At 40.1% G+C, this 126,270-nt stretch overlaps 1 protein-coding gene across 2 annotated transcripts; it reads right to left on the bottom strand.

Moving 5' to 3' along the window:
• Nucleotides 1–20,086: 20,086 nt before the first annotated feature.
• Nucleotides 20,087–106,165, bottom strand: LOC128647971 (E3 ubiquitin-protein ligase TRIM23). 2 transcript variants are annotated; one of them, XM_053700647.1, is made up of 6 exons: nucleotides 105,720–106,163; nucleotides 103,972–104,067; nucleotides 102,919–103,014; nucleotides 93,865–93,960; nucleotides 37,801–37,966; nucleotides 20,087–20,397 (listed from the first exon to the last, which is right to left on the bottom strand). In XM_053700647.1, exons 1-6 carry the CDS (start codon nucleotides 105,918–105,920, stop codon nucleotides 20,093–20,095), a joined length of 960 nt encoding a protein of 319 aa, XP_053556622.1. In that variant the 5' UTR covers nucleotides 105,921–106,163; the 3' UTR covers nucleotides 20,087–20,092. The 2 variants fall into 2 exon arrangements, with proteins under 2 accessions (XP_053556622.1, XP_053556623.1); XM_053700648.1 differs by lacking the exon at nucleotides 102,919–103,014 and having other exon boundaries at nucleotides 105,720–106,165.
• Nucleotides 106,166–126,270: the final 20,105 nt, after the last annotated feature.

Here is a 126,270-nt window from a genome sequence, read left to right as displayed (position 1 = left end):
CTCTGCTTGGGTGATCCTCTTGCAACTTCCTGTTGGGAAGGAGAATATATCCCATAAGTAATGGATGACCCGTGGACTGAACACACTTAACAAGAGAAAGTTCCTTTTTTAATCTCACAAAACAACATGCAAAGCTTTCCATACAAGTAATAATATTTTATTTAATTTCCTAAATGAGCTTATTCTCAATGCTTTTCAATAACACTAGTCATCTTTTTAAAAGCACAGTTAAAAGATTCAAAAGAAGCCATGTTGTTTTTGGAAGATTAAAAAGAAGAAAATGCAGCCGTATTCTGTTCTTGAGTACTTATTGGGTGTGTGTATTGCTACACTACGTTTTAATCTCTTTATTTTATACGAGTGATCATTCCGAGAGAGGATTGAAAGGTAGAACTATGAAATAAGCAGATCTACCACACTTCATAGTAAGATATTATATTGGGGAATGCATTATGTGTGATTCTACAAAGTTGTTTGTTTTGCTTTTCCCCTGAGGTTATTTTGTGCCACCATTTGAAGAATTTTATCTTTTGGCTGCAGTGATTGTATTATATTAATGACAGCATTTTATTAAAATTAGATAAACACTTCAAAGAACAATAGACTTACCACCAGGCATCTCCATTTTGCTCTCATTTTAACTATGGCACCTGGATTACTCACAATTTTTAGTTATTCCACTGTTAAAGGGACACTAAACCCAAATTTTTTCTTTTATGATTCAGATAGAGCATGCAATTTTAAGCAACTGTCTAATTTACTCCAACTATCACTTTTTCTCCATTCTCTTGCTATCTTTGTTTAAAAAGTAGGAATTTAAAGCTTAGAAGCCGGCCCATTTTAGGTTCAGCACCATGGATAGAGCTTGCTTATTTGTAGCTACATTTAACAAACCAATAAGCAAGCATAACCCAGGTTCTTAACCAAAAATGGGCCATCTCTTAAGCTTTACATTCCTGCTTTTTAAATAAAAATAGCAAGAGAATGAAGAAAAAATGATAATAGGAGTAAATGAGAAAGTTGCTTAAAATTGCATGCTGTATCTGAATCATTAACGAAATAATTTGGATTTAGTGTCCCTTTAAGGTTTACTTGATTTCCCCTCACTGAATACTCATTTTCATTATTTAGATTTATTTAGGATTTTGAACTAGGCAATTTAGTGCAAGAGAACATTTTCAGAAATAGCAAATAGTGAATTAGGGTTCTCACATACCACACATTTTAATCTATTTCAGATCATTTTGGATACACAGAATATAGGTCTGATGTTTTCCAGGTTGCATAGGAGACCTGTCCAGTTAAAGGTTTCTGAAACCCCAATTTTTTCTTTTTTGACATATAATTTTAAAACAACTTTCCAATTTATGTCTTATCCAATTTGCTTATTTCTGTTGATAGGTTGGTGGCAGCACATATATTTTTATTGGCTTACAGGTGTGTTCAGCTAGCTCTCAGTAGTGCATTGCTGCTCCTTCAATTAAGGATATCAAGAGAATAAAGAAAAAATTATAATAGAAGTGAATTGGAAAGTTGTTTAAAAATATATCACCTAACTTAATCATAAAAGAAAACATTTTTGGTTTTTATGTCCCTTTAAAGGGACACTGTACCCAAAAAAATTATTTCATGATTCAGATTGAGCATGAGATTTTAAGCAACTTTCTAATTTACTCCTATTATCAAATTTTCTTCATTCTCTTGGTATCTTTATTTAAAAAGCAAGAATGTAAGTTTAGATGCCGGCCCATTTTTGGTGAACAGCCTGGGTTGTCCTTGCTGATTGGTGGATAAATTCATCCACCAATAAAATATTGCTGTCCAGAGTACTGAACCCAAAAAAAGCATAGATTTTCATATAAAGATAGCAAGAGAACAAAGAAAATTTGATAATAGGAGTAAATTAGAAAGTTGCTTAAAATTGCCTGCTCTTTCTGAATTACAAAACAAGATTTTTGGGTTCAGTGTCCCTTTAACTAGTGTTTCAGTGGAAGGCTCAAAGTTTAAAGGGATAGTCTAGTCAAAATTAACGACTTTCATGATTCAGATAGAGCATGCAATTTTAAGCAACTTTCTAAATTTAATCATATTATAAATTTTTCTTTGTTCTCTTGCTATCTTTTTTTGAAAAAAACATAATTTATGCTTACCTGATAAATTCCTTTCTTCTGTAGTGTGATCAGTCCACGGGTCATCATTACTTCTGGGATATTAACTCCTCCCCAACAGGAAGTGCAAGAGGATTCACCCAGCAGAGCTGCATATAGCTCCTCCCCTCTACGTCACTCCCAGTCATTCGACCAAGGACAAACGAGAAAGGAAAAGCCAAGGGTGAAGTGGTGACTGGAGTATAAATTAAAAAATATTTACCTGCCTTAAAACAGGGCGGGCCGTGGACTGATCACACTACAGAAGAAAGGAATTTATCAGGTAAGCATAAATTATGTTTTCTTCTGTTAAGTGTGATCAGTCCACGGGTCATCATTACTTCTGGGATACCAATACCAAAGCAAAAGTACACGGATGACGGGAGGGATAGGCAGGCTCTTTATACAGAAGGAACCACTGCCTGAAGAACCTTTCTCCCAAAAATAGCCTCCGATGAAGCAAAAGTGTCAAATTTGTAAAATTTGGAAAAAGTATGAAGCGAAGACCAAGTTGCAGCCTTGCAAATCTGTTCAACAGAGGCCTCATTCTTAAAGGCCCAAGTAGAAGCCACAGCTCTAGTGGAATGAGCTGTAATCCTTTCAGGAGGCTGCTGTCCAGCAGTCTCATAAGCTAAACGAATTATGCTACGAAGCCAAAAAGAAAGAGAGGTAGCAGAAGCTTTTTGACCTCTCCTCTGCCCAGAGTAAACGACAAACAGAGAAGACGTTTGTCGAAATTCCTTAGTTGCCTGTAAGTAAAATTTTAGAGCACGGACTACATCCAGGTTGTGCAGTAGACGTTCCTTCTTCGAAGAAGGATTTGGGCATAAAGAAGGAACAACAATCTCTTGATTGATATTCCTGTTAGTAACTACCTTAGGTAAGAACCCAGGTTTAGTACGCAGAACTACCTTATCCGAATGAAAAATCAAATAAGGAGAATCACAATGTAAGGCTGATAATTCAGAGACTCTTCGAGCCGAGGAAATAGCCATTAAAAATAGAACTTTCCAAGATAACAACTTTATATCAATGGAATGAAGGGGTTCAAACGGAACGCCCTGTAAAACATTAAGAACAAGGTTTAAACTCCATGGTGGAGCAACCGTTTTAAACACAGGCTTAATCCTGGCCAAAGCCTGACAAAAAGCCTGGACGTCAGGAACTTCTGACAGACGTTTGTGTAACAGAATGGACAGAGCTGAGATCTGTCCCTTTAATGAACTAGCAGATAAACCCTTTTCTAAACCTTCTTGTAGAAAAGACAATATCCTAGGAATCCTAACCTTACTCCAAGAGTAACCTTTGGATTCACACCAATATAGGTATTTACGCCATATCTTATGGTAAATCTTTCTGGTAACAGGTTTCCTAGCCTGTATTAAGGTATCAATAACTGACTCAGAAAACCCACGTCTTGATAAAATCAAGCGTTCAATTTCCAAGCAGTCAGCTTCAGAGAAGTTAGACTTTGATGTTTGAAGGGACCCTGTATCAGAAGGTCCTGTTTCAGAGGTAGAGACCAAGGTGGACAGGATGACATGTCCACCAGATCTGCATACCAAGTCCTGCGTGGCCACGCAGGTGCTATTAGAATCACTGATGCTCTCTCTTGTTTGATTCTGGCAATCAATCGAGGAAGCATAGGGAAGGGTGGAAACACGTAAGCCATCCTGAAGTCCCAAGGTGCTGTCAGGGCATCTATCAGGACTGCTTCTGGATCCCTGGATCTGGACCCATAACGAGGAAGCTTGGCGTTCTGTCGAGACGCCATGAGATCTATCTCTGGTTTGCCCCAACGTTGAAGTATTTGGGCAAAGACCTCCGGATGAAGTTCCCACTCCCCCGGATGAAAAGTCTGACGACTTAAGAAATCCGCCTCCCAGTTCTCCACTCCCGGGATGTGGATTGCTGACAGGTGGCAAGAGTGAGACTCTGCCCAGCGAATTATCTTTGATACTTCCATCATAGCTAGGGAGCTTCGTGTCCCTCCCTGATGGTTGATGTAAGCTACAGTCGTGATGTTGTCCGACTGAAACCTGATGAAACTCCGCGTTGTCAACTGGGGCCAAGCCAGGAGGGCATTGAGAACTGCTCTCAATTCCAGAATGTTTATTGGCAGGAGACTCTCCTCCTGACTCCATTGTCCCTGAGCCTTCAGAGAATTCCAGACGGCACCCCAACCTAGAAGGCTGGCGTCTGTTGTTACAAATGTCCAGTCTGGTCTGCTGAATGGCATCCCCCTGGACAGATGTGGCCGAGAAAGCCACCAAAGAAGAGAATTTCTGGTCTCTTGATCCAGATTCAGAGAAGGAATGTTTATTGGCAGGAGACTCTACTATGTCCATTGCCGCTACCATTAAGCCGATTACCTCCATGCATTGAGCCACTGACGGGTGTTGAATGGAATGAAGGGTGCGGCAAGCACTTTGAAGTCTTGTTAACCTGTCCTCTGTCAGGTAAATCTTCATTTTTACAGAATCTATAAGAGTCCCCAGGAAGGGAACTCTTGTGAGTGGAACGAGTGAACTTTTCTTTTCGTTCACCTTCCATCCATGTGACCTTAGAAATGCCAGTACTAACTCTGTATGAGACTTGGCAGTTTGAAAGCTTGAAGCTTGAAGCAGAATGTCGTCTAGGTATGGAGCTACCGAGATTCCCCGCGGTCTTAGTACCGCCAGAAGAGCACCCAGAACCTTTGTGAAGATTCTTGGAGCTGTAGCCAATCCGAATGGAAGAGCTACAAACTGGTAATGCCTGTCTAGGAAGGCAAACCTTAGGTACCGGTAATGATCTTTGTGAATCGGTATGTGAAGGTAAGCATCTTTTAAATCTACAGTGGTCATGTACTGACCCTCTTGGATCATAGGTAAAATTGTCCGAATAGTCTCCATCTTGAACGATGGAACTCTTAGGAACTTGTTTAGGATCTTTAAGTCCAGGATTGGTCTGAAAGTTCCCTCTTTTTTGGGAACCACAAACAGATTTGAGTAAAACCCCTGTCCCTGTTCCGATTGTGGAACTGGGTGGATTACTCCCATTAACAAGAGCTCTTGTACGCAGCGTAGAAACGCCTCTTTCTTTGTCTGGATTGTTGACAACCTTGACAGATGAAATCTCTCTCTTGGAGGAGAGTATTTGAAGTCCAGAAGGTATCCCTGAGATATTATTTCTAGCGCCCAGGGATCCTGGACATCTCTTGCCCAAGCCTGGGCGAAGAGAGAAAGCCTGCCCCCCACTAGATCCGATCCCGGATCGGGGGCCCTCAATTCATGCCGTTTTAGGGGCAGCAGTAGGTTTCCTGGTCTGCTTACCCTTGTTCCAGGACTGGTTAGGTTTCCAGCCTTGTCTGTAGCGAGCAACAGCTCCTTCCTGTTTTGGTGCAGAGGAAGTTGATGCTGCTCCTGCTTTGAAATTACGAAAGGAACGAAAATTAGACTGTCTAGTCTTAGTTTCGGCTTTGTCCTGAGGCAGGGCATGGCCTTTACCTCCTGTAATGTCAGCGATAATCTCTTTCAACCCGGGCCCGAATAAGGTCTGCCCTTTGAAAGGTATATTAAGCAATTTAGACTTAGAAGTAACATCAGCTGACCAGGATTTTAGCCACAGCGCCCTGCGTGCCTGAATGGCGAATCCTGAATTCTTCGCCGTAAGTTTAGTTAGATGTACTACGGCCTCCGAAATGAATGAATTAGCTAGTTTAAGGACTCTAAGCCTGTCCGTAATGTCGTCCAGAGTAGCTGAACTAATGTTCTCTTCCAGAGACTCAATCCAGAACGCCGCTGCAGCCGTGATCGGCGCAATGCATGCAAGGGGTTGCAATATAAAACCTTGTTGAACAAACATTTTCTTAAGGTAACCCTCTAATTTTTTATCCATTGGATCTGAAAAAGCACAGCTATCCTCCACCGGGATAGTGGTACGCTTAGCTAAAGTAGAAACTGCTCCCTCTACCTTAGGGACCGCTTGCCATAAGTCCCGTGTGGTGGCGTCTATTGGAAACATTTTTCTAAATATCGGAGGGGGTGAGAACGGCACACCGGGTCTATCCCACTCCTTAGAAACAATTTCAGTAATTCTCTTAGGTATAGGAAAAACCTCAGTACTCGTCGGTACCGCAAAATATTTATCCAACCTACACATTTTCTCTGGTATTGCAACTGTGTTACAATCATTCAGAGCCGCTAACACCTCCCCTAGTAATACACGGAGGTTTTCCAGTTTAAATTTAAAATTTGAAATATCTGAATCCAGTCTGTTTGGATCAGAACCGTCACCCACAGAATGAAGTTCTCCGTCCTCATGTTCTGCAACCTGTGACGCAGTATCTGACATGGCCCTAATATTATCAGCGCACTCTGTTCTCACCCCAGAGTGATCACGCTTACCTCTTAGTTCTGGTAATTTAGCCAAAACTTCAGTCATAACAGAAGCCATATCCTGTAATGTGATTTGTAATGGCCGGCCAGATGTACTCGGCGCTACAATATCACGCACCTCCCGAGCGGGAGATGCAGGTACTGGCACGTGAGGCGAGTTAGTCGGCATAACTCTCCCCTCGTTGTTTGGTGAAATTTGTTCAATTTGTACAGATTGACTTTTATTTAAAGTAGCATCAATACAGTTAGTACATAAATTTCTATTGGGCTCCACTTTGGCATTGCAACAAATGACACAGGTATCTTCCTCTGAATCAGACATGTTTAACACACTAGCAAATAAACTTGCAACTTAGAATACAATTCAATTAGAATAATATTAAAAACGTACTGTGCCTTTAAGAAGCACAGAAAATCTATGACAGTTGAAAATTAATACATTGAAACAGTTATAGCCTCAATCCTTGTAAACAACACAACTTTAGCAAAGGTTTAATCCCAATAGCAAAGATAACAAATTCTGAAAGCAGGAAACAATTACAGAATAAACTATAATTCTCACAGCTCTGCTGAGAGAAATTACCTCCCTCAAAATAAGTTTGAAGACCCCTGAGTTCTGTAGAGATGAACTGGATCATGCAGGAAATACAATGAGCTGCTGACTGAAATAACTGATGCATAGAAAAGGCGCCAAAAAAACGGCCCTTCCCCCTCACACACAGCAGTGAGAGAGAACAGAAACTGTCAGAAAAAGATTAAGCAACTGCCAAGTGGAAAAATGGTGCCCAAACATTTATTCACTCAGTACCTCAGCAAATGAAAACGATTTTACATTCCAGCAAAAACGTTAAACATAATTTCTAGTTATTAAACAGCTTAATGTACTTCTTACAGTGTAATTCTAGTGAAATACCATTCCCCAGAATACTGAAGTGTAAAGTATACATACATGACATATCGGTATGGCAGGATTTTCTCATCAATTCCATTGTCAGAAAATAAAAACTGCTACATACCTCTATGCAGATTCATCTGCCCGCTGTCCCCTGATCTGAAGTTTACCTCTCCTCAGATGGCCGAGAAACAGCAATATGATCTTAACTACTCCGGCTAAAATCATAGCAAAAACTCAGGTAGATTCTTCTTCAAACTCTGCCAGAGAGGTAATAACACACTCCGGTGCTATTTTAAAATAACAAACTTTTGATTGAAGATATAAAACTAAGTATAATCACCATAGCCCTCTCACACCTCCTATCTAGTCGTTGGGTGCAAGAGAATGACTGGGAGTGACGTAGAGGGGAGGAGCTATATGCAGCTCTGCTGGGTGAATCCTCTTGCACTTCCTGTTGGGGAGGAGTTAATATCCCAGAAGTAATGATGACCCGTGGACTGATCACACTTAACAGAAGAAAGTAAGAATGTAAGCATAGGAGCCGGCCCATTTTTAGTTCAGCACCTGGGTAGCACTTTCTAATTGGTGTCTAAAATGTAGCCACCAATCGGCAAGTGCTACCCAGGTGCTAAACCAAAAATGGGCTGGCCCCTAAGCTTACATTCAAATAAAGATACCAAGAGAATGAAGAAAAATTGATAATAGAAGTAAATTAGAAAGTTGCTTAAAATTGCTGCTCTATCTGAATCATGAAAGTTTAAGTTTTGGCTAGACTATCCCTTTAATGATAGCTACTCATGCACATGCAAAAACAGAATTTATGTTTACCTGATAAATTACTTTCTCCAACGGTGTGTCCGGTCCACGGCGTCATCCTTACTTGTGGGATATTATCTTCCCCAACAGGAAATGGCAAAGAGCCCAGCAAAGCTGGTCACATGATCCCTCCTAGGCTCCGCCTTCCCCAGTCATTCGACCGACGTAAAGGAGGAATATTTGCATAGGAGAAATCATATGATACCGTGGTGACTGTAGTTAAAGAAAATAAATTATCAGACCTGATTAAAAAACCAGGGCGGGCCGTGGACCGGACACACCGTTGGAGAAAGTAATTTATCAGGTAAACATAAATTCTGTTTTCTCCAACATAGGTGTGTCCGGTCCACGGCGCCATCCTTACTTGTGGGAACCAATACCAAAGCTTTAGGACACGGATGATGGGAGGGAGCAAATCAGGTCACCTAGATGGAAGGCACCACGGCTTGCAAAACCTTTCTCCCAAAAATAGCCTCAGAAGAAGCAAAAGTATCAAATTTGTAAAATTTAGTAAAAGTGTGCAGTGAAGACCAAGTCGCTGCCTTACATATCTGATCAACAGAAGCCTCGTTCTTGAAGGCCCATGTGGAAGCCACGGCCCTAGTGGAATGAGCTGTGATTCTTTCAGGAGGCTGCCGTCCGGCAGTCTCATAAGCCAATCTGATGATGCTTTTAAGCCAAAAAGAGAGAGAGGTAGAAGTTGCTTTTTGACCTCTCCTTTTACCAGAATAAACAACAAACAAGGAAGATGTTTGTCTGAAATCCTTTGTAGCATCTAAATAGAATTTTAGAGCACGAACTACATCCAAATTGTGCAACAAACGTTCCTTCTTTGAAACTGGATTCGGACACAAAGAAGGCACGACTATCTCCTGGTTAATGTTTTTGTTAGAAACAACTTTCGGAAGAAAACCAGGTTTAGTACGCAAAACCACCTTATCTGCATGGAACACCAGATAAGGAGGAGAACACTGCAGAGCAGATAACTCTGAAACTCTTCTAGCAGAAGAAATTGCAACCAAAAACAAAACTTTCCAAGATAACAACTTAATATCTACGGAATGTAAGGGTTCAAACGGAACCCCCTTAAGAACTGAAAGAACTAAATTGAGACTCCAAGGAGGAGTCAAAGGTTTGTAAACAGGCTTGATTCTAACCAGAGCCTGAACAAAAGCTTGAACATCTGGCACAGCCGCCAGCTTTTTGTGAAGTAAAACAGATAAAGCAGAAATCTGTCCCTTCAAAGAACTTGCAGATAATCCTTTCTCCAAACCTTCTTGAAGAAAGGATAGAATCTTAGGAATTTTTATCTTGTTCCATGGGAATCCTTTAGATTCACACCAACAGATATATTTTTTCCATATTTTATGGTAGATTTTTCTAGTTACAGGCTTTCTGGCCTGAACAAGAGTATCAATGACAGAATCTGAGAACCCTCGCTTTGATAAAATCAAGCGTTCAATCTCCAAGCAGTCAGTTGGAGTGAGGCCAGATTCGGATGTTCGAACGGACCTTGAACAAGAAGGTCCTGTCTCAAAAGGTAGCTTCCATGGTGGAGCCGATGACATATTCACCAGGTCTGCATACCAGGTCCTGCGTGGCCACGCAGGAGCTATCAAGATCACCTATGCCCTCTCCTGATTGATCCTGGCTACCAGCCTGGGGATGAGAGGAAACGGTGGGAATACATAAGCTAGGTTGAAGGTCCAAGGTGCTACTAGTGCATCTACTAGAGTCGCCTTGGGATCCCTGGATCTGGACCCGTAGCAAGGAACCTTGAAGTTCTGACGAGAGGCCATCAGATCCATGTCTGGAATGCCCCACAATTGAGTAATTTGGGCAAAGATTTCCGGATGGAGTTCCCACTCCCCCGGATGAAATGTCTGACGACTCAGAAAATCTGCTTCCCAATTTTCCACTCCTGGGATGTGGATTGCAGACAAGTGGCAGGAGTGAGTCTCCGCCCATTGAATGATTTTGGTCACTTCTTCCATCGCCAGGGAACTCCTTGTTCCCCCCTGATGGTTGATATACGCAACAGTCGTCATGTTGTCTGATTGAAACCGTATGAATTTGGCCTTTGCTAGCTGAGGCCAAGCCTTGAGAGCATTGAATATCGCTCTCAGTTCCAGAATATTTATCGGGAGAAGAGATTCTTCCCGAGACCAAAGACCCTGAGCTTTCAGGAGGTCCCAGACCGCGCCCCAGCCCACCAGACTGGCGTCGGTCGTGACAATGACCCACTCTGGTCTGCGGAAGCTCATCCCCTGTGACAGGTTGTCCAGGGTCAGCCACCAACGGAGTGAATCTCTGGTCCTCTGATCTAGTTGTATCGTCGGAGACAAGTCTGTATAATCCCCATTCCACTGACTGAGCATGCACAGTTGTAATGGTCTCAGATGAATTCGCGCAAAAGGAACTATGTCCATTGCCGCGACCATCAAACCTATTACTTCCATGCACTGCGCTATGGAAGGAAGAGGAACAGAATGAAGTACTTGACAAGAGCTTAGAAGTTTTGATTTTCTGGCCTCTGTCAGAAAAATCCTCATTTCTAAGGAGTCTATTATTGTTCCCAAGAAGGGAACTCTTGTTGACGGAGATAGAGAACTTTTTTCTACGTTCACTTTCCACCCGTGAGATCTGAGAAAGGCCAGGACAATGTCCGTATGAGCCTTTGCTTGTGGTAGGGACGACGCTTGAATCAGTATGTCGTCCAAGTAAGGTACTACTGCAATGCCCCTTGGTCGTAGCACCGCTAGAAGGGACCCTAGTACCTTTGTGAAAATTCTTGGAGCAGTGGCTAATCCGAATGGAAGTGCCACAAACTGGTAATGCTTGTCCAGAAAGGCGAACCTTAGGAACCAATGATGTTCCTTGTGGATAGGAATATGTAGATACGCATCCTTTAAATCCACCGTGGTCATGAATTGACCTTCCTGGATGGAAGGAAGAATTGTCCGAATGGTTTCCATTTTGAACGATGGAACCTTGAGAAACTTGTTTAGGATCTTGAGATCTAAGATTGGTCTGAATGTTCCCTCTTTTTTGGGAACTATGAACAGATTGGAGTAGAATCCCATCCCTTGTTCTCCTAATGGAACAGGATGAATCACTCCCATTTTTAACAGGTCTTCTACACAATGTAAGAATGCCTGTCTTTTTATGTGGTCTGAAGACAATTGAGACCTGTGGAACCTCCCCCTTGGGGGAAGCTCCTTGAATTCCAGAAGATAACCTTGGGAGACTATTTCTAGCGCCCAAGGATCCAGAACATCTCTTGCCCAAGCCTGGGCGAAGAGAGAAAGTCTGCCCCCCACCAGATCCGGTCCCGGATCGGGGGCCAACATCTCATGCTGTCTTGGTAGCAGGTTTCTTGGCCTGCTTACCTTTGTTCCAGCCTTGCATTGGCCTCCAGGCTGGCTTGGTTTGAGAAGTATTACCCTCTTGCTTAGAGGATGTAGCACTTGGGGCTGGTCCGTTTCTGCGAAAGGGACGAAAATTTGGTTTATTTTTAGCCTTGAAAGACCTATCCTGAGGAAGGGCGTGGCCCTTACCCCCAGTGATATCAGAAATAATCTCTTTCAAGTCAGGGCCAAACAGCGTTTTCCCCTTGAAAGGTATGTTAAGCAATTTGTTCTTGGAAGACGCATCCGCTGACCAAGATTTTAGCCAAAGCGCTCTGCGCGCCACAATAGCAAACCCTGAATTTTTCGCCGCTAATCTAGCCAATTGCAAAGTGGCGTCTAAAGTAAAAGAGTTAGCCAATTTGAGAGCATGAATTCTGTCCATAATCTCCTCATAAGAAGAATCTTTATTGAGCGACTTTTCTAGTTCATTGAACCAGAAACACGCTGCTGTAGTGACAGGAACCATGCATGAAATTGGTTGTAGAAGGTAACCTTGCTGAACAAACATCTTTTTAAGCAAACCCTCTAATTTTTTATCCATAGGATCTTTGAAAGCACAACTATCTTCTATAGGGATAGTAGTGCGTTTGTTTAGAGTAGAAACCGCCCCCTCGACCTTGGGGACTGTCTGCCATAAGTCCTTTCTGGGGTCGACCATAGGAAACAATTTCTTAAATATAGGGGGAGGGACAAAAGGTATGCCGGGCCTTTCCCATTCTTTGTTTACAATGTCCGCCACCCGCTTGGGTATAGGAAAAGCTTCGGGGGGCCCCGGGACCTCTAGGAACTTGTCCATCTTACATAATTTCTCTGGAATGACCAAATTCTCACAATCATCCAGAGTAGATAACACCTGCTTAAGCAGAGCGCGGAGATGTTCCAATTTAAATTTGAATGTAATCACATCAGGTTCAGCTTGTTGAGAAATTTTCCCTGAATCTGAAATTTCTCCCTCAGACAAAACCTCCCTGGCCCCCTCAGACTGGTGTAGGGGCACTTCAGAACCAATATCATCAGCGTCCTCATGCTCTTCAGTATTTTCTAAAACAGAGCAGTCGCGCTTTCGCTGATAAGTGGGCATTTTGGCTAAAATGTTTTTGATAGAATTATCCATTACAGCCGTTAATTGTTGCATAGTAAGGAGTATTGGCGCACTAGATGTACTAGGGGCCTCCTGTGTGGGCAAGACTGGCGTAGACGAAGGAGGGGATGATGCAGTACCATGCTTACTCCCCTCACTTGAGGAATCATCTTGGGCATCATTTTCTCTAAATTTTGTGTCACATAAATCACATCTATTTAAATGAGAAGGAACCTTGGCTTCCCCACATACAGAACATAGTCTATCTGATAGTTCAGACATGTTAAACAGGCATAAACTTGATAACAAAGTACAAAAAACGTTTTAAAATAAAATCGTTACTGTCACTTTAAATTTTAAACTGAACACACTTTATTACTGAAAATGTGAAAAAGTATGAAGGAATTGTTCAAAATTCACCAAAATTTCACCACAGTGTCTTAAAGTCTTAAAAGTATTGCACACCAAATTTGAAAGCTTTAACTCTTAAAATAACGGAACCGGAGCCGTTTTTATATTTAACCCCTATACAGTCCCTGGTATCTGCTTTGCTGAGACCCAACCAAGCCCAAAGGGGAATACGATACCAAATGACGCCTTCAGTAAGCTTTTTCTATGTATCTGAGCTCCTCACACATGCATCTGCATGTCTTGCTTCCCAAAAACAACTGCGCAATAGAGGCGCGAAAATGAGGCTCTGCCTATGATTAGAGAAGGCCCCCAGTGAAAAAGGTGTCCAATACAGTGCCTGCCGGTTATTTTACATAATTCCCAAGAATAAAATAACTCCTCAAAACTATGAAATATTAAAAATGCTTATAAATCAATCGTTTTAGCCCAGAAAAAACAGAATTTATGTTTACCTGATAAATTACTTTCTCCAACGGTGTGTCCGGTCCACGGCGTCATCCTTACTTGTGGGATATTCTCTTCCCCAACAGGAAATGGCAAAGAGCCCAGCAAAGCTGGTCACATGATCCCTCCTAGGCTCCGCCTACCCCAGTCATTCGACCGACGTTAAGGAGGAATATTTGCATAGGAGAAACCATATGTTACCGTGGTGACTGTAGTTAAAGAAAATAAATTATCAGACCTGATTAAAAAAACCAGGGCGGGCCGTGGACCGGACACACCGTTGGAGAAAGTAATTTATCAGGTAAACATAAATTCTGTTTTCTCCAACATAGGTGTGTCCGGTCCACGGCGTCATCCTTACTTGTGGGAACCAATACCAAAGCTTTAGGACACGGATGAAGGGAGGGAGCAAATCAGGTCACCTAAATGGAAGGCACCACGGCTTGCAAAACCTTTCTCCCAAAAATAGCCTCAGAAGAAGCAAAAGTATCAAATTTGTAAAATTTAGAAAAAGTGTGCAGTGAAGACCAAGTCGCTGCCTTACATATCTGATCAACAGAAGCCTCGTTCTTGAAGGCCCATGTGGAAGCCACAGCCCTAGTGGAGTGAGCTGTGATTCTTTCAGGAGGCTGCCGTCCGGCAGTCTCATAAGCCAATCGGATAATGCTTTTAATCCAGAAGGAGAGAGAGGTAGAAGTTGCTTTTTGACCTCTCCGTTTACCAGAATAAACAACAAACAAAGACAAAGTTTGTCTGAAATCCTTAGTAGCTGCTAAGTAAAATTTGAGAGCACGAACTACATCCAAGTTGTGCAACAAACGTTCCTTCTTTGAAACTGGATTAGGACACAAAGAAGGCACAACTATCTCCTGGTTAATGTTTTTGTTAGAAACAACTTTTGGAAGAAAACCAGGTTTAGTACGCAAAACCACCTTATCTGCATGGAACACCAGATAAGGAGAAGAACACTGCAGAGCAGATAATTCTGAAACTCTTCTAGCAGAAGAAATTGCAACCAAAAACAAAACTTTCCAAGATAGTAACTTAATATCAACGGAATGTAAGGGTTCAAACGGAACCCCCTGAAGAACTGAAAGAACTAGGTTGAGACTCCAAGGAGGAGTCAAAATTTTGTAAACAGGCTTGATTCTAACCAGAGCCTGAACAAAGGCTAGAACATCTGGCACAGCTGCCAGCTTTTTGTGAAGTAACACAGACAAGGCAGAAATCTGTCCCATCAAGGAACTTGCAGATAATCCTTTTTCCAATCCTTCTCGAAGGAAGGATAGACTCTTAGGAATCTTAACCTTGTCCCAAGGGAATCCTGCAGATTCACACCAACAGATATACCAAATTATGTGGTAATTTTTCTGGTTACAGGCTTTCAGGCCTGAACAAGAGTATTAATAACAGAATCTGAGAACCCTCGCTTTGATAAGATCAAGCGTTCAATCTCCAAGCAGTCAGCTGGAGTGGGTCGAACGGACCTAGAACAAGAAGGTCTCTCAAAGGTAGCTTCCATGGTGGAGCCGATGACATATTCACCAGATCTGCATACCAAGTCCTGCGTGGCCACGCAGGAGCTATCAAAATCACCGACGCCCTCTCCTGATTGATCCTGGCTACCAGCCTGGGGATGAGAGGAAACGGCGGGAACACATAAGCTAGTTTGAAGGTCCAAGGTGCTGCTAGTGCATCCACTAGAGCCGCCTTGGGATCCCTGGATCTGTACCCGTAGTAAGGAACTCTGAAGTTCTGACGAGAGGCCATCAGATCCATGTCTAGAATGCCCCACGGTTGAGTGACTTGGGCAAAGATTTCCGGATGGAGTTCCCACTCCCCCGGATGCAATGTCTGACGACTCAGAAAATCCGCTTCCCAATTTTCCACTCCTGGGATGTGGATAGCAGACAGGTGGCAGGAGTGAGACTCCGCCCATAGAATGATTTTGGTCACTTCTTCCATCGCTAGGGAACTCCTTGTTCCCCCCTGATGGTTGCTGTATGAACTTGGCCCTCGCTAGCTGAGGCCAAGCTTTGAGAGCATTGAATATCGCTCTCAGTTCCAGAATATTTATCGGTAGAAGAGATTCTACCCGAGACCAAAGACCCTGAGCTTTCAGGGATCCCCAGACCGCGCCCCAGCCCATCAGACTGGCGTCGGTCGTGACAATGACCCACTCTGGTCTGCGGAAGGTCATCCCTTGTGACAGGTTGTCCAGGGACAGCCACCAACGGAATGAGTCTCTGGTCCTCTGATTTACTTGTATCTTCGGAGACAAGCCTGAATAGTCCCCATTCCACTGACTGAGCATGAACAGTTGTAATGGTCTTAGATGAATGCGCACAAAAGGAACTATGTCCATTGCCGCTACCATCAAACCTATCACTTCCATGCACTGCGCTATGGAAGGAAGAGGAACGGAATGAAGTATCCGACAAGAGTCTAGAAGTTTTGTTTTTCTGGCTTCTGTCAGAAAAATCCTCATTTCTAAGGAGTCTATTATAGTTCCCAAGAAGGGAACCCTCGTTGACGGAGATAGAGAACTCTTTTCCACGTTCACTTTCCATCCGTGAGATCTGAGAAAGGCCAGGACAATGTCCGTGTGAGCCTTTACTTGAGGAAGGGACGACGCTCGAATCAGAATGTCGTCCAAGTAAGGTACTACAGCAATGCCCCTTGGTCTTAGCACCGCCAGAAGGGACCCTAGTACCTATGAGAAAATCCTAGGAGCAGTGGCTAATCCGAAAGAAAATGCCACGAACTGGAAATGCTTGTCCAGGAATGCAAACCTTAGGAACCGATGATGTTCCTTGTGGATAGGAATATGTAGATACGCATCCTTGAAATCCACCTTGGTCATGAATTGACCTTCCTGGATGGAAGGAAGAAGTGTTCGAATGGTTTCCATCTTGAACGATGGAACCTTGAGAAACTTGTTCAAGATCTTGAGATCTAAGATTGGTCTGAACGTTCCCTCTTTTTTGGGAACTATGAACAGATTGGAGTAGAACCCCATCCCTTGTTCTCCTAATGGAACAGGATGAATCACTCCCATTTTTAGCAGGTCTTCTACCCAATGTAAGAATGCCTGTCTTCTTATGTGGTCTGAAGACAACTGAGACCTGTGGAACCTCCCCCTTGGAGGAAGCCCCTTGAACTCCAGAGAATAACCTTGGGAGACTATTTCTAGCGCCCAAGGATCCAGAACATCTCTTTCCCAAGCCTGAGCGAAGAGAGAGAGTCTGCCCCCCACCAGATCCGGTCCCGGATCGGGGGCCCGCATTTCATGCTGTCTTGGTAGCAGTGGCAGGTTTCCTGGCCTGCTTTCCTTTGCTCCAGCCTTGCATAGGTCTCCAGGTTGGATTGGCTTGAGAAGTATTACCTTCCTGCTTAGAGGACGTAGCCCTTGGGGCTGATCCGTTTCTGCGAAAGGGACGAAACTTAGGTTTATTTTTGGTCTTGAAAAGACCTATCCTGAGGAAGGGCGTGGCCCTTGCCCCCAGTGATATCAGAGATAATCTCTTTCAAGTCAGGGCCAAAGAGTGTTTTCCCCTTGAAAGGAATGTCAAGCAATTTGTTCTTGGAAGACGCATCCGCTGCCCAAGATTTTAACCAAAGCGCTCTGCGCCACAATAGCAAACCCAGAATTTTTTCGCCGCTAACCTAGCCAATTGCAAGGTGGCGTCTAGGGTGAAAGAATTAGCCAATTTAAGAGCATGAATTCTGTCCATAATCTCCTCATAAGAAGAAGAATTACTAATAATCGCCTTTCCTAGCTCATCAAACTAGAAACACGCGGCTGCAGTGACAGGGACAATGCATGCAATTGGTTGTAGAAGGGAACCTTGCTGAACAAACATCTTTAGCAGACCTTCTAATTTTTTATCCATAGGATCTTGGAAAGCACAACTATCTTCTATGGGTATAGTGGCGCGCTTGTGTAGAGTAGAAACCGCCCCCTCGACCTTGGGGACTGTCTGCCATCAGTCCTTTCTGGGGTCGACTATAGGAAAACAATTTTATAAATATGGGGGGAGGTACTAAAGGTATACCGGGCCTGTCCCATTCTTTACTAACAATGTACGCCACCCGCTTGGATATAGGAAAAGCTTCGGGGGGCCCCGGGGCCTCTAAGAACTTTTCCATTTTACATAGTGGTTCTGGAATGACCAGATAATCACAATCATCCAAATTGGATAACACCTCCTTAAGCAGAGCGCGGAGATGTTCCAACTTAAATTTAAAAGTAATCACATCAGGTTCAGCTTGTTGAGAAATGTTTCCTGAATCTGAAATTTCTCCCTCAGACAAAACCTCCCTGGCCCCCTCAGACTGGTGTAGGGGCCCTTCAGAAACCATATCATCAGCGTTCTCATGCTCTACAGAATTTTCTAAAACAGAGCAGTCGCGCTTTCGCTGATAAGTGGGCATATTGGCTAAAATGTTTTTGATAGAATTATCCATTACAGCCGTTAAATGTTGCATAGTAAGGAGAATTGGCGCACTAGATGTACTAGGGGCCTCCTGTATGGGCAAGACTGGTGTAGACGAAGGAGGGGATGATGCAGTACCATGCTTACTCCCCTCACTTGAGGAATCATCTTGGGCATCATTTTTACTAAATTTTTTTTTTTTTTTATGACATAAAATACATATAGTTAAATGAGAAGGAACCTTGGTTTCCCCACAGTCAGAACACAATCTATCTGGTAGTTCAGACATGTTAAACAGGCATAAACTTGATAACAAAGCACAAAAAACGTTTTAAAATAAAACCGTTACTGTCACTTTAAATTTTAAACTAAACACACTTTATTATTGCAATTGCGAAAAAGTATGAAGGAATTGTTCAAAATTCACCAAAATTTCACCACAGTGTCTTAAAGCATTAAAAGTATTGCACACCAAATTTGGAAGCTTTAACCCTTAAAATAACGGAACCGGAGCCGTTTTTATATTTAACCCCTTTACAGTCCCTGGAATCTGCTTTGCTGAGACCCAACCAAGCCCAAAGGGGAATACGATACCAAATGATGCCTTCAGAAAGACTTTTCTATGTATCAGAGCTCCACACACATGCAGCTGCATGCCATGCCCTGTACAACGGCAAAGAGAATGACTGGGGTAGGCGGAGCCTAGGAGGGATCATGTGACCAGCTTTGCTGGGCTCTTTGCCATTTCCTGTTGGGGAAGAGAATATCCCACAAGTAAGGATGACGCCGTGGACCGGACACACCTATGTTGGAGAAATGTCTACCAGTCTTTAAAGCCCTTGTGAAGCCCTTTATTCTTATTTAATAAAAATGGCTTACCGGATCCCATAGGGAAAATGACAGCTTCCAGCATTACCAAGTCTTGTTAGAAATGTGTCATACCTCAAGCAGCAAAAGTCTGCTCACTGTTTCCCCCAACTGAAGTTAATTCCTCTCAACAGTCCTGTGTGGAAACAGCCATCGATTTTAGTAACGGTTGCTAAAATCATTTTCCTCTTACAAACAGAAATCTTCATCTCTTTTCTGTTTCAGAGTAAATAGTACATACCAGCACTATTTTAAAATAACAAACTCTTGATTGAAGAATAAAAACTACATTTAAACACCAAAAAACTCTAAGCCATCTCCGTGGAGATGTTGCCTGTACAACGGCAAAGAGAATGACTGGGGAAGGCGGAGCCTAGGAGGGATCATGTGACCAGCTTTGCTGGGCTCTTTGCCATTTCCTGTTGGGGAAGAGAATATCCCACAAGTAAGGATGACGCCGTGGACCGGACACACCTATGTTGGAGAAACATTGTACAGCCATGATACTGATCATGTGTGAGGAGTAAGCACTGATTGGCTAAAATACAACTCTGTCAAAAGAACTGAAATAAGGGGGCAGTCTGCAGAGCCTTAGATGCAAGGTTATTACAGAGGTAAAACGTGTATTATAAACGTGTTGGTTATGCAAAACTGGGGAATGGTAAATAAAGGGATTATCTATCCTTTTAAATAATACAAATTCTGGAGTAGACTGTCCCTTCATGACTATTATGTTCCTTTAACAGAAATGTGGTAGCATTCTTTTCTTGTGTAGCCATACATACATATTTTATAACAATTTTGTTTAGATAATTAGCTGTGCTGTTAAATGAAAATATTGATGCAGCTGGTTTAAGCAGTTTGCTTTTCTACCTGCTCTAGGGAACTCGGGACAACACTGATTGTGTTTTAGACGGACTTACAATATTAGAAGGAGCAGTAGAGCCAGTCACAACAAAACAGATACAGGGTCCTTGTGTGGCTGGACTTTTCCATTATTTAACATTCTGTGAAAAGTATTCTTGGCTTTTCAAGTCTAGTTTATGATTTTAAGACATAAAATATATTTTAAAGCAAAATAAATAACAAGTAGGTAAATACAAAAGGACAATTACTGGTAACAAGAAACTCAGCAACCACTAGTTGCCTCTTAACTGAAACTGAAAAAAGCTAAGTAACACACTGGGTACAGAATGTTGGTAAAGTTTATAAACAGAACATTTTTTTATTGTCATCCATGTTCTGTATTACATATGTTACCCATAGAATTACTTCTATTGTCAATAAAAAATAGTTACATTTCCAGCTTGACCACCCACCCACCCAGTTTAATACCTGCTTATTAGCCAGGACTACTAGTGGTAAAATGGAGTCTTGCTGAATCAGTTGATGAAGATGCATTTTAGCAAGAGGAAGGCGATTATGATCTGCCGAGTCCACAACATATATTACTGCAAGAGCTTTGGGAAGGTACATCTTCCAGTAGGGACGTAGCTGCTCACTTCCTCCAACTAAAGGTGAAAATGAAAAAAACAAAAACAAAATTAAGATAAAAGGTTTTTGAACAGTGATGATAAACGAAAAGGAAAACATGCAAAACATTATTAAAGGTATTAAGGAAGTCACACTACCCATTACACATGGGTAAAGCGTTTTTTGGTTTGGTCACATATGAACATATTTATATAACCAGAAACGGCAGTACAGCAAAACAGGACTACACTGAGAATGAGATTATCCTGGATTAATTTAAAATGGGCACATTAGTTTAAAGCAGACATCCTCAAACTTGACCCTCCAGAGGTTTTGAACTACATTTCCCATGACTCAGCCATCTTATATGCTGGCTGAGCATCATGGGAAATGTAGTTCCAAAACATCTGGAGGGACAAGTTTGAGGATGTCCTGTTTTAAGGGACCGCAAATTCAAAATCAAAATTTATGATTCAGATAGAACATGCAATTTTAAACAACTTTCCATTTTACTTCTGTTATCAAAGTTGCTTTGCTTTTTTCTCTTGGTATCGTTTATTGAAGAGTATAACTAGGTAGGCTCATAAAAGCTCAGGAGTGTGCACGTGTCTTTAGTACTCTATGTCAGCAGTGTTTTGCAACATTATTTGTAGCTTTGTTATGAAATGTTGCAAAACGCTGCTGCCATAGAGTACTAAAGACATGTGCACACTCCTGAGCTCTTATGAGCCTACCTAGTTTTACTCTTCATTAAAAAGATACAAAGAGAACAAAGCAAATTTGATAACAGAAGTAAATTTGAAAGTTGTTTGTTATTGCATGTTCTACACGATTCATGAGTTTAATTTTGATTTTACTGTCCCTTTAAAGGGACACTCAAGTCAAAATTAAACTTTCATTATTCAGATAGAGCATGCAATTTTTTTTTAATATATATTTTTGTATTGATTTCCGCATTCACAAACAACTTAAGCAGAAATTCTTACAGCATTTGTAATAAATTAATCATTCCGGTTGTTCAACAAATAAAATGAATAACTAACATTTGAAATCATACATTGGAACCAAACCAGGTCCTTCTTGGGATCATATATACAAAAACAATCCATGTCTTAACTTAAATTACACTTCATTCGAGATATAATAGCATACATAGTGACCACAGGGCAAATGTACAATACCTAGTCAAAATAATAAGAAATACTATTCCCCCTATAGAGCGACTTGGGGGCTCTCCCGATGACCTGACCTGCCATCTGTATTAGAGTGCATTCCGAACCGAGAAATATACCCTACTTATCATATACATTCCATTCATTATTCCCAGAACATACAATCCATACATTCGAAGAGAAAAAAAAAAACAACCCGAAGAACAAACCTTCTCTATTCCTCCTCTCTCCCCTCCGTCATCCCCACTGCATTATCAATCCTACCTGACCACCACCCGGGAAAGTGGTCTGTAAGAATATTTTGAAGAACAAAAATAGAGTTACTCATTGGCTTGACCATTTGAATTTGGATGTTATTCAGGAGAGATTTAATTACTCCCTCCCATTTAAGGAAAAATGCCTGTATCTGTTCACAATTTGTATATTGTGTTGTTCCATTATTATTTGCATAGTAACTGCTTTCTTGAATTCTGAAAATTTGGTCGCGTGTGCCGCTTTCCAATTTTTAAGAATAAGATTACGGGCTAGTATCAGTAAGGTATTTGAGTTTATATTCCTTATATCTCACTGAATATCTGACTAGAAACACGTCTCGGGGGCCTATACTCATTCTAGCATTAGATATCTGTTTGATCCAATAAGATACTTTACCCCAAAATTGAAATATCTTAGGACCTAGCCACAGACAGTGCAGTATATCTGCTCTCTCTTTGCTACATCTTGTACATAGATGGACATTCTTGGACCAAACCGACATTTTGCTAGGGGTGATATATACATTGTGTAGGATTTTTAGATGTGACTCACGCCATGCTGTGGGGACCCAAGAATCATTGATTACTTTAAGGCTTCCCTGTATATCTATTACATCTAGATCCGGGAAATATTTTGACCATGTTAACTGTATGTATGTAATTTGTCTTAATTTAGAGTTAGTATTCAAGATATTATAAAAAGTTGAGATTGAAAATCTTCCTGCTTGATATATTTTTATTCCTACCGCTAGTGGGCCTGTAAACCAATTTGGTTTGAATTCTTTTTGAAAGTCTGATAGATAATGTTGAATCTGTAAATAAGCAAAAAAAATCTTTACTTTGTATTCCATACTTGGAGCAAATGGAACAAAATGAGTCAATTACACCATCTGCTGACAGTAGCTGTTTGACATATTTTAAACCCTTATACAGTCAGCCCTGGAAAACTTGAGAATCATATCCTGGTTGAAATTCGGGATTCCCCTGAATTGTTAAAAATTCAGTTGCATTGGGATTAACCTGAATTTCAGCACAAAATTTTTGCCATGCCCAAACGACATTCTTAAATGTCATTAGATTATCAACATTACAGGGCAATTTCCTAATTGGACAATGTAGCAAAGCATTCAGATTGAATGGAGCAATAATACTAGACTAACACTGATATAGAGTAACATATTCTTTCCCAGTGATCCAGTCAATGGCATATTTAAGTAGAGAAACCAAGTTATATAATTTGATATTGGGAAATGCTAACCCTGCTGCCATATTATCATTCACGTGTCTTTAGTACTCTATGGCAGCAGTGTTTTGCAACATTATTTGTAGCTTTGTTATGAAATGTTGCAAAACACTGCTGCCATAGAGTACTAAAGACATGTGCACACTCCTGAGCTCTTATGAGCCTACCTAGTTTTACTCTTCATTAAAAAGATACAAAGAGAACAAAGCAAATTTGATAACAGAAGTAAATTTGAAAGTTGTTTGATATTGCATGTTCTACACGATTCATGAGTTTAATTTTGATTTTACTGTCCCTTTAAAGGGACACTCAAGTCAAAATTAAACTTTCATTATTCAGATAGAGCATGCAATTTTAAACAACTTTCCAATTTACTTCCATTAAAAAAAGTGCAATCTTTTTATATTTAAACTTTTTGAGTCATCAGCTCCTACTGAGCATGTGCAAGAATAAGCATATATGCATTTGTGATTGGCTGATGGCTGTCACATGGTACGTGTATGCATTTTTGATTGGCTGATGGCTGTCACATGGTACAGGGGGAGTGGAAATAGACATAACTTAAGATTGTCAGAAAAAAAAAATCTTATATTCATTTGAAGTTCAGACTAAGTGCTATTGCATTGTGGTGTTATCTTGCATTTGTTGATTATGCAAATCTGTGTTGACTGGTCCTTTAACAAAGCTACCCTTTAAAATATCATGAAAAAAAATAAAGTATGATATACATGCATCTATCCATATAGGTTTGATAGAGAGAACCAAGCGCACTAAAGGACAAAACCGAGGGAACTGGTTATGTCACTACTCTTGCATGGATAGAAATTCCCCAGAACAAAATAAAATTAACACATTCTTTTGCTCCATCTAAGAAAATGAACAAATTCGAAACCTTAATAAATTTAAACCAATATTTAAGAAAACTTACGATAAAAAACAGAATTTATGCTTAACTGATAAATTTCTCTCTTGTGATGTATCGAGTCCACAGATTCATCCATACTTATGGGATATTCTCCTTCCCAACAGGAAGTGGCAAAGAGAGCACCCACAGCAGAGCTGTCCATATAGCTCCTCCCTTAGCTCGACCCCCCAGTCATTCGACCGAAGGCTAGGATGAAAAAGGAGAAACTATAAGGTGCAGTGGTGACTGAAGTTTTTTAAATAAAAATAAACTACCTGTCTTAAATAGAAAGGGCAGGCCGTGGACTCGATACATCACAAGAGAAAGAAATTTATCAGGTAAGCATAAATTCTGTTTTCTCTTGTAAGATGTATCGAGTCCACGGATTCATCCATACTTATGGGATACCAATACAAAAGCTTTAAGACACGGATGAAGGGCGGGACAAGACAGGTACCTTAAACGGAAGGCACCACTGCTTGTAGAACCTTTCTCCCAAAAATAGCCTCTGAAGAAGCAAAAGTATCAAATTTGGAAAATTTGGAAAAAGTATGAAGCGAAGACCAAGTCGCCGCCTTACAAATCTGTTCAACAGAAGCCTCATTTTTAAAAGCCCACGTGGAAGCCACTGCTCTAGTAGAATGAGCAGTAATTCTTTCAGGAGGCTGCTGGCCAGCAGTCTCATAAGCCAAACGGATGAAGCTTTTCAGCCAAAAGGAAAGAGAGATAGCCGTAGCCTTTTGACCTCTCCGTTTACCAGAATAAACAACAAACAATGAAGATGTTTGACGGAAATCTTTAATTGCTTGTAAGTAGAACTTTAAAGCACAAACCACATCAAGATTGTGCAACAGACGTTCCTTCTTTGATGAAGGATTAGGACACAGAGAAGGAACAACAATCTCCAGATTGATATTCCTATTAGAAACAACCTTAGGAAGAAACCCAGGTTTGGTACGCAAAACCACCTTATCTGCATGGAAAACTAGGTAAGGTGAGTCACACTGTAAAGCAGATAACTCAGAAACTCTTTGAGCCGAAGAGATAGCTACTAAAAACAAAACTTTCCAAGATAGAAGCTTAATATCTATGGAATGCATAGGTTCAAACGGAACCCCTTGAAGAACATTAAGAACCAAATTTAGGCTCCACGGTGGAGCAACAGGTTTAAATACATGCTTGATCCTGACCAAGGCCTGACTAAACGCTTGAACGTCTGGGACACCTGCCAGACGTTTGTGTAAAAGAATAGACAAAGCAGATATTTGTCCTTTTAAGGAACTTACTGATAATCCCTTCTCCAATCCTTCTTGGAGAAAGGACAAAATTCTAGGAATCCTAATCTTACTCCATGAGTAACCCTTGGATTCACACCAACAAAGATATCTGCGCCAAATCTTATGATAGATTTTCCTGGTGACAGGCTTTCTAGCCTGAATCAGGGTATCAATGACCGACTCAGAGAAACCACGCTTTGATAGAATCAGGCGTTCAATCTCCAAGCAGTCAGACGCAGAGAAGTTAGATTTGGATGCTTGAATGGACCTTGGATTAGAAGGTCCTGCCTCATTGGCAGAGTCCACGGTGGAACAGATGACATGTCCACCAGGTCTGCATACCAAGACCTGCGTGGCCACGCAGACGCCATCAGAATCACCAAAGCTCTCTCCTGCTTGATTCTGGCAACCAGACGTGGGAGGAGAGGAAATGGTGGAAATACATAAGCCAGATTGAAGGACCAGGGCACTGCTAGAGCATCTATCAGTACCGCCTGGGGATCCTAGGACCTGGACCCTTAACAAGGAAGTTTGGCGTTCTGTTGGGACGCCATAAGATCCAATTCTGGTGTGCCCCATAGCTGAGAGTCAGCTGGGCAAATACCTCCGGATGGAGCTCCCACTCCACCGGATGAAAAGTATGACGACTTAGGAAATCCGCCTCCCAGTTCTCTACCCCTGGGATATGGATTGCTGAGAGATGGCAAGAGTGATCCTCCGCCCATCGGATTATTTTGGTTACCTCCATTATCGCTAGAGAACTCGGTGTTCCTCCTTGAGATTGATATAGGCTACAGTCGTGATGTTGTCCGACTGAAATCTGATGAATTTGGCCGCAGCTAGCTGAGGCCATGCCTGAAGCGCATTGAATATCGCTCTCAGTTCTAGAATGTTTATCGGGAGGAGAGATTCCTCCCGAGACCATAAGCCCTGTGCTTTCAGGGATTTCCAGACTGCACCCCAGCCTAGCAGGCTGGCATCTGTCATTACTATGAGCCACTCTGGCCTGCGGAAACACATTCCCTGAGACAGGTGGTCCTGAGACAACCACCAGAGAAGAGAATCTCTGGTCTCTTAGTCCAGATGCAGTTGAGGAGATAAATCTGCATAATCCCCATTCCACTGTTTGAGCATGCATAGTTGCAGTGGTCTGAGGTGTAGGCGGGCATAAGGAACTATGTCCATTGCCGCTACCATGAGACCGACTACCTCCATACACTGAGCCACTGATGGCCGAGGAATGGAATGAAGAGCTTGGCAAGTGATTAAAAGTTTTGATTTTCTGACCTCCGTCAGAAATATTTTAATTTCTACCGAGTCTATCAGAGTCCCTAGGAATGAAAATCTTGTGAGAGGGAAGAGAGAACTCTTTTTTATGTTCACCTTCCATCCGTGAGATCTCAGAAAAGCCAACACGATGTCCGTGTGAGACTTGGCTAGCTGGAAAGTCGACGCCTGAATTAAGATGTCGTCTAGATAAGGCGCCACTACTATACCCCGCGGTCTTAGAACCGCCAAAAGGGACCCTAGCACCTTTGTGAAAATTCTGGGAGCCGTGGCCAACCCGAAAGGAAGGGCCACAAACTGGTAATGCCTGTCCAGAAAAGCGAATCTGAGGAATTGATGATGATGATCTCTGTGAATAGGGATGTGTAGATACGCATCCTTTAAATCCACGGTAGTCTTATATTGACCCTCCTGGATCAGAGGAAGAATAGTCCGAATAGTCTCCATCTTGAAAGATGGTACTCTGAGGAATTTGTTTAGAATTTTGAGATCCAAGATCGGTCTGAAAGTTCCCTCTTTTCTGGGAACCACAAACAGGTTGGAGTAAAAACCTAGCCCTTGTTCCGCTCTTGGAACTGGGCGGATCACTCCCATGGTATGTAGGTCTTCTACACAGCGTAAGAACGCCTCTCTCTTTGTCTGGTTTGCAGACAATTGAGAAATGTGAAATCTCCCCCTTGGGGGGGGGGGGGGGAGTCTTTGAAGTCCAGAAGATATCCTTGGGACACAATTTCTAAAGCCCAGGAATCGTGAACATCTCTTGCCCAAGCCTGAGCGAAGAGAGAGAGTCTGCCCCCTACTAGATCCGGTCCCGGATCGGGGGCTACCCCTTCATGCTGTCTTAGAGGCAGCAGCAGGCTTCTTGGCCTGTTTACCTTTGTTCCAAGCCTGGTTAGGTCTCCAGACTGACTTGGATTGGACAGAATTCCACTCTTGCTTTGCTGCAGGGGAAGCTGAAGCAGGACCTTTGAAGTTCCGAAAGGAACGAAAATTATTTTATTTGGTCCTCATTCACCACACTCCCTTTGTCCTTCCTAGCAGTTAAGCAGGCAGAGAGAATGACTGGGGGGTGGAGCTAAGGGAGGAGCTATATGGACAGCTCTGCTGTGGGTGCTCTCTCTGCCACTTCCTGTTGGGAAGGAGAATATCCCATAAGTATGGATGAATCCGTGCACTCGATACATCTTACAAGAGAAAACATAATTTATGCTTACCTGATAAATTGATTTCTCTTGTAGTGTATCCTGTCCACGGATCATCCATTACTTGTGGGATATTCTCCTTCCCAACAGGAAGTTGCAAAAGGATCACCCACAGCAGAGCTGCTATATAGCTCCTCCCCCAGCTGTCATATCCAGTCATTCGACCGAAAACAAACAGAGAAAGGAGAAACCATAGGGTGCAGTGGTGAATGTAGTTTAATTAAAATTTAGACCTGCCTTAAAAGGACAGGGCGGGCCGTGGACTGGATACACTACAAGAGAAATACATTTATCAGGTAAGCATAAATTATGTTTTCTCTTGTTAAGTGTATCCAGTCCACGGATCATCCATTACATGTGGGATAACAATACCAAAGCTAAAGTACACGGATGATGGGAGGGACAAGGCAGGATTAAGCGGAAGGAACCACTGCCTGAAGAACCTCTCTCCCAAAAACAGCCTCCGAAGAAGCAAAAGTATCAAATTTGAAAAATTTGGAAAAGGTGTGAAGCGAAGACCAAGTCGCGGCCTTGCAAATCTGTTCAACAGAGGCCTCATTTTTAAAGGCCCAGGTGGAAGCCACAGCTCTAGTAGAATGAGTTGTAATCCTTTCAGGGGGCTGCTGTCCAGCAGTCTCATAGGCTAGGCGTATTACGCTCCGAAGCCAAAAGGAAAGAGGTTGCCGAAGCTTTTTGACCTCTCCTCTGTCCAGAGTAAACGACAAACAGGGAAGATGTTTGACGAAAATCCTTAGTAGCTTGTAAGTAAAACTTCAAGGCACGGACTACGTCCAGATTATGTAAAAGACGTTCCTTCTTTGAAGAAGGATTAGGACACAATGATGGAACAGCAATCTCTTGATTGATATTCTTGTTAGAAACCACCTTAGGTAAAAACCCAGGTTTGGTACGCAGAACTACCTTATCTGCATGAAAAATCAGATAAGGAGAATCACATTGTAAGGAACATAGCTCAGAGACTCTCCGAGCCGAGGAAATAGCCATCAAAAACAGAACTTTCCAAGATAAAAGTTTAATATCAATGGAATGAAGGGGTTCAAACGGAACTCCTTGAAGAACCTTAAGAACCAAGTTTAAGCTCCACGGGGGAGCAACAGGTTTAAACACAGGCTTAATTCTAACCAAAGCCTGGCAAAATGCCTGGACGTCTGGAACCTCTGCCAGATGCTTGTGCAAAGGAATAGACAGAGCAGAAATCTGTCCCTTTAAGGAACTAGCTGATAATCCTTTGTCCAAGCCCTCTTGGAGAAAGGACAATATTCTAGGAATCCTAACCTTACTCCATGAGTAATTCTTGGATTCACACCAATAAAGATATTTACTCCATATCTTGTGGTAGATTTTCCTGGTAACAGGCTTTCGTGCCTGTATTAAAGTATCAATGACTGACTCGGAGAAGCCACGCTTTGATAGAATCAAGCGTTCAATCTCCATGCAGTCAGTCTCAGAGAAATTAGATTTGGATGATTGAAAGGACCTTATATCAGAAGGTCCTGTCTTAGAGGCAGAGTCCATGGTGGAAAGGATGACATGTCCACTAGGTCTGCATACCAAGTCCTGCGTGGCCACACAGGCGCTATCAGAATCACTGATGCTCTCTCCTGTTTGATTTTGGCAATCAGTCGAGGGAGCAGAGGAAACGGTGGAAACACATAAGCCAGGTTGAAGAACCAAGGCGCTGCTAGAGCATCTATCAGCGTCACTTTGGGTCCCTGGACCTGGATCCGTAACAAGGAAGCTTGGCGTTCTGGCGAGACGCCATGAGATCCAACTCTGGTTTGCCCCAACGATGAATCAATTGAGCAAACACCTCCGGATGGAGTTCCCACTCCCCTGGATGGAAAGTCTGACGACTTAGAAAATCCGCCTCCCAGTTCTCCACGCCTGGGATATGGATTGCTGACAGGTGGCAAGAGTGGTACTCTGCCCAGCGAATTATTTTTGAGACTTCTAACATCGCTAGGTAACTCCTGGTTCCCCCTTGATGGTTGATGTAAGCCACAGTCGTGATGTTGTCCGACTGAAATCTGATGAACCTCAGTGTTGCTAACTGAGGCCAAGCCAGAAGAGCATTGAATATCGCTCTTAACTCCAGAATATTTATTGGAAGGAGTTTCTCCTCCTGAGTCCACGATCCCTGTGCCTTCAGGGAGTTCCAGACTGCACCCCAACCTAGAAGGCTGGCATCTGTTATTACAATTGTCCAATCTGGCCTGCGAAAGGTCATACCCTTGGACAGATGTACCCGAGACAACCACCAGAGAAGAGAATCTCTGGTCTCTTGATCCAGATTTAGCAGAGGGGACAAATCTGTGTAATCCCCATTCCACTGACTCAGCATGCATAATTGCAGCGGTCTGAGATGAAGGCGCGCAAATGGCACTATGTCCATTGCCGCTACCATTAAGCCGATTACCTCCATACAATGAGCTACCGAAGGGCGCGGAATGGAGTGAAGAACACGGCAAGCATTTAGAAGTTTTGATAACCTGGACTCCGTCAGGTAAATTTTAATTTCTACAGAATCTATAAGAGTCCCTAAGAAGGAGACTCTTGTGAGTGGGGATAGAGAACTCTTTTCCTCGTTCACTTTCCACCCGTGCGACCTCAGGAATGCCAGAACTATCTCTGTATGAGACTTGGCAACTTGAAAGCTTGACGCCTGTATCAGGATGTCGTCTAGATACGGAGCCACCGCTATGCCTCGCGGTCTTAGAACCGCCAGAAGTGAGCCCAGAACCTTTGTAAAGATTCTCGGGGCTGTAGCCAACCCGAAGGGAAGAGCTACAAATTGGTAATGCCTGTCTAGAAAGGCAAACCTTAGAAACCGATGATGATCTTTGTGAATCGGTATGTGAAGGTAGGCATCCTTTAAGTCCACTGTGGTCATGTACTGACCTTCTTGGATCATGGGTAGGATGGTCCGAATAGTTTCCATTTTGAAAGATGGAACTCTGAGGAATTTGTTTAAGATCTTTAGATCCAAAATTGGTCTGAAGGTTCCCTCTTTTTTGGGAACCACAAACAGATTTGAATAAAAACCCTGTCCTTGTTCCGTCCGCGGAACTGGATGGATCACTCCCATAACTAGGAGGTCTTGCACACAGCGTAGGAATGCCTCTTTCTTTATCTGATTTGCAGATAGCCTTGAAAGATGAAATCACCCTTGTGGAGGGGAAGCTTTGAAGTCCAGAAGATATCCCTGAGATATGATCTCCAACGCCCAGGGATCCTGAACATCTCTTGCCCACGCCTGGGCGAAGAGAGAAAGTCTGCCCCCTACTAGATCCGTCGCCGGATAGGGGGCCGTTCCTTCATGCTGTCTTAGAGGCAGCAGCAGGCTTTCTGGCCTACTTGCCTTTGTTCCAGGACTGGTTAGGTTTCAGGCCTGCTTAGATTGAGCAAAAGTTCCCTCTTGTTTTGAAGCGGAGGAAGTTGATGCTGCACCTGCCTTGAAATTTCAAAAGGCATGAAAATTAGACTGTTTGGCCTTTGCTTTGGCCCTGTCCTGAGGAAGGGTGTGACCCTTACCTCCAGTAATGTCAGCAATAATTTCCTTCAAACCAGGCCCGAATAAGGTCTGACCCTTGAAAGGAATGTTGAGTAATTTAGACTTCAAAGTCACGTCAGCTGACCAGGATTTAAGCCATAGCGCGCTACGTGCTTGGATGGCGAATCCGGAATTCTTAGCCGTTAGTTTAGTCAAATGAACAATGGCATCAGAAACAAATGAGTTAGCTAGCTTAAGTGTTCTAAGCTTGTCAATAATTTCAGTCAATGAAGCTGTATGGATGGCCTCTTCCAGGGCCTCAAACCAGAATGCCGCCGCGGCCGTGACAGGCGCAATGCATGCAAGGGGCTGTAAAATAAAACCTTGTTGAATAAACATTTTAAGGTAACCCTCCAATTTTTTATCCATTGGATCTGAAAAAGCACAACTGTCTTCAACCGGGATAGTAGTACGCTTTGCTAAAGTAGAAACTGCTCCCTCCACCTTAGGGACCGTCTGCCATAAGTCCCGTGTAGTGGCGTCTATTGGAAACATTTTTCTAAATATAGGAGGTGGGGAAAAAGGCACACCCGGTCTATCCCACTCCTTGCTAATAATTTCTGTAAGCCTTTTAGGTATAGGAAAAACATCAGTACACACCGGCACCGCATAGTATTTATCCAGCCTACACAATTTCTCTGGTACTGCAACTGTGTTACAGTCATTCAGAGCAGCTAATACCTCCCCAAGCAACACACGGAGGTTCTCAAGCTTAAATTTAAAATTAGAAATCTCTGAATCAGGTTTCCCCGAATCAGAAATGTCACCCACAGACTGAAGCTCTCCGTCCTCATGATCTGCATATTGTGACGCAGTATCAGACATGGCCCTTACAGCATCTGCGCGCTCTGTATTTCTCCTAACCCCAGAGCAATCGCGCTTGCCTCTTAATTCAGGCAACCTGGATAATACCTCTGACAGGGTATTATTCATGATTGCAGCCATGTCCTGCAAGGTAATCGCTATGGGCGTCCCTGATGTAATTGGCGCCATATTAGCGTGCATCCCCTGAGCGGGAGGCGAAGGGTCTGACACGTGGGGAGAGTTAGTCGGCATAACTTCCCCCTCGTCAGAATCTTCTGGTGATAATTCTTTTACATTTAAAGACTGATCTTTACTGTTTAAGGTGAAATCAATACATTTAGTACACATTCTTCTATGGGGCTCCACCATGGCTTTCAAACATAATGAACAAGTAGTTTCCTCTGTGTCAGACATGTTTAAACAGACTAGCAATGAGACTAGCAAGCTTGGAAAACACTTTAAACAAGTTTTCAAGCAATATAAAAAACGTTACTGCACCTTTAAGAAACACAAATTTTGTCAAAATTTGAAATAACAGTGAAAAAAGGCAGTTAAACTAACTAAATTTTTACAGTGTATGTAACAAGTTAGCAGAGCATTGCACCCACTTGCAAATGGATGATTAACCCCTTAATACCCAAAACGGAATAATAAATGACAAAAACGTTTTTTCAAACAGTCACAACAACTGCCACAGCCCTACTGTGGCTTTTTACCTCCCTCAAAAACGACTTTGAAGCCTTTTGAGCCCTCCAGAGATGTCCTCGATCATGCAGGAAGAAGCTGGATGTCTGTGTCTGTAATTTTTGCTGTGCAAAAAAACGGCAAAATAGGCCCCTCCCACTCATATTACAACAGTGGAAAGCCTAAGGAAACTGTTTCTAGGCAAAATTCAAGCCAGCCATGTGGAAAAAAACTAGGCCCCAATAAGTTTTATCACCAAATACATATAAAAACGATTAAACATGCCAGCAAACGTTATATAATACATTTTTATAAGAGTATGTATCTCTATTAATAAGCTTGATACCAGTCGCTCTCACTGCATTTAAGGCTTTACTTACATTTAGTTCGGTATCAGCAGCATTTTCTAGCAAATTCCATCCCTAGAAAAATATTTTAACTGCACATACCTTATTGCAGGAAAACCTGCACGCCATTCCCTCTCTGAAGTTACCTCACTCCTCAGAATATGTGAGAACAGCCATGGATCTTAGTTACTTCTGCTAAGATCATAGAAAACGCAGGCAGATTCTTCTTCTAAATACTGCCTGAGATAAACAGTACACTCCGGCACCATTTAAAAATAAACTTTTGATTGAAGAATAAACTAAGTATAAAACACCACACTCCTCTTACGACCTCCATCTTGGTTGAGGCTTGCAAGAGAATGACTGGATATGACAGCTGGGGGAGGAGCTATATAGCAGCTCTGCTGAGGGTGATCCTCTTGCAACTTCCTGTTGGGAAGGAGAATATCCCACAAGTAATGGATGATCCGTGGACTGGATACACTTAACAAGAGAAAGATATTTTCTAAAACACCCAATAGAAGAAGTCAAAAGAGTAGAAATAGAAGAAAAGAACAGAGATTCATACACACAGATTTAAAAAAATAAATCAAATTTGTTTCCTACCCATGAAAAGGGAGATAACTTCAAATTATCTGAGAAAAGTGTTAAGAGATTTAGAAACCCAAAATGATGAATATGTCCCATTGAATTTAAATAAAGAAGAAAGCAAAGCCCTAAGGGATCTCAGAAATAACAACATAGTAATTAAACAGGCGGATAAGGGTATAGGGGTCGTGATTATGGACACCACAGAATATCTAAATGAAGCAAACAGAATTTTAAATGATGTAAGTACATTAATAAAATTAAGAGGTAATCCTAAAAAAAACATAATACAATCTAGGTAAAATACTTTTGGAAGCAAGAGAAAAAAAAAGGTCTGATTAATCAAAAGGAATTTTTATTTTTAGATATCAGATACCCCAGAACTCCTATATTTTATTGGTTACCTAAAATTCATAAAAGTCTCACGAATCCACCCGGCCGACCTATAATCTCAGGGATAAATTCCCTTACTTCCAACCTTTCCAAATTTGTAGATACATTTCTTCAAAAATATGCAACAGATTTAAAATCACACTTGAAAGATTCAACACATTTTTTAAAAGAAGTACAGAAATCAAAATGGTGTGACCAATATATAATGGTGACATGCGATGTGTCGGCATGGTTTACAACATTGACCACACACTTGGGATTAAAGCTGTTAAATATTTCTTAGACAGAGACAAAGACCTACCATTGGAACAGAATACATTTATTTTGGATTGTATTAATTTCATCCTTAGAAATAATTTCCACTTCAATGGCAATTTCTATTTACAGAGCAAAGGGACAGCAATGGGTACCAAGTTCGCGCCCAGTTATGCCAATTTGTTCATGGGCTGGTTTGAGGAATCTCTAACCAATGACAGCCCCTGGAGCGCGAACTTGGTATCCTTTAAAAGGTTAATTGATAACATTTTCTTCCTGTGGAAGGGAGATATAGAACTCCTCGAAATCTTCATTGAAGATCTGAATAACAATGATACCGGTTTAAAGGGCCACTGTAAGTAAATATTTTCTATGCCTGTTACTAACTACCCCAAATACGCTTTTTATCAATAGCATTTCATTAACATATCTCTACCGTATAGCAGAAATCTTGTCTGCAAATTTAATTGTTTTCCAAACCCACTCTGTGGGTATCCTTTGCTCTGTACCAATCCAATTACAATACCTAGGTTTCAAAATGGCGCTTTAAACACAAAGTTATTGGTTTAAGTATTTTGAACATGCAGTGCTGAAAATAGTGGGCAGGATAACGTGACATCATCGGCGAATAAAAGATATAACTTTTAGAACGTTATGAAACTTCGTTTTGGAGAAAATATAGGTCAGTAGGTTTATTAACTTTAATATGTTAGTTGTTTAGCTTAAAAATTATAACAGAAAGTAATCCTTTAACTTTTACAAGTGAAAAAAGTAAAAAAACAATACATTTCCTTGATATCGAAATTAATATTATAAATAATCTGATTACCATGAAAACTTTCTTTAAACCCATAGATGCAAACAACTACATCTATGTAGAAAGCTGCCATTTAGACAAATGGGTACAAAATATACCGAAAAGTCAATTCATCAGAATTAGAAAAAACTGCAGCAACATAGAAGACAAGAAGACTATGATACACAATCATCTATTCTAAAACAAAGGTTCTTAGTAGTAATTAATCAAAGTTTGAGAATCCTAATGAAAATGATAAATTAACTATACCATTTGTCACAACCTTTAACGAACAACATAGATCTATTAAAAAGATCCTTAATAGACATTGGCATCTAATTGAAAAAGATCACATCCTGGGTGACCATGTGAAACACCATCCTGAGATCATTTTTAAAAAAAGCAAATAATCTAAAAAACACTTTGGCCCCTAGTGATTTAAAAAAAAAAAAAAAAAATCTTAAGGACAGGGACCTTCTGGGAAATGATATTAAAGTGTGGCCTGCGAATTCAGTAGTAAGATGAAGAAAGTCGTTTCCACCACAAATAATAAGGAATTTGAATAACAAGACACAATACGCTGTTCTGATAAAGGTATTATATACTTGATTGAATGTCCGTGCCATAAGCAGTATTTGGGACAAACCCAACGAATTCTGAGAGATTTAGGGAGCACCTCTGTAATATCAAGAATGGTTTTGAAGGGCACTTACTATCTAAGCACTTTAAAGAGGCCCATAATCAAAGTGCTAAGGGAATGAAATATTGGGGAATCCAAAAAGTAAGGAAAGATTGGAGGGGGGACGACGACTATGAAAGAAAAATATTGCATCAAGAAGCAAACTTAATATTCAATATGGGAACCCTTACCCCTACAAATATAGGATATCTGATTATATATTCCAACTTGAAAAAAGCTTTTAGGATTGTGGGATAGTAGAGAATTCATATATGTACATATGTTTATTAATATTTTAAAATACACAAATAATAATAATTGCAGATAAAAAAAACAAAAGACCACTAACATTTATATTTTTGTATTGTATATGTAATTACTGTAAGTGTGACAGTTATATTCTTTTTATAACCCCACTTTGAAATAATTGATCATATTGTTAAGGAGGTTTACTTTAAACAGGACCCTCTCTGGAGTATGTATACAAACGTGAAGGAAGCTGTCAAACCCTAATGAATCTGTTAATTAACATTACACCTGTAGAGAGGCGGAACTTCCTTTGGAATCATCACAAGGAACACTAAAAAAAAAGTCAATCTCTGAGCAGTGGATTCATCTTGATAAAGGCCTATGACAGGCTGAAACGAGTAGATGAGAATCCATTGCCTTATGTGAACAGAGCACTCTGTATACGGGATTGCTGGATATTCTATAACCGGATGATAACGGATTGACAAAGTGTGTATGTTTTTAAACATAACGCTGAAAAGCCAGTACCCGATTGGCAGCCTAAGCACATGTGACCAGCCGTATGCAGAAGTAATTTCCACGAGCTGTACTCAGTTATGGCAGCGGAGGGGATGATCGCCTAATGATACAAGCGCTGAAACCAAGTGCTACCACATCCTAGAAAGAAGGTAAAGTGGTGGAGTATACCGGGCGACCCATTACTACATGAAAAAAAGGTACTGAATGAAATAATACAACTATTGCTCCTTTCACTGACTTTCTCTAGGTTAAGATAACCTTGTATGTATGTATTGGGTAGTTGTAAAGCGCGGCTAATTACCCATAAGGGTCTCAAGGCGCTGCTCATTTTATCAACCTCGGAAGGATGAAAGGCTGAGTGGACCTCACCGGGGATCGATCCTTCAACCCTTGGGTTGCTACAGAACTCAGCCACAGTGCCTTAGCATGCTGACCTATCTGTCCGGCTGTCACAGCTTCATTGAAGTAATTACTACCAAGTTTCAAACAAGACTTTACTTATTTAATCAATTTTGAAGGATTCCTATTGTCTTAATAGGTGACATTTACAAAATAATCCTGGACTTTGTGCATTATCGATTTCATTGCATTTTATATACTTAACTTGTTTTTAATAATTGTTGTTTAACAGTGTATCCACCAGTGGGGGAATACTGTTGTTGCCATTTATATCTGACATATACATATATATTTTAGTAAATGAATTACATTTGACTAATTTTATTACTAAAATATTATTCCATACAGACACGGCTTGGCTTTTTTAGCGCATCTTTTTTATTAGATTTCTGTTTTAGGATTGGTTGCAGAGAACTATCCTTTTGGGAGTTGTTAACCGTTTTCCATATACCAACAGATCAACCTATTGTTTTAGATTATAAACACCACATGACTAGGGTGACCACACTGCCGCTTTAAAAAGGGACATATATGAAAAATACATATATTAGGGCTGTTTTCAGGGCTGTTTAAAGAAATGGTTTGTATAAGAACCTTGAGATGTGTATTTTTCATATGTGTCCCTTTTTAAAGCGGCAATATGGTCACCCCACACATGACCAACCCAGAGAAAACATTGGAATTGCTTATTCTATAAAAAAATAGGTTCACAAACAAGCTAATATCTTATTGTGTAATTGCTGTGAATTTGAAACTAACCAGGTTCTCACAAAAAATATTTCGAACACACCAGTAATTAATAGTTACTGCTTGCTTACTTTCCAGAAATTCCATCTTGGAGTGGTGCGTGGTGATAGACATAGCATTGAATCCCCCAGTCGGTTCGGTACTGCGCTTCCCTCTGTTCGTCACAATGGAATGAAGTACACTTGTCTTTCCAGATCCATCCAGTCCTAACACCAACACTTGTTTAAATGGCTTATCCTTTTGTAGAAATAGAGAAAATAAGAGGATGTTGTAAAGCTATATAAATGGAAAGCAACTGCAGTATATCTGTAGGCAAAAAATATTATTGTTGTATTCAATAAAACATGATTTCCCACTAAACCATAGGATGTACAGAGGTCATAAAATATGTCATGGTGTTTTGAGCTCACATCCACCAAAGTAGCCCTAAGGGTCTCTAAGGGTGCCAATATAAATGAGGGCTGGGATTGAGGTGGTAGAGGAAGGCCTTTTGTGCCCCCGCCCTTGGGCCTACCAACGCCTGCCAGCTGCTTGACATTTATACCTTTAGTCTTCTAATAGTTTAGCTCAATTTAATGTTATCTACTAGATTTATGAATGCTTTAAATTCTGATCATTTTAACAATTTGTACTTGTGCCAAGATAGGTTGATATTGCTTAAGTATAGGACTGTTTACAGCTATTTAATATAAATCCATATAATAAAGTCACAGCACCACAAATATCTTCAAAGGATATTACCTTTATTCAACAGAAAACAAGCGAAGTTTCAGCCTCAGAGGCCTTAATCATGAGTCAGAGGTGCCTTATAGAAAATGCAGAGTGGGAGGTGCTGGGCGCTAATACTAGATGAGACAAAAGCATCCTCAAATCAGCACCAAAAAATCCCCCTTCAACTTAGGAATTAAAGAAATTGTGCTATCACAGAGAGTGGCCATGCCCTAACTAATAGTGGTAAAGAAAAACTTAACTTGTATTCAAATAATAAAAACATTACATAAATACTAAAAAAACAGGCTCCCCTTTGGATCGGACCACAAAACATAATTTATGTAAGAACTTACCTGATAAATTAATTTCTTTCATATTGGCAAGAGTCCATGAGCTAGTGACGTATGGGATATACAATCCTACCAGGAGGGGCAAAGTTTCCCAAACCTCAAAATGCCTATAAATACACCCCTCACCACACTCACAATTCAGTTTAACGAATAGTCAAGAAGTGGGGTGAAAAAGAAAGGAGTAAAAAGCATCAACAAAGGAATTTGGAAATAATTGTGCTTTATACAAAAAAATCATAACCACCATAAAAAGGGTGGGTCTCATGGACTCTTGCCAATATGAAAGAAATTAATTTATCAGGTAAGTTCTTACATAAATTATGTTTTCTTTCATGTAATTAGCAAGAGTCCATGAGCTAGTGACGTATGGGATAGCAATACCCAAGATGTGGAACTCCATGCAAGATTCACTAGAGAGGGAGGGATACAAATAAAAACAGCCATTTTCCACTGAAAAAAAATAATCCACAACCCAAAATATAAGTTAATTCTCATAAATGTGAGGGAAAAAACTTAAATCAAAAGCAGAAAAATCAAACTGAAACAGCTGCCTGAAGAACTTTTCTACCAAAAACTGCTCCCGAAGAAGCAAATACTTCAAAATGGTAGAATTTAGTAAATGTATGCAAAGAAGACCAAGTAGCAGCTTTGCAAATCAGTTCAACTGAAGCTTCATTCTTAAAAGCCCAGGAAGTGGAAACTGATCTAGTAGAATGAGCTGTAATTCTCTGAGGCAGGGCTTGACCCGACTCCAAATAAGCTTGATGAATCAAAAGTTTTAACCATGAGGCCAAGGAAACGGTGGAAGCCTTCTGACCTTTCCTGGAACCAGAAAAGATAACAAATAGATTAGAAGTTTTCCTGAAATCTTTAGTAGCTTCAACATAATATTTCAAAGCTCTCACCACATCCAAAGAATGTAAAGATCTCTCCAAAGAATTCTTAGGATTAGGACACAAGGAAGGAACAACAATTTCTCTATTAATGTTGTTAGAATTTACAACCTTAGGAAGAAATTTAAATGAAGTCTGCAAAACTGCCTTATCCTGATGAAAAATCAGAAAAGGAGATTCACAAGAGAGAGTGGATAATTCAGAAACTCTTATAGCAGAAGAGATGGCCAAAAGAAACAACACTTTCCAAGAAAGTAGTTTAATGTCCAAAGAGTGCATAGGCTCAAACAGAGGAGCCTGTAAAGCCTTCAAAACTAAGTTAAAGGGCCACTAAACCCAAAATCTTTCTTTCATGATTCAGATACAGAATAGAAATTTATACAACAATCCAATTTACTTCCATTATTTATTTTGTTTCATTTTTTAAATATCCTTAGTTGAAGAAAAAGAAATGCACATGGTGAGCCAATCACACAAGGATTCTATGTGCAGCAACCAATCAGCAGCTAGTGAGCATATCTTGATATGCTTTTCATCAAAGAATATCAAGAGAATAAAACAAATTAGATAATATAAGTAAATTAGAAATATGTTTAAAATTGCATTCTCTTTCTAAATCATAAAAGAAAAAATGTCGGTGGCATGTCCCTTTAAGACTCCAAGGAGGAGAGATTGATTTAATGACAGGCTTGATACGAACCAAAGCCTGCACAAAACAATGAAACTCAGGAAGTTTAGCAATCTTTCTGTGAAATAAAACAAAAAGAGCAGAGATTTGTCCTTTCAAGGAACTTGCAGACAAACCTTTATCCAAACCATCCTGAAGAAACTGTAAAATTCTAGGAATTCTAAAAGAATGCCAAGAGAATTTATGAGAAGAACACCATGAAATGCAAGTCTTCCAAACTCGATAATACATTTTTCTAGAAACAGATTTACGAGCCTGCAACATAGTATTAATCACTGAGTCAGAGAAACCTCTATGACAAGCACTAAGCGTTCAATTTCCATAACTTCAAATTTAATGATTTGAGAACCTGATGGAAAAACGGACCTTGATATAGAAGGTCTGGCCTTAATGGAAGTGGCCAAGGTTGGCAAACTGGACATCCGAACAAGATCCGCATACCAAAACCTCTGAGGCCATGCTGGAGCCACCAGCAGCACAAACGATTGCTCCATGATGATTTTGGAGATCACTCTTGGAAGAAGAACTAGAGGCGGGAAAATATAAGCAGTTTGATAACACCAAGGAAGTGTCAATGCATCCACTGCTTCTGCCTGAGGATCCCTGGACCTGGACAGGTACCTGGGAAGTTTTTCATTTAGATGCGATGCCATCAGATCTATTTCTGGAAGCCCCCACATCTGAACAATTTGAGAAAACACATCTGGGTGTAGAGGCCATTCTCCCGGATGTAAAGTCTGACGACTGAGGTAATCCGCTTCCCAATTGTCTATACCGTGGATATGAACCGCAGAAATTAGACAGGAGCTGGATTCCGCCCAAACAAGTATCCAAGATACTTGTTTCATAGCTTGAGGACTGTGAGTCCCACCCTGATGATTGATATATGCCACAGTTGTGATATTGTCTGTCTGAAAACAAATTAACGGTTCTCTCTTCAACAGAGGCCAAAACTGAAGAGCCCTGAGAATCGCACGGAGTTCCAAAATATGGATTGGTAATCTTGCCTCTTGAGATTTCCAAACCCCTTGTGCTGTCAGAGATCCCCAAACAACTCCCCAACCTGAAAGACTCGCATCTGTTGTGATCACAGACCAGGTTAGATGAACGAAAGAGGCCCCTAAAATTATACAATGGTGATCCAACCACCAAGTCAGAGAAAGTCGAACATTGGGATTTAAGGATATTAATTGTGATATCCTTGTATAATCCCTGCACCATTGGTTCAGCATACAAAGCTGGAGAGGTCTCATATGAAAACGAGCAAAGGGGATTGCGTCCGATGCTGCAGTCATGAGACCTAAAACTTCCATGAACATAGCTACTGAAGGGAATGACTGAGACTGAAGGTTCCGACAGGCTGCAACCAATTTCAAACGTCTCTTGTCTGTTAGAGACAAAGTCATGGACACTGAATTTATCTGGAAACCTAAAAAGGTTACCTTTGTCTGAGGAATCAAAGAACTTTTTGGTAAATTGATCCTTCAGCCATGTCTTTGAAGAAACAACACTAGTTGATTCGTGTGAGATTCTGCAGAATGTAAAGACTGAGCGAGTACCAAGATATTGTCCAAATAAGGAAATACCGCAATACCCCGCTCTCTGATTATAGAGAGTAGGGCACCTAGAACCTTTGAAAAGATTCTTGGAGATGTCGCTAGGCCAAAAGGAAGAGCAACAAATGCTTGTCTAGAAAAGAGAATCTCAGGATGAATCGTAATATGAAGATATGCATCCTGTAAATCTATTGTGGACATATAATGCCCTTGCTGAACAAAAGGCAGAATAGTCCTTTATAGTCACCATTTTGAAAGTTGGTACTCTTACATATCGCTTCAAAATCTTTAGATCCAAAACTGGTCTGAATGAATTTTCTTTCTTTGGGACAATAAATAGATTTGAATAAAACCCCAGACCCTGTTCCTGAAATGGAACTGGCATGATTACCCCTGATAACTCCAGGTCTGAAACACACTTCAGGAAAACCTGAGACTTTACTGGGCTTGCCAGAATGCGTAAGAGAAAAAAAACTCTTCTCACAGGCGTTCTTACTCTGAATCCTATTCAGTACCCCTGAGAGACAATCTGAATCCAATGATTTTGGACCGAATTGATCCAAACATCTTTGAAAAAAATTAATCTGCCCCCTACTAGCTGAGCTGGAATGAGGGCCACACCTTCATGTGGACTTGGGGGCTGGTTTTGATCTCTTAAATGGCTTGGATTTATTCCAATTTGAAGAAGGCTTCCAATTGGAAGCAGATTCCTTGGGGGAAGGATTAGGTTTCTGTTCCTTATTTTGTCGAAAGGAACGAATACGGTTAGAAGCTTTAGATTTACCTTTAGGTCTTTTATCCTGAGGCAAAAAACTCCCTTCCCCCAGTGACAGTTGAAATTATTGAATCCAACTGAGAACTAAATAATTTATTACCTTGGAAAGAAAGAGATAGTAATCTGGACTTAGAAGTCATATCAGCATTCCAAGATTTGAGCCACAGAGCTCTTCTAGCTAAAATAGCTAAAGACATAGATTTAACATCAATTTTGATAATATCAAAAATGGCATCACAAATGAAATTATTAGCATGTTGAATCAACTTAACAATGCTAGACAAATCATGATCCGATAGTTGTTGCGATAACCAAAAAGTTGAAGCAGCTGCAACATCAGCCAAATAAAGATGATATGAATATAAATAAGCTTTCCTTAGATAAGATTCAAGTTTCCTATCTAAAGGATCATTAAAAGAAGTACTATCTTCCGTAGGAATGGTAGTAACGTTTAGCAAGAGTAGAGATAGCCCCATCAACTTTGGGGATCTTTTCCCAAAACTCCAATCTAACTGCTGGCAAAGGATACAATTTTTAAACCTTGAAGGAATAAAAGAAGTACCAGGCCTATTCCATTCTTTAGAAATTATATCAGAAATAGCATCAGGAACTGGAAAACCCTCTAGAATAACCACAGGTGGTTTATAAACAGAATTTAAATGTTTACTAGTTTTAATATCAAGAGGACTAGTTTCCCCCATATTGAATGTAATCAACACTTCTTTTAACAAAGAACAAATATACTCCATTTTAAATAAATAAGAGGATTTGTCAGTGTCAATATCTGAGGCAGGATCTTCTGAATCAGATAGATCCTCATCAGAGAAGGATAATTCAGTAATGTTGCTGGTCATTTGAAATTTCATCAACCTTATGAGAATTTTTAAAAGACCTTTTACGTTTATTAGAAGGCGGAATGGCAGACAAAGCCTTCGGAATAGAAACAGAAATAAATTCTTTTAAATTTACAGGTATATCTTGTGCATTAAATGTTGAGGGAACAGCAACAGGTAATTTACTACTACTGATGGATACATTCTCTGTATATAAAAGTTTATCATGACAACTATTACAAACCACAGCTGGAGGTATAACCTCCACAAGTTTACAACAAATGCACATACCTTTGGTAGAACTGTTATCAGGCCACAGGGTTCCAACAGTGATTTCTGAGACAGGATCAGATTGAGACATCTTGCAAATATAAGAGAAAAAAAACAAACATATAAAGAAAAATTATCAATTTCCTTATATGGCAGTTTCAGGAATGGGAAAAAATGCAAACAGCATAGCCCTCTGACATAGAAAAAAGGCAGGATAAATACATTTTTCCCCAAACAATGCATTTCCCAGATATGAAACCGACAGTCCGCAAAAGGAAATATACTGAAACCTGAATAATGGCAAATATAAATACAATACATATATTTAGAACTTTATATAAATACATAAAGTGCCAAACCATAGCTGAGAGTGCCTTAAGTAACAAAAGCATACTTACCAGAAGACACCAATCCACATATAGCAGATAGCCAAACCAGTACTGAAACAGTATCAGTAGAGGTAATGGAATATGAGAGTATATCGTCGATCTGAAAAGGGAGGTAGGAGATGAATCTCTACGACTGATAACAGAGAACCTATGAAATAGATCCCCGTGAGGAAAACCATCGTATTCAATAGGTGATACTCCCTTCACATCCCTCTGACATTCGCTGTACTCTGAGAGGAATCGGGCTTCAAAATGCTGAGAAGCGCATATCAACGTAGAAATCTAGCACAAACTTACTTCACCACCTCCATAGGAGACAAAGGTTGTAAAACTGAATTGTGGGTGTGGTGAGGGGTGTATTTATAGGCATTTTGAGGTTTGGGAAACTTTGCCCCTCCTGGTAGGATTGTATATCCCATATGTCACTAGCTCATGGACTCTTGCCAATTACATGAAAGAAACATTTATATATAGTTAAAGGGACAGTAAAGTCAAATTAAACTTAAGTGGATTGGATAGCGTGTGACATTTAAAAAAAATAAAATAATTTATGCTTACCTGATAAATTTATTTCTCTTGTAGTGTATCCAGTCCACGGATCATCCATTACTTGTGGGATATTCTCCTTCCCAACAGGAAGTTGCAAGAGGATCACCCACAGCAGAGCTGCTATATAGCTCCTCCCCTTACTGCCATATCCAGTCATTCGACCGAAACAAGCCGAGAAAGGAGAAACCATAGGGTGCAGTGGTGATTGTAGTTTAATTAAAATTTAGACCTGCCTGAAAAGGATAGGGCGGGCCGTGGACTGGAAACACTACAAGAGAAATAAATTTATCAGGTAAGCATAAATCATGTTTTCTCTTGTTAAGTGTATCCAGTCCACGGATCATCCATTACTTGTGGGATACCAATACCAAAGCTAAAGTACACGGATGATGGGAGGGACAAGGCAGGAACTTAACCGGAAGGAACCACTGCCTGTAGAACCGTTCTCCCAAAAACAGCCTCCGAAGAAGCAAAAGTATCACATTTGTAAAATTTGGAAAAAGTATGAAGGGAAGACCAAGTTGCAGCCTTGCAAATCTGTTCAACAGAGGCCTCATGTTTAAAGGCCCAGGTGGAAGCCACAGCTCTAGTAGAATGAGCTGTAATCCTTTCAGGAGGCTGCTGTCCAGCAGTCTCATAGGCTAAACTGATTATACTCCGAAGCCAAAAAGAAAGAGAGGTTGCCGAGGCCTTCTGACCTCTCCTCTGTCCAGAGTAAACAACAAACAGGTTAAATGTTTGGCGAAAATCTTTAGTAGCCTGCAAGTAAAACTTCAAGGCACGGACTACGTCTAGATTATGCAAAAGACGTTCCTTCTTTGAAGAAGGATTAGGACATAATGATGGAACAACAATCTCTTGATTGATATTCTTGTTAGAAACCACCTTAGGTAAAAACCCAGGTTTTGTACGCAGAACAACTTTATCTGAATGAAAGATCAGATAAGGAGAATCACAATGTAAGGCAGATAATTCCGAGACTCTTCGAGCTGAGGAAAAAGCCATCAGAAAAATAACTTTCTATGAAAGAAGTTTGATATCAATAGAATGAAGGGGTTCAAACGGAACCCCTTGAAGAACTTTAAGAACCAAGTTTAAGCTCCATGGAGGAGCAACAGGTTTAAACACAGGCTTAATTCTAACTAAAGCCTGACAAAATGCCTGAACGTCTGGAACTTCTGCCAGACGCTTGTGTAAAAGAATAGACAGAGCAGAAATCTGTCCCTTTAAAGAACTAATAATCCTTTGTCCAAACCCTCTTGGAGGAAGGACAATATCCTAGGAATCCTAACCCTACTCCATGAGTAATTCTTGGCTTCACACCAATGAAGATATTTACGCCATATCTTGTGGTAAATTTTCCTGGTGACAGGCTTTCGTGCCTGTATTAAGGTATCAATTACTGACTTGGAGAAGCCACGCTTTGATAGGATCAAGCGTTCAATCTCCATGCAGTCAGTCTCAGAGAAAGTAGATTCGGATGATTGAAAGGACCTTGTATTAGAAGGTCTTGTCTCAGAGGCAGAGTCCATGGTGGAAAGGATGACATGTCCACTAGGTCTGCATACCAGGTCCTGCGTGGCCACGCAGGTGCTATCAATATCACCGATGCTCTTTCCTGTTTGATTTTGGCAATCAGACGAGGGAGCAGAGTAAACGGTGGAAACACATAAGCCAGGTTGAAGAACCAAGGCGCTGCTAGAGCATCTATCAGTGCCGCTTCTGGGTCCCTGGACCTGGATCCGTAACAAGGAAGCTTGGCGTTCTGGCGACACGCCATGAGATCCAATTCTGGTTTGCCCCAAGCCAGAAGAGCATTGAATATTGCTCTTAACTCCAGAATATTTATTGGGAGGAGTTTCTCCTCCTGAGTCCATGAACCCTGAGCCTTCACGGAGTTCCAGACTGCACCCCAACCTAGAAGGCTGGCATCTGTTGTTCTGTAAAGATGAGATAAAAACAAACACAGAGGCGCCACATGTGTAGGTCAATAAAACCAAAAAGATCCAATTAGCGACAGAATAAGGGTACTCACAAGCAGGGCAGCACTCACTTGTGCCGGCAGAGGCAAGCTGGTATTTGCAGCAAACCAGCTGGCTGTGTGGCAGATCTGTACCGAATGTGGTCAGCGCTGGAGTTTGCTGGTAGTATTGCCTCTATCCGGTGTCCCAGAGTGTTGTTTCTCCTCAGCTGGAGTTGCACTGTAATTTCATGATGCAAATATGTAATAATCACATAAAAGTCCAAATCAACTGCTGTTGTCACTCCACATGCTGTTACTCTGTGTTTCTACTTTTTAAAACCACTCCTGGTCATCAACGTAGATAATTTCCTAAGCAGCAATGATAATCCAAGGAGTCCAGAAACAAATTTGAAGTCCAAAATACAGGAGGACACAAACAGCAAAGATCTCTTGTAGGAAACACATCCAATGTCAATGGAATTTGACATTGGATGTGTTTCCTACAAGAGATCTTTGCTGTTTGTGTCCTCCTGTATTTTTGACTTCAAAGGGAGATGTCCCTTGTGGAGGAGAAGCTTTGAAGTCCAGAAGATATCCCTGAGATATGATCTCCAACGCCCAGGTATCCTGAACATCTCTTGCCCACGCCTGGGCGAAGATAGAGAGTCTGCCCCCTACTAGATCCGTTGTCTGATAGGGGGCCGCTCCTTCATGCTGTCTTAGAGGCAGCAGCAGGCTTTCTGGCCTGCTTGCCCTTGTTCCAGGACTGGTTAGGTTTCCAGGCCTGCTTGGATTGAGCAAAAGTTCCCTCTTGTTTTGAAGCAGAAGAAGTTGATGCTGCACCTGCCTTGAAATTTCGAAAGGCACGAAAATTAGACTGTTTGGCCTTTGATTTGGCCCTGTCCTGAGGAAGGGTATGACCCTTACCTCCATTAATGTCAGCAATAATTTCCTTCAAACCAGGCCCGAATAAGGTCTGCCCCTTGAAAGGAATGTTGAGTAATTTAGACTTTGAAGTCACATCAGCTGACCAGGATTTGAGCCATAGCGCCCTACGCGCCTGGATGGCGAATCCGGAATTCTTAGCCGTTAGTTTAGTCAAATGAACAACGGCATCAGAAACAAATGAGTTAGCTAGCTTAAGAGTTCTAAGCTTGTCAACAATTTCAGTCAATGGAGCTGTATGGATGGCCTCTTCCAGGGCCTCAAACCAGAATGCCGCCGCAGCAGTGACAGGCGCAATGCATGCAAGGGGCTGTAAAATAAAACCTTGTTGAATAAACATTTTCTTAAGGTAACCCTCTAATTTTTTATCCATTGGATCTGAAAAATCACAACTGTCCTCAACCGGGATAGTGGTACGCTTTGCTAAAGTAGAAACTGCTCCCTCCACCTTAGGGACCGTCTGCCATAAGTCCCGTGTAGTGGCGTCTATTAAAAACATTTTTCTAAATATAGGAGGTGGGGAAAAAGGCACACCCGGTCTATCCCACTCCTTGCTAATAATTTCTGTAAGCCTTTTAGGTATAGGAAAAACATCAGTACACACCGGCACTGCATAGTATTTATCCAGCCTACACAACTTCTCTGGCACTGCAATTGTGTCACAGTCATTCAGAGCAGCTAATACCTCCCCAAGCAATACACGGAGGTTCACAAGCTTAAATTTATAATTAGAAATCTCTGAATCAGGTCTCCCCGATTCAGAGACGTCACCCACAGACTGAAGCTCTCCGTCCTCAGGTTCTGCATATTGTGACGCAGTATCAGACATGGCTCTTACAGCATCTACACGCTCTGTATCTCGTCTAACCCCAGAGCTATCGCACTTGCCTCTCAATTCAGGCAATCTGGATAATACCTCTGACAGGGTATTATTCATGATTGCAGCCATGTCCTGCAAAGTAATCGCTATGGGCGTCCCTGATTTACTTGGCGCCATATTAGTGTGCGTCCCTTGAGGGGGAGGCGAAGGGTCCGACACGTGGGGAGAGTTAGTCGGCATAACTTCCCCCTCGACAGACCCCTCTGGTGACAATTCTTTTATAGATAAAGACTGATCTTTACTATTTAAGGTGAAATCAATACATTTAGTACACATTCTCCTATGGGGCTCCACCATGGCTTTTAAACATAATGAACAAGTATCCTCTGTTTCAGACATGTTTGTACAGACTAGCAATGAGACTAGCAAGCTTGGAAAACACTTTAAAGCAAGTTAACAAGCAATATAAAAAATGTTACTGTGCCTTTAAGAGAAACAAATTTTGACAAAATTTGAAATAAGTGAAAAAAGGCAGTTACACTAACAAAATTTTTACAGTGTATGTAACAAGTCAGCAGAGCATTGCACCCACTTGCAAATGGATGATTAACCCCTTAATAACAAAAACAGAATAATAAATGACAAAAACATTTTTTAAACACAGTCACAACAACTGCCACAGTCTACTGTGATTGTTACCCTCCTCAAACACGACTTTGAAGCCTTCTGAGCCCTTCAGAGATGTCCTGTATCATGCAGAGTGAAGCTGAATATCTCTGTCAGTATTTTTAGCTGCACAGAAAAGCACTAAAATAAGCCCTTCCCACTCATATTGCAACAGTGGAAAGCCTCAGGAACTGTTTCTAGGCAAAAATCAAAACAGCCATGTGGAAAAAACTAGGCCCCAATAAGTTTTGTCACCAAAGCATATATAAAAACGATTAACATGCCAGCAAACGTTTTATATTACACTTTTATAAGAGTATGTATCTCTGTTAATAAGCCTGATACCAGTCGCTATCACTGCATTTAAGGCTTAACTTACATTAATCCGGTATCAGCAGCATTTTTCTAGCAAATTCCATCCCTAGAAATATATTAACTGTACATACCTTATTGCAGGAAAACCTGCACGCCATTCCCCCTCAGAAGTTACCTCACTCCTCAGAATATGTGAGAACGGCAGTGGATCTTAGTTACTTCTGCTAAGATCATAGAAATCACAGGCAGATTCTTCTTCTAATGCTGCCTGAGATGAAACAGTACACTCCGGTACCATTTAAAAATAACAAACTTTTGATTGAAGTTAAAAAACTAACTATAATACACCACTCTCCTCTTACTACGTCCATCTTTGTTGAGAGTTGCAAGAGAATGACTGGATATGGCAGTGAGGGGAGGAGCTATATAGCAGCTCTGCTGTGGGTGATCCTCTTGCAACTTCCTGTTGGGAAGGAGAATATCCCACAAGTAATGGATGATCCGTGGACTGGATACACTTAACAAGAGAAAATCAATTTACTTCTATTATCAAGTTTGCTTAGTTCTCTTGATATCATTTGTTAAATAGTAATCTTCAGGAGCATGCACATGTCTTAAGCCCTCTGGAAGCAGCGGGTGCAATACTGTTCATAGCAATGTTATACATAGTTGCAAACACTTCTGCCATAGACTGCTAAAGAAACGTGCACACTCCTAAACTATTAGTCTGCCTAGGTTTACTATTCAACAACGGGTACAAAGTGAGCAAAGTAAATATTAAAGTTTTTAAAATTGCATCCTCTATCTGAATCATAAACATTTTTACTTTACTGTCCCTTTAATACAGCAGGAACCGTAAATTGAAATAGAATAATTGTCCCTACTGATACATGTGGCACAAACTGAAAAAGTGATCCCTTTTTGTGATTGTGAATAATCTACACTGTCTGTGGCTGTGAAAAAAGGGGTGGCCACTGTTTGCATGTCCCTCTACAACAATTATTTCAGGAATATAAATGTGTTTCCATGTAGGCGCAATGTGATGTCTCTAATATCACTAATAGAATCAGATAACATCTCTATAGTATGTTCTAATTACCCAAGGGGACTTCAGACCACTAGTCTTATTGGAGAATGTTTTTTTTCTCTTTCAGTTGTTTACTACACTTTCTATATATAGCTTTACATGTTTTTTGAATCTATATTTTGTAGCAAAGCACCCGGAGCTGGTCATTAGAACTATTACAATATCACCTGGAGCTGGTTATTTAGAATTATTACAATATCACCTGGAGCTGGTGATTAGAACTAATACAATATCACCTGGAGCTGGTCATTAGAACTATTAAAATATCACCTGGAGCTGGTTATTTAGAATTATTACAATATCACCTGGAGCTGGTGATTAGAACTAATACAATTCCTATCTTAGGTACAAGGAGCGCCTATACTAAAAGGCAAAGACACATAATAAAATTAGATAAATATTTTAATGAAATATATAAGATGTAAATATCATGGATCCAAATTGATTAATCACACCTGTTAGTTATAAAACGTTGTTTAGCCTGCTGTTAATTTATGTGCAGAGGCAATAACCTACTGGTTTTCATTATTGGACTAGGATTACCCATTATTGGACTACGATCACTTATCAGGAATGGACTATTTATAGACTTAACTGTAACTCATTGTTTTAAGTAGGTTATTGCCTCTGCACATAAATTAACACCAGGCTAAACAACGTTTCATAACTAACAGGTGTGATTAATCAATTTGGATTCATGATATTTACATCTTTTATATATTTCATTAAAATATTTATCTAATTTTATTGTGTCTTTGCCTTTTAGTATAGGCGCTCCTTGTACCCAAGATAAATCCGCTTTAATTCTCAGGGGCTGCTAGGGACCCTTATTTCAAGGAGCCAGCGCTGTAAGATAAACCATATGTAATAAAACTAATACAATATCACTGGATGACACACACCTGGAGCTGGTCATTAGAACTATTACAATATCACTGGATGATGCACGAAACCTGGAGCTGGTTATTAGAATTATTACAATATCACCTGGAGCTGGTCAATAGAACTATTACAATATCACTGGATGACACACAACACCTGGAGCTGGTTATTAGAATTAATACAATATCACTGGATGATGCACGAAACCTGGAGCTGGTTATTAGAATTATTACAATATCACCTGGAGCTGGTCAATAGAACTATTACAATATCACTGGATGACACACAACACCTGGAGCTGGTTATTAGAATTAATACAATATCACCTGGAGCTGGTCAATAGAACTATTACAATATCACTGGTTGGCGCACATCACCTGGAGCTGGTCATTCAAACTATTACAATATCACTGGATGACACACAACACCTGGGGCTGGTTGTCAGAATTAATACAATATCACCTGGAGCTGGTCATTAGAACTATTACAATATCACTGGTTGACGCACAACACCTGGGGCTGGATATTAGAATTAATACAATATCACCTGGAGCTGGTTAATAGAACTATTACAATATCACTGGTTGACGCACAGCACCTGGAGCTGGTCATTAGAACTATCGAAATATCACTGGATGACACACAATTCCTGGGGCTGGTTGTCAGAATTATTACAATATCACCTGGAGCTGGTCATTTGAACTATTACAAATCATTGGATGACGCAAAGCACTTGGAGTTGCTCATTAGAAATATTACAATATCACCTGGAGCTGCTCATTAGAACTATTTTACTGGATGACACACAGCACCTGGAGCTGGTCAGAACTATTACATTACCACTGGTGACCTTTACACACATCTCAGGATCACAATAAGCTCCCAGATCTAGTGCCAATTCTCTATTCTGTCTGTGCCAATGCAAGGGTTTAATGTATTTAAAAGTATCATCTTTCTCCCTTTAAGTTGCTTCCCTTTCATATTGCGTTCAGTGGGATTTCTTGTGTATGTCACGTCAAACCTTTACACTTATTTAAAAAAAAGCTTTCACATTCATTGAAAACAATTCAACAGAAATGCTAGTTAACATTAAATGGACCGTCTACATCTTAGCCATCTTAAATTCTTACCTTAGATTAAGCTGCAAAAGGCCTCCTGCACCCCTTTCTATATCATGCAGCAGGAACAGTAAAAAAGTTATTTTAAAATGAATAGTGTTTCTGGCCAGTTTGAAATGACTGCCAAGTTCTGCCCACTGATGACATCACAATCTGGGCTGCATCTAGGCACTCTGCTGAATAACCTTTTGTGATTGGACGTCATATGCAACCCAGATCATGATGTCATCAGTGGGCTGAGCTTGGCAGCCATTGGCTACTGTTCACTTAAAAAGATACAAAAAAACAGTAATAACCAGTCACTACAGCAAGTGTTTAATATTAACCAAGAAGTTAGGTTTTTTATTTTGTGGGTTGTAATGTTAGGGGGGGTTGTTGTATTTTTTTTGCAAAAAAGAGCTGTTAACTTTAGGGCAATGCCCTACATAAGGCCCTTTTAAGAGCCCTTGGTAGTTTATTATAGATTAGTTTTTTTTTTACTTTGGGTTGTTGTTTTTAAAAACGGGGTATTAGAATAGTAATAATTTTTTTTTGGATAATTTCTTTTGTTATTTTTTGTAATGGTAGTTTTTTATTTTTTGTAATTTTAGTGTTTATTATTTTTTGTAATTGTAGTTTAAATATTTTTAGTAATGTTAGTTTTTTTATTTTCAGTAATGTTAGGTTTTATTAGTGTAAGCTTAGGTTTTATTTTTATTTCACAGGTACGTTTGTATTTATTTTAACTAGGTAGTTATTAAATAGTTATATTGTAGCTAGCTTAGGTTTTATTTTTATTTTACAGGTAAGTTTGTATTTATTTTAACTAGGTAGTTATTAAATAGTTATATTGTAGCTAGCTTAGGTTTTATTTTTATTTCACAGGTAAGTTTGTATTTATTTTTAAAAAGGGAGTTGATAATTGTAACTTTAACTTAGGTCTATTTTAATTATGTTAAAGTTAGGGGGTGTTAGGTTTAGAGGTTAATAGTTTAATTTAGGTTGTTGCGATGTGGGGGCCAACGGTTTAGGGGTTAATAGGTTTAGTTAGTGTTGGCGATGTTTGGGAATGGCAGTTTAGGGGTTAATAGGTTTATTTAGTGTCGGTGATGTCAGGGAACGGCGGTTTAGGGGTTAATGGGTTTATTTAGTGCCGGTGATGTGGGAGGCGGTTTAGGGGTTAATGGGTTTATTTAGTGTCAGCGATGTGAGCGGCGGCGGCAGTTTTAGATAATTTTGTTTTGGCAATCACCGGCATATTAGTTATGTTAAAGGGACATTTTACTCAAAAATGTTCTCCCCTGTAATTTGTTACTAATGATCCACTTTATCTGCTGGAGTATATTAAATTGTTTACAAGTATTTCCATTACCCTTATATTGGCATTTAAAATAGTTGATTTAGCCTGTGGTATCCCCACCCATCCTGAAAGTTTTTGGCTTCAATGCCAAGCTGTGTTAACACAGCCAGTAGAAGAAATTACACTCACAGTGGGTTATAGAAGAGATAAAGTAATAAAAACATAAATTATGCTTACCTGATCATTTCCTTTCCTTCTGTATGAGGAGAGTCCACGGCATAATTCCTTACTGTTGGGAAATACTGAACCTGGCCACCAGGAGGCGGCAGATACACCCCAGCCAAAGGCTTAAATACTCCCCCCTACTTCCCTCATATCCCAGTCATTCTGCCAAGGAAACACGGAACAGTAGGAGAAATATCAGGGTATAAACGGTGCCGGAAAAGAAAAAAAATAATTTTGGTCCGCCCATTGAAGTATACGGGCGGGGACCGTAAACTCTCCTCATACAGAAGGAAATGAAATTATCAGGTAAGCATAATTTATGTTTTCCTTCTTAAAAACGGCATCATTCCTTACTGTTGGGAAAACTATACCCAAGCTCTAGAGGACACTGAATGATAACGGGAGGGGTAAAAGAGAGGCGGACCCTAATCTGAGGGCACCACAGCCTGTAAAACCTTTCCCCTAAAGGCGGCTTCGGCCGAAGTAAAAAACGTAAAAACTTGCCTTACAAATCTGATCCATAGAGGCCTCATTCTTAAAGGCCCAAGAGAAAGCCACCACTCTAGTGGAATGCGCCGTAATCCTTTGAGGAGGTCTAAGTCCCGCTGACTCGTAAGCCAAGTGTATAACACCCCTCAACCAAAAAGATAAGGAAGTCGAAGAAACCTTCTGACCCTTATGCTTCCCAGAGTAGATAACAAACAAGGAAGAAGTTTGCCTAAAATCCTTAGTAGCTTGAAGATAAAACTTTAAAGCTCGAACCACATCCAGATTAAGAGGTAAACATTTCTTCTGAGGAGGATTAGGACATAAGGAAGGAACCACAATCTCCCGATTGATGTTACGATCAGACACCACCTTAGGTAGAAAACCCAAGCAGGTACATTAGGACAGCCTTATCAGGGTGGAACACCAGATAAGGAGGATCACATTGCAAGCCAGCTATTTCAGAAACTCTGTGTGCAGACGCAATAGCCAATAGAAAAAGAACCTTCCAGGACAACATTTAATGGCAACCGAATGCATAGGCTCACACAGAGCCCGTTGCAAAAACTTAAAAAGATTCAAACTCCAAGGTGGAACGTTAGATCTAAACACAGGTCTGATCCTAATCACAGCCTTAACAAAAGATTGCACGTCAGGGAGCTCCAAAACAGAAAAGGACGAAATCTGTCCCCTCAGGGAACTGGCAGAAAGTCCCTTCTCCAGACCCTCCTGGAGAAAGGAAAAGTATCCTGGTAGCCTTAACCTTATGCCAGGCTAAACCACTCTCTTCACACCAGAATAAGTAAGCTCTCCACACCTTATGATAGATGCGACGAGTAACAGGCTTACGAGCCTGAATGAGAGAGTGTCAATAACCCTCTCAGTGAAACCTCTCTTGGCTAGGACTAAGCGTTCAATCTCCACGCAGTCAGCTTCAGAGAATCTAGATTTTGATGAACAAAAGGACCCCGTTCCAGCAGATCCCTGCGACAAGGTAATTTCCACAGAGGAGATGAGGACATCCCCACCAGGTCCTCAAACCACATCCTTCGCGGCCATGATGGCGCAATCAGTATCACTGATGCCTGCCCCTGCAAGATGCGGGCCACTACACGAGGAAGAAGTGGTAACAGCAGGAAAATATAAATTAGATTGAACCTCCAAGGCACTGCTAATGCATCTATTAGCTCCGCTTGAGGATCCCTGGACCGTGAACCATATCTGGGTAGCTTGGAATTGAGCCAGGACGCCATGAGATCTATCTCCGGCGTCCCCCATTTGTTGCAAATCTCTGCAAACACCTCGGGATGGAGAGACCATTCCCCTGGATGAAAGGATTGTCTGCTGAGGAAATCCTCTTCCCAGTTGTCCACACCCTGAATGTGGATCGCTGATAGAGAGCAGTTGTGGGCCTCCACCCACTCCAGAATCTGAGATACTTCCCTCATTGCTAGGGAGCTCCTTGTTCCCCCCTGATGGTTGATGTAAGCCACCAAAGTTATGTTGTCTGATTGAAATCTAATAAACTGGGACAAACCCAGGAGAGGCCAAGCCTTCAGAGCATTGAAGATTGCTGGAAGTTCCAGAATGTTGATCAGGAGGGAGGATTCCTCTCGAATCCACAGGCCCTATGCCTTCCTGGCAACCCAAACAGCTTCCCATTCTGATAGACTTGCGTCCGTAGTCACAATCTCCCAGGATGGTCTCAAGAAGGATGTCCCTTGGGACAGGTGATCTGGACAAAGCCACCAGGAGAGCGATTCTCTCTACCGGTTGACCAGAGAAATCTGTTGAGAACAAATAGATAGTTGTAGACAGCAGGCAGTAGATAATGTTCACCAATCCATTATCCACTATCTACTGCCTGCTGTCTACAACTATCTACAATTGAAGACCAATAGCACCCTGAACGTAAGACCAGAATACTGTATCCTCTGAAGCAGAGGAAAAGAAGTGGCTCTGGAGGTGCGGATATCGACAAAAGAGAAAGCCGTAACATATAAGCAGACTACAGGAGTCAAGTTACCATCCACCTGAGAGAGCTACGGATACCTATTCCCGACTTTATTGCACCTTTATTGACGTGAATCAATACGTCAGCCGCAACATTGAGACATCAGCTGATCTATCGAACAGTGTGAGTAACAGCTGATCACAGAAGCTACGTCACCAGCACACGCGAGCCGGAACTACTACGGCTGCATCAAGTGAGCTGCATCGGATCCTTACTCCAAGAACAGGTTTATCTTTAAAAAAAATAAGACCTGAATATCGTAACCCACAATCATCTGCAGCAGTGACTCTGCAACCGGCCAATAAATAAAAAAGGTACCACTCTCATATGCGGCTCAAGATTGATCCTATAATCTTATGAGCAAGATCATTGGCATATGGGAATTTATTCTTCTATAAAGACAGTGAGCCGTGCTCTATGAATTGTTCACTTGCGCAACTTGTTATCTACTGTTTTTAGCCACTGATATTTATTGCTTAACTATTTATTATTGTATGATTTCTTAATTGTATATAGTCCCAATTTACTAAATCATTTTCAATCGGATCCTTCAATGCTATTTTCGGCAGTTAAACTCACTTATTGAGTTTTTAAGCACCTACCCATTCATTTTTGAGGTGTATTAAGTATATAGCATCATTCCCAAATAGATGCTGTTTTAGATTACCTTATTTTCTAGTGATTTTAATATTTTAGGTTCTTTTGTTAGATATATACATATACTACTTCATAGATATCTCCACCTATATAAACACCCCTTTTCTGTAATTTGCGTCATTCGAGCTCATCTTTAGAGATAGGTGTGTTCCCTATATTGAAGGAGCAGTGTTCAGATTATATCTATACAGTGTTTACTAATTTTATGTTTTTATGATATATGAATTGATTTAATGTATGCTTTTACGTAATTATTTTCTAACTATTAAATTATTTATTCTTATAGACAATTTTATATATTACTTTTCAGATTTTCTCATTCATTTATAGATCACTATACCTTAGCTTTTAGCGCCAATACCTTCCTGTCTATTTGTTCTCATCCCCCCTGGGGTCTTTTTGAGAGGGGCATTAGGTAGAAATTAGCACTGATTCTCTCCTATTACTAAACCAGAGAAATCTGTTGAGACAGATCCAAATGATCGCCGTTCCACTATCTCAAAATGCACAGCTCAAGTGGTCTGAGATGGAATCTGGCAAAAGTAATGATGTCCATGCTGGACACCATGAGACCAATAACCTCCATACACCGAGCCACAGAGGGTCTTAAGGAGGTCTAGAGGGCAAGACAAGTGGAAGTTAGCTTGTAACGTCTCTGGTCTGAATGGAATATCCTTATGGATATGGAGTCTATTATAGTACCCAGGAATTCCACCCTGGTACTGGGAATAAGATAACTCTTTTCTAAGTTTATCTTCCAACCATGAGATTGAAGAAAAAAAACGAAGAGATTTCAAATGGTCTTCTGTCAGACGACAGGATGGTGCTTGAACCAGAATATCGTCCAAGTATGGCACTACTGCTATACCTCAGGTACTGGCCACTGCAAGCAGAGCCCCTAACACCTTCGTAAAAACTCTTGGAGCAGTAGCAAGACCAAACAAGTGCAATAATTTGGAAGTGCTGGTCCAGGAACGCAAACCTTAGGAACCAGAAGTGTTCCTTGTGGATTGGAACGTGAAGGTAAGCATCCTTCAGATCTATAGTGGTCATGAACTGTCCTTTCTGAACTAAGTGAAGGATAGACCTTATCGTCTCCATCTTGAACGAGGGGACAGATAGGAATTTGTTTAAGCAATTTAGGTCCAGAATTGGGCAGAAAGTGCCCTCCTTCTTTGGGACCACAAAAAGGTTTGAATAGTATCCGAGACCTCTTTCTGCGAGAGGTACCAGGACAATGACTCCTAGGGAGGAGAGATCTCTCATGCACCCCAGAAAGGCTTCTCTCTTTTCTGGCATGGAAGACATGTTTAATAGGAGGAATCTTCCCCTGGGTGGATGAGAATTGAACACCATCTTGTTTCCCTGAGCGATGACCTCCAGGACCCATGGGTCCTGCACGTCCCCAAACAGTCTGCCCCCTACATGATCCAGAACTAGATCGGGGACCACCCCATCATGCCGACTTTCTTGCTTTGCTTGGATTTATTCCAGGACTGAGCCAGTTTGCAAGTACCCTTGGATTGCTTGGGCTTTGCAGAGGGCTGCTGACGTTGGGATTTATCAGAAAGAAAATTAGGACCTTGTCCCTTAGGCCTGTTCTTATCTTGCTGTAAAAAGGCACCCTTGCCTCCAGTAACCGTGGAGATAATTGAGTCCAAGCCTGGACCAAATAAAATCTTTCCCTTAAAGGGGAGAGAAAGAAGACTTAGAAGTCATGTCCGCAGACCAGCCAGAGTGCCCGACAGGCTTGAATAGAAAAACCTGAAGCCTTAGCATTCAGGCGAATAATCTGCATATTAGCATCACAAATAAAATAAATTAGCCACCCTTAAGGCCTTAATTCTTCCCTAGATAACGTCGAGGGGACCCTCCACCTCGATCAACTCAGATAAGGCATCGCACCAGTAGGTAGCCGCTCCAGCAACCACAGCAACAGCCGCTGCCGGTTGAAACAAATATCCCGTATGTTGAAACATCTTTCTTAACAGAGTTTCTATCTTCTTATCCATAGGCTCTTTGAACGACGAACCATCTTCAAGCGGCATAGTAGTGCGTTTAGCAAGCATGGAGATAGCACCATCCACCTTGGGGATGGAACCCCACAACTTCAATTGAGAGTCCAGGACCGGGAACAATTTCTTAAAGGAAGGGGAAAATTAAGAACCAATCCTTTCCTATTCATCCTTAATAATGTTCGCCATCTTTACGGGAACCGGGAAAGTTTGTGGTACAACCCTGTCCTCGTAGACCTTATCTAATTTAGGAATCAAAGGTTCCTTAGGCAATTTGGGCTCTGGAACCTCTAACGTAGCCAAAACTTCCTTCAACAGAAAGTGTAAATGTTCAATCCTAAATCTAAAGTCCGGTTCCTCTGCAGCGGGAGGTTTAAAGGCAGCAGATTCCGACCCAGAAAGAGCGCCCTCTGAAGTATCAAAGGTGCCTTCATCATCGGATAATCTTGTATCAGATAACTCTAATAAACTAGTTGATGACCCCTGGGAAGGATAGCAATATTTGACCTTTCACTTGCGCTTAGCAGGACAAGGTAAAGCACTAAAGGCCACAGACACTGCCGTTTGTAACTGCTCAGTAAAGTCTGGCGGTAAAAGACTCTCCCTGCATCTCCAGACCCTAACTTTCATCAATGCTCTCACTGAGAGGCTGACAAGACTACTAAAAACTCCAGTCCCATTTCGAAGGGTAAATACCCTTCATAAGGAACTACTCAGAATCTTCTGACACTTCTCTGCCAAACTCCTGTGACGAAAGGCAAAGAATGACTGGGATATGAGGGAAGTAGGGGCAGTATTTAAGCCTTTGGCTGGGGTGTCTTTGCCTCCTCCAAGTGGCCAGGTTCAGTATTTCCCAACAGTAAAGGAATGATGCCATGGACTCTCCTCATATTAAGAAGGAAATGTTAATTTTCCATTGTTCTCTCTAAGTATTGGTGATTGGTTTATGGACAGATATAAGATAAAGAAGCAAGTGTGTGTACACAATGTGATAAAGTAATGAGATCTGATTATACCTACAAGCTCAACCCATTTTATTAGGTTGTGACTTCAAAACACAAAATCGGCTAATTCATATACACAAATAAGCCTTAAAAAAAGCAAATCTCATACATTTTATACTCTGCAGCTGGTACAAAAAGTAATTGGAAACACATTAAGGGAAAAACAAAATGTTATAGTATACGGTCTCTAAGTTAAATCGTTTTTTCGGATCCATTCTTTTTTGATATGCATTATTCTATTCTAATCTTCAGAATAGAATGCATATGAATAAAGAATGGATCTGAAAAAAAACGATTTAACTTAATTTGCCGAAACAATTTTTTTTTTTTTTTAAACTTAACTAATTTGCCGAAATGAAATTGCACATGTCTACTAAAAAAACAGTATAAAACATTTAAAAAAACATTTAGAAGCTCCCAGTTCAGCACTGTTGATAAGGTTGTCTATGACACCCACTGAAAGGGGTTGGGTAAACAAAAAAGCAGACACTCCCCACCACCACCCTTCTCTGCATATGAAAAGACAGATAACATAAACCAGGAGCCAGCAGAAGTCTGTAAACGCGCGTATACATCTGGTACTGTGGGGCATAGTTAGGAGTCTAAAAATCTGTACAATGTTAATAAAAAATAAGCAAAACTATACATTGGTTATAAAAACACTACCAGATGGGCTATAGAAATGGTTCATCTACAAAACATTTATGCAAAGAAAAATCTAGTGTACAATGTCCCGTTAATCCCATGAGAGGGCAGTAACTGGCAGTAGTTCTGGTGAACTGCTTGTGCAATGCCGCCCACTGCAGGGGGTGTTAATCAACCCGATCGGGCGGATTGATGTCTGCAGCCTCAGAGGAGAAGTATGAGTTAAGAGGCAGCGGTCTTAAGACCGCTGCTTCTTAACTCCTGTTTCCAGCGAGCTCAAAGGCTCACACGGGAACAGGGCGATTAGGGGCTATTCGGCCATTGTTAAAATCGGCCCCTATGAGTTAAGAAGCAACCTTGCTAGTGTAATGTTAAAATGTGGGCATCTGCTACTGCCTCTAAAGTCCCAAGTGGGGGCAGACAGGTTCCCTGGGTGGGAACATTGCATACTATTTAATAAATGCAGGAGGGGCATAGTACGATAATGTTTATGCTGTGAAAAAATGTTTTCTTAAAGGGACAGTCAAGTCCAAAAAAAACTTTCATGTTTCAAATAGAACATGTAATTTTAAACAACTTTCCAATTTACTTTTATCACCAATTTTGCGTTGTTCTCTTGGTATCCTTAGTTGAAAGCTAAACCTAGGAGGTTCATATGCTAATTTCTTAGAACTTGAAGTCCACCTCTAATCTAAATGCATTTTGATAGTTTTTCACCACTAGAGGGCATTAGTTCACATGTTTCATATAGATAACATTGAGCTCATGCACGTGAATTTACCATGGAGACCGCTCTGATTGGCTAAAATGCAAGTCTGTCAAAAGAACTGGAATAAGAGGGCAGTCTGCTGAAGCTTAGATACATGGTAATTACAGAGGTAAAACGTGTATAATTATAACTGTGTTGGTTATGCAAAACTGGGGAATGGGTAATAAAGCGATTATCTTTTAAAACAACAAAAATTCTGGTGTTGACTGTCCCTTTAAATTAAAAGCAAATAAACTGAAACACCTTGACTGCATGCAGAGACACTGCAGCCAATTTACTTTAAAAGTTGCATACAAATTGTTGACTACAGTTCCCCTGTGCGCATTTGAAGTGTCACAAAAACTCAACAAACATTACCACTGCTCTCCTTTCCATTGAGGTGGTAAAATTTGGAAACTGGTGGTAGCATAAAAATTCCCCATAGACTTTAATGGAAATAAATGTTTTTACCATCAGTTTCCAGGCTTTACCAACTCAATGGAAGTGAGCCCCAGGGAAACAACCAACAGGCCAAGTGATACTAAACCCAATTTTTTTCTCTTTAAAATGACAGTCTACACCCCACCATAAATTTTACTAACCTATTCAAAGAAATCAAAGAAGCATCCTGCACCGGGTCCATCCTACAGATGCATGAAGGTAGTATCAAAAAAGTTTAATAACGCTTCCTTTGTAAGCAGTTGAAAATAGCTGCCAGGCTCTGTGCAACTCTTACATTAAAGTTTGGTATGTTAATCTGGAACCAATCAAGATCAACTCGTAAATAATTTTTCATGCTCGCACACGCAGATGCATGCGTAGTTCATATATTGCGGTGTTGCGGACTAATACTTCCTCAATTTTGTAACGTATCATTTTAGTTCTGGAACAGTTTATTTCTTAGCACTGCTCAGCATAGAGCTATATTTGCATAATATTATGTTAAAAATGTTTCAAAAAAATATATAGTATGTTTTTATTAAAATTAACATATATATAGTATTTAATAGATATTTGTTATCATCAGCCTTTCCCATACATTCCATGAATACTTATATGTTCTCCTCCGCTCCCTCACCGTTATAGCTATGCTGTGTGTGTGTCTGGAGCTGTAACATTTACTCATACAGGACAAGTAAAGCTTAAGAATAAGTTGAATAATTTGGCTTTTTATGCACTGTATAAAGCTGTCGATTTTCTCTGTGTGCTGTGCCGTTTATGTTCTTAACGCAAGTATGAATAAAATGTTATTTTAATCAAATATATCTCTCCCTGCCTTTTATCTCACTGGGACTGCAAAATCTGCTTATATTTTTATGCACTGTATAAATGCAGTGACTAAACTGTAAAATGAGGGGGTGGTTAATGAGCTTTCCTTGGCAACCTAAAATGGCTCTTAATAGCATTGAAAAAAAGTCAAGCAAAAAAAGATTGTTGACTGAAACTTCTAAAAGTAAAAAAACAGACTTCAGAAAGTTCCTAGCACCATGAGTCAGCATAAACAGAGATCGGCACACAGTTCCTACAGAAAGGTATCAACCTCTAAGCTCCCTGAATGTGCTGTCCTTTATAAACAGTTTACATGCAGCCCTCTCTAGCAGGCAAGGGGTTAAAATAGCTGTATTAGGAAGCAGATGAACTCAGTAAAGCTTCACCAAAAAACATAATTTATGTAAGAATTTACCTGATAAATTCATTTCTTTCATATTGGCAAGAGTCCATGAGCTAGTGACGTATGGGATATACAATCCTACCAGGAGGGGCAAAGTTTCCCAAACCTCAAAATGCCTATAAATACACCCCCCACCACACCCACAATTCAGTTTAACGGATAGCCAAGAAGTGGGGTGATAAGAATGGAGCGAAAGAATCAAAAAGGAATTGGAATAATTGTGCTTTATACAAAAAAATCATAACCACCATAAAAAAGGGTGGGTCTCATGGACTCTTGCCAATATGAAAGAAATGAATTTATCAGGTAAATTCTTACATAAATGATGTTTTCTTACATGTAATTGGCAAGAGTCCATGAGCTAGTGACGTATGGGATAGCAAATACCCAAGATGTAGAACTCCACGCAAGAGTCACTAGAGAGGGAGGGATAAAAATAAAGACAGCCAATTCCGCTGAAAAATTAATCCACAACCCAAATCAAAAGTTTTAATCTTATAATGAAAAAAACTGAAATTATAAGCAGAAGAATCAAACTGAAACAGCTACCTGAAGTACTTTTCTACCAAAAACTGCTTCTGAAGAAGAGAAAACATCAACATGATAGAATTTAGTAAAAGTATGCAAAGAAGACCAAGTTGCTGCTTTGCAAATCTGATCAACAGAAGCTTCATTCTTAAAAACCCAGTTAGTGGAAACTGACCTAGTAGAATGAGCCGTAATCCTCTGAGACGGGAATGTACCCGACTCCCCATAAGCATGATGAATCAAAAGCTTTAACCAAGATGCCAAAGAAATGACAGAAGCCTTCTGACCTTTCCTAGAACCAGAAAAGATAACAAATAGACTAGAAGTCTTCCTGAAATCTTTAGTAGCTTCAACGTAATATTTAGAGGCTCTTACCACATCCAAAGAAAGTAAGGATCTCTCCAGAGAATTCTTAAGATTAGGACACAAAGAAGGGACAACAATTTTTCTACTAATGTTGTTGGAGTTCACAACTTTAGGTAAAAATTAAAACAAAGTCCGCAAAACCGCCTTATCCTGATGAAAAATCAGAAAAGGAGACTCACAAGAAAGAGCAGATAAAACAGAAATTCTTCTAGCAAAAGAAATGGCCAAAATGAACAACACGTTCCAAGAAAGTAATTTAATGTCCAGAGAATGCATAGGCTCAAACGGAGGAGCCTGTAAAGCCTTCAAAACCAAAATTAAGACTCCAAGGAGAAATTTATTTAATTACAGGCTTGATATGAACCAAAACCTGTACAAAACAATAAATATCAGGAAGTTTAGCAATTTTTCTGTGGAACAGAACAGAAAGAGCAGAGATTTGTCCTGCCAAAGAACTTGCAAACAAACCCTTATCTAAACCATCCTGAAGAAACTGTAAAATTCTAGCAATTCTAAAAGAATGCCAAGAGAATTTATGAGAAGAGCACCATGAGATGCAAGTCTTCCAAACTCGATAATAAATCTTTCTAGACACAGATTTACGAGCCTGCAACATAGTATAAATCACTGAGTCAAAGAAACCTCTATGACTAAGCACTAAGTGTTCAATTTCCATACCATCAAATTTAATGATTTGAAATCCTCATGGAAAAACGAACCTTGAGATATAAGGTCTGACCTTAATGGAAGTGGCCAAGGTTGGCAACTGGACATCCGAACAAGATCCACATACCAAAACCTGTGCGGCCATGCTGGAGCCACCAGCAGCACAAATGATTGCTCCATAATTTTGAAAATTACTCTTGGAAGAATAACTAGAGGCAGAAAAAAATATAGGCAGGTTGATAACTCCAAGGAAGTGTCAATGCATCCACTGCCTCCGCCTGAGGATCCCTGGACCTGGATAGGTACCTGGGAAGTTTCTTGTTTAGATGAGATGCCATCAGAACTATTTCTGGAAGCCCCCACATCTGAACAATTTGAAAAAAACACATCTGGGTGAAAAGACCACTCTCCCGGATGTAAAGCTTGACGACCGAGATAATCCGCTTCCCAATTGTCTATACCTGGGAAATGGACCGCAGAAATTAGACAGGAGCTGGATTTTGCCCAAGCAAGTATCCGAGATACTTCTTTCATAGCCTGAGGACTGAGTCCCACCCTGTTGATTGACATACGCCACAGTTGTGGCGTTGACTGTCTGAAAACCAATAAACGTCTCTCTCTTCAATAGAAGCCAAAATTGAAGAGCTCTGAGAATCGCACGGAGTTCCAAAATATTAATTGGTAATTTTGCCTCTTGAGATTTCCAAACCCCTTGTGCTGTCAGAGATCCCGAGACAGCTTCCCAACCTAAAAGACTCGCATCTGTTGTGATCACAGTCCAGGTTGGAAGAACCAAAGAGACCCGTAGAATTATACGATGGGGATCTAACCACCAAGTCAGAGATAGTTGAATATTGGGATTCAAGGATATTAAATGTGATATCCTAGTATAATCCCTGCACCATTAATTCAGCAACAAAAAAAACTGGAGAGGTCTCATATGAAAATGAGCAAAGGGAATAGAGTCCGATGCTGCAGTCATGAGACCTAAAACTTCCATACATATAGCTACTGAAGGAAATAATAGAGACTGAAGGTTCCGACAAGCTGAACCCAATATAAATTGTCTCTTGTCTGATAGAGACAAAGACATTGACACAATCTATCTGGAAACCTAAAAAAGGTGACCCTTGTCTGAGGAATCAAGGAACTTTTTTGGTAAAGTGATCCTCCAACCATGTCTTTGAAGAAACAACAGTTGAATCGTATGAGATTCTGCAGAACGAAAAGACTGAGAAAGTACCAAGATATCGTCCAAATAAGGAAACACAGAGAACCTTTGAAAAGATTCCTAGAGCTGTCGCTAGGCCAGAAAGGAAGAGCAACAAATTGGTAATGCTTGTCTAAAAAAGAGAATCTCAGAAAATGAAAATAATCTGAATGAAACAGAATATGAAGATATGCATCCTGTAAGTCTATTGTGGGCAAATAATGCCCTTGCTGAACAAAAGGCAGAATAAACCTTATAAACACCATTCTGAAATATGGTACTCTTACATGACAATTAAAAATATTTTCTTTCTTTCTTTGGGATAATGAATAGTTCTGAATAAAACCCCAGACCCCGTTCCTGAAATGGAACTGGTATGAATACCCCAGATAACTCCAGGTATGAAAAACACTTCATGAAAGTCTGAGCCTTTACTGGGATTGCTGGAATATGTGAGAGAGAAAAAGACTTCTCACAGGCGGTCTTACTCTGAATCCTATTCTGTACCCCAATCTAAGGAGTTTGGACCGAATTGAACCAAACAACTTTAGAAAAATCTTAACCTGCCCACTACCAGCTAAGCTGGAATAAGGGCCGCACCTTCATGCAAATTTAGGGGCTGGCTTTGATCTCTTAAATGGCTTGAATTCATTCCATTTTGAAGAAAGCTTCCAATTAGAAACATATTACTTGGGGAAGAATTAGGTTTCTGTTCCTTATTAAGAACAAAAACGTTTATAAGCTTAAGATTTACCCTTAGAACTTAATCTTGAGGCAAAAAAACTCCCTTCCCCACAGTAACAGTTGAAAGAATTGAATCCAACTGTGAACCCAAAAAATTCATTAACTTGGAAGGAAAGAAAATAGAAATCTGGATTTAGAAATCAAATTAGCATTCCAAGATTTAAGCCACAAAATTCTTCTAGCTAAAATAGCTAAAAACATAGATTTAACCTCAATTTTGATAATATCAAAAAATGGCATCACAAATGAAATTATTAGCATGTTGAATCAAGTTAACAATGCTAAACAAATCATAATCCGATACTTGTTGCACTAAAGTTTCCAACCAAAAAAAGATGAAACAGCTGCAACATCAACCAAAGAAATTGCAGGCCTAAGAAAAAGGACCTGAAAATAAATAAATTTTCCTTAGATAAGATACAAGTTTCCCATTTGAAGGATCTTTAAAATAAATACTATTTTCCATAGGAATAGTAGTACGTTTAGCAAGAGTAGAGATAGCCCCATTAACTTTGGGGATCTTTTCCCAAAACTCCAAACTAACTGCTGGCAAAGGATACAATTTTTAAAACCTTAAAGAAGGAATAAAAGAAGTACCAGGCCTATTCCATTCCCTAGTATTAGGAACTGGGAAAAAACCTCTGAAGTAACCACAGGGGGTTAATAAACAGAATTTAAATGTTAGCTAGCCTTAAAATCAAGAGGACTAGTCTCCTCAATATACAATATAATCAACAATTTTTCAACAAAGAACGAATGTACTCCATTTAAAAATAAAAAGTAGATTTGTTAGTGTCAATATCTGATGAAGGGTATTCTGAATCAGATAAATCCTCATCAGAGAAGGATAATTCAGTATGTTGTCGGTCATTTGAAAATTCATCAACTAAATGAGAAGTTTTAAAAAAACTAAATTTATGCTTACCTGATAAATTGATTTCTTCTATGGTAAGAAGAGTCCACGGATTCATCCTTTATTTGTGGGATATTATCCTTCCCTACAGGAAGTGGCAAAGAGCACCACAGCAGAGCTGTCTATATAGCTCCACCCCCCAGTCATTCTACCGAAGGAACAGGAAGAAAAAAGGAGAAACTACAAGGTGCAGAGGTGACCGAGTTTAACTCAAAAAATACAATCTGTCTTAAAATGACAGGGCGGGCCGTGGACTCATCTTACCATAGAAGAAATCAATTTATCAGGTAAGCATAAATTTAGTTTTCTTCTATAAAGGTAAGACGAGTCCAAAGCTACAGGACACGGATGAACGGGAGGAACAAGACAGATGGTTGAACAGAAGGCACCACTGCTTGAAGAACTTTTCTCCCAAAAACAGCCTCCGAAGAAGCAAAGGTATCAAATTTGTAAAATTTGGAAAAGGTATGAAGCGAAGACCAAGTCGCAGCCTTACAAATCTGTTCAACAGAAGCATCATTTTTAAAAGCCCATGTGGAAGCTACCGCTCTAGTAGAGTGAGCTGTAATTCTTTCAGGAGGCTGCTGTCCAGCAGTCTTGTATGCCAAAGGGATGATGCTTTTCAGCCAAAAGGCCAGAGAGGTAGCCGTAGCTTTTTGACCTCTACGTTTTCCAGAATAGACAACAAACAAAGAAGATGTTTGACGGAAATCTTTGGTCACTTGCAAGTAAAACTTTAAAGCACGAACCACGTCCAAGTTGTGCAATAGACGCTCCTTCTTAGAGGAGGGATTAGGACACAGAGAAGGAACAACAATTTCCTGATTAATATTCTTATTAGTAACAACCTTAGGAAGGAATCCAGGTTTGGTACGCAAAACCACCTTATCAGCATGGAAAACAAGATAAGGCGAGTCGCATTGCAATGCAGATAGTTCAGAAACTCTTCGAGCCGAAGAGATAGCAACTAAAAACAGAACTTTCCAAGATAAAAGCTTAATATCTATGGAATGCATAGGTTCAAACGGAACCCCTTGAAGAACTAAATTCAAACTCCATGGCGGAGCAACAGGTTTAAACACAGGCTTGATTCTAACTAAAGCCTGACAGAACTAAAGCCTGCCAGACGTTTGTGCAGTAGAATTGATAAAGCAGATATCTGTCCCTTTAAGGAACTAGCTGATAGCCCCTTCTCCCATCCTTCTTGGAGAAAGGACAAAATCCTAGCAATCCTGATCTTACTCAATGAGTAGCCTTTGGATTCGCACCAATAAAGATATTTACGCCATATCTTATGATAAATTTTCCTGGTGACAGGCTTTCGATCCTGAATCAAGGTATCTATGACCGACTCAGAGAACCCCCACTTGGATAAGATCAAGCGTTCAATCTCCAAGCAGTCAGTCGCAGAGAAACTAGATTTGGATGCTGGAACGGACCTTGAATCAGAAGGTCCTGTCTCAGTGGCAGAGTCCATGGTGGAAGAGATGACATGTCCACCAGGTCTGCATACCAAGTCCTGCGTGGCCACGCAGGTGCTATCAAAATCACCGAAGCTCTCTCCTGTTTGTCTCTGGCAATCAAACGAGGAAGTAGAGGAAATGGTGGAAACACATAAGCCAGGTTGAACGACCAGGGTACTGCTAGAGCATCTATCAGTACTGCCTGAGGATCCCTTGACGTGGACCCATATCAAGGAAGTTTGGCATTCTGACGAGACGCCATCAGATCCTATTCTGGTGTGCCCCATTGCTGAATCAATTGTGCAAACACCTCCGGATGGAGTTCCCACTCCCCCGGATGAAAAGTCTGACGACTTATAAAATCCGCTTCCCAGTTCTCCACTCCTGGGATATAGATTGCTGATAGATGGCAAGAGTGAGTCTCTGCCCATTTAATTATTTTGGTAACCTCTATCATCGCTAGAGAACTCCGTTTCCCCCTGATGATTGATATATGCTACAGTCGTGATATTGTCCGACTGGAATCTTAGGAATCTGGCCGACGCGGGCTGAGGCCACTCCTGAAGCGTGTTGAATATCGCTCTCAGTTCTAGAATATTTATCGGGAGGAGAGCCTCCTCCTGAGTCCACAATCCCTGTGCTTTCAGGGAATTCCAGACTGCACCCCAGCCCAATAGGCTGGCGTCCGTCGTCACTATGACCCACGCTGGCCTGCGGAAACACATTCCCTTGGACAGATGATCCTGTGACAACCACCAAAGAAGAGAGTCTCTGGTCTCTTGGTCCAGATTTATCTGAGGAGATAAATCTGCATAATCCCCATTCCACTGTTTGAGCATGCAAAGTTGCAGTGGTCTGAGATGCAAGCGAGCAAACGGAACTATGTCCATTGCCGCTACCATTAAGCCGATTACCTTCATACACTGAGCCACTGACGGGCGAGGAATGGAATGAAGAGCTCGTCAGATGGATAAAATCTTTGATTTCCTGACCCCCGTCAGAAAATTTTTCATGTCCACCGAATCTATCAGAGTTCCCAGAAATGGAACTCTTGTGAGAGGGATAAGTGAACTCTTTTTTTATGTTCACCTTCCACCCGTGATCTTAGAAAAGCCAACACGATGTCCGTGTGAGACTTGGCTAGTTGGTAAGTTGACGCCTAGACTAAGATATTGTCCAGATAAGGCGCCACAACTATGCCCCGTGGCTTTAGGGCCGCCAGAAGGGACCCTAGCACCTTTGTGAAAATTCTGGGAGCCGTGGCCAACCCGAAGGGAAGAGCCACAAACTGGTAATGCTTGCCCAGGAAGGCAAACCTGAGGAACTGGTGATGATCTTTGTGGATAGGAATGTGTAGATACGCATCCTTTAAGTCCACGGTGCTCATATATTGACCCTCCTGGATCATTGGCAAAATAGTCTGAATGGTCTCCATCTTTAAGGATGGGACTCTGAGGAATTTGTTTAGGATCTTGAGATCCAAAATTGGTCTGAAAGTTCCCTACTTTTTTGGGAACCACAAACAGATTGGAGTAGAACCCTTGCCCCTGTTCTGTTTCTGGAACTGGGCAGATCACTCCCATGGAATATAGGTCTTCTACACAGCGTAAGAACGCCTCTCTTTTTGTCTGGTTTACAGACAATTGAGAAAGATGGAATCTCCCCCTTGGGGGAGAATCTTTGAAATCTAGAAGATACCCCTGGGTTACTATTTCTAAAGCCCAGGAGTCCTGAACGTCTCTTGCCCAAGCCTGAGCGAAGAGAGAAAGTCTGCCCCCTACTAGATCCGGTCCCGGATCGGGGGCTACCCCTTCATGCGGTCTTGGTAGCAGCAGCGGGCTTCTTGGCCTGTTTACCCTTGTTCCAAGTCTGGTTAGGTCTCCAGACTGACTTGGATTGAGCAAGATTCCCCTCTTGCTTTGCGGCAGGGGAAGAGGGACCACCTTTGAAGTTTCGAAAGGAACGAAAATTATTTTGTTTGGTCCTCATCTTATTCGTCTTATCCTGAGGAAGGGCATGGCCTTTCCCTCCAGTGATGTCTGAAATGATCTCTTTCAGTTCAGGCCAGAATAGCGTCTTACCTTTGAAAGGGATGGCTAAAAGCTTAGCTTTTGAGGACACATCAGCAGACCAGGACTTAAGCCATAACGCTCTGCGCGCTAAAATGGCAAAACCTGAATTCTTCGCCGCTAATTTAGCCAATTGAAAAGCGGCATCTGTAATGAAAGAATTAGCTAGCTTGAGAGCCCTAATTCTATCCATAATATCCTCTAATGGAGTCTCAACCTGAAGAGCATCTTCCAGAGCCTCGAACCAAAAGGACGCTGCAGTAGTTACAGGAACAATGCACGCTACAGGTTGGAGAAGAAAACCTTGATGAACAAATATTTTCTTCAGGAGACCCTCTAATTTTTTATCCAGAGGATCTTTGAAAGCACAACTGGCCTCAATAGATATAGTTGTACGCTTAGCCAGGGTAGAAATAGCTCCCTCCACCTTAGGGACCGTCTGCCACGAGTCCCGCACGGCATCTGATATGGGAAACATTTTCTTAAAAGTAGGAGGGGGATCGAACGGAATACCTGGTCTATCCCACTCCTTAGTAACACTTTCCGAAATCCTCTTAGGGACCGGAAAAACAGCAGTGTAGGCAGGAACCTCTAAGAATTTGTCCATTTTACACAATTTCTCTGGAACTACAATAGGGACACAATCATCCAGAGTCGCTAAAACCTCCCTGAGCAATAAGCGGAGGTGTTCTAGTTTAAATTTAAAAGCCGTCATATCTGAATCTGTCTGAGGGAACATATTTTCAGAAATCTCTCCCTCAGCCAGAAAATCCCTCACTTCAGAACATTGTGAGGGTACATCGGATATAGCTAATAAAGCGTCAGAGGGCTCAGCGTTTGTTCTCACACCAGACCTACTGCGCTTCCCCTGCAACCCAGGCAGCTTAGATAAAACCTCAGTGAGGGTAGTATTCATAACTGTGGCCATATCTTGCAGGGTGAAAGAATTAGACACACTAGAAGTACTTGGCGTCGTTTATGCGGGCATTAACGGTTGTGACACTTGGGGAGAATTAGATGGCATTACCCGATTTTCTTCTGACTGAGAATCATCCTGCGACATACTTTTAGTAGCTAAAATATGTTCTTTACAATTTATTGAACTTTCAGTGCATGAGGGACACATTCTAAGTGGGGGTTCCACAATGGCTTCTAAACATATTGAACATTGACTTTCCTCAATGTCAGACATGTTGAACAGGCTAGTAATGACTACAAACATGAAAACACTTTATTTAGTGAAAAAAATCTTAAAAAACAGTACTGCGCCTTTAAGAGAAAAAAAAAGCATACACGTTCTGCAAAACAGTCTAAACATGCACCAACTGTTTCAAATTTTTGTATGTAGACCCACTTTAGGTAGTTAAAAAAAAAATTGTGGTGCAATCTTAACAATTAACCCCTTAATGTCCAAACCGGATCGAAAATAGGCCCAGATCCGGAAAAGGTCCCCTCAGCACCTTGCCACAGCCCTGCTGTGGCCCTACCTGCCCTCAGGGAACGAAATTGTGGGGTAAAAGCTTCGATTTGGCCCAAAACATACACCAGGGCCCTCAGAAGTTAGAGCTTGCTGACAAACTAATTGCGCATCTGAGGCGCGAAAATAAGCCCCACCCATCTCACTCGATGTTTCTCAGCCTTAAAGAACCACACCAGAGCGGTTATAACTAGCCATGTGGGTTCCAAGACCCTAAAGTTAAGCCATGTGTGCCCTAATAAAGTTGCCCAAAACGTTTATTGCCCACAAAAACGTTAAAGCACTCCTTTCCAAAAAACGTTTGCTCACAAACATTTGATCAGTGTCAACCATATATGTAATTGGCCCCATATGCAAGCTAAGTAATGCCATTCTTTTAGCTCTAGGATTACTGCTTAACCTTACCCTCCTGGGTATATTGTCAGCCTTTCTGAAATACACAGTCTCTCCAGAAAAAATATGACTGAACATACCTCATTGCTGCATAGCATGAAAACCGTTCCTCACACTGAAGTTTCCTGTACTCCTCAGCCTCTGTGGGAACAGCAAATTGACCTTAGTTACAAATGCTAAGATCATCATCCTCCAGGCAGCAGTCTTCATCCATCTGCTGCCTGAGAGTAAATAGTACAAACCGGTACCATTTAAAAATAACAAACTCTTGATTGAAGAAATTAAAAACTAATATTTTATCACCTCTTTCACTTTACCCTTCCTTAGTACTTAGAGTAGGCAAAGAGAATGACTGGGGGGTGGAGCTCTATAGACAGCTCTGCTGTGGTGCCCTTTGCCACTTCCTGTAGGGAAGGATAATATCCCACAAGTCGAGGATGAATCCGTGGACTCGTCTTACCTTTATAGAAGAAAGACCTTTACATTTTATTAGAAGGCGGGATGGCAGACAAAGCCTTCTGAATAGAATCAGAAAAAAAAACTCGGCGCCAACCAAGACGCCGGAAATGACGAAATTACATCAACAAAACGTAATTCTCGCACCAAAAAAGTCTCGTGCCAAGAATGATGTCAATTTGAAAACTTCAGGTAAGAATTTTTTTAATATGCATTTCCCAAATATGAAACTGACAGTCTGCAAAAGGAAATATACTGATAAACCTGAATCATGGCAAATATAAGTACAAACATATATTTAGAACTTTAAATATAAAAGTGCCAAACCATAGCCGAGAGTGTTTTAAATAAAGGAAACATACTTACCAAAAGACACTCATCTACATAAAGTAGATAGCCAAACCAGTACTGAAACGAGAATCAGCAGAGGTAATGGAATATGAGAGTATATCGTCGATCTGAAAAGGGAGGTAGGAGATGAATCTCTACGACCGATAACAGAGAACCTATGAAATAGACCCCCGTTAGGATGACTATTGCATTCAATAGGTGATACTCCCTTCACATCCCTCTGACATTCACTGCACTCCGAGAGGAACCGGGCTTCAAAAAAGCTGAGAAGCTCATATCAACATAGAAATCTAGCACAAACTTACTTCACCACCTCCATAGGAGGCAAAGTTTGTAAAACTGAATTGTGGGTGTGGTGAGGGGTGTATTTATAGGCATTTTGAGGTTTGGGAAACTTTGCCCCTCCTGGTAGAATTGTATATCCCATACGTCACTAGCTCATGGACTCTTGCCAATTACATGAAAGAAACATTAAGTTTTAACTTCAGTTACTGCTCCTGGTCATTTTGTCTTCTGTGTACAAATTGCAGAGCTGCTGGCATACAAATAAATAAATGATACAAAACCTGCATTTCATTGCTCTGAAATATTTCAACAATAGTTTAAAAGGGTGTGAGTAGACGTTATTCATATTTTCTTTATTAGATGTGTTTTTTGTTGCCCTGTGAATTTAATTGCAAATATTTTCTGTCAGGTATTGAAGCAGTTACATATTTCTGAGTGAGTTGAATTATAAAGGTATTTCTCTGTCATTTATTTTTATATTTTGATTTGGTTACATTTAATAAAAAAAAAAAAAAAAAAAAAAAAGAAAGATGCCTAGAAACTCATTATAGATATTGTCAGCTATCAAAATACAACTATTTCCCAATTTTCCTATTCATATTTAATATTATGAATGATAAAAGCCATTGGAAATGTACTTGTTAACCTTATTTGTGCCTAATAGCTAACCAATATGAAGGTTCAGATTGATTTTGTTTGAGTAAGATTTACTTTAACCCCTTAGTGACAACAGCACTTTTCCATTTTCTTACCGTTTGGGACCTGGGCTATTTTTACATTTCTGCAGTGTTTGTGTTTAGCTGTAATTTTCCTCTTACTCATTTACTGTACCCACACATATTATACACCATTTTTCTCACCATTAAATGGACTGTTACACATCTACAACCACCGAAAAATACCAATGCTAAATAGTTTCTAAATGTTGTCCTGAGTTTAGAAATACCCAATGTTTACATGTTCTTTGCAAGTTATAGGGCAATAAGTAAAAGTAGCACTTTGCCATTTCCAAACTATTTTTTTTTCTCAAAATTAACGATAGTTGCATTTTAACACTGATATCTGTCAGGAATCCCTTCACATTAGGGCTGCATGATTAATCGCATTTGCGGTTTTAAACCGAGATTAATCGCCTTGATTTAAAAACCACGAGAGTACGCAATTTTTTGAAAATTTCCGTCATGAAAACGGAGGCGAACCAATGTGCAGCCGTGGGCGGACCTGAGAATGCCTGCAAAACGGCCATGATTGCCGAGATTGCAGAGTGTGTGGGAGTAACAGACATTCATCCATCTGGGAGCGGTGTGGCGGTGGTCAAGCAGTGGTGTGGCAGCTCAAAGTCGTGAGCAATAAAGCGAGTATTGTACAAAAACTTTAAAGTGCCTTACTGACGCATAACATTGAGTTTGATTACATTTTACAATATATTTTATTTATATATGTTCATTAAGCGTTGCTTGTAGGATGTATTGTGAAGTGAATTGTAAATAATAATAAATTCATGATGTTACAAAAATATATATAAATAATATATACTACTCTATCTCTATAATTTATCTAGTAGATAGATTAGAGGATGATATACAGATAGATAGAGTTACTTACTAGATAGATGATAAATTTAATTATTATCATTTATATTTATTTAATATATAATTTAGTTGAGTGTAGATTCCCAGAAGATAGATCATCAATCATCAGTACAACACAGTGGTGCAGTGCACAACAATTTTTTTAAATTATATTTTTACTCTAATTATAAGTGTTAATTTAAATTTGCATTACCATTACCCTTATTATACCAGTTTGCAGTCCAGTAGTGTACCATAACATAAGACAAATAATGTTTTGTAAAGTAATAAAAAATTATCTATTCTGTAATTTATGTTCCCAAAAAAGTAATTTTTTTTTAAATAACATTTTTATTTTGTCATTCTTTATGGATGGATGCTGCTGCAATGCAAGTCATTTTTTAAAATATTGTTGTTGTCTTTCCAAAAAGTAGAACTTGTCTCCCCCTGACCACCCCTATTTCTATGTCTATTTTTTCCTCCCTCCCACCACCTTATTTTAAAAATCTTTTATGTTCATTGTTCAACCAACAGTAAAGACTGCCTGTGTGTCGTCTCCTACTAGTATCAAAGTTCAAAGTCAGCCAACAGCTGTGGTTCCAGATTGCAGCCTGTTTCTTCTTCTACAACAGCAAGGTCATCCACATCCTGCAGCCTGTTTCTTCTTCTACAACAGCAAGGTCATCCACATCCTGCAGCCTGTTTCTTCTTCTACAACAGCAAGGTCATCCACATCATGCAGCCTGTTTCTTCTTCTACAACAGCAAGGTCATCTACATCCTGCAGCCTGTTTCTTCTTCTACAACAGCAAGGTCATCCACATCATGCAGCCTGTTTCTTCTTCTACAACAGCAAGGTCATCTACATCCTGCAGCCTGTTTCTTCTTCTACAACAGCAAGGTCATCCACATCATGCAGCCTGTTTCTTCTTCTACAACAGCAAGGTCAGCCATTCAGCCAGTGTCTTCTACAACAGCAAGGTCAGTCTTCCAAAGCCAGTGTATTCTACAACTGCAAGGTCAGTCTCCTCCAGTGAAAGCCAGTGTTGCCTCAGTCTCAAATAAACATGAGGAGCAAGCCCATTGTTGTCTTCTTTATATTCAATTCATTTCAAGTGTAAGCCTGTGGTCTGAGTCTCTTCTCAATCAAGGTGACTGCATCATCATAAGCCAATTGTTGTCTTATTTATATTCAAGTGCATTGCAAGCCTGTGGTCTCTTGTCTCTTAATCCAGGTGATGTCACTGCATCATCAAGCCCATTGTTGTATTCTTTATATTCAAGAGCAGCAAGCCTGTGTTCTCTTCAATCAAGGTGACTGCTTCATCAAGCACATTGTAGAATCATTTCATACCTCTTCCTCGACATACTCTGGGAGAAAATGGGGGTAGAGCAAATGGGGCTACTGCTCCAGTAGGAGCGGATGGAGGCTTTCTTTATGATAACCCATCAGCATATTCAATGCCCAGAATTTTTTTTTTAATTCTGGCACATTGATGGGTGCCCATTGCTGCTTTGACAAAAGTGTCAGGCTTTGCAACACGGAACTGATGGGCAAATAAATTAGTTTGGGCGACAATGTTCCCCAATACATCATCGCCCAGAAACACCTCCATAAACTGTTGGGGGCTAAATCCTGCCACATCCACATTGATGCCAGGATTTGCAGTGAAGGGTGGGATTTCTAGCCTCTGGTAATGAGGAGTTACCCACTCATCAGCAGCAATGGCAGCTGGAGCAACACGTCTCCTTCTGGCAGGGGGGCTAGCAGCCACAGATACATCACTATCAGTTGAGACTGTATCTAATGATGTATGTGAGCATATGACAGGGTCAAAATTGGGGTCTTAGTCAGACAGAGGCGCCTGACTGACGCAAAGATGGCATACGCCTCCTTTGCACTGTATGTGACATGCTTAATTTTTATCTGTCACAGAGAAGAAAAAAAAAATCAACACAAAATTTAAATTAACTAAATGGCTCTGAAAAGAGCCTTTGGGTCTCACAAAAAATAACTAAAAAAAAAATAAAAAATGAACCACTAAAAAAATGCACAGAGAGCAAAAGAGTGCTGCTGTGCTACTGTCAGTGATTTATAGTTATCACTGGAAAGCTAGGGGTTAATGGCTCTGAAAAGAACCTTTGGGTCTCACAATTTTTAACAAATATATCTCTCTCTCCTAAACACAGATCTTTCTCTCTCTCCCCCCCACAAAAACGCAAGTGAGGAGAGGGAGGGAGATCCACACTGGTCAGAGTCAATATTTACTAATATTGACATGATCAGACAAATGGAATATTTTATTATCAAAATTTTTTTTATTGTGGCAAGTTCAGATTGGATGACCCTAGCCTGCCCCTATGATGAGGCAGGCTAGGGACACCCCCAGAATCCCCATGATGCACTGGGCATCGCCATCTTTGAAGGCACATGGGGGGGTATATGGGGCTATTTTTTTTATATATATTATTATACTAAGTGCCTCGATCCACTGAGGCACTTAGCACACTTACAGAGCATCAGAAGCCTGCCCGAAGGCTTCCGATGCTCTGCCTGACTGCTGGGCTCCACGTGGAGTGAAACCGGAAGTGATCGCTCCATGGGAGCGATCAAAACGGAGCCTGGCAGTCAGGAACAGTATTGGAGTATGCCTCAACATCGAGGCATCGCTGCAATACTGTTTGAGCGGCTGGAAGCGATCTCAATCTCTTCCAGCACTCAGATTACCCGAGGATGTGTCAGGCACCTCTTGGTCCTTAACTGACACCCTTTGTAGGACGTGCTTTACACAGTCACCAAGGGGTTAAAGGATATTTCTACCACATATTGGTTACCCATTAGGAACAAATAAAAAAGTAAATTTCAAAAGGCTTTTATAATTAATAATAAACATTAAAAGGTAAATTGGTACATAGTTGTATTTTGATAGCTAATAGGTTCCTAGGCATGTTTTTTTTTTTTTTTTTACTATTAATTTTAACCATCTTAAAATCCATAACTGAACTCTCATTTATGATACTTGGAATAATTTTCACATATCTACAGCTTCAAATACCTTTACATTGACCCACTGAAGAAGAAGCTGTTTGATTTAGATACTTTTGGTGTAGTGTTTCCTTTTTCCATTTGTTAACCTCTTCTCTCATTAATTGTAAACACTACCTATCCACAAGAAAATAAAATGAGAAATGTACATATGTGATATATGTTAAAGATGTTTTATGTACCTTTTTTTTTTATTTTTTTACTTTTTTTTATTTTACACATTTGCAGTTTTGAATTAAACCCATTTTCAAAACTGGTGCATTTTTAATTTTACTTTAGTGTAAAACTGGTGCCAGCTAAAAGCAAGGTAAAATTCTAATTACTGTTCAAATTAGTATTTCTTTCAAAGTTATCAGTCTGCTATCTTTAGTTGTATTACACTGGGCTGGTGTTACCCTGTAGGTGCCTATTACATCAGTAATAAACAAATTGCAGTTGCAAAGCCCTTCAATTTAATTTCATGTTTTAATTAACATATAAACCATAACACACAACATGCACTACATAATAACCAGCACTAACTGTCACACCTGTGTAATGAGTGTTTTTCTGATTGGTGTTTGAGTGCGCCCGTAGGGTGTGTGTTTCAGTCAGCAGGCTGTGTGCGCCCGTAGGGTGCGTGTTTCAGTCAGCAGGCTGTGTGCGCCCGTAGGGTGCGTGTTTCAGTCAGCAGGCTGTGTGCGCCCGTAGGGTGCGTGTTTCAGTCAGCAGGCTGTGTGCGCCCGTAGGGTGCGTGTTTCAGTCAGCAGGCTGTGTGCGCCCGTAGGGTGCGTGTTTCAGCCAGCAGGCTGTGTGCGCCCGTAGGGTGCGTGTTTCAGCCAGCAGGCTGTGTGCGCCCGTAGGGTGCGTGTTTCAGCCAGCAGGCTGTGTGCGCCCGTAGCGTGCGTGTTTCAGCCAGCAGGCTGTGTGCGGCCATAGCGTGCGTGTGACAGTCAGCAGGCTGTGTGCGGCCATAGCGTGCGTGTGACAGTCAGCAGGCTGTGTGCGGCCATAGCGTGCGTGTGACAGTCAGCAGGCTGTGTGCGGCCATAGCGTGCGTGTGACAGTCAGCAGGCTGTGTGCGGCCATAGCGTGCGTGTGACAGTCAGCAGGCTGTGTGCGGCCATAGCGTGCGTGTGACAGTCAGCAGGCTGTGTGCGGCCATAGCGTGCGTGTGACAGTCAGCAGGCTGTGTGCGGCCATAGCGTGCGTGTGACAGTCAGCAGGCTGTGTGCGGCCATAGCGTGCGTGTGACAGTCAGCAGGCTGTGTGCGCCCGTAGCGTGCGTGTGACAGTCAGCAGGCTGTGTGCGGCCGTAGGGTGCGTGTGACAGTCAGCAGGCTGTGTGCGCCCGTAGAGTGCGTGTGACAGTCAGCAGGCTGTGTGCGGCCGTAGGGTGCGTGTGACAGTCAGCAGGCTGTGTGCACCCGTAGCGTGCGTGTGACAGTCAGCAGGCTGTGTGCGCCCGTAGCGTGCGTGTGACAGTCAGCAGGCTGTGTGTGCCCGTAGCGTGCGTGACAGTGAGCAGGCTGTGTTTTCCTGTAGCGTGCGTGACAGTGAACAGGGTGCCTGTAGAGTGTGTGTGCGTTTGTCAGCACGTAGAGTGTGCATGTGTGCATACAGTGAATGATTCAGTTTGCCTATGGCTCACTAACTCTAGAGCCATGCCATGTCAATTTGAGACTCTCAAGGGGAAGAGCATACATCAGGAATTTAAAAAATACACACAAAGCAAGAGTAATAAAAACCTGCTCACGGTATGTTTACAGGAAATTAAAGACTTTTTTTTTTCTTCTTCAAACTAATGAGTGCTGAGCTCCTAACCTCGTTATATATTCCAGGGCTTACAACTCTGTAATATAGTTGCTCATCGCATTCAATGCACACAGTCTTCTTTTTCAAGAGTGATATTAAACTTTTTACATATTTTAAATTATTATATAACACTTTTGAAAGTTGATTATTGCTCTTAAAAATACTGCTGCATATATTTATATAAATATATATTTTTTATTTTTTTATTTATTAATTGTCAAAAAGAAAAAAATGTAAACCTTACCCAGCACCCCCATTTTAAGCAAATAAAAATATGAGTCTCTCTTCCCCTAGTATTGCCCCTAGTATTGCAACACAACTACTTACAAGATATTTAAAAAATATTCACTCTGTAATAAGGGCAAATAAAAATAAACCAGAAGTTAAAATAGGGATGCCTGTGCAAAAGACAAAAATATATGTGTTTAACAGCATATGATTAATAACCATCTAGCAAGAATTCCTAAAATAAATCTCAATTGTTGGTTTCTAATTTGTATCAATTTGAATAATGCAAAACAGTTTTCTATGAAAAAGAGATACTCAGTTGCCATATGCTGATTTTATCACAATAACTACTTTTATCACAATATCTTTAGTGAGATCCTATTTTTGATATACAGTAGATGTTCCTTTGCACTTGATAATAAGGGGGAAGTTAGACTTCTTGTATTTTTAATTTTTATTTGCTTAATATGGGGTTGCTGGGTAAGGTTTACTTATATATTTTTTTCTTTTTGACAATTTTAGTCTAAGCTTCTGTGACCAAGGCATCCAGTTTATTTTTATATGTGGTGTCTTGTGCTAAGCAATATATACCCTTTATAGCATTTTTTTTTAAAAAAAGTATATATTTAAATTCAATATATAACTATACAGTGTTGCTGCGAAAAACAGAATGTATGCTTACCTGATAAATTACTTTCTGTTGTGATGTATCGAGTCCACGGATTCATCCTTTACTTGTGGGATATTCTCCTTCCCAACAGGAAGTGGCAAAGAGAGCACACAGCAGAGCTGTCCATATAGCTCCCCCTCCAGCTCCACCCCCCAGTCATTCGACCGAAGGTTAGGAAGAAAAAGGAGAAACCATAGGGTGCAGTGGTGACTGTAGTTTAAACAAAAAAGCTACCTGACTTAATAGCCAGGGCGGGCCGTGGACTTGATACATCACAAGAGAAAGTAATTTATCAGGTAAGCATAAATTCTATTTTCTCTTGTAAGATGTATCGAGTCCACGGATTCATCCTTTACTTGTGGGATACCAATACCAAAGCTTTAGGACACGGATGAAGGGAGGGAACAAGACAGGTACCTTAAACGGAAGGCACCACTGCTTGTAAAACCTTTCTCCCAAAAACAGCCTCCGAAGAAGCAAAAAGTATCGAATTTGTAAAATTTGGAAAAAGTATGCAGCGAAGACCAAGTCGCTGCCTTACAAATCTGTTCAACAGAAGCCAAATTTTTAAAAGCCCATGTGGAAGCCACTGCTCTGGTAGAATGAGCAGTAATTGTTTCAGGAGGCTGCTGGCCAGCAGTCTCATAGGCCAAACGGATGATGCTTTTCAGCCAAAAGGAAAGAGAGGTAGCAGTCGCCTTCTGACCACTCCTCTTACCAGAATAGATAACAAACAATGAAGGTGTTTGTCTGAAATCCTTAGTTGCTTGTAAATAGAACTTTAAAGCACGAACCACATCAAGATTGTGTAACAGACGTTCCTTCTTCAAAGGAGGATTAGGACACAGAGAAGGAACAACAATTTCCTGGTTAATATTCTTATTAGATACAACCTTAGGAAGAAAACCGGGTTTGGTACGCAAAACTACCTTATCTGCATGGAAAACCAGGTAAGGTGAATTACACTGTAAAGCAGATAACTCAGAAACTCTTCGAGCAGAAGAGATAGATACCAAAAACAAAACTTTCCAAGATAAAAGCTTAATATCTATGGAATGTAAAGGTTCAAACGGAACCCCTTGCAGAACTGAAAGAACTAAATTCAGACTCCATGGCGGAGCCACAGGTCTATAAACAGGCTGGATACTGACTAAAGCCTGACTAAACGCTTGAACGTCTGGTACCTCAGCCAGACGTTTGTGTAAAAGAATAGACAAAGCAGATATCTGTCCTTTTAAGGAACTAGCTGATAATCCTTTCTCCAATCCTTCTTGGAGAAAGGACAATATCCTTGGAATCCTAACCTTACTCCATGAGTAACCCTTGGATTCACACCAAAAAAGATATTTTCGCTAAATCGGTAGATTTTCCTGGTGACAGGCTTTCTAGCCTGAATCAGGGTATCAATAACCAACTCAGAGAAACCACGCTTTGATAGAATTAGGCGTTCAATCTCCAAGCAGTCAGACGCAGAGTAATTAGATTTGGATGCTTGAAAGTACCTTGTATTAGAAGGTCCTGCCTCATTGGTAGTGTCCATGGTGGGACAGATGATATGTCCACTAGGTCTGCATACCAGGTCCTGCGTGGCCACACAGGCGCTATCAGAATCACCGAAACCCTCTCCTGCTTGATTCTGGCAACCAGACGAGGGAGGAGAGGAAACGGTGGAAAAACATAGGCCAGATTGAAGGATCAAGGCGCTGCTAGAGCATCTATCAGCACCGCCTGAGGATCCCGGGACCTGGACCCGTAAGGAGGAAGTTTGGTGTTCTGACGGGACGCCATCAGATCCAATTCTGGAGTGCCCCATAGCCGAGTCAGCTGGGCAAATACCTCCGGGTGGAGTTCCCACTCCCCCGGGTGAAAAGTCTGACGACTTAGAAAATCCGCCTCCCAGTTGTCTACTCCTGGGATGTGAATTGCTGAGAGATGGCAAGAGTGATCCTCCGCCCACCTGATTATTTTGGTTACTTCCGTCATTGCTAGGGAACTCCTTGTTCCACCTTGATGATTGACGTAAGCTACAGTCGTGATGTCCGACTGAAATCTGAGGAATTTGGCCGTGGCTAGCTGAGGCCATGCCTTAAGCGCGTTGAATATCGCCCTCAGTTCCAGAATGTTGATCGGGAGAATAGCTTCTTCCCGAGACCATAAGCCCTGAGCTTTCAGGGAGTCCCAGACTGCAGCCCAGCCCAACAGACTGGCGTCTGTCGTTACGATGATCCACTCTGGTCTGCGGAAACACATTCCCTAAGACAGGTGATCCTGAGACAACCACCAGAGAAGAGAATCTCTGGTCCAGCTGTATTTGAGGAGACAAATCTGCATAATCCCCATTCCACTGTTTGAGCATGCATAGTTGCAGTGGTCTGAGGTGTATCCGTGCAAAAGGGGCTATGTCCATTGCCGCTACCATTAATCCGATTGTCTCCATGCACTGAGCTACAGATGACCGAGGAATGGAATGAAGGGCTCGGCAAGTGGTTAAGAGTTTTAACTTTCTGACCTCCGTCAGAAATATTTTCATTTCTTTCCTAGGAAGGAAACTCTTGTGAGGGGGGAGAGAGAGCTCTTTTTGATGTTCACCTTCCACCCGTGAGACTTCAGAAAAGCCAATACAATTTCCGTGTGAGACTTTGCTCTTTGGAAAGTCGACGCCTGAATTAAGATGTCGTCTAGATAAGGAGCCACTGCTATGCCCCGCGGTCTTAGAACCACCAGGAGGGACCCTAGCACCTTTGTGAAAATTCTGGGAGCAGTGGCCAACCCGAAAGGAAGAGCCACAAACTGGTAATGCTTGTCCAGAAAGGCGAACCTGAGAAACTGGTGATGATCTTTGTGGATAGGAATGTGCAGATACGCATCCTTTAAATCCACGGTGGTCATATATTGACCCTCCTGGATCATTGGTAAGATTGTCCGAATGGTCTCCATCTTGAATGATGGGACTCTGAGGAATTTGTTTAGAATTTTGAGATCCAGGATTGGTCTGAAAGTTCCTTCCTTCTTGGGAACCACAAACAGGTTTGAGTAAAAACCCAGCCCTTGTTCCGCAATTGGAACTGGGTGGATCACTCCCATTGTATGTAGGTCTTCTACACAGCGTAAGAACGCCTCTTTCGTTGTCTGGTCTGAAGACAGACGAGAAATGTGGAACCTTCCCCTTGGAGGGGAGTCCTTGAATTCTAGAAGATATCCCTGGGATACAATCTCTAAGGCCCAGGGATCGCGTACATCTCTTGCCCAGGCCTGAGCGAAGAGAGAGAGTCTGCCCCCTACTAGATCCGGTCCCGGATCTGGGGCTACCCCTTCATGCTGTCTTAGAGGCAGCTGCAGGCTTCTTGGCCTGTTTACCCTTGTTCCAGCCCTGTTAAGGTTTCCAGGCTGACCTGTGTTGGGACGCGTTACCCTCTTGCTTTGCAGCAGGGGAGGATGAAGCGAGACCGCTCCTGAAATTTCGAAAGGAACGAAAATTATTTTGTTTGTTCTTTATCTTGAAGGACTTGTCCTGAGGGAGAGCATGGCCTTTTCCCCCAGTGATTTCTGAAATAATCTCTTTCAATTCAGGCCCGAAGAGGGTCTTTCCTTTGAAAGGGATGTTCAAGAGTTTGGATTTTGCCGATACATCGGCCGACCAGGACTTTAGCCATAGCGCCCTGCGCGCTAAAATGGCGAAACCCGAGTTCTTTGCCGCTAACTTAGCTAGTTGGAAAGCGGCATCTGTGATAAAAGAATTAACCAGCTTAAGAGCCTTAATTCTGTCCATAACGTCCTCATATGAGGTCTCCGTCTGGAGCGCATCTTCCAGCTCCTCGAACCAGAAAGCAGCTGCAGTAGTTACAGGAACAATGCACACAATAGGTTGGAGAAGAAAACCTTGTTGAACAAAAATTTTCTTAAGTAAACCCTCTAATTTTTTATCTATAGGGTCTTTGAAAGCACAACTGTCTTCAATTGGTATGGTTGTGCGTTTAGCAAGTGAAGAAACAGCCCCCTCCACCTTCCGGTGGAGGGGACCGTCTGCCACGAGTCCCGCATGGGGTCAGATATGGGGAACATTTTCTTAAAAACAGGAGGGGGAACGAAGGGAATACCTGGTCTATCCCACTCCCTAGTAACGATATCCGCAATCCTCTTAGGGACCGGGAACACATCAGTGTAAACAGGAACTTCTGGGTACTTGTCCATTTTACACAATTTCTCTGGAACCACCATAGGGTCGCAGTCATCCAGAGTAACTAATACCTCCCTGAGCAATAAGTGGAGGTGTTCTAGTTTAAATTTAAAAGGCCAACGTATCTGAATCTGTCTGAGGAGAAACCTTTCCTGAATCGGAAATTTCTCCCTCAGACAGCACATCCCTCACCCCAGCTTCAGAGCGTTGTGAGGGTATATTGGATACGGCTACTAAAGCGTCAGAATGCTCAGTATCTGTTCTTAAAACAGAGCTATCACGCTTTGCAGGTAACATGGGCAGTTTAGATAAGAACTCTGAGAGGGTATTATTCATAACTGCCGCCAAGTCTTGCAAGGTAAAAGAGTTAGACGCACTAGAGGTGCTAGGTGTCGCTTGAGCGGGCGTAACTGGTTGTGACACTTGGGGAGAGGTGGACGGGCTAACCTCGTTACCTTCTGTCTGAGAATCATCTTGGGCCACATTTTTAAGTGCAACAATATGTTCTTTAAAGTGTATAGACATATCAGTACAAGTGGGACACATTCTGAGAGGGGGTTCCACCAGGGCTTCTAAACACATTGAGCAAGGATTTTCCTTGGTGTCAGACATGTTTAACAGACTAGTAGTAAAAACAAGCAGGCTTGGAAATCACTTTAATCAAGTAAAAACACACTTTGAAAAAAACGTTACTGTGCCTTTAAGAGATAAAAAAGGCACACAATTTTGCAAAACAGTGAAAAATGCATCAAACATTTTGAAATTTTTACAGTATGTACCTAAAGCATTAGTAAGATTGCACCACTAGCAATAAAAACGATTAACCCCTTAATGCCAAAACCGGATCGACAGTAAGCCAAAAAAACGGTTAAAAAACGTTCAGCACCTTGCCACAGCTCTGCTGTGGCCCTACCTGCCCTTAGGAATCTGATTTGTGGGGGAAAAGCTTCTTATAGGCCCTCAAACTGCAGCAGGACCCTCCATGTGAAACAGCCTGAACTTCTAGTCAAATATAACTGCGCATCTGAGGCGCGAAATTAGGCCCCTCCCACCTCACTACGGTGCTCGTGAGGCCTAAAGAAACACTCCCAAGTGTTTTAATAATAGCCATGTCGGTAACAACCCCTGAAAGAAACCCAAAGGAACCTTCAAAGTGTCACAAAAAAAACGATATTTTTCAATAAAAACCGTTTGCCTTGAAAATAGTGTCAACCAGCATAAACTAGCACTGTCATGTAAGCTTGAAATTCCATACTTAGTCTCTGAATACAGCTTACCCTTCCCTCATGGGGATATTATCAGTCTTTTCTAGCATTATCACAGTCTTGTCTAGAAATAAATGACTGAACATACCTTATTGCAGCCTAACCTGCAAACCATTCCCCCCCAACTGAAGTTTTCTTGCATTCCTCAGTCCTTTGTGGGAACAGCAGTGGATTTTAGTTACAACATGCTAAAATCATCTTCCTCCCGGCAGAAATCTTCATCACCTTTCTGCTAGAGAGTAAATAGTACACACCGGTACCATTTAAAATAAACTCTTGCTTGTAGAAAATAAAAACTACAATTTTTCCACCACATTCACTTTACCCTTCCGATTGCTTAGAGCCGGCAAAGAGAATGACTGGGGGGTGGAGCTGGAGGGGGAGCTATATGGACAGCTCTGCTGTGTGCTCTCTTTGCCACTTCCTGTTGGGAAGGAGAATATCCCACAAGTAAAGGATGAATCCGTGGACTCGATACATCTTACAAGAGAAATAAACACAGCAAATAGACAAAAGAATTGCAAATAAAAAAAAAAAAAAACCAACCAAAATGAACGCAAGCTGAATAATTAACCTTTTAATGCCGTTATATTCCGTCACAACAGCACTGGGTTTTAAAGCCGTTATGACGGAATACAACGTCATCGCAAACAGCTGTCCTGAAGCCTACTAGGCTTGAAGAATTTGATTGCGGTCTGGAGGGCATTCCTAGCGTCTTAGGGACGCCCCCCAGACCCAATCCCATAATTGAAATCTCGCGATCTTTTGCCCGTTGTTCCGATGTAGACTTTTTAGCCCGGTTATGAAAGGGTTAAAGGACGGTCCGTCTAAAAAAAAGCAGTCCTCTGCAGTTCAGGAGTTGAACAAGAAATGCTCATGTGCAGTAACAAACTGCTAAATTGAAAAAAACAAAAAAGTGCACAAACAAACTGCCACCCATGATAAATGCAAGCTGGACAAGAAAGAACTGGTGGGAGGACCTTGGCTGCCATTTTAGGCTGCTTTCAAACTAAACTTTTCCAAAAATTACAGCTAATGCTTTCAATCAGATGTACAATGCACCTAGTGCAGGACACTTGTTTATTATGATTTAACAGGTAAGTAAAACTTTCCATAGGGTGTAGACTGTCACTTCAATGATTTAGATAGAGCATGCAATTTTAAGCAACTAATTTACTCCTATTAATTTTCTTCGTTCTCTTGGTATCTTTATTTAAAAAGCAGGAATGTAAACATAAGGAGCCAGCCCATTTTAGGTTCAGCAGAATGCATAGTGCTTGCTAATTGGTGGCAGACATTTAGAAAACCAGTAAGCAAGGATAAGCCAGGGTCTGAACCAAAAATGGGCTGACTCCTATGCTTTAAATTCCTGCTTTTTAAATAAAGATATCAAGAGAACAAAGAAAAATTGATAATAGGAGTAAATTAGAAAGTTGCTTAAAATTACATGCTCTATCTGAATCATGAAATAAATAAATTGGGTTTAGTGTCCCCTTAAAGACACCGACAGGCCGTTATTACTCTGGCTTTAGGAGGTCCATGTCGAGGAGGAAGAAAAAAACAAACAGATGCCAACTACAAGCAACTGACCATATGTAAAATATAAGTCCAATGCTGTATATAACACTTTTTCAAAGCATAGCATGAACTAGAACAAAAATGCAATACCTGAAAATCAATTAAGGACAGGTGTTTTGTTCTTAATGGTACTCATCAGCACAAATTGGTTTCTGTTTTTTTGTATAAAGAGAATGATAATCTACTTGAACCAGTACCAAACATTAACCCCTTTGCTACTGGGAATTTCAGAGAAAAACTTGCCAAAAATACAAGAGAATTTTAAGCATTCTGCTATATTAAAGAAAAGGGGAGTAAACAAAACCTCACAGATAAATCAGCTAAAAATTATTAACCAAAGACTCCCTGGGCAAAACTCGAACAAGTACAACTTTCAGATGTACAGCAAAATAAATATTGAATGTATATTGCAATAATGTTTTATTTTCAATAATGAAAAATTGTATGAGTTGTTGAAATGCCAAGTTTAATGGCCCTATACAGAAATCAGCTGCACCTTAAAATGGTACACAGCACTTTAATCAATGATGTGACTTCCATTAGTGCATTAACTCTCTAATGTTAGCTATTTTCCATATCAATATACCAATATCACAATAATTTAAAATGACCTACATACCAAAAGCAATACTATTTCTATGTTCCATATAAATATAACAATATGAAGAAACCACTATACTCTATGTAAAAAATACAAAGCAAAAAACAAAACATTGTAAATGATCTAATCACTTCATCATAGTAAAACATCAAGATGCAATGATGCCATCTGAGAATGTGTGACACTGACTATATCTCTCTCATCTCAAGCACATATCATAACGTACACAAAAAAAGTAAATTCCATAAAAACAAAAACACTACTATAGGTACATATTCTAACTTTACTAAAACTGTTCTTATTTCAGTAAATACACTATGCAGAGAATACAAAGCAATACAATAGAGAAGCAGAGCACGTAAGCACCACGTGCCACTCACTGCAACGTCAGAGACTAAAGTCAGTAGCGCTAATGCAGGCTGTACCTCTCCTATTCTTTTTTCCATGATCAGTTTCTTTTTTCTTTCCTTATTGCAAAATTAGTGACACAAATACAACAATTTTTAGTGTTTACAATAAAACGCCAGGGTGCAGAAGTGGAGGAAAACAAATGAGCGAGTTGTTAACGCTTGTCATTAATAAGATTTTGCTAATGCAAGTTAAATCTAATCCAGCTTTGCACACCATGTAAACTGTAAATCCAAACCTCATGATCAAGCTGCTAATGTGTTAATTTATTTAACCACTTCTGTGCTAGAAACAAATATAAATCACAATACTTTTATTTTGGAGCAAGGCTGATAAATGTATTTCAAATTTAAAATCCACGGAAAAACACTGAGGCGCTAGACCATGGCATTCATGGCATTTAATACAGACGTATTAAAATCCTATAAAATAGGAGCCAACAGGCATTGTGGGAAAAAATCAATGTGTTTAGCCAGTAGGAAAAAAGTTACTAGTCCACTCATGGGTGGAAAAGAAAAAAAAAATCTTATTTGCCTACTGCAATTCCTCATCAGTCCAGCATTGGAATCCAGGAGTAATCATTTAGGACCAGTAGCTCCCTAAATTTGTCAAGCCCTGTTTTGGGGTTGTTATATGTAATACAAGAATAGTGTATTCCTTAGTCATATAATGCCTGACTCTAGACATTCAGTTATGCCATTGTAGCCATGCTCATATGAATGTGGCCCTATATTTATAATGAGGTGCCAATTTACAATGGAAGGGATATTGCTTACAATTAAACCACAACAAATGAGATTATTGCTGCAGTATTAAAATGCATCTAAATTCTTCTGTATTCAAGCAAAGAGGGTATGACATAGAACCCTTATTTTCAAAAGGTGTCTCATGTCCTTATAATATGAACAGAATACATTTTATAGACTTAACTTTATGAGGTCTAGTAAAACTAGTGGGTGACTTGTTGCCATGACAACACAATATTTATCATTTGAAAATGATGGTCCTTTTTGTTTCACTGGGTTATATAAAAATTATTTTGAGGCCCATAACTGTCAATGAATTTTAACCCCTTCGCGACAGAGGACGTGCCAGGAACGTCGTACAAAAAAAAATACCCTTCGTGACGAAGGACATTCCTGGCACATCCTCTGGGGTTTCAAGTGGTGGAAGCGATCCTGAATGCTTCCAGACGCTTTTATGGTATTGCAGTGATGCCTCGATATTGAGACATCCTGCAATACCATTTTTTTTACACACGGATGCAGAGAGAGTCACTCTGTGGCCCTCTCTCTGCACCGGTAGCGATGGTGCCGATTGTTGGTGGGTGGAAGCATTAGCAGGGAGGCGGGTGGGCGGCCCATCGCTACTTTTATTTGGGGGGGGAGCAAACGAAGATGGCGGCAAATAGGTAGCGGGGCAGATCAGGGAGGTTGGGGGCTAAGGGGGGGTCCATCACAGCTGAATACATTTTTTTTTTTTTTTTTAAAAAAGACCCTTTTATTTTAGTACAGGCAGACTTTCTGCCTGTACTTAAGATGGCGGGGACAATTGTGGGGTGGGGGAGGGAAGATAGCTGTTTGGGAGGGATCAGGGGGGAGGCTGATCACTACACTAAAGCTAAAATTAACCCTACAAGCTCCCTAATTAACCCCTTCACTGCTAGACATAATACATGTGTGATGTGCAGCAGCATTTAGCGGCCTTCTAATTACCATAAAGCAATACCAAAGCCATATATGTCTGCTATATCTGAATAAAGGGGATCCCAGAGAAGCATTTACAACCATGTGTGCCATAATTGCACAAGCCGTTTGTAAATAATTTCAGTAAGAAACCTAAAGTTTGTGAAAAAGTGAATTATTTTTATTTGATCGCATTTGGCGGTGAAATGATGGCATGAAATATACAAAAATGGGCCTAGATCAATACTTGTGACAGCCATCAGCCAATCAAAGACTCATACAGATATACACTATGAAAAGTGTGTATATAAAAATAATAATTTGCACAATTTGATAAGGGAAGTACATTGTAAAGTCTCTTAAACTACATACTCTATCTGAATCATGAAAGTTTATTTTTTTCTCTTTTAAAGGGGCAGTTAAATTGTAGTTCCAGGATTTTTCTGTAGTCTTGCAATAAACCAACAAACAAGCTGAGTTTAAAATGTTTTGTTTGCTGCAACTGGTTTTAAACTTCCCACCCTTTGCCTTATTTGTAGGAGCCAATCCTGACTTGTTACTGGAGTAAATAAGGCTATTCATGGTCATTATGTTATCTAATCATCTCTGCTGAAGCCAAATAACAACAGATATGTGCCAGGGTTAGTGTTGTGAAGCCTGTCATGTGCTCTTTCAATTGTTAATATTACGAATTAAATTACAGGACAATGTATAGTAGAATATCAAAGTGTTTATTCCACATTTAACTTTTATTAATCATGGTGGTGAACAGATTCTCCCATGTAACCCCACATTGTCAAACAAAAACACTTGATATTAATGTAATACCATAAACCAGGGGTGTCCAAACTTTGCTCTCCAGAGGTTTTGGAACTACATTTCCCATGATGCTCAGCTAGATAAAATGCTGGCTGAGCATCATCGGAAATGTAGTTCCAAAACCTCTGGAGAGCAAAGTTTGGACACCCCTGCCATAAACAAAAATCAACTAAAACAAATATGATTAAAATATTTTTGCATGAAAAAAAAAAAAGGTAAAAATAATACCCAAGTAGCTACTGCTCACTCACGGATAAAGGGAAATCCCACAGCTAAGCTGAATGAAAGGAACAAAGCCCCGATAAGAATAGAACAAATATGTATTCAGCACTAGAACACACATTATAAAATAAGTCATTTTAAAATACCGTCTTTTAGAGTGAACAAAGCAAAAATAAGTACAAGCAAGGGTCAACTTACATTCACCAATTATCTTTAATTAGAGAAATGTTATGGTTGGCAAAAAAAATCATTGGTTAGAACCCCAAGTTCCAGTGAGAGATCATCTTAATGCTATTGAATACAAAGACATTTTAGACAATTGGGTGCTTCCAACTTTGTGGCAACAGTATGATCCAGCATGACTTTGCCCATGTGCACAAAGCAAGGTCCTTGAAGATATGGTTTGAGGCGTTTGGTGTGCAGGATCTCAAGTGGCCTGCAGAGAGCCCTAAACTTAAAGGGACTGTAAAAAGATAGATTGTTTAAAAAGATAGTTAACGCCTTTATTACCCATTAACCAGCGTTACACAACCAACATTGTTGGATTAATATACTTTATAGCCTTTAAACCTCTAAGTTTCTGTCTGTTTATAGGTCCCTAAAGACAGCCCCATGATCACATGCTTTTGTATTTGTTTTCACAAAAGGGGAGAGCTAGTTCATGTGAGCCATATAGATAACATTGTGCTGACGCACGTGGATTCTAACAACGCACTAATTGGCTTAAATGAAAGTCAATAGATAAAGTCATGTGATCAGGGGGCAGTCAGAAGATGCTTAGAAACAAGGTAATCATAGAGGTAAAAAGTGTATTAATATAACCATGTTTTCTATGCAAAACTGGGGAATGGGTAATAAAGGGATTGTCTATCTTTTAAAACTAAAAAACATTTTGAGCTGACTGTCCCTTTAACCTCACTGAACACCTTTTGGGATTAATTTGAACGCCAGTTGCAAGTCAGATCTTCTCATCCAACATCAGTGCCTGACCTCACAAATGCTGTTTTGACTGCCTGGGCACAAATTCCCACAGACACTGCTCAGTCTTGTGGAATCCTCCCAGAAGGATAGTGGCTGTTGGAGCCACAAGCAGGGGGCCAACTCCACATTATTGGTGTGATAGTCAGGTGTCTACATGCTTTTGGCAACATAGTGTATATGGGGTAATTCTTAATTAACAAAAAGCAGAGGTAAAATGCAGAGAGCCCTACAATTTGTCATGTACTGAAATAGAGGATTCAGAGGATTCACATTTAACAATAAATGGTATGTTGAAATTGAGATTTTATTCATGGTTTAAGTATAAGCAAATGATCTGTAAATAGCGGTCAACTGCAAACAACGGTCACCTGACCATAAAAAGGAATAATTCCCTTATTATCCATATGGCATTATGGATACATATTTAAATTCTTCCAAAATACTTAGGAAGCCTTGAATGGAAACTACTAGCAACAGAAATGGAGCCAAGTGCTGTAAACATTGAAAATATCTTATTTTGTGATACAATTAAAGAGAAATAAAGATGGTACAGTATCCCTTTAATTACTAAAACCAAATTAGTAAGCCACCTAAAAACAATTCAGAGGTACTTACAGACACTGTTCCTTCTTCCACACGTTCCTGTTTTTCTGCAGCACTTTCCCTGCTTTTTTCAGTATAGACAGTCTGATTGGATGCAATGTTATCCTCCTGAATGTAAGGGGTTACAATACATTGGTTATTGCCTTGGCTATAAATCACACACACTAAAAATAAAAAAATAAAAAATTGCACAAATATTCTTTTGGACAAGCACATTGGCAAGAAATTACACTAAGGTCACACCAATAAGTACTGAACTGGTATTAATTTATCTTTACACCTTTAATGACATCTATTAAGATTTATCTTTCCCATCTTTTATGTTTGACATACATGGTAATACTTAGAGTGGAGATTTCTGCTTTTGTATGGCAGGTCTAGAGAAGAGATTGTGTCAGACAATATTTGAGGCATACTACCCAACATTTGCCAAGTACTAACCGGGCTAAGAGTCAGAAATACACATAGCCCTGTGTGTTCTGCATTCAGAATCAGGACAGGAGACAAAGTCAGGGTGGTGTGGGACGTGGCTAGGGGTTGACAAGATAGATTTGTAGAATGACAGCAGGAACATTGTCTCTATGAGGGGAGGAGCAGGAGGTCACATCAAAGGGAAAGTAAACACCTTGGAATTGTAATAGGGTCATTCCATATTAAAAGGGACATTAAACACTTTGAGATGGTAATGTAAAGAATACAGTGCGTATAACACACACACATATACACATATATATATATATATATATATATATATATATATATATATACACACATACACATACACACACATATATATACACACACACTTCAATATACTGCAATTGTGAGCTTTTCAGTTCCTGTTAGAAATGGAAGTGCAGAACACTGTTATATTCCCCACAGCCATTGGTTACACACTCTAGTGACCTATTTATAGCTGCCCCTAACTGACCACAGCAGAAGAATTTACCCAAGTTACAACATGGCAGCTCCCATTGTTTTACAGACATTAAAACTTTACACTTATTTTGTCAGTATTTAACCCCTCTACGTCGCTGCAGTCCTGGGCTTCTCTCTGCCGCAATCTTGCTCAAAATTGCGAGATTGCGCTATTTCTGCAGTGGGTCACTGCAGAAATTGAGTTACTGCAGTGGCCATCTCTGCATCGGACAGCGGTGGGACCGATCGTTGGTGGGTGGGAGCCCCATCGCTGGAGGAGAGCGGGAGTGGTCGGGACCACTACGCCCCGCTACAGAGGAAAAAAAAAAAAAAAAAAAAAAAAAAAAAAAAAAACTCCAGCTGCATGATTGAGGGGGAAGGACGGGCAATGAGGGGGATCATATGTGGGATAATTTAAGGAAAAGGGATCGGGGGGGGCAGCTACACTACACAAAAATTATATATATATATATATATATATATATATATATATATATAAATATATATATATATATATATATATATAAATATATATATAAATATATATAAGTTTATTATCATAAATGAAAAGAAAAAAAAACAAAAACTTAAAAACATAAGCAGAGGAATCAAACTGAAATAGCTGCCTGAAAAACTCTTCAACCAAAAACTGCTGCCGAAGAAGCAAATGCATCAAAACGGTAGAATTTGGTAAATGTATGCAAAGACGACCAAGTTGCTGCTTTGCAAATCTGATCAACTGACGCTTCATTCTTAAAAGCCCACGAAGTAGAGACTAATCTAGTAGAATGAGCTGTAATTGTCTGAGACGGGGCCTGACCCGACTCCAAATAAGCCAGATGAATCAAAAGCTTTAAACCAAGATGTTAAGGAAATGGCAGAAGCCTTCTGACCTTTCCTAGAACCAGACAACAAATAGACTAGAAGTCTTCTTGAAATCTTTAGTTGCTTCAACATAATATTTCAAAGCTCTTACAACATCCAAATAATGTAAGGATCTCTCCAAAGAATTCTTAGGATTAGGACACAAAGAAGGAACAACAATTTCTCTATTAATGTTGTTAGAATTCACAACCTTAGGTAGAAATTTAAATGAAGGCCAAAAAACTGCCTTATCCTGATGGAAAATCAGAAAAGGAGATTCACAAGAAAGAACAGATAATTCGAAAAACTTTTCTAGCAGAAGAGTTTGCCAAAAGGGACAACACTTCCAAGAAAGTAGTTTAATGTCCAAAGAATGCATAGGCTCAAACAGAGGAGCCTGTAAAGCCTTCAAAACCAAATGAAGACTCTGAGGAGGAGAGGTTGATTTAATAAAAGGCTTGATATGGACCAAAGCCTGGACAAAAAAGTGTCAATATCAGGAAGCTTAGCAATCTTTCTGTGAAATAAAAAAGAAAGAGCAGAGATTTGTCCCTTCCAGGAACTTGCAAACAAACCTTTATCCAAACCATCCTGAAGAAACTGTAAAATTCTAGGATTTCTAAAAGAATGCCAGGAGAATTTATGAGAACACCATGAAATATAAGTCTTCCAAATCCTATAATAAATCTTCCTAGTAACAGATTTACGAGCCTGTAACACAGTATTAATCACTGAGTCAGAGAAACCTCTATGACTAAGCAATAGGCGTTCAATTTCCATACCTTCAAATTTAATTATTTGAGATCCTGATGGAAAAACGGACCTTGAGACAGGTGGTCTGGTCTTAAAGGAAGTGGCCAAGGTTGGCAACTGGACATCCGAACAAGATCCGCATACCAAAACCTGTGAGGCCATGCTGGAGCTACCAGCAATTCAAATGATTGTTCCATGATAATCTTGGAGATCACCCTTTGAAGAAGAACTAGAGGCGGGAAGATATATGCAGGTTGGTAACACCAAGGAACTGCTAACCCATCCACCGCCTCCGCCTGAGGATCCCTGGACCTGGACAGGTACCTGAGAAGTTTCTGGTTTAGATGGGAAGCCATCAGATCTATTTCTGGAAGACCCCACATCGGAACAATCTAAGAAAACACATCTGGATGGAGCGACCACTTCCCCGGATGTAAAGTCTGACGGGCTGAGATAATCCGCTTTCCAATTGTCTACACCTGGGATATGAACCGCAGAAATTAGACAGGAGCTGGATTCCGCCCAAGCAAGTATCCGAGATACTTCTTTCATAGCTTGGGGACTGTGAGTCCCACCCTGATGATTGACATATGCCACAGTTGTGATATTGTCTGTCTGAAAACAAATGAACGGTTCTCTCTTCAACAGAGGCCAAAACTGAAGAGCCCTGAAAATAGCACGGAGTTCTAAAATATTGATAGGCAATCTCGCCTCTTGAGATTTCCAAACCCCTTGTGCTGTCAGAGATCCCCAGACAGCTCCCCAACCTGAAAGACTTGCATCTACTGTGATCACAGTCCAGGTTGGACGAACAAGAGAGACCCCTTGAACTATACAATGGTGATCTAACCACCAAGTCAGAGAGAGTCAAACATTGGGATTTAAGGATATTACATTTTGATATCTTTGTATAATTCCTGCACCATTGATTCAGCATATAAAGCTGGAGAGGTCTCACATGAAAATGAGCAAAGGGGATCGCGTCCGATGCTGCAGTCATGAGACCTAAAACTTCCATGCACATAGCTACTGAATGGTTTCAGTAGCTATGTGCATGGAGACTGAAGGTTTCGACAAGCTGAAACCAATTTTATTTGTCTCTTGTCTGTTAGAGACAGAGTCATGGACACTGAATCTATCTGGAAACCTAAAAAGGTGACCCTTGTCTGAGGAATCAAGGAACTTTTTGGTAAATTTATCCTCCAACCATGTCTTTGAAGAACCAACACTAGTTGATTCATGTGAGATTCTGCAGAATGTAAAGACTGAGCTAGTACCAAGATATCGCCCAAATTAGGAAATCCTGCAATACCCTGTTCTCTGACTACAGAGAGTAGGGCACCGAGAACCTTTGAAAAGATTCTTGTAGCTGTTGCTAGGCCAAATGGAAGAGCGACAAATTGGTAATGCTTGTCTAGAAAAGAGAATCTCAGAAACTGATAGTGGTCTGGATGAATCGGAATATGAAGATATGCATCCAGTAAGTCTATCGTGGACATATAATACCCTTGCTGAACAAAAGGCAGAACAGTCCTTATAGTCACCATTTTGAAAGTTGGCACTCTTACAGAACGATTAAAAATGTTCAGATCCAGAACGGGCCTGAATGAATTTTCTTTCTTTGGGACAATGAATAGATTTGAATAAAACCCCAGACCCTGTTCCTGAAACAGAACTGGTATGATTACCCCTGAAAGCTCCAGGTCTGAAACACACTTCAGAAAAGCCTGAGCCTTTACTGGATTTGCTGGGATGCGTGAGAGAAAAAATCTTCTCACAGGAGGTCTTACTCTGAAATCCTATTCATTTGGTACCCTTGAGAGACAATACTCTGAATCCATTGATTTTGGACAGAATCTGCCCAAATGCTTTTGAAGAATCTTAATCTGCCCCCTACCAGCTGAGCTGGAATGAGGGCCGCAGCTTCAAGCAGACTTGGGGGCTAGCTTTGGTTTCTTAAACGGCTTGGATTTACTCCAACTTGAAGAAGGTTTCCAATTAGAACCAGATTCTTTGGGGGAAGGATTAGGTTTCTGTTCCTTATTTTGTCGAAAGGAACGAAAACGGTTAGAAGCTTAAGATTTACCCTTAGGTCTATTATCCTGAGGCAAAAAAAACTCCCTTCCCCCCAGTGACAGTTGAAATAATCGAATCCAACTGAGAACCAAATAAATGATTACCTTGGAAAGAAAGAGATAGTAATCTAGACTTAGATACCATGTCAACATTCCAATATTTGAGCCACAAAGCTCTTCTAGCTAAAATAGCTAAAGACATAGGTTTAACATCAATTTTGATGATATAAAAAATGGCATCACAGATAAAATGATTAGCATGTTGAAGCAAGCGAACAATGCTAGACAAATCAGGATCCATTTTCTGTTGTGCTAAAAATTCCAACCAAAAAGTTGATGCAGCTGCAACAACAGCCATAGAAATGACAGGCCTGAGAAGATAGCCAGAATATAAATAAGCTTTCCTTAGATAAGATTCAAGTTTCCTATCTAAAGGGTCCTTAAACGAAGTACTATCTTCCATAGGAATAGTAGTACGTTTGGCAAGAGTAGAAATAGCCCCATCAACTTCGGGGATCTTTTCCCAAAACTCCAATCTAACTGCTGGCAAAGGATACAATTTTTTAAACCTTGAAGAAGGGATAAAAGAAGTACCAGGCCTATTCCATTCCATAGAAATCATATCAGAAATAGCATCAGGAACTGAAAAAACCTCTGGAGTAACAGGAGGTTTATAAACAGAATTCAAACGTTTACTAGTTTTAGTATCAAGAGGACTAGTTTCTTCAATATCCAACGTAATCAACACCTCTTAACAAGGAACGAATATATTCCACTTTAAATAAATAAGTACATTTGTAAGTGTCAATATCTGAGGAAGGATCTTCTGACAGTTGAAATAATCGAATCTAACTGAGAACCAAATACCTTATTACCTTGGAGAGAAAGAGATAGTAATCTAGACTTAGATACCTTGTCAACATTCCAATATTTAAGAAACAAAGCTCTTCTAGCTAAAATAGCTAAAGACATAGGTTTAACATCAATTTTGATGATATAAAAAATGGCATCACAGATAAAATGATTAGCATGTAGAAGCAAGCGAACAATGCTAGACAAATCAGGATCCATTTTCTGTTGTGCTAAAAATTCCAACCAAAAAGTTGATGCAGCTGCAACAACAGCCATAGAAATGACAGGGCTGAGAAGATAGCCAGAATATAAATAAGCTTTCCTTAGATAAGATTCAAGTTTCCTATCTAAAGGGTCCTTAAACGAAGTACTATCTTCCATAGGAATAGTAGTACGTTTGGCAAGAGTAGAAATAGCCCCATCAACTCTGGGAATCTTTTCCCAAAACTCCAATCTAACTGCTGGCAAAGGATATGATTTTTTAAACCTTGAAGAAGGAATAAAAGAAGTACCAGGCCTATCCCATTCCTTAGAAATCATATCAGAAATAGCATCAGGAACTGGAAAAACCTCTGGAGTAACCACAGGAGGTTTATAAACAGAATTTAAATGTTTACTAGTTTTAATATCAAGAGGACTAGTTTCCTCAATATCCAATGTAATCAACACCTCTTTTAACAAGGAACGAATATACTCCATTTTAAATAAATAAGTAGATTTGACAGTGTCAATATCTGGGGAAATATCTTCTGAATCAGATAGATCCTCATCAGAGGAAGATAAATCAATATGTTGTCGGTCATTTGAAATTTCATCAACTTTATGAGAAGTTTTAAAAGACCTTTTACGTTTATTAGAAGGCGGGATAGCAGACAAAGCCTTCTGAATCGCATTAGCAATAAAATCTTTTATATTCACAGGGATATCATGTACATTAGATGTTGAAGGAACAAAAGGCATTGTACTATTACTGATGGATTTATTCCCTGCATGTAAAAGCTTATCATGACAACTATTACATACCACAGCTGGAGATATAATCTCCACAAATTTACATACACTTAGCTTTGGTAGAACTGTTATCAGGCAGCAGGGTTCCAACAGTGGTTTCTGAGACAAGATCAGATTGAGACATCTTGCAAATGTAAGGAAAAAAAAAAACATATAAAGCAAAATTATCAATTTACTTATATGGCTGTTTCAGGAATGGAAAAAAAAATGCAAACCTCATAGCCCTCTGACATATAAAAAGGCAAGAGGCATAAAGGAATGGGGTTTTAAATAATGAAATTATTTGGCGGCAAGTATTACGCACAATGCAAAATGACATTTTTTGGCGCTAACAGCATCAGGAAATGACACACTCGCGTCATTGCAGACGCAACCTTGTGCAAGGAAACTCGGCGTCAACTAAGACGCCGGAAATTACGAATTTGCGTCACCGGACGAACCTTTGCGCCAAAAAAGACGCAATAAACATCAGCATTTTGCAACCTCGTGGGCCTAATTTTGCCCACGAAAATTTAATGAAAAAGCAGTCAAATTGAAAAAAAAGACTATACCCCAGGTAAGAAAAATATTTTTCTAAATATGTTTTTTCCCAAATATGAAACTGATAGTCTGCAAAAGGAAATATACATAAACCTGACTCATGGCAAATATAAGTACAATACATATATTTAGAACTTTATATTAATACATAAAGTGCCAAACCATAGTTGAGAGTGTCTTAAGTAATGAAAACATACTTACCGAAAGACACCCATCCACATATAGCAGATAGAAACATAGATAATGACGGCAGATAAGATAACAGTATAAACTTATCTAGTTTGTAGGATAGCCTTTTGCTTGATAGCCAAACCAGTAATGAAACGGTTATCAGTAGAGGTAATGGAATATGAGAGTATATCATCGATCTGAAAAAGGAAGGTAGGAGATGAATCTCTACGACCGATAACAGAGAGCCTATGAAAAAGATTTCCCGCGAAGAAAACTATAGAATTCAATAGGTGATACTCTCTTCACATCCATCTGACATTCATTGTACTCTGAGAGGAATCGGGCTACGTTGATATGCGCTGCTGAGAAGCGCATATCAACGTAGAAAATCAAGCACAAAAACTTACTTCACCACCTCCATAGGAGGCAAAGTTTGTAAAACTGAATTGTGGGTGTGGTGAGGGGTGTATTTATAGGCATTTTGAGGTTTGGGAAACTTTGCCCCTCCTGGTAGGATTGTATTTCCCATATGTCACTAGCTCATGGACTCTTGCCAATTACATGAAAGAAAGAGACTGTCTGCACATTCCAGGTGCATGCACCCATATAAGTCCTAGGACAGGCATCCTGATTGGTTGTTTAAAGTCCATTTACAATGGGATGTGGCTACTAAGGAAATTGTGAGGTAAAATACCTCTATGTATAAATGAAAGATAATTGTGATATTTTCTTGTCAGCTTTTCGTAGATATGCTGCATTACTGTCAAGTTATTCAGCATTTGAGTAACAATAAATGTAGTTTTTTTAAGTAACGCTGCGTACCTGTCTAAGCTCAAGAACCCGATTTCTTGCAGAACAGGTGAGACTAGTGCCTATGTTATATAGGGATCAGTGTTACCATAAAAAGTACGTAGGCTGCCTTGTACAACAGTAAATCTTATTATAATGGTTTCTGCCCACTTTAATAAACCCCCTAAACTGCTGAACAGCCTAGCACCTAAATGCTAACCACTACTTCTCCCTCAAAACACAATCGTCCTTACTGTACCCTTAACAACAACAAATTCTGGATGCTCCTGGTGCAATGCCTCTTCAACTAAAATAAACCTCTTCTCATTCAGTCAATAACAAATAATTAAAAAAAAAAAAAAAAAAAGAAAAAAAGAAATTAGAAAATAATTAGAAATGAGGCGACTGAAAATCTGTAAATTATTTTATAAACAATATACTTTTAAATAGATGAAAATTGGAGAATAAAACTACTAGATTGTTCTTGGAATGGAAAACAGCTACAGAAACATTTAGAGCAAAGTGCATTAAAAATTGTAAATATTTAATTTTGTGGCAAGGTAAAAGAGAAAACAAAAAATGAAATCGTATAATATGCACTGCATACGCTAGCGGCTAATCCTTGTAAAGTTTTAATAGTTAATCAATTATTCACCAAACACAAATACGAAAACAACAAATTTAGAGGTATTTACAATTAATGTTCCTGAAATAGGGGATGCAGAATATTCACATTTAGCAACTCTAAACGGTATGCTGAAATTTAGATTTTATTCATGGTTTTAAGTATAAGCAAATTATCTGCAAATGACTCTCGCCTGACTATAAAAAGGAATAAATCACTTATTCTCCATATGGTGTTATGGAACGGAAAACAGCTAAAGCCTTATTGAAAACCGCTACAAAGATATTTCAAGCAAGCTGCAGTAAATATAAAGAACATTTTAGTTTGTGGTACCGTTAAAGAGAAATAAAGATGCAATCTGAAATTCACAGTTTGTGCTAGCGGACAATGCTTGTAAATGTTCAGTAATTATTCTATTAAATCACCATACTCAAATAACTAAACCACCTTAACACAATTCGTACTTACAATCAATATTCTTTCTTTCACACATTCTTCTCTCTCTGTAGAACTTGCCCTGCTTGTTTCACTATAGACAGTTTGGCTGGATGTAAGTTTATCCTCCTGTATGTGAGTTGTAAGACATGGTTTAGTTATACGCAAATCATCTGTTAATGACTCTCACCTGACCATAAAAAAGAATTAACCACTTATGGTCCATATGGTTTTATTGATAACATTCAACATCCTCTAAAAATAGTTAAGAAGCAATGAATGGAAAATAGCGACAGAATATTTTGTAGTACATAAATTAGAAATAAAGATGGAATCTAAATTTACAGTACACACTAGCAGTATTCAATTAACCCCTTCTCTACAGGGAATTTCATAGAAAAACTTTGACCAAAGAATCAGATCATTTTTTGCATTGTTGCGTAAACAGAAATATTGCATTTGTTTCTTTGATTTACCTATGAAAACTATATATATTTTTAAAATTAGACAACACAAGGTATTGATCTAGGCCCATTTTTGTATATTTCATACCACTATTTGGCCACCAAATACAATCATATTAAAAAAATTGTTATTTGCCAGAAACATAACACTCTCTTTGTTAGCTTTTTTTCTGTAGTGTTGCACCCCCCTTTCAAGATTGTTTTTTCCCCGTAGTGTAGGGTCCCCGTCCAGCATTATGTGCTATAGTGTAGGACCTCATCCCTCCCTGGCCTCATATTTTTTTGTGTAGCATAGGAAACCTCACCCTATCCCTCACTCATCGATCACCTCCCATCCATCCACGGCAGTATCTGATATAGACAATTACATTGCCTGTTTCGATTCGGATTTCATATGGTAATGGAGCCCGATTAGTGCGTTCAGCCAACGTTTGCAGCTCCCGTTGTGAAAGCTGACAGCGTATCCACAACTTGCACCAGAGTTTTGGACGTAGGTACTACATCAACACAATACGCTGGACAAAGTACTATGTGACATAGTACCTACATCCATTTGGCGCAAGGAATTAATCACCATACACAAATACCTTTACCACCAAAACACAATTAAGGAGGTACTTACAATCAATGTCCCTTTTTCCACACGTTCCTCCATCTCTGCAGCACTTTCTCTGCTTGTTTCAATATAGACAATTTGGCTGGATGTAGGTTTATCCTCCTATATGTAAGGTGTTTTAAGACATTGGTTATTACCTTGGCTATAGAGATAAATCTTTACTTCGGCTAAGCTCTTAGGCTAGAAACCATCACACGATTAACACAAATAATATTTTCTAGAGAATTCCCATTTTACTCTGGATGCACCTCTTGCAACGTCATCTCAACCGAAATAAACCATCTATTTAGTCATTTACAAGCGGTGTTAGCCTTTAGAATTTTTTCTCTTTTGCCAGTCTATGCTTACAAAATAAAATGGTGACGATACAAAAATCCATAACATACTTTGTACACAATATACTTTTAATTAAAAGACAAAGTGGAGAATTTAAACTGATAATTTGCAATTGAAAACATAGTTCTACACTTTTATTAATTAATGAAATGAGTGTACTTTTTTTTTATTTTTATAAATCGTTAAATTACGTAAAAGATAAATGAAGCCCATTTTTTATCATGATTCAGATAGAGCATACATTGTACTAAAACCAAAATCTGATGTGGTCAGTGATTAGTTGGTCAGTTGCACAGCACCAGCTGCTTTAATCTGATGCTCTACTGCAACTAAGATTGTGCAAAAAAATTAAATTTATTTATTTTTTTAATCCTTTTTCTATCCGATTAATCAGATAGATAGAAAAAAAAAAATATATATATATAAATAAAAATGTTTGCACAATACCATGTGCAGGAGTTCATCGGATTGAAGCAGCTGGTGCTGTGCAATTAACCAACTAATCGCTGACCACCTAATTGATAATGAGATTCTTTGACAACTATTTTTATGATCAATCTTACCGATTAGTTGTTGCAGCCCTAATATATATATATATATACACAAAGTATTAAAGGGATATGAAACCTGGAATTTTTCTTTCCTGGTTCAGATAGAACATGCTATTTTAAACAGCTTTCCAAAGTACTTCTATTATGTCATTTGCTTTTTTACTTGCTATCCTTTGTTGAAAAGAATACCCAGGTAGCCCTCAAGAGAAGCAATGCACTACTGGGAACTAGCTGCTGATTGGTGGCTGCCTGCACATATGTGTCTCTTGTCATTGGCTTACCGATATGTCCAGCTTTCTCCCAGTAGTGCTCCTCCTTCAACAAAGGATACCACAAGAACAAAGCAAAATTTATGATAGAAGTAATGCAAAGGGCTCCAGTTATCATCCACGGGCGGACATATTCACCTAACTTCTCTACTGGCAGGCAGCAATCTGATTCCCGCATTTACCATTGCACACAAGCGCTCCAATCACGTGCGGGCAGCGGTCAATCTCACAGGATTAAAATTCTCCACCTAGGAGGTGGAGAACAGGGCTGAGAAGCAGCAGTCTGATGACTGCTGCTTAATAAATCCTGACTGCAGGTTCGCTTGTGCAAAACTTCAGTCAAACGGGGGAGCAGGGTTTGATAAATCGAGCCCAAATTGTCACTGCTCCCACAGCTCCCCTTATATGCTCTAGATTAGGTAGGCCTGCTACACACTTTGCTATTGCTTGCTTTTAAATAAAATTATTGTGACAAACTTGATTTTTTTCAATGTCTCTTTCTCATCTCAGTCAGACAGAACATGTTTCTATGTAAGAGAATACTAACTATAGTGTGTTTAGACTTCCTATGCATTCATCACCGCTGCCATAAGCTTACCTCAATAAGCAGCCTTTCAGTGGTCAAGTTTGCACTTGTGTTCAGCTCTACAGGAAGTTCTTCACTTTCCCTTGAATCTGAGTTTTGTTTACTATTTAATTTTTGTTCTCTTGCAGAGAGATATTTCCAAGCTGCAAGCGCCACTCCTCCAGAAGCAGCCAGTACAGCTGCAGCCAGCCCGAAGCTGCGCAAACCTGACATCTTCCCCAGGCTCAGGCAATGCACTAACCGGTATTGTTGCTTAAGGCTGCATGTCCTAGGAGGGAAATAAACACAGAGGCATAGAAGCTAAAATGCCCTTATACTTTGTATTGCCTGTTCGGATGAAAAGCATAAAAGGACAACATTAACAAAACATGCGAATAGAACTTGGCGCTACAGCTACCGGTCTACGTCTAATTCGTCTGTGTTCATTTGCTATGGGAGGGACTCGCTGAGCACTTCCGAGTGCGAGGTGCATGGCTGGGATTGCCATTGTCTGGGAGGTGCTGCTCTCCCTAGGGTGGAGCTAGCGGCTCTGCTGCTGGAGTAAATACCAACACGTAGTATTTAGTTGTAGCAGTACAACTGTCATATGTTATCTTCGTATATGGACATTTGTTTGAGTAAATAGTTTAGCTTATTCTGCGTAATCACTACGGAATTGGAAATAGCCGAACGGCAGGGGAGACTGATTTAGTTACAACCTCACGAAATAGGTTTTAATTCTGCCCTGACAAATATATAGAACAGCAGCAGAAACATTTGCTTATATATTATATATACTATATAGCTTTACCTATATTTTCAATTGGCTGTACTATATTGACGTGCTTTTTTATTCTTATTATTATTATTAATAAACCTACACTAACATATGTACTCTAGATTTTTCTTTGCATACGTGTTTTGTAGATGACACATTTATATAGCCCATCTGGGAGTGTTTTTGTAACAATGTATACTTTTGCTTATTTTTTAATAAAATTGTGCTGATTTTCGGACTCCCAACCAAGCCCCAAAGTTTTAGATGTATACTGATGTCTACAGATTTGCTGCTGCTCCTGTTTGTATAAGCTGTTTGATATGGGGGGAGTGGAGAGTGTCTGACATTTTTGCTTTCCCAGTCCCTTTCAGTGGGTGTCCCAGCCTAACCTCATCAACAGCGAGTTTACTTCTAAGTAAGTTTTTAATTTTTTTATACTGGATTTTGATATCAGTATCTGTGCATATTCGTAGAATATTGCATGCAGTTATAAGAAAATTGGTCTACACTGTCCCTTTAACATATTTATTGGCAACTTCCCTCTAGTATTGCATTTAGCAGTCCAGACACCCTTGCCATTATCATTGCCAGGATACATAGAAGTTTGAACGTTTATTTCATCAGGGGCTACTTCTAACCTATTCAGATTATTTCTGCTAGAATAGGTCCTGCTCTATAGTATAGTTTGAGTGTGCCACAAGCCTTTGTCCCTTAGTAGTCCTATAGATATGTCAACTCATTTTTATTATCATATAATTTTGGAGTTCCTCTTATAGAATGATTTAAAGATATAGCTTTAAAAGCCTGCTAATTGGGCTTCTCTCAGAGGATATTATGGTTTAATTGATAGTTATCTCTTTTCTCTATTCAACCAATAATCCAGATGTTTAATATGTTCTGGGTCCAAAAGTGTCCCTAAATGATTCATACCCCTCTAATCCTAATTTATTCGTAATAGAATAGGATAGGTGGTCCAAGAGTGGCTGCTATATAACATTGGGGGAAACAAGTTTTCATTTGTGAGGGCATTGCCCTTAAAAGGGCATTCAGCTCTTTTTCTTGCCCTTAAAAGGGCATTCAGCTCTTTTTCTTGCCCTTAAAAGGGCATTCAGCTCTTTTAAGAAATGCCCAAACCCTAATCTAAAAAAAAAAACCACCCCAAAAAACCTAAAAAACCTAGCACTAACCCCTCTTTAGGTACTCACAGTTGCTGAAGTCCCGCTAGAACGATCTTCATCCTGGCAGCTCCATCTTCATCCATCATGGGACCGGCATCTTCTTCATCCCTGAGGAGGCGGAGCGGTTGATGCACGGAGGTGGAGGTCCAGGCGAAGGTCCAAGGTGGAGGTCCATCGATTCGACATGGAGGTCCTCTTCATACGATCGTCCGCCGCACACTGAGGATTCAAATGCAAGGTACCCCTTTTATACTGGGGGTACCATTGCATTCCTATTGGCTGAAAAACTTAAATCAGCCAATAGGAATTAGGGCTGCTAAAATCCTATTGGCTGTTCAAATCAGCCAATAGGATTTAAGCAACTCTCATTCCTATTGGCTGATTCGAGAGGCATTTCTTAAAAAAAGCTGAATGCCCTTTTAAGGGCAAAAAAACGTTTAATGCCCTTTTAAGGGTAATGCCCATACAAATGCCCTTTTCAGGGCAAGAGGTAGATTAGGTTTTTTAGATAGTTTTTATTTTGTGGGTTTGGAGGGAGGGTGGGGGTTTGTAATGTTAGTGGGTCTTTGTATTTTTGTTTAGAAAAAGAGCTGATTTCTTTAGGGCAATGCCCTACAAAAACATAATTTATGTAAGAATTTACCTGATAAATTCATTTCTTTCATATTGGCAAGAGTCCATGAGCTAGTGACATATGGGATATACAATCCTACCAGGAGGGGCAAAGTTTCCCAAACCTCAAACGCCTATAAATACACCCCTCACCACACCCATAATTCAGTTTAACGAATAGCCAAGTAGTGGGGTGATAAAGAAAGGAGTAAAAAGCATCAACAAAGGAATTTGGAAATAATTGTGCTTTATACAAAAAAATCATAACCACCATAAAAAGGGTGGGCCTCATGGACTCTTGCCAATATGAAAGAAATGAATTTATCGGGTAAAAACATCAGCAGAAGAATCAAACTGAAACAGCTGCCTGAAGAACTTTTCTACCAAAAAGGGCTTCTGAAGAAGCAAATACATCAAAACAGTAGAATTTAGTAAATGTGTGTAAAGAAGACCAAGTTGCCGCTTTGCAAATTTGATCAACTGAAGCTTCATTCTTAAAAGCCCACGAAGTGGAGACTGATCTAGTAGAATGAGCTGTAATTCTCTGAGGCAGGGCCTGGCCCGACTCCAATAAGCTTGAAGAATCAAAAGCTTTAACCAAGAAGCCAAGGAAATAGCAGAAGCCTTTTGACCTTTCCTAGGACCAGAAAATATAACAAATAGACTAGAAGTCTTCCTGAAATCTTTAGTAGCTTCAATATAACATTTCAAAGCTCTCACCACATCCAAAGAATGTAAGGATCTTTCCAAAGAATTCTTAGGATTAGGACACAAGGAAGGGACAACAATTTCTCTACTAATGTTGTTAGAATTCCCAACCTTAGGGAAAAATTTAAATGAAGTCCGCAAAACTGCCTTATCCTGATGAAAAATCAGAAAAGGAGATTCACAAGAAAGAGCAGATAGCTCAGAAACTCTTCTAGCAGAAGAGATGGCCAAAAGGAACAACACTTTCCAAGAAAGTAGTTAAATGTCCAAAGAATGCATAGGCTCAAAATGGAGTAGCCTGTAAAGCCCTCAAAACCAAATTAAGACTCCAAGGAGGAGAGACTGATTTAATGACAGGCTTAATACGAACTAAAGCCTGTACAAAACAGTGAATATCAGCAATCTTTCTGTGAATATAGCAATCTTTCTGTGAATAAAACAGAAAGAGCAGAGATTTGTCCCTTCAATGAACTTGCAAACAAACCCTTAGTCAAACCATCCTGAAGAAACTGTAAAATTCTTGCAACTCTAAAAGAATGCCAAGAGAATTTATGAGAAGAACACCATGAAATGTAAGTCTTCCAAACTCGATAATAAATCTTTCTAGAGACAGATTTACGAGCTTGTAACATAGTATTAATCACTGAGTCAGAGAAACCTCTATGACTTAGCACTAAGCGATCAATTTCCATACCTTCAAATTTAATGATTTGAAAATCTGATGGAAAAACGGACCTTGAGATAGTAGGTCCGGCCTTAACAGAAGTGGCCAAGGTTGGCAGCTGGACATCCGAACAAAACCCGCATACCAAAACCTGTGAGGCCATGCTGGAGCCACCAGCAACACAAAAGATTGTTCCATGATGATTTTGGAGATCACTCTTGGCAGAAGAACTGGAGGCGGGAAAATATAAGCAGGTTGATAACACCAAGAAAGTGTCAACACACACACTGCTTCCGCCTGAAAATCCCTGGACCTGGACAGGCATCTGGGAAGTCTCTTGTTTAGATGAGAGGCCATCAGATCTATCTCTAGAAGACCCCATATCTGAACAATCTGAGAAAACACATCTGGATGGAGAGACCACTCCCCCGGATGTAAAGTCTGATGGCTGAGATAATCCGCCTCCCAATGTCTATACCTGGTATATGCACCGCAGAAATTAGACAGGAGCTAGATTCCGCCCAATCAAGTATCCGAGATACTTCTTTCATAGCTTGTGGACTGTGAGTCCCACCCTGCTGTTTGACAAATGCCACTGTTTGTAATATGAGAGCTATGAGTACGGCTAATATGCCGAAACGCGTAAGCTTATCTATAAACTAAAGGGCATGTTCATTGTCACTTTGTTACCATACCTGTTTTATGGATAAATAAAAGATAATTATTGATTTTTACTGCGGCTCCAGCATTTCTTCTTTTGTACTGTTTGTGATATTGTCTTTTTTAAAATAAATGAATGGTTCTCTCTTCAACAGAGGCCAAAACTGAAGAGCTCTGAGAATTGCACGGAGTTCTAAAACATTGATTGGTAATCTCACCTCTTGAGATTTCCAAAACCCTTGTGCTGTCCGAGATCCCCAAACAGCTCCCCAACCTGAAAGACTTGCATCTGTAGTGATCATAGTCCAGGTTAGCCGAACAAAGAAGCCCCTTGAACTAAACGCTGGTGATTTAACCACCACATCAGAGAGTGTCAAACATTGGGATTCAAGGATATTAATTGTGATATCTTTGTATAATCCCTGCACCATGGATTCAGCAAACAAAGCTGGAGAGGTCTTATGTGAAAACAAGCAAAGGGAATCGCGTCCGATGCTGCAGTTATGAGACCTAAATTTTCCATGCACATAACCACTGAAGGGAATGACTGAGACTGAAGGTGCCGACAGGCTGCAACCACTTCAAACGTCTCTTGTCTGTTAGAGACAGAGTCATGGACACTGAATCTATCTGGGAACCTAAAAAAGGTGACCCTTGTCTGAGGAATCAAGAAACTTTATGGTAAATTGATCCTCCAACCATGTTTTCGAAGAAACAATACTAGTTGATTTGTGTGAGATTCTGCAGAAGGTAAAGACTGAGCTAGTACCAAGATATCGTCCAAATAAGGAAACACTGCAATACCCTGCTCTCTGGTTTCCATAAACCAGGGCACCTAGAACCTTTAAAAAAGATTCTTTGAGCGGTTGCTAGTCCAAATGGAAGAGCAACGAATTGGTAATGCTTGTCTAGTGTCAGGGATCTCACAACATGCATGTTCCTTTAAGCAGTTACCTGCATCCTCCTAGCCCTGCCCACAGAGTCTTTAAATCACCTGTTCAACCAAGGACAGGTGCTTAGTATTTTGTTACCTCTGACAGAGTAACTCCTGCTCATACTGAGCTCATTTATTTCTGCAAAGAATATTTTCGCAACCATCTTCCTTTTGGATTACAATTCCTCTCTGCCTCGCTAACTTGTTGCAGTACTACTTCTACTGGAAGGACTTTGTTATTTGCTACAGGTTTTCCCCAATCTCTAACCGGATCGGCTCTTGCCGCTTCTCAAGAGGATTTACTGACTGTGAGTTTACTTATACAACGAGTGTCTAGGTCTCCTCCTGTGACCCCACTACTATCTGAAGGCTCCCCAAAGGACTCTCCTACTGTGTTTTTCAGTAAAATTACTTGCCGCAACTTTAAACCAGGGAAGACCGGGACTCACCAGTGTCTTGCGCTGTCAATCAAACAGCGCGTCAGAGAGCAGCTCCTCCCCAGCCTGCCGCGCTTAAACTCAGAACGCTGAGTGCTGCAGCAGCAGTGTCAGGTAGCGGATCTGTCTCCTTCCTAAGGGGGATTCGATCACTGTGACATCCAGCTCCTCTAGGATCCATCTGTGTACGAACTACTTAGGGAATCCTTAAGCGTATTCATCCATTTGTACTCGAAACTGAAAATCACTTGTACTCTCAATCCTCCTGTGTAATCTGTATAAGTGACTGGGGCAACTTATACAGTTAAACCTTTACAGATAAAATCACTCTCAACATACAACAATATCACTTCCAGCTATAGTGATATTAAATCAAGAGGGTGAAACATTCCAATCACTTACTTTCAGTTCTGCAGTTGTGTTCCACATTTCATAAATTCTGTTCAATCCTTACATAATACTAAGCCACTAAGGATCATGGAACCAGCAGAACTCCCTCAAGTGGTCTACAATCTATCTCAGAAAGTAGATCAAATAGCACATGCAGTGAGAGAACTACAGATCGAGAATAAGAACCTAAAAGATTTATTTAAGGACTCCATAGCTGCTAGATCAGCTCATGATTCCGTACCTGAACCACAAATATCTCTCCCTGATACTTTCAGCGGAAATAGACGCAACTACAAACAATTCAAAAACGCCTGTCACTTACTTTTTACTCTACGTCCCAAAACCTATACTACAGAGAAAATACGAGTGTTAACTGTTATCACATTCCTCAGAGGGGAGCCCAGGGTATGGGCAGACAATTTATGTTAACATGAAGATTCTGCCCTTGCTACTCTAGAATCTTTCTTCAGCCTTATGGACGATCTTTATTCTGATAAAGACACCCAACTAACAGCTGAGGCTCACATGAGGGACCTCAAACAGGGTAAGAGGCCCGTAGAAGAATACATAGCAGAGTTCAAACTCTATGCTGCAGACTCCCTCTGGAGCCCTATAGCGCTTCGAAATCAATTCCGTCTAGGTTTGGCAGAGAATCTGAAGGATGAATTGGCAAGGGTTGAACTACCCTCTACCTTAGAAGCTTTGATGAAGATCTCCTCTCAAATTGATAGAAGACTCAGAGAGAGACGTGGAGAGAAGTTACATACCGATTTATATGTCAAGCATACTGCTTCCTCAAGCCCTTCAAGCCAAACCCGACCCACACCCCCTACATCCATTCCTATGGAGATTGGGGTTGTTAGAGGACCACTATCAGCTGAAGAGAGGATGAGGCGTAAAACTAGGAACCTCTGCATGTACTGTGGTGATCCAACCCACTCAGTGTATCAATGTCCTATTCTTCAGAAGAATAAGAAAAGTAAGTCCACCTTAATATTCTCCTCTCATGACGTACATAAGCAATCCACTTACTGTAATCTCTCTCTATTCTTTCAGTGGGATCAGAAAAGAGTACCAGCTGAAGCCATCATTGATTCCGGGGCTTTTGGGAACTTCATCGATTCCCAGCTTGTAAAATTAAATAAAATCCCACTTGTGTTGAAAGAAATACCACTTGTACTTCGTGTCATTGATGGGTCCACTATACGTAATGGCCCTATCACACATCATACTGTTCCTCTGAGAGTAGTTACTGAAAAGGGCCATACTGAATTCATCTCTTTTGATGTTCTGCCTTCTCCTCATTTCCCTGTAGTTTTAGGTATCACATGGTTGAAGCTACATGAGCCTTCCATAGTCTGGGCCTCTTCAAAGATATCCTTCAACTCTTCATACTGTCAAAACACCTGTTTCCCACATCATCACCTCCTTCATATGCTCCCTGATCCACAGTTGCTACCTGACTGCTATAAAGATTTCGCTGACTTATTCAGTAAGACTGAAGCTGACACCCTTCCACCCCACCGACCGTACGATTGCCCTATCCAACTGCAACCAGGGGCAAGCATACCGTTTGGCCACATATATCCATTAAACGAAACTGAATTAGCACATCTGAAGAACTACCTTGAGGAAAACCTCAAAAGAGGATTCATAAGACCTTCCACCTCTCCCGCCGGAGCCGGCATCTTCTTTGTGAGGAATAAGGATGATTCACTCCGACCCATCATCGACTACCGTGAGCTCAACAAGAGGACCATAAAAAATCGATATCCGTTACCATTGATTCTGGAGATGATTGAACGCCTATCCAACGCTACCATCTTCTCCAAACTCGACCTCAGAGGAGCATACAATTTGGTACGGATACAAGAAGGTCATGAGTGGCTCACGGCTTTCCGCACTAGATATGGGCTGTTTGAGTACCTGGTGATGCCGTTTGGATTGTGCAACGCTCCGGCAACCTTCCAACATTTTATAAACGATATTTTCAGAGATTTGTTGGATGTCTGTATGGTCGTGTACCTCAACGACATTTTAATCTATTCCAAGACCTTGAAGGATCATATCAAACATCTTCGCTGGGTACTCTCCAGACTCCGTACTCACAAGCTTTATGCCAAGGCTGAAAAATGTCAATTTCATTGCAAAGAAATTTCATTCCTGGGCTATGACATCTCCCCTGAAGGTATAAAGATGCAACATAAGAAGGTAGACACTGTGATGGATTGGCCTCAACCAGCCAACAGGAAGGATCTACAACACTTCCTTGGGTTCTCCAACTACTATCGAAAATTCATCAAGGGATTCTCCAAAATAGTAAAACCTTTAACCCAACTCACAACCCAGTCCAAACCGTTCGCTTGGACCAAGGAAGCGTCCACAGCTTTCGAATTCCTCAAGAATAGTTTCTCCACAGCACCTATTCTCTGATTCCCTGATGCCTCATTGCCTTATATCCTTGAAGTTGACTCATCTGACTATGCCCTAGGGGCTGTACTCTCACAACGCCGGTCTTTGTCAGAACCTTTGCACCCAGTTTCGTTCTTCTCCAAAACTATGTCTTCAGCAGAAAGGAATTACACCATTGGAGACAAAGAACTCCTCGCCATTCGCAGAGCCTTAGAGAACTGGAGACATCTATTAGAGGGAGCTAAATTCCCTGTCACAATCCACACAGACCATAGAAATCTCCAATTTCTCCAGAATAATAAAACCCTATCAGCAAGACAGGTCCGTTGGAGCCTTTATTTCTCCAGGTTTGACTTCATTATCCAATATAGACCAGCCAACAAGAACGGAAAAGCCGATGCTCTCTCTAGACGAGATCTTAGACCTTCTAATACACAAGAGATCCAATCAATGATTCCCCAAGAACGTTTCATAGGCATCACTGCACCTTTCCTATCTGAGATTAAGAAACATCAAAGACAAGACGTAGAAAGAACTCGTTACCAAGTAGAGAAGAAAGATGGGTTATTCTATCACAAGGATAAGCTTTATGTACCTCAAGCTCTAAGGAATCAGGTTTTAAAATACCATCACGACATACCTACCTCAGGTCATCCAGGTGTCAGGCGTACCTTGGATTTACTGAACCGTTACTACTGGTGGCCCAAACTGAAGCAATCGGTTAAAGACTATGTTGGTACCTGTTCCACCTGCATTACCTCAAAAAATGAAAGGTTAAAACCTTATGGGCTATTGATGTCTTTACCTGTACCCAGCCGCCCTTGGGAACAAATAAGTATGGACTTCATAGTTGAATTACCCCTATCACAAAAACAGAATAGCATACTCGTCGTAATAGATATGTTCACTAAGATGGGCCACTTCATCCCCTACCATAAGGTCCCTTCGTCTTCAGAAACTGCTCGCCTTTTCATAGACAACATTGTCAAACTACATGGGGTACCTGCTAGGGTGATCACAGACAGAGGATCACAATTCACCTCGAGATTTTGGGCCACATTGTCTAAACTCCTTCAAATCGATCATAGATTTACAACAGCCTACCATCCCCAAACCAACGGGCAGACGGAACGGTTGAATCAATGGCTTGAGGAATACCTCAGATGTTTCTGTTCCTATCAGCAAGACCAGTGGATCTCCTATTTACCTATGGCCGAATATGCCTACAACAACTTAACCAGTTCATCTACAAACTGTTCCCCTTTTTATGCAAACTACGGTTTCCACCCAACTCTCTTCCTCAACACAACCTCCAGCACTGATTCCCCCAAATTGGATGATTTTACCATTAGGATTTTAGACAATTTTGATTTCATCAAACGGAATATCCAGAAAGCTCAAGCTACACAGAAAAGACATTATGACCTCAGGAGAAGAACTCCCCCCAACTACTCCATCGGTGACCGGGTTTGGCTTTCAACAAAGAACTTGAAACTACAAGTTCCCAGCAAGAAACTTGCAAGGAAGTTTATTGGACCTTATGAGATAACCAGGGTAGTCAACCCTAACGCTGTCACTCTACAACTGCCCGTCGGGATGAAGGTACATCCGACTTTCCACGTCTCTCTCCTGAAACCTTATACTGGATCAAGGCACCAGGATGCCATCGGTACAGACTCCTCTGTTATAACCGATACTCAAGTATACGAAGTACATTCCATTCTGGATTCCCGTTACAAGGCATCAGTACTGCAATATCTTATCCACTGGAAGGGTTATCCTTCGGAGGACGACACTTGGGAAGATGCCTCAGAGGTTGATGCTCCTAGGCTTATCTCTACGTTCCACGGTCACTTTCCGGATAAACCTAGACCTAAAGCTGTGCGACAGCTTTCTTGAGGAGGGGGTGATGTCAGGGATCTCACAACATGCATGTTCCTTTAAGCAGTTACCTGCATCCTCCTAGCCCTGCCCACAGAGTCTTTAAATCACCTGTTCAACCAAGGACAGGTGCTTAGTATTTTGTTACCTCTGACAGAGTAACTCCTGCTCATACTGAGCTCATTTATTTCTGCAAAGAATATTTTCGCAACCATCTTCCTTTTGGATTACAATTCCTCTCTGCCTCGCTAACTTGTTGCAGTACTACTTCTACTGGAAGGACTTTGTTATTTTCTACAGGTTTTCCCCAATCTCTAACCGGATCGGCTCTTGCCGCTTCTCAAGAGGATTTACTGACTGTGAGTTCACTTATACAACGAGTGTCTAGGTCTCCTCCTGTGACCCCACTACTATCTGAAGGCTCCCCAAAGGACTCTCCTACTGTGTTTTTCAGTAAAATTACTTGCCGCAACTTTAAACCAGGGAAGACCGGGACTCACCAGCGTCTTGCGCTGTCAATCAAACAGCGCGTCAGAGAGCAGCTCCTCCCCAGCCTTGCCGCGCTTACACACAGAACGCTGAGTGCTGCAGCAGCAGTGTCAGGTAGCGGATCTGTCTCCTTCCTAAGGGGGATTCGATCACTGTGACCTCCAGCTCCTCTAGGATCCATCTGTGTACGAACTACTTAGGGAATCCTTAAGCGTATTCATCCATTTGTACTCGAAACTGAAAATCACTTGTACTCTCAATCCTCCTGTGTAATCTGTATAAGTGACTGGGGCAACTTATACAGTTAAACCTTTACAGATAAAATCACTCTCAACATACAACAATATCACTTCCAGCTATAGTGATATTAAATCAAGAGGGTGAAACATTCCAATCACTTACTTTCAGTTCTGCAGTTGTGTTCCACATTTCATAAATTCTGTTCAATCCTTACATCTAGAAAAGAGAATCTGAGGAACTGATAATGATCTGAATGAATCGGAATATGAAGGTATACATCCTGCAAATCCATTGTGGACCTAAAATGTCCTTGCTGAATAAAAGGCAGAACAGTCCTTAAAGTCACCATTTGAAAGTTGGTACTCTTACATAACGATTCAAAATTTTCAGATCCAGAATTGGTCTGAATGAAATTTCCTTCTTTGGGACAATGAATAGATTTGAATAAAACCCCAGACCTTGTTCCTGAAAATGAACTGGCATGACTACCCCTGAAACTCCAGGTCTGAAACACACTTTAGGAAAGCTTGAGCTTTAACTGGATTTGCTGGGATGCGTGAGAGAAAAAAATATTCTCACAGGAGGACTTACTCAGAATCCTATTCGATACCCCTGAGAGACAATACTCTGAAACTAGGGTTGCACCGATACCATTTTTTTAAGACCGAGTACAAGTACCGATACTTTTTTCAAAATACTCACCGATACCAATTACCAATACTTTTTTAATGTCATGTGACAGTGTCTCAAGCACAATACAGACTAATGAATTAAGATAGCTTATTTATAATTATGAAGAACTGTAACTCAAAAGATATTCTGAAATAATAAAACAGTTTTATTTGCTTGTTGTCACAAAGTTGTAAAAACTCGAAGAAATTTCACAGAACACGTTTATAAATAAAAATATTACATTAAAATATATTCATAATAACAACAATAAATAACAAATGTAATTTCACAACCAACCAAAAGTGCAATGCAGTAAAAAATATACCAGTGCACTGTTTAAACATGGGGAACAACACTAGGGGCTAGATTACATTTGACTAGTAAGCTTTACCAATGCTCATTGCATGTGCAACTCCATTAAAGTCTATTGCGTTGGAAATGTGAACAGAGCATTGGTAAAGCTTACATATCAAATGTAATCTAAATCTAGTCCTATTATTGTAAGATGTGTGTTCATAGGATTTAACTTAATTTTTTCTATGAACACTCTTCCTGCAATTATATAAGCTAAGGATGTTCCTCAGAGTACAGTATGTTTTGAGCATAATTGTGCAAGAGAAGAACTAGCAGTATAAAAGGCAATCTAGCAATTATAATAATTTTTGAAAAGTTAGTAGCAAATTCTTTTTAAGGAACAGAAGCATCTCTGTATGTTAAGCTATACATCTGTTTCTGCTACCAGTAATGTCGTTTAATGCTAAGCTGAACAGTCTCACTTTCAGCACTACTGCATGGGGAAGAAAGATAATTTTGGGCCATTTTAGCCAGAGCTGGAAATCTCAGTTTATTAACTACCGAGTACTTCAGGGGTTTGTCTGAACAAGGTACAGTGATCTCTCTTACAATACAACAGCAATTTGTATTGGAAGAACAGAAGTGAACCATTTTTAGTTGAGTCTCCACTACAGCTTAAAATGAAATGGAAACATGCAGTTTGAAAAATCTCCACAAGATAGAGTATGGGTAGGAAGTGCAGGTATCGGTTTAAGTATCGGTGCATTTGCATGAGTACAAGTACTCATGCAAATACTTGGTATCGGCAGAGAAACCGATACTAGTATCGGTATCGGTGCAACCCTATCTGAAACCATTGATTTTGGACAGAATTTATTCAAACATCCTTGAAAATTTTTTTAAATCTGCCCCCTACCAGCTGAGCTAGAATGAGAGTCGCACCTTCATGCGGACTTAGGGGCTGGCTTTTGGTTTCATAAATGGGTTGGATTTATTCCATTAAATGAAGGTTTCCAATTGGAAACAGATTCCATAGGGAAGGATTAGGTTTTTGTTCCTTATTTGACAAAAAGAACGAAAACGATTAGAAGCTTTATATTTATCCTTAGGTCTCTTATTACCTTGGAAAGAAAGAGATAGCAATCTAGACTTAAAAAGTCATATTAGCATTCCAAGATTTAAGCCTCAAAACTCTTCTAGCTAAAAATAGCTAAAGACATAGAAAAAATGGCATCAGAACTGATTAGTATGTTGCAGTAAGCGAACAATGCTAGATAAATCAGAATCCAATTCTTGTTGCGCTAATTCTCCAACAAAAATGTTGATGCAGCTGCAACATCAGCCAAAGAAATTTCAGGCCGGAGACGACCTGAATATAAATAAGCTTTCCTTAGATAAGATTCAAGTTTCCTATCTAAAGGAACTTAAGTACTATCTTCCATAGGAATAGAGGTACATTCAGCAAGAGTAGAAATAGCCCCATCAACTTTGAGGATCTTTTCCCAAAACTCTATAGAAATTGCTGGTAAAAGGATACAATTTTTAAACCTTGAAGAAGGAATAAAAGAAGTACCCGGCTTTTTCCATTCCTTAGAAATCATATCAGAAATAGCATCAGGAACAGGAAAAAACCTCTGGAGTAACCACAGGAGGTTTAAAAACAGAATTTACTAGTTCTAATATCAAGAGGACTAGTTTCCACGATATCCAAAATAATTAACACTTCTTTAACAAAGAACGAAAATACTTCATTTTAAATAAATAAGTAGATTTGTTAGTGTCAATATCTGAGGAAGGATCTTCTGAATCAGATAGATCCTCATCAGAGGAGGATAATTCATTATGTTGTCGGTCATTTGAAATTTCATCAATCTTATGAGAAGTTTTAAAAGACCTTTATAGTATTTAGAAGGCAGAATAGCAGACAAAGCCTTCTGAATAGAATCAGTAACAAATTCTTTAAATTTCATAGGTATAACATGTACATTAAAAGTTGAAGGAACAACAGGCAATGTACTATTTACTGATGGACACAATATCTGCATGTGAAAGTTTATCATGATAACCAATACAAATGACATTCGGAAATATAATGCACTTAGCTTTAGTAGAACCGACATCAGGCAGCAAAGTTCCAACAGATACTTCTGAGGCAGGATCAGATTGAGACATCTTGCAAAATGTAAAATAAAAAACAACATATTAAGCAAAATTAGTCAATTTCCTTATATGACAGTTTCAGGAATGGGAAAAAAATGCAAAATAGCATAGCCCTCTGACATAGAAAAAGGCAAGAGGCAAATAGCAATGGGGTGTTAAATTAACAAAAAAAATTTGGCGCCAAGTATGACGGACATCGTAACTGAAATTTTTTTGGCGCCAATAACATCCGGAAATTACACACTCGCGTCACTAAAGACGCAACCCTGTGTAAGGAACTCGGCGTCAACTACGACGCCGGAAATGACAAACTTGCGTCAATGGACGTACTTTCGCGGCAAAAAAAATCTTGCGCCAAGAATGACGCAATAAAGTCTAGCATTTGGCGCACCCGCGGGCCTAATCCTGTCCGCAATTTTCAAGAAAAATGTAGTCAATTTGAAAAAAAGACTAAACCCCAGGTAAGAAAAAATATTTCTTAATATGTTAATTTTCCCCAAATATGAAACTGACAGTCTGCAAAAGGAAATACATGAACCTGACTCATGGCAAATATAAGTACAATACATATATTTAGAACTTTATATTAATGCATAAAGTGCCAAACCATAGCTGAGGTGTCTTAAGTAATAAAAACATACTTACCGAAAGACACCCATCCACATATAGCAGATAGCCAAACCAGTACTGAAACAGTTATCAGTAGAGGTAATTATATATGAGAGTATATCGTCGATCTGAAAAGGGAGGTAGGAGATGAATCTCTATGACCGATAACAGAGAACCTATGAAATAGATCTCCCGTGAGGAAAACCATTGCATTCAATAGGTGATACTCCCTTCACATCCCTCTGACATTCGCTGTACTCTGAGAGGAATCGGGCTTCAAAATGCTGAGAAGCGCATATCAACGTAGAAATCTTAGCACAAACTTACTTCACCACTGAATTGTGAGTGTGTGTAAAACTGAATTGTGGGTGTGGTGAGGGGTGTATTTATAGGCATTTGAGGTTTGGGAAACTTTGCCCCTCCTGGTAGCATTGTATATCCCATACGTCACTAGCTCATGGACTCTTGCCAATTACATGATAGAAAGGCCATTTTAAGGGCTATTGGTAGTTTATTAGGGATTAGGTTTCTTTTATTTTGGGGTGTTTTTTTAAAAAAAGGGTATTAGAATAGGAATAATTGTTATTATTTTGGATAATTCGATTGTTATTTTGTGTAATGTTTTTTTTTGTTTTGGGGTGTTTTTTTGTGTGTTTTTTTTAGAATAGCCATTTTTTATTTTTAATGGGCAGCAAAAGAGCTGAATGCCCTTTTCAGGGCAATGGGTAGATTAGGTTTTACTTTATTTTTATTTTGGGGGTTTTGGGGGTGGGGGTTTGTATACTGTTAGGGGGTGTATGTTTGTTTTTCTTTTGTAGAAAAAGAGCTGATTTCTTTAGGGCAATGCCTTACAAAAGGACCTTTTAAGGGCCCTTGGTAGTTTATTATAGATTAGGGTTTTTTATTTTGGGGTGTTTTCTTTTTTTTTTTTTTTTTTTAACAGGGTATTAGAATAGGAATAGTTTTTATTGTTTTGGATAATTTCGTTTGTTATTTTTTGTAATGGTAGGTTTTTTTATTTTTTGTAATAGTAAGTTTTTTTATTTTTGTAATGTTAAGTTTTAGTGTAAGGCATTTTAGGTTTTATTTCACAGGTAAGTTTGTATTTATTTTAACTAGGTAGTTAGTAAATAGTTAGTAACGATTACTAACTAGTCTACCTAGTTAAAATTAATACAAACTTACCTGGGAAATAAAAATAAAACCTAAGCTAGCTACAATATAACCATTACAGTTTTGCGCTATGGCTCATAACGCTGCTTTTTCACTACCGCTAGTATTACAGGTGTTGTTGGTATAGGTGTCCTTTTTCAATGGGACTTCCATAGCGCCAGTATTACGAGTTTGCCTGTCGGGCCAAAAAGTGAGCGGTACAGCCTATAACTACAAGATCTGTACCGCCACCTGAAAGTCAGTAGTTATGAGTTTTACGCTACAAACCTGTACCATAAAACTCATAACTAAAGTGTTACAAAGTACACTAACACCCATAAACTACCTATTAACTCCTAAACCAAGGCCCTCCCGCATCGCAAACACTAAAATAAAATTATTAACCCCTAATCTGCCGCTCTGGACATTGCCGCCACTATAATAAACATATTAACCCCTAAACCGCTGCACTCCCGCATCACAAACACTAGTTAAATATTATTAACCCCTAATCTGCTGCCCCCAATGTCGTCGCCACCTACATACACTTATTAACCCCTAATCTGCTGTCCCTAACATCGCCGCAACCTACATTACTGTTATTAACCCCTAATCTGCTGCCCCCAAAATCGCCGCCACCTAACTACAATTATTAACCCCTAATCTGTTGCCCCTAATGTCGCCACCACTATACTAAAGTTATTAACCCCTAAACCGAACCCTAAGTCTAACCCTAAACCTAACGTAACCCTAACCCTAACACCCACTAACTTTAACCAAATTAAAATAATTCCAAAAAAATTTACAATTAATACCTAAATTATTCCTATTTAAAACTAAATAAATACTTACCTGTAAAATAAAACCTAAGCTAGCTACAATATAACTAATAGTTATATTGTATCTAGCTTATGTTTTTTTTTTTTTTCACAGGTAAGTTTGTATTTATTTGAACTAGGTTGATTAGTTAGTAAATAGTTATTAACTATTTATTTACTAACTACCTAGTAAAAAATAAATACAAATTTACCTGTGAAATAAAACCGAACCTGTCTTACAGTTAAACCTAACATTACACTAAAATTAAATACATTACATTAATGAAATACAATTAACTACATTACAAAAAAACCCCACTAAGTTACACAAAATAAAAAAGAAATCAGCCAATAGAATGCAAGCTCAATCCTATTGGCTGATTGGACCAGCCAATAGGATTAAAGCTCAAAAGAAGAGGGTTTTTTCAATACTAAGATTGAAAGTGTACACTTGCTAGCACTCACATCTAAGAGAAAGTGGCTGTAAATAAGAACATATAGTTCCAAAGGGGGGGACGGTCTATGCCGTAATTAAAATATAACCTTTATTGGAATTGCTTAAAATACTGTTCCACAAAACAAACACATACATATAAAATAAAAACACAAATGTTGAAAAGGGTATTATATACTAGATATATGTGTTATGCGTCCGCAAATATACTGGGAGATCTCTCTTATGTCAGGATTATGGTACTTCTGATCACGAGAATATCTCTTTATTTAAACTACCTAAGTATATAATATATCGCTTGTAATTACAAGTCTATGTACTTCTTAGGTAATCTATTTGCTGATGCTTATATATTTCACTATTACTCCTAGTCACGGAGGTATAGTCTTATCAAGTAATTCTAATACTCAATATAGTGCTTATGAGTAAAAATATATATCCTTCTGGGGCATGTACATTCGATTTTTAAGGTTTTAATGCTTCAAGTCACAATGACAATGGTACTTAATACTTAGTACTTATAGGCTATTAATTCCTGGATATGCAGGTATTTTCAGCAGTCAGTATTGACCTTTGATTCGGTCTGTTTAGTTGTGTACTAAATAGAATTATACATATGTATTAAGTTGCATAACCTTGTAATATGCTCCAATTGGATTAGATGAAAGGATATCAGAGTATTACTATATACGTGTTACAACTTAAAATCTGTGTGCATTTTTATTGGTAGATACAGATGTTGTCAATTAAATGCAGCAGCTATACGAAATCTCTCACTATAAGTTTTTTTATATTATTATAAGTTCTTATGTGGTGCTTTTCTAAAAGCTGTTTGGCATGAAGATTCAGGGGCTTCACATCAATAATAAAGAATGATTTTGATACTCATAGTAATCATGCTATTATAATGGAATGTATTGCCGTTAGCATACTATTATGTATAGCGCTGATCCTTTAAATGGTGGAATTCTATCAGCATCGCATACTATCGTTATATAATATGCTTCAATTCGCTTGATGTAGGTATGGTCAGTTTGTTAACTTTATAAATATACTGATCCACTTCATAGTTGGATACCTCACCATTCATTCATGCTCTAATATCAAAGTGGCTTGATACTATGTATCGCTGGCCTTTTAAATGGTTATATTCTATCAGCATCCCATGCTATGATTGTGTAATATACTGCAATCCGCTTAACCTTTAATATGGTTAGTTCAATGACTTATTCGATATAATAATCTGCTTGGTAGTTAGATATTTTACCATTTATTCATGCTCTGAATACTAGCGAGCTTCACATGAGTACTATAGATTGATTGAAATTCTATCAACATTGCATGCTAATGTTATGCGACAAGCTATAGTTACCTTAACGTTTTTTATAGCTAATGACACACCACTTTTCATTCATACAAATGGCTGTAGGCCGTTCTCTATTGTATTACTGGGATTAAGTTACCGCTGCAACGTTCTGCTATGCTAATAAGTTTAAATGCACATTATTTCCACATTATTTCCACCATTCATTCATAAGTTATAGCTAGTCGCCATTTTGCGTTGTAACATTAAGGTTCAAACACTATGACTAGGTGCTATATCCTTTTAGTTTAGTCTCCCTCTTTTTAGGATTAAAGCTCAATCCTATTGGCTGATTGCATCAGCCAATAGGGTTTTTTACCCTTTAATTCCTTCAGTGGACCGTATGAAGAGGATGCTCCACGCCGGATGTCTTGAAGATGGAGCCGCTCCGCGTCAGAAGGATGAAGATAGAAGATGCTGTCTGGATGAAGACTTCTGCCCGCCTGGAGGACGACTTCTTGCCGCTTGGATGAAGACTTCTCCCGGCTTCATTGTGGACTTCTTGCCGCTTGGATGAAGACTTCTCCCGGCTGGATGTCCGGTCTTCCAAAACTGTAAGTGGATCTTCGGGGGTTAGTGTTAGGTTTTTTTAAGGGTTTATTGGTTGGGTTTTATTTTTAGCTTAGGGTTTTGGGCAATGTAAAAGAGCTAAATGCCCTTTTAGGGACAATGCCCATCTAAATGCCCTTTTCAGGGCAATGGGGAGCTTAGGTTTATTTAGATAGGATTTTATTTGGGGGATTGGTTGTGTGGGTGGTGGGTTTTACTGTTGGGGGTTGTCTGTATTTTTTTTTACAGGTAAAAGAGGTGATTTCTTTGGGACAATGCCCCACAAAAGGCCCTTTTAAGGGCTATTGGCAGTTTAGTGTAGGCTAGGGGTTTTATTATTTTGGGGGGCTTTTTTATTTTGATAGGGCTATTAGATATTTGATCATTTCTTTTTTATTTTGTGTAACTTTAGTGTATTGTTTTTTTTGTAATTTAGTTAATTGTATTTCATTAACCCCTTAATGACCGGACCATTTTTCAATTTTCTTACCCTTAATGACAATGGCTATTTTTACATTTCTGCAGTGTTTGTGTTTAGCTGTAATTTTCCTCTTACTCATTTACTGTACCTACACATATTATATACCGTTTTTCTCGCCATTAAATGGACTTTCTAAAGATACCATTATTTTCATCATATCTTATAATTTACTATAAAAAAAATATAAAATATGAGGAAAAAATTGAAAAAAAACACACTTTTTCTAACTTTGACCCCTAAAATCTGTTACACATCTACAACCACCAAAAAACACCCATTCTAAATAGTTTCTAAATTTTGTCCCGAGTTTAGAAATACCCAATGTTTACATGTTTTTTGCTTTTTTTGCAAGTTATAGGGCAATAAGTACAAGTAGCACTTTGCTATTTCCAAACCACCTTTTTTTCAAAATTAGCGCTAGGTGCATTGGAACACTGATATCTGTCAGGAATCCCTGAATATCCCTTGACATGTATATATTTCTTTTTAGAAGACATCCCAAAGTATTGATATAGGCCCATTTTGGTATATTTCATGCCACCATTTCACCGCCAAATGCGATCAAATAAAAAAAATTGTTGACTTTTTCACAAATTTTTCCACAAACTTTAGGTTTCTCGCTGAATTTATTTACAAACATCTTGTGCAA

The sequence above is a fragment of the Bombina bombina genome, chromosome 2, assembly GCF_027579735.1.
Source record: "Bombina bombina isolate aBomBom1 chromosome 2, aBomBom1.pri, whole genome shotgun sequence".
In the NCBI taxonomy this organism is placed as follows: Eukaryota; Metazoa; Chordata; class Amphibia; order Anura; family Bombinatoridae; genus Bombina; species Bombina bombina.
Note: the sequence above shows the minus strand (reverse complement) of the source record. Positions and strands in the feature narration are given on the sequence as shown.

Excerpts from the sequence above, each read along its gene's own strand:
- LOC128647971 (XM_053700647.1), bottom strand. The coding sequence starts at position 105,920 with ATGTCAGGTTTGCGCAGCTTCGGGCTGGCTGCAGCTGTACTGGCTGCT. Across the intron at positions 37,967-93,864 it reads TGGAAGAAGGAACAGTGTCT|GATAAGCCATTTAAACAAGT; the intron begins GTAAGTACCTCT and ends TTTCTACAAAAG. Across the intron at positions 20,398-37,800 it reads CAAGATGGAATTTCTGGAAA|TTGGAGGAAGTGAGCAGCTA; the intron begins GTAAGCAAGCAG and ends TTTCACCTTTAG.